The sequence below is a fragment of the Drosophila yakuba genome, chromosome 2R (genome assembly GCF_016746365.2).
Source record: "Drosophila yakuba strain Tai18E2 chromosome 2R, Prin_Dyak_Tai18E2_2.1, whole genome shotgun sequence".
Lineage (NCBI taxonomy): Eukaryota > Metazoa > Arthropoda > Insecta > Diptera > Drosophilidae > Drosophila > Drosophila yakuba.
The window spans coordinates 5,490,874-5,596,212 of NC_052528.2; the positions used below are offsets into that span (position 1 = coordinate 5,490,874).

At 39.4% G+C, this 105,339-nt stretch overlaps 12 protein-coding genes and 1 pseudogene across 17 annotated transcripts; 6 read left to right on the top strand and 7 right to left on the bottom strand.

Annotated features, from left to right (window-relative positions):
* Positions 1-6,554: 6,554 nt before the first annotated feature.
* Positions 6,555-26,124, bottom strand: LOC6529418. Of its 5 annotated transcripts, none has more exons than XM_015196684.3 (12): positions 25,575-26,124; positions 23,952-24,945; positions 21,562-21,588; positions 15,439-15,569; positions 13,307-13,702; positions 12,826-13,128; positions 12,181-12,696; positions 11,932-12,015; positions 9,131-9,397; positions 8,502-8,739; positions 8,130-8,323; positions 6,555-7,861 (listed from the first exon to the last, which is right to left on the bottom strand). In XM_015196684.3, the coding sequence occupies exons 2-12, from the start codon at positions 24,878-24,880 to the stop codon at positions 7,728-7,730; spliced, it is 3,219 nt and encodes a 1,072-aa protein (XP_015052170.1). In that variant the 5' UTR covers positions 24,881-24,945; positions 25,575-26,124; the 3' UTR covers positions 6,555-7,727. The 5 variants fall into 5 exon arrangements, with proteins under 5 accessions (XP_015052170.1, XP_002090422.1, XP_039228191.1 ...); XM_002090386.4 differs by having other exon boundaries at positions 15,439-15,575; XM_039372257.2 differs by having other exon boundaries at positions 15,439-15,596.
* Positions 26,125-28,307: 2,183 nt separating this feature from the next.
* Positions 28,308-30,490, top strand: LOC6529419 (membrane metallo-endopeptidase-like 1). Its single transcript, XM_039372132.2, has one exon. The coding sequence runs from the start codon at positions 28,456-28,458 to the stop codon at positions 30,367-30,369; it is 1,914 nt and encodes a 637-aa protein (XP_039228066.1). The 5' UTR covers positions 28,308-28,455; the 3' UTR covers positions 30,370-30,490.
* A 67-nt stretch (positions 30,491-30,557) lies between these two features.
* Positions 30,558-34,115, bottom strand: LOC26535154. 2 transcript variants are annotated; one of them, XM_039372131.2, is made up of 5 exons: positions 33,929-34,115; positions 33,823-33,861; positions 33,298-33,726; positions 30,786-33,229; positions 30,558-30,728 (listed from the first exon to the last, which is right to left on the bottom strand). In XM_039372131.2, the coding sequence occupies exons 3-5, from the start codon at positions 33,668-33,670 to the stop codon at positions 30,597-30,599; spliced, it is 2,949 nt and encodes a 982-aa protein (XP_039228065.1). In that variant the 5' UTR covers positions 33,671-33,726; positions 33,823-33,861; positions 33,929-34,115; the 3' UTR covers positions 30,558-30,596. The 2 variants fall into 2 exon arrangements, with proteins under 2 accessions (XP_039228065.1, XP_015052880.1); XM_015197394.3 differs by lacking the exon at positions 33,823-33,861 and having other exon boundaries at positions 33,929-34,114.
* Positions 34,116-35,570: 1,455 nt separating this feature from the next.
* On the top strand, positions 35,571-52,751 carry LOC6529420. The gene is given in 5 exon segments (XM_043206961.1): positions 35,571-35,768; positions 36,607-36,686; positions 36,688-36,813; positions 36,869-37,246; positions 47,220-52,751. Coding segments are annotated over 5 exon segments (786 nt in total). The 3' UTR covers positions 47,224-52,751.
* On the top strand, positions 47,261-52,751 carry LOC122319445 (annotated as a pseudogene).
* A 4,945-nt stretch (positions 52,752-57,696) lies between these two features.
* On the bottom strand, positions 57,697-58,271 carry LOC6529421. The gene has a single exon (XM_002090389.4). It carries the CDS (start codon positions 58,230-58,232, stop codon positions 57,894-57,896), a length of 339 nt encoding a protein of 112 aa, XP_002090425.1. The 5' UTR covers positions 58,233-58,271; the 3' UTR covers positions 57,697-57,893.
* An 852-nt stretch (positions 58,272-59,123) lies between these two features.
* On the top strand, positions 59,124-59,522 carry LOC120321106. Its single transcript, XM_039372610.1, has 2 exons — positions 59,124-59,207; positions 59,268-59,522. The coding sequence occupies exons 1-2, from the start codon at positions 59,203-59,205 to the stop codon at positions 59,500-59,502; spliced, it is 240 nt and encodes a 79-aa protein (XP_039228544.1). The 5' UTR covers positions 59,124-59,202; the 3' UTR covers positions 59,503-59,522.
* Positions 59,523-64,272: 4,750 nt separating this feature from the next.
* LOC26536427 lies at positions 64,273-65,496 on the top strand. Its single transcript, XM_015197492.3, has 3 exons — positions 64,273-64,383; positions 64,448-64,655; positions 64,969-65,496. Exons 1-3 carry the CDS (start codon positions 64,317-64,319, stop codon positions 65,153-65,155), a joined length of 462 nt encoding a protein of 153 aa, XP_015052978.1. The 5' UTR covers positions 64,273-64,316; the 3' UTR covers positions 65,156-65,496.
* A 7,440-nt stretch (positions 65,497-72,936) lies between these two features.
* On the bottom strand, positions 72,937-75,813 carry LOC6529422 (solute carrier family 25 member 46). The gene is made up of 2 exons (XM_002090390.4): positions 74,101-75,813; positions 72,937-74,016 (listed from the first exon to the last, which is right to left on the bottom strand). The coding sequence occupies exon 1, from the start codon at positions 75,673-75,675 to the stop codon at positions 74,323-74,325; it is 1,353 nt and encodes a 450-aa protein (XP_002090426.1). The 5' UTR covers positions 75,676-75,813; the 3' UTR covers positions 72,937-74,016; positions 74,101-74,322.
* Positions 75,814-80,172: 4,359 nt separating this feature from the next.
* LOC6529423 lies at positions 80,173-81,763 on the top strand. The gene is made up of 2 exons (XM_002090391.3): positions 80,173-80,966; positions 81,228-81,763. Exons 1-2 carry the CDS (start codon positions 80,197-80,199, stop codon positions 81,550-81,552), a joined length of 1,095 nt encoding a protein of 364 aa, XP_002090427.1. The 5' UTR covers positions 80,173-80,196; the 3' UTR covers positions 81,553-81,763.
* A 4,331-nt stretch (positions 81,764-86,094) lies between these two features.
* LOC6529424 (protein croquemort) lies at positions 86,095-88,940 on the bottom strand. Its single transcript, XM_002090392.4, has 4 exons — positions 87,932-88,940; positions 86,896-87,692; positions 86,541-86,634; positions 86,095-86,478 (listed from the first exon to the last, which is right to left on the bottom strand). Exons 1-4 carry the CDS (start codon positions 88,358-88,360, stop codon positions 86,323-86,325), a joined length of 1,476 nt encoding a protein of 491 aa, XP_002090428.3. The 5' UTR covers positions 88,361-88,940; the 3' UTR covers positions 86,095-86,322.
* A 103-nt stretch (positions 88,941-89,043) lies between these two features.
* LOC6529425 (protein croquemort) lies at positions 89,044-92,046 on the bottom strand. Its single transcript, XM_002090393.4, has 5 exons — positions 90,749-92,046; positions 90,387-90,689; positions 89,513-90,324; positions 89,354-89,444; positions 89,044-89,283 (listed from the first exon to the last, which is right to left on the bottom strand). The coding sequence occupies exons 1-5, from the start codon at positions 90,875-90,877 to the stop codon at positions 89,077-89,079; spliced, it is 1,542 nt and encodes a 513-aa protein (XP_002090429.1). The 5' UTR covers positions 90,878-92,046; the 3' UTR covers positions 89,044-89,076.
* Positions 92,047-92,188: 142 nt separating this feature from the next.
* Positions 92,189-104,109, bottom strand: LOC6529426 (phosrestin-2). Its single transcript, XM_002090394.4, has 4 exons — positions 103,876-104,109; positions 102,456-103,263; positions 92,514-92,643; positions 92,189-92,453 (listed from the first exon to the last, which is right to left on the bottom strand). The coding sequence occupies exons 1-4, from the start codon at positions 103,982-103,984 to the stop codon at positions 92,406-92,408; spliced, it is 1,095 nt and encodes a 364-aa protein (XP_002090430.1). The 5' UTR covers positions 103,985-104,109; the 3' UTR covers positions 92,189-92,405.
* Positions 104,110-105,339: the final 1,230 nt, after the last annotated feature.

The following is a 105,339-nucleotide window of genomic DNA, read 5'->3' on the forward strand; positions in this document are numbered from 1 at the left end:
TGGATATTGTGCTCCTGCGAAATTAGACAAGGAACAAGGGGACAGGGAGCAGGGGGCAGGGAGTGTCGAGGAGTAAGAATGCCAGGGAAACGTGCACAAGTTGCGGTTCGCTTTCTTGAGCCGGAAGAGGCTGGGAATGAATCGAAAGTCTGAGTTTAGCGGATGCAGATTTGGAATTTTTCAGCATGCGGGCAGATTGCGCTGCTAGTCATATAAATAGCGTTTAAAGTGGTACAAAGAATTGAGCTATAAATATATTCATAAAAATCCCCAATGTATTGTTAGCAAAAAAAGAGAAAGAGAAAGAGAAAAAGAGCCTACTTAGTCTTCCCAATTTGACCTAAACCAATGGCTAAGGTCCTTTAATGAATCTGCCTTCCTCATCCCAAGCTCAAATTAAATCAGCCAACCAACCAACTGTGCCCCACTGACAGCTGTTGTCACCTGTCTGCGACCTCAGAAACTGTAAATCACGAAATTAAAAATAAAAATATAAAGCAATGAAAATAAAGATGGTATAAAAAAGACAGGCAGTGCCAGGCAGTGCAGTGAAATTATGATTAACATAATGTGTGGTCTGCGCCCACATAACGGTTTATATTCGGTACAGGGAACGACCCGCAGACCATACTATCCATATTATACATATAATGTGGCACATAAATAACGGATCAGATTGCATTCACATAAAATGTGTATTATATTATATTTTTTTCGCCAGCAAAATGATCATAATAAGAACAAGAGAGAACGCTATAGTCGAGTTCCCCGACTATCTGATACCCGTTACTCAGCTAGTGTAAGTGCGAAGGACAGTTTTTGGCGGTTTGTGGGCGTTAGAGTGGGCGTGGCAAAAAGTTTTTTGGCGAAAAGATAGAAATTTACAAGACTAATACAAAAATGAAAAAATATCAAAACATTTTTCAAAAGTGTGGGCGTGGCAGCTTTGGGCGGTTTGTGGGCGTAAGAGTGGGCGTGGCAAAAAGATTTTTTGCAAGTCGATAGAAATTTTCAAGACCAATACAAAAATGAAAAAATATTAAAACATTTTTCAAAAGTGTGGGCGTGGCAGTTTTGGGCGGTTTGTGGGCGTTAGAGTGGGCGTGGCAAAAAATTTTTTTTGCAAATCGATAGAAATTTACCATACCAATACAAAAATGAAAAAATATCAAAACATTTTTCAAAAGTGTGGGCGTCGCAGTTTTGGGCGGTTTGTGGGCGTTAGAGTGGGCGTGGCAACATGAATCGACAAACTTGCGCTGCGTCTATGTCTCTGGAGTCTGTGTGCTTAGTCTCAACTTTCTAGCTTTTGTAGTTCCTGAGATCTCGACGTTCATACGGACAGACAGACGGACAGACGGACAGACGGACAGACGGACAGACGGACAGACGGACATGGCCAAATTGACTCGGCTATTGATCCTGATCAAGAATATATATACTTTATATGGACGGAAACACTTCCTTCTGCCTGTTACATACTTTTCAACGAATCTAGTATACCCTTTTACTCTACGAGTAACGGGTATAAAAATCATGAAAAATTATGCAAAGGACCGATGGGGTAGGAGAGAGGGTAGGTAGGTACCCGTTTGCTTGAAATAAAAGTATCGAATTAGCGAAATAATATCGGATAACCGCTCGCCAACTACTACCACTACTACTACTACAAAAAAGGAAGAAATCTGAAAAGAAATATGAAAATAAAAAAATTCCACTTGAATTGTCAGCCGGCATGCTGGCGCTCCTTCAACCGAAAACCTAACACGAATCTTAGGGAACCTCTCTGTAATCATTCGGTGGATAGTTTGCAAAGTATCTGTATCTGTGTCAGCTGTGTGCGAGCAAAAAAATCAAACCGCATTCACGTATGTTATGTAAGCCTTTCGCTAATCTTTTTTCCTTCGAGAGATAGTTGCATGTTGTTGCCACATTTATAAGTAGTTATCCCTTCAATAGTACACAAAGGCAGTGCCAAGAACTCCCCTCGTTTCTTGCCTGAGTGCATTAGAATCGCCGGAGAGCCACTCAGGGATTTATGAAATAATTTTTTCCATGTTGCCCCTGCTGCCCATTCTTTTCCGCTCTTAAGTAACAAAGAACCATCTTTTTTGTTTGTACCCAGCGGATTTTGGTTGCGGCTTCTGCGGGTTTCCTCTGTTCTCGTTTTTTCTGTTAAAATTGCATTCGAATTGACAAAGAATTCGCAAGACGCTTGTATGAAGGTAGATTGAACGGCAACAGGAGCACCTGTCGATATCGTGCTGTTTAGTCTCCCTATAAAGAGGGGATTAAGCGGATTGGATAGATGTCTTTGAAGAAAATCCCTGACTATTGGGTCCAATTGTGGTTTATCCGACTCCAATACAATGATCAGTACGGGCTGCTTGGTTTTTGATAGTTAAGTGTATCTTTTTAAATACCACATAACATTTAATATTTCATCCACCCACTTTAAGCACCTGCTTTATCTCATAAGAACCCGACGTACCTTTAAGCATTGCCATTTTCCATTCCTGCCATTTGCTGACCCATAGCCCGAGAAATTCCACCTGCTCACTAGAAATCCCCACCCATTTCATTGGAGTCCATCCTCCGCCGCCCTCATCACACCCACCTAAGAAATGGAAAACAGAATTAAAAGCACAAAAAATGATAAGCCATAAATTGCCCGCCCAAAAGTCTTAAAACAAATACGAGCTCTCCTCCGCAGCGAAGCAATTAAAGAAGCGATGAGGATCTGCTTGCCAAGGAGACTGGTCTACAAGCACAGCCATAGCCCATAGCCAACGGATTGGATTGGGAGGGGTCGGGGTGAAGATACAATTAAAAGTACGATTTTTCATATGCATTGGCAATCGGTGTGATTGCAGCTGCGTATCTGTTGGGTTAATTCGTATCTTGGCAATCGATCGAACTATTTGCGGTTCTTCGATTGCAAAAAAAGTTTCAATTAGAAAAAGGCTAGTGTAACTATTATAGGTGGATATCGAAGTTGAAGTGGGGAAAGGGAAGTTGGCTTGGCTTTGGGGGTGTAACCCGTAATCTTTGTTATGAAATTAATTTTAAATACCCTATTGCCAGAGGGCTTAGTGAAACATTTGCTTGGTAGAGAGAAACCATCTTATAAGGATAAAAGAGGATTTGGTTGGATATTTATAAATGTTTATAATTAGTATATCTGAATCTAACATTTCATATATTTTTTCCAACCAACTATGTATGTATATCAGTCATAAATTATTTGTAGAAATTATCTTCTTAAAGAAATAAAAGAGAGTACCAGCAGTTCTTGCGGAGCCCTTGAATATTTACTCTGAATCAAATGCCAAAGTTCTATTTGGCTAGTTCCGCTCGCGTGTTTCTAGCCTCGAGCGTTGGCAACTAATTCGATTTGTTTGGCCAGCCATTAAATGCATAAAGGATCATCTCGCTGCAGATCTCGCTTTGCGGTTTCTGCGGCCCGCTAACATATGTTGCATTAATTGTTCATGTTGGCTCGAAAGCAACTCGTGTTCAATGGGTTTTATTGCTGCTCGACACACACAAACAGCGAAACAAAACATTATTATTTTTTTTTATTTCAGCTTCTTTTCGCAAGCTGGAGAGGCACGATACGAATGAAAAGAAAAATTGCGCACAAAACATTTTTCATTACGTGATTTTCGAGCATGATGCTGGCGAGGGAAAAGGGCAGGGGTTCTGAACAGCCAAACAGCCAAACAACCGAACAACCAAACAGCCGAACATCCAAACAACCGAAGTGGCGACAGCCGGCAAAGTGCCATGTATACAACATGCAACAATAACAACAACAAATACAACAAGAGCGAGGGGTTAACTTAGCAGCAGCCTGCTGTATAAGGATCGCCTCGAATGGGATCGTATGGGCCGCTTTCGAAGCCCGAGATTCGCCTTGGCATTCCCACACGCGATCGCAATCGCAATCGCATCCAAAAGCTAAAGATCCAAGCCCCAGCGAACTAAGCACCTAAGCAGCAGATACAAATGTATCTATGAGCTGCAGACGCGACTCGCGACTCAATTACAATTTATTAAAAGCCGCGCAAACTGATTTATAACCAGCGACTCATCGGAGGAAGATGCAACCAAGGGAAGCCTAGTTTTATACCCAGTGTTGCGCAGCACCGTGGGTTCAGCACCAATTATTGGTAAAAATAAGATAAGGATTTACCAAATGTGCCGCTTTGTATCTAAATTATGTAGCTCTTAACAATTAACTTAGGCATATGTTTTATTTATGAAATTCGATTGCCAAGTATCTATTAGATTTTCGTTGTTAGATATAATAAAAATAGAATAGTTATGACCATCTTAGGAGGGGAAATGTATGGTTAACAACCTTAACGGACTGTAAAGCAATTAATATTTGCTTTCATTTAATACATATATAAAAAAAATTATATAAAACAGTTTTACAGTAAATATGAATAAATTGCAGAAAATGCAATAAATTGCTATATATAAGGAACATTTTTGTTGTGTTTAGTTTTGAGGCACCATTCCACAGTGGCCGTGCTCACGTGTCTGCGGAGTTGACGTAGTGTCTGGCGGGTTTCGCTCGCCTTGTTTCGGCCGTCTGGTCTAGGGAGTATCTGCCCTATGGAGGGGGCCAAATTGGCGGCTTATTTGTGTGTGGAAATTGCCTGCCAGGCAGTTGGGGCCGCTGTACTTCTGGCCAGGGTATAAGGATGGATTCGAAGTTGGGGGATGCAGGCTGAGGTAAAGGTGGAAGTCGAAGTGGAGCTCCAACAATATGGCGCCTGGGCCGCTGGTGGTGACAGTTCCTTGTCAACAGTATACACGACCCACGATCCGGGAGGAGAATCATGATCTATGAGGCCTGACAAGAGCTACAATGAAAGTGCTGTTAGATGTTCCAACGATGATCTATGGCAGGTCATGTCGAAGGTTCTTACGAGAGGGATTAGTAATTTAGATTCAGGTGGAAGCAATCATGCTAAATGAAACAAAAAAGATTTTAAGGATTACATTTGCGAGAGATAATGACTACAAGCACTTTCAATTTGCGGTTTTGAAAGCGTTTGTATTGGAACTTCCAAAAACCCTCGCCTTATTAGGAGTGGCCCAATGAGCGCTTTCCCCAGCGTTCCCATGATTAGCACAGTTTCAACTGGCCGAAAAGACGCCCAGCCAATAAATCTGATTTATTGTCAACCAGTTCCCGCAAACTGCAAACTGCCGAAATAACAGTTATATATGGGCGAGGACCCTTCAATAAAACTGAAAATGAATGCATTTAACGCAAAATATGATTGCCACAATTTAGTGGTCGGCTGGAAGGGCCAAGGAGCAACGGTCCGAATGGGAAACCCGCAATCAGCTAAACGCTGCACGTTGCCAGTGAGAAATTAACGAGAATTAAGCGACCTGCCCACCTAATGCTCCAGATCCAGCGACACATACGAGTATATCCATCTCCCATACATTGTGTGTTGCCCTTTCTCGGATCGGGACGAACATAGCAATCAACAGCATTCCTTTTAATTTCAACTTTTTGCTGAGATGCGCCCCGAAAATCAAAAAGTCCAAATCAAAACCAATAATAAAGTTAAATCGATAATTGAGGTCATGTCGGAAAGGTATTTTTGGAGTGTGTTTCGCAGTTCGCAGTTTGCAGATCGCAGATCGGGCGATCGGGCGATCCGGCGAAAAGATGTTTCGGGGCCTTTGGCGTACATACGTGATCGTTTAACTGTAAATTAAATATAATTTACCAATAATCATAATCACAATATGCAGTTTCTGTTTCTGTTTCTTCGCGCCACTCGCAGATTGAGAGCTGATCCAAAGTGATTTGATCCCCTTGAGCCAGACGCATAAATCATCATCTGGCGTATACATTTTATGGATTCTCGATCGATAACTGTCCAAACGCGCGCCTCGCAGCTGATGGTCAGATAATAAAAATAAAAAAAAAGGAAAAATAATAAAAAACACAAAAAGAATGCGCGAGGTTCGCTGATCTATTGGTGCTCGTATCTCTACATTTTTGCGGGTATCTCACGCTCCTCTGATGAACGACTGCCTGGTGCTATAATTAAATGCTAAAATCGCATAGACTGGCATATGTTAGACCAGATTGAGGCCCCGCACACAACGAATTAATATGCGAAGCATAAAGCCATTTCTATAGACATTCTATAGACAGCAATTAAACAAAGATACGTCCTAAGCCAACGATTTGGGATCATTAATTCAAGAAATCAGCAATATAAGCGCTTCCTGTTATGGGAATTACACCCGTTTATTATTTAAATTCTATTTAAAGTCTTCTTTCCTATCATGAGCAAATTACTTGAAAGGAACTTTACCCTATATGGTGCACATTTCAGGTTACTTACCCCTTGCCAGTGGTATTCATTAAAGTTCCTTTAAAATATTTCAAGCTTAAAAGGCTGTACAAAATATCCCACAATTTAATACAGCATTTAACCCATTAATTGTGGCCCACATTTTGGTGGAGCTACAAACACCTCCAAAAATAAATAAAAACACTGTTTGTCGCTCTATTATTTTTGCAATAATAATTTATTATTATATATTATTTTTAAACTTTTTCGCTTGGATGTTGGTGTTGGTTTTGTCTGTCTGTTCTGTCGGTTGTCTGCTGCTGTATTATTTTAATCGTATTTATTATAATAATTTCTGTGTTTTCACTGCGAGCGGCGAGATGTTGCACAATATTTGAATCGTTATTGTTGTTTGTTGGTTCGCGGAATTATTTGTTCTTTGACTATTGTTATGACTAAAGTTAATGTGTGTATATATATAGGGTGTATATATAATAGCATATGAAGCGTTTAAATAGTTTTTAATGTCAATTTTTGATCATTTTTCCTTCATTATGTTTTTGTTTTGCTTTTGCAACGGGCATACAAGTATGTTTTGTTTAGCATTTATTTTTAATATTTTTTTTATTTGATATATATAATATGAATTATTGTTTATCGCCTAGGCAAGTGAAATACTTGAAGTTAATTATTTTTATATGCTAATTTTTAGTATTACGGACTTACTGCACTGCTGCTAGGCTAGTGAATAAATTAAAATCTTATCATTAGAAAAACTACATCGTAAAATAAATCAATCAAACTTGCTTCCATCATTTAAAACACTAAAAAGCGGCTCGTAAGATTAATTTCTGTACTCCCTAAATATCTACGTATTACTTTAAATATTATATGTATATTTCTGTTGCATTCATATACTCGAATTGAAGCTATATCGTAAGGTTTATAAGCAATGCTAAAAATGGTTTCATTTTGGGGAAGTTAAATGCTAGGTATGCCAACTGCCTACACGGGTTTTCAGCTTATCGTTTTTCAATTCATTAAAAAGTCTTTCGTATCGGCTGCTATATACAACGTTACTATAAGCTTACAACTGCTCGCTATCGCATCTAAGCACTCTATATGGGATATCGGAAGTTCTGCATCTTTTTACTACGTCCTTTTTCTTTATGTACAAAATGGCCGCTGCAACTCCTGCAACGCTTGCAACGTTCTCAAAACTCGAACTCTTCATCTTCCATCTTAGGTATGTACACATTTTCATTCCATTTCGCCTATCCACTCCCACTCAAAAGCCGCCGCCGGTTGGGATTGCACTCTGAGATCAAATAAGTCCTCGCCACCAGACCATCTCACCACCTGACCACTTGACCACCTGACCTGCCCAGGTGTTTAGTTGGCGCTGCCGTAGAGCACGGAGTTCTTGTAGTAGGTTGTCGGTCGCTCCGACAGCGGACTTTTCACATCCCGCTCGGCGTTGGCGGCGCGGCTCTTGCGCTCCATTTCCAGCTCTTGGGCCAGGGATTCTGTAGGGAGAGCAGCGGGAAAGGGGGAACCTTTTTTAGAGACAACTTAAGGATGTAATGGAGAATTAAACTATCATTCTAAGCTGCCCAAGAACACTTGCATTTAAGGATAAATATGACAAAGTGATTTTTTACGGAAATGAAATTATACTTTTCAGGACTATGAGATCCTTTATAATGCAGAATTCAAGGTTTCCGTATTACTAAACTGACTTTACTTTAACCCCCAATCTAACATAATATAATATGTTTCAGGGTGCCAACTCACCGGAATAGTTCTGCCAGAAGGCGCCGGTGGCCATCAGATCGATGCCCGGGTAGCTCCACGGACCCTTTCCGTTGCTGGCTGCTGCTGCGGCTGCTGCTGCGGCGGCCGCTGCTGCAGCAGCCAAGCTGCCCTCTGCCGCAACTGAGGCTGCTGATCCGCTGGGCGGTCTCTCATCCCGATCGCGACTGCCGCATCTGGGAAAACATAGAAAATGCAAATATTATTGTAAAGTGCTACCTATTCATTGAATAATATATGATTTATAAAATATCCTTCACAGGTAATGGAATTTTTATGTTTTCAAAATTGGCCATTCTACCATTGATGCACTATGAACTTTGCGAACGCTTTGATAATGGAGATTCCACATACCTTTTTGAGTTATCCTCGTCGTGGGCGGCCAGTGAGGCGGCTGAGGATCGTGGTTGGCGCTCCACGGAGCCCTCGTGATCGGAGTGCGGCTCCCGTTTGAAGTGGGTGGGGGAATCCGGGCAGTTGAGGCCGGCGGAGATGGAACCGGAAACGGATCCAGCCGAATGTCCGGCGGTCACATCACAGGAGGAATTGGAGGCCAGCGACTTGTCCGATTTTTCACTGCCAGCGTCGTTTTCTACGAAAGATGGTTAATAGAAGAGGGCGCTGTGTTGGTTAAAAAGCGTAGGGTGGCATTTTGGGCGTGGGCCAGGTGCTGTTTTTATGTTGTGTTTTGTGGTTTAAGCAATTTTTCAGCAATGGCTTTATTTTAATTGTACTCTAGATTCAAAAAGTATTGTCTTATTTGTTACTAGGCAAAGTTATACTGGTTTGTTGTATTATTTTGAAGATTTATTTAGGGAACTTTTAAGGAATCTAGTTGAATTTTTGCTATTATTCAATTAATGATTCAGTTCCATTTCGTAATCAATATCTGGTTGGAAGAGGTGGTTTTGGGGTGGTGTGTGTGTTTTGGAATGGCTAACAGATGCCATGCGTGGTGCGTGTCCTTGACCCTCGAAACTCACCTTTCATTGTCTCCACGTCGCCGCCGTGGCTACTGCTGCTGCTGTTGTTATTGTTGTTGTTGTTATTGTTGTTGTTGTTGTTGTTGCACTTGGCATCACCGCCACCGCCGCCGCACGCCTCCGACTCACTGCACGCGGATCCGGAGCCACCGCCCCCGCTCCCGTTGGCATTCGGACTGACCTTCACGGCACCGCTGCCACCGCCGAGTTGCTGCTGATAGCGGATGCGGATCTTCCGCTCGCGACGGAAGCGCTTCTGGTAGAGCACTAGAATGGGCAGGAAAAGAGAGAGATATACTTAATAAATATATGATTTTTTGCACAAGCTAACACTAAGAAACTGTTTCCATGCTCCATAGGAGTTATTTTCTCAAAAATACGTTAATGCCGAATGAAAGAGAAGTATTTGCAAACTGACAGATTGCTATCACTGACCCACTGATCCCTGCGAAAGTACCACCATTCCGCACAAGATCATGATGCGAACATTAACACGAAATTCCTTCCACGGAAATGTCAGGAGATAGGAAAAGAACAGCAAATACTGAGCCCCAATGAGCGATAGATAGATCGTGCGGCGGTCTCTGACTGGTAACTGGTAATTTGATCGATTCAAACGATTCTGGGTCTCTCCGGCGCTGGTTTTCGATCGGGCTTTGGGTTTCGGTTTGATTCTGGTTCTGGTTTTGGTTCTGGTTGTGGCCTTAGTTCTCTGGCTCGTTGCCTGTGCCAATTCAAGTGCGCATCCGGCCGTGTGTGTGGGCGCAATTATGTTTATTGATCCTGACTTGCAATCATTCCAGATCGCGAGCCATAGAAAAAGTGCACAGAAACAAATAGAGGAGGTGGCACTTGTAAGAAATAATACAAATTTGAAACAAGACTTTTACAAAGAATTGGTTTCAAACCAAAGTTGCTTCTTAAACAAGCCAACATAAGCTTCTAAGTCGGCCAGATTTTCATATTTATTTTAAATTATATTCCCTACAGTTTATAAGTTTGTTTGATTTTGAGAGGAATTGATGCAGACAATTTCTGCGAGTGCACCTGATCCACTGCATCAATGTGGAGGGATTGGATGAAGCGTGGTGACAGCCGTTTTTAGGTTTGAGGGTGGAGCCACAAAATCAGCCTCAAATCAAATCCAAAATTGTTGCAGGCATATTGAATTTCAGCGAGGATCGGCTCATGGCAGCTCCATCCGCAGCTCCATTCCATTCGATTCGATTCCGTTTTGCGCTATTCCAAAACGCCACCACCCACGCTCCCCCATTGCAAATGGCCAATTGTTGCCATGTTCTGAACTCGAAACTCGAAGCTAAAATCTCTAAAAGTGGAAACTCAAGCCCGTACATGGCTGCGATTTTTATCGCCGGCGTTATTATTAGTTGCAATTAGATGTCTATGTGCCTGTGTGGCATTTTGCATAGTTGCATGCAATTTTTTCGGTTTTCGTTTGCTGATTTATGTGCGGCATTTCCCTCCATAATTTTCCCACAAAGTAAGGGGAAAGGCGGAGATTAAGTTATGGCCGGGTCGGTCAGTCGGTGGGCAATTATAGTCTGCCCTGGTTCCCTTTGTTTTCGCATTGTAATTCTGCTGTTTTCGTTTTCCTCGTGTTTTTTTCTGTTTTTTTTAATTTTTTTTGGGTGGAGCTCAGGTTTTTGGGTGGCTCAATGGCGGCTTCAAAATTTGAGGGTTGCAAACTTCAGTAGTTGTTCGCCTAATGAATTGCGATTATTGATTACAAAGTGGGCGCCGATATGTGGATCAAGTTTTGAAATGTGCAATTGAAAAATTAACAGGTACAATTGCACATAATTGGGACATTACCAAATTACTTCAAACTAGTTCATTTTCTATTTTTCAAACTTCAAATTTGCCCTAAAGCCATAGTTATTGTTTTTAAGTTGAAAAAGACATTACCAATACCCCTTTCAATTCATATAAAGCTTCTTTCAGCTGATGTTTGGTTAATTGGTTGAGTGGATTCTGTTTTCTCAACTTTTCTCTCAATTAGGCTTAGTTCTTCACCATCGCTGCCTTTTCGAGAGGTAATCAACCCTTAACCCCTGACAACCCTTTTAAGGTCTTTTCAAGAAGTCATCACAAGGAAACGCCAGAACAACAACCAATTAAAGGATTTCTGTATGTGCAACTCGGATTCCAGTTTCCAGCTACAGCTCGCTCCACATTTTTGTTTGGCAAAAAGTAGCCAATCATTCGAGTGTAACTAAATAATGAAATGATATTAAATTCATTTGAATTGTGATTTCTGTTGAAAAAGGCCCGGAGACAGAACGGCAGCCTGAGCCTTCAAACCCTTTATACCTCTTCCTTTTGCCCGCAACCTGGCGACGACCACCAGAGTGGAGGGGTTAAGGGGGCCAGGGGGCCATAAGGGGTTAAGAGGGGGGCATTTGCAGACAGTCGGCATATCAGGTGTCATTGTCATTTGAGTCAGATTGCATTAAGTGCGCTCGATTGGAGTCGGAATCGGCATAGGGCGAGCGAAGGAGCTGGCGGGATGTGGGTATGAATCTGAATCTGGAGCTAAATGTGGACATGGATGTGAATGTGAATGTGGCGCACTGTCAGGACTGATTTGGTGCGCCAACTGTGGACGGATCGCCAGTCACAGTGAACTGACGCTAATGTGGACCGGTTTGCCCTTCAAGAAGATTTCGAGACGCAAATAGAAAAGGGGTAAATATTCTAAAGCTCAGACAGCGGACTTATTTAAATGGTTAAAATTATGTGTTCCTTTTTTATTTTAACCAACTATTTATTTTTTTACTCACCTCTCAGTTTACGTTCATCAACCAGCTGGCGTTCCAACGAATCTTTCACTTCGCGTTCCCTCAAAACATCCATCTTCAGCTCAGCTAAAAGAATATGTGAACCGAGATTTATAGTTAAACATATGTTTGAACGCAAAATGTTGTTATCTGCAGTCATACTAGGAAAATAGTTATTCTTTTGTTCCAAGTGAGACTGCTATTAACATTCACATTTCTAGATTTTAAAGCTAACGAGTATTTGAGACTCACCCTTTTCGTAGCTGATCTGCCGCTCCTGCTGCCTGGCATTATCGGCGGCCACCTTGAGCAGGCTCTGGATGTTCCTGAGCAGGGTTTCCGTGGAGCTGGCCGGCACGGCGGCGTGGGCATCGATGCCCAAGGGGCCCAGGGCCAGTCCTCCGGCCAGGGCGGCCGCATCATTGGCGGCCAGTAGCGCTTCGTTGGGGGTGAGGGCACCGCCGCCGCCGGTGGGCCCGTTGGCCACCGCACCACCGCCCACTGCCGCCCCGTTGGCCACGGCTGCAGCTGCGGCCAATTGGGAGTAGTTCAAGGCTCTTTGGTGCTGAAGCGCGGCTGCGGCCGCCTCCGCCGATGAGGGGGAGCCCCGCTGGTGTGGGGGCACCACGCCCAAGTGGGACAGACCCACCGTTTGGTGGTGGTGCGAGGCGGCGTGCTGGTGGAGCTGGTGTGCGGCTGCTGCCGCTGCAGCCGCTGCAGCGGCCGCCGAGCCCGTGGACAGATTATCACGTTCCGTGTCACTCAAATCTGTCAGAAAAGACACGAATTCCGAACGGAGTCAGTCAGAAAATGTCACATTTATCGTTTATCGCGCATATTGTGCACCGCTTATCGCACAACTGGGTTCGGGTTCGGTTTAATGTAAAGTCCACTCACCTTCGTCATCTTTGGCCAGGCAGCGTTCATCGACTTCGGATTGATTCTCGTCGCTCAGGTTCTCCTCTTCCTCCTCATCGTCCTCGACCCCGATTATGCCGCCGCCCACATGGGAGGCCACGCCCCCTCCGACGCCACTGCGACTACCCTCGTCCAGGCTGCGGGAGCCCCCTCTTCCCGGGGATCCTGCCACCGAGTGGCAATCACTGCGCTCACTGCCCGCGTCGCAGTTGCTTCCGCCGTGGTCTGTATTCCCGCCGGACTTACTCAGATTCAGCACCGGACTCTGGCGCGTGGGAGAGCCTGGGAAAATGAAATTAGAAACATCATTTATAAACGTTGTAGGATCTTGGAAATTATTGGTTCCCGAAACTGGCAACTTGCGTGATCTCAGTTTTAGTGATCTTGTTTTATACGAAAAATTCAAAAAACAATAGAAGGAGGATCTTAATTATTTGTGCACTGCAGTGCGTTTACTTACAATTCCTGGAGCTAAGATCCCTGGGCTTGTGCTCGGCCACCATCACATTTCCCACCCGATCGACCACCGCCCCACCCACTCCCATCGCCTGTTGACGCTCATCCGTCCGCTCCTCCCGCAGTCGCTCCAAGTGCTTGACGATGTCCTCGTAGGCCGCACGGCAGTTCTCCCAGATTCCGGATCTGGCCAGGGCGTCCATATTGGCCGCCGACATTCCGGCGTTCTGGGCAGCGGCCTTGAGCATCTGGCTCTCGGGACGGGCGTGCAATCCGTGGGGCGGCATTCCCGGCGACATGAGAGCCGCCGCTCCCGGGTGGTGGGCGTTCATCTGCATGAAGGCCATGTGGTTGATGGGCGGCGGATTGTAGCCGTTGGCCAAAAGCGGCGATTTCATATCTGGCAAAAAAAAAGGAACAAATTATTAAGAACAATGTAATAACCCAAATTGGCTTAAAATGTAGGCTGTAATGATTATTCTTCCCAATCGATGTTCAAGTATTTTAAACTATTACTATAATTTAATTACCCAACTTGACTTGGTGCAGTTTAACGTTAATCAATACTTTCATGCCTCTGTTCTGTGCCCTGCTAAATATTTTAATTTCCAAATTACATATTCACACCTCCATTGGCCCATCCTCGCCAATATTTGCCTTTCATTTTGATGGCTCGCCCAACTGACACCTGTTCTTGTCTGCGTCTGCCACATATAACCTATATGTATATTATACTGTATATACATATATATTTATACCTATACATGGCCTGTCTATTGTCTGAGCGGCCAGACTAAACACAACAACTAAATGCACCCACACACGGCAAATATACAGATGCTTTTCTATCTGACGTGTGTATCTGCGGCTGTCATTTGTTTGCACTATACGAGTATATGTACATATGTATATACTGTCATGTGTACATGGACATATGCATTTAGACAATTTAGTGGGCCATTAAATGCTTTAAAATTCACTAAAGTGTTAACATTGTACGTTGGCAAAGATTCGTTGGCATCGGAATGCAATTAAACGATGGCTAGTACGTGAAAATGCAGTTAAAAATTTATAGAAATGCCCTGTGCACTTTTTATTAATAATGCAATATCACTCAAGTATCAACGCCCCATAATTCACTCAGGCAACCTTTTCTTTATGGCCATAAATGACGGGGCGAAAAAGAGCAAACAGTTTTTCAGACCCATCTTCGTTTCAGAAGGCGCCGGCGGCGCATGGTTCTAAAGAAGGAGATTTTGAGATTTCATTCGATTGGGCTTTTGTGGCGGTTCGGGTATCTTTCAATATTGTGCGTTTCGGACACATTAATAGAAAGAGGCGTGGACGAGGTTGTCAGCTCGGCACTCTCTCTCTGCTTCCAGCGATCATAGAGAAATATGTAAAAATCAATTAAATATAAGTCCGCTTGTACTTATCATAATTACATACACAGATACAATTCGAAAATTCAGCTGAATGCGATTTCCTGTGCCAGCACAAATCACAGTGTGGAATTCGACTTGATTGTGGCTTTGGCTGCCATTTATCTGTGGTGGCCCTGGCTTTAGCTTTAGCTGGGAACGGAGCCAAAGTATCTGTATCTGTAAATGTATCTGTGGCAGTGGCTGTGTATCCGTTTCGTTTTTGTTCGTTTGGCTGCGCTGTGTAAGCTGTAATCAGCCAACAAGCAGCGACCACAAATCACAAATGGCGGCAGCGACGATCATCGATCGACTGGGGAAGCAAAGTACAGAAATACAGAAACACCACAGCCGCCGATCCCCGAAAGCGAGTTATGTGGCCAATCTGGGAATGATTTCATTACAATTCGAATCCGAATTCGTGGCCCCTGCGGCCATGCCACTCAATTGTGAGAGAATCGCAATTGGCAGCGGCAAGTGGGAACTTGAAGTGCACCGGAAAAATAGTGGTGGCTGTCTTCGTGATTTTAAAGATCAAGTTATGAATTGGGTACTGAAATATTAAAAACATAAAGGCAAATCAAAAAAATATCCGAATTTAAAAGTAATTTCCTACATAAAGGTCACACTGCCTACTATATGATCACTACTGTATGGTCCAGCTAAATGAATGATATCCTGCTTACTCGTACACACACTGCATTCAATTACTCACCACTTATGTGCCCATTTTCATAGGCATAGTCCCCGTTGTCCAGGCGATGCTTCTTCAGCTGCGGATGCTGCGATAGATGAGTGGGCGGCAGGGAAAGCCCCACGGGTCCCCTCTTGGGCGGTCTACCCGGTCTGGAACTGCGGAATTGCAGAGAGTTACTGTTGGGTTGAGAGCAATGGACAATATCCGTGGTATCAGTACAAAAAAATGCCAAATGCCTCAGCACAGTGATCACAATTCAGCAAATTTATTGCAGCATAGGTAATGTTTTGCATTGCGCTGCTGCATTTTCACGCTTATGATTAGATTTATTTGATAGAACGCTACTTGAGAGCTTAAAGTGGAAATTAAAAAAAATAAAAAAATGCCTTTTGTACATGGCCCGTGGTAAATATTCCATTACCTCTGAATTGCCCCAGTCAAGATTTATTTGTGCCAGCCCATGCAGAATATTTAAAAATAATATTGTTGTAAATTATTTTGTTTTATTTGCTTCTGTGAAAACCGAGCAGTTCCTTTACCAAAAAGTGTCTATAATTTTTGATAGCCTATCTCGCCATAAACGCATCCATCGCGGCCTAACTATTCCGAGAAATCTCGCTGTTTAATAATTTTCCCCTCCGAAAAATGATATTTTTAAGCCATATTCCCACCCTCTCGTCCGCAAGTTGCATTGCCTAATTAAGCTTCAACCAACTTTAGTGAGCGCCCCGTTGACTTGAGACAAATAAAAAGCCAAAAACGAGTAGAACGAAAACGTGCTACCATTTTAATTATGTGCCATAAAAAAATGTACAACCCAAAACAGCAACAATAATAAAGCGAGCCCACAAAGAGGAGAGGGCGAAATGGGAAAAAGAGTTAAAATAAGTAAGTTTTTCTAGTAATTTATGCCTGCAATTGCTGATATTTGTATAAAAAATATTTAAACAAGCCGTGGGCAAATACTTGACGCAGGTTCAGCTAAATAGTTAACCACCAAAAAGGCATAAACAACTTGGCGCAGCGGGTGGAAGTTATGACAAACAAGAGATAAAAGCCCCAAAGCAGCGCGGGGGTCGGATCCAAAAAACCGAAAAGTAAAACTGACTACATATGTAGGTGCAGATGGTGCAGCAGCAAATACTACGAAGGGGAGCCGGGTCTTGGTCAAATAGAGAGACCCCTCCATTCAGATGGTACCTCTTCCTAGCAATTAAGTTATGGAATCTTCATTCCATGTTTGCCGCTGGTACACAGGTGTCCCCTTAGAAGGCAAAAAAAAACAAAAAGACGACGACGATGGGCAAATAAACACAGGTAGCAATGATCGTGTGCACGATATAATTATGCCAAGCATACGCCATACACATATGGCGAAAGTCTTGAACAATTTGTAATTGTGCGTTCTTCGGATAACGATAATAATTCTTCCAAATATTTACAGTTACATATTGCCACAACCAATATTTGCGGCTGGATTTTAATTGTGCTCCATTAAACGTTTAACCACAAACAGTCGGAGTTGTTGTCTTGGCCCCCTTGGGTCAAATAAAGAGACTCCTTAGCCATGAATCATTCCGAGAATGAATGCCCCGGTCTCCCAGCGAAAGTGTTTCTGGGTTCTAATCGGAATCGGAAGGCCGTTTCCCCCAGCTATGACGTGCAAAAAAGACCGAGACCCGTGCGCCTGTCAGTCAAGTTGTATGAATTTATGGAAAGTGAGTTGGGGGCTTGGAGCTTCAGAGCCTCGGAGGTTGGGCGGGCAACACTTTCATTGGAAAGTTTTTGGATCTGCCAGGCTGACATGTTTGCTGGTTCAGAACAGTTGGCTAAGTTTCGGGGAAGATTGGATAATTGGGTCGAGAAATATACTTAATGGTCGCATGGTGATGCAATATTTACGTTCTGCGAAAAGGTTTGACTTCTAAAAATCCCTCATTTGCTTGCTTCAAGGACAAAACCTTGAGCGATTCTATTGTAGAGTAACTATTATAGTTTTCCGTAAATAATAAGTTTATTTGGTTCAGCAAAGTAGTTTTCCCTAACCGGATAAGCCCCAACATAATTTTGTGTTAATTTGCATTCCGAAATGTTTAGTGGTTAAGACCAAATTGCAATCTGTCGAGCAGAGAGCAACTGCCATTTTTGCTAATTTATGCCCCGTTGTCACTCGCCGTATATGTCATTTTGCATTCAACATTTTTTTCGCGCAGCGGACAAACGTTTAGTCAGGAATAAACAACAATTTGTCAAAATAGTCGCTGTGTCCAATGCCTGTGGCCGAAAACAAGTAAAACATTATAATAGCAGCCCGTGGAGGAGGGGAAGTATGAGGGGGAGATAGGAGGAAGGAGGAACCGGTTGCCAGCACTGGCCACTCAATTCTCCAACCAGTTTGCAGCTGTCTCCTTGCGTCTCCGCGACAATCGTGCATATATTTCAATAGTCAAGGGATAGCTGAGTTGTTAATTATTGACTTGTGGCCGGGACGCTTGAGAAACAGCCGCCAAAATATGCGCCAAACTGCGCTAAATGTGCCACTGCCACTTCACTTGCACTCGCAGTTGCAGTTGCAGTTGCATAAATCGAATCGGATCGACACGTATCGAATCGTATCGAGTCTTACCAAATCGAATGGTGCACATCGGACTAGGGAGGCGTTCCCGGCATTTGTCAGCGAATCCACACTCCCTGGGCTTAACCCACTGCCCCCGGCGATTTGGTGTGGCGTCCAGAAACTGGGGCTAAGCTGCAAATTGGCAAATCAATTATATTTATGGTCAAGTTGCCACCTTGCGACCGCTGCAACGCTGCAGAGCGTGCTTGCCGGCAACTAAATCAATGCAATCCCAGTAACCGACAATTAAATGTGGGCCTGCAACACAATTTCCATATTTGCAATTACCAATGTCGAGTGCTCACAGAGCAGAATGTTAATTGAATCCATAGCCTCAAATTGAATCTCGCCCCGCGAACCGCTGCCATTTGTCTGAAAGCCGTAAACCCGACAATATGCTTTGGAAATTCCCAGAAAGAAGCCGGGAAAGAATACCCCTTGTGATTTAGCGCTTGAAGTTGGCTCGAATTTCTTTCGTTGTTAACAATAAATGTTATTGGAATTTGCATTGAGCTCAACAAGACAAAGACAGCGCTGACTTCAGTCGACTTTCGTATTCATTGTTAAATGACATGCAAATGAACGAATGACATGGCATTCGCCAAAGAGTTTTGAAAGGGGGCCCCAGATCCACGGGGCAGGTCTCAGCGAAATGTTTCCTGGCTAATTGTGGGTTTTACGCCCTGTAGTTCTCGAAATGATCAAGTACGTCATTTAATGGAAGCCACTAACAATTGTAGTTGTAAATTATACAGATCGAACTACATTGGTTTGAATACTCTCAATGGAGAGTAATATTAGATTTCTGTATGAAATTACAAAAATATATAAACGTTGTTCAAAGACTTTGTATAAAAATGTGTATGTACTCAGATCTGACAGACTTGGGGAATTCTCTAACATAATTGGCAGCATTGGCAAGACGAAATAATTTTGCATTGGCATCATTGGCAGAAAATACGCTTCCTCTATTCAATTTGGAAGTATTTTTAGAAATCACGTAGAAAAGTGTTAGTATGGTTAGCAAAGGACCTTTTTCTATGCACATGCTTCGTAAAGTCAAATATTTAAATAAAATCACATGCTGATTAGCAATTTTGGGTGGCCTTCTTTCCTCCCCAAGTTAAAGCCATATAATTTCTGCCAGCGACTTGCGATTTCCCCCTGACCAACAACTACGACTCCATATGTGCAGTGCATTAATGCAGATTTCTTGGCAATTGTTTTTGCATACTTTGTTTTTTCCTCACTCGCTTCAATTTCAATTGGCGTGCTAATAACTCATTTAGTTCGCAACAAAAAAGCAAAAACCGAACAGCGGGCCACAAAAAATGTAGTTACAAACATGCCACACCAACAATGGATTGGATGGCTACCTACCCAAGATCGCCCCAACTTCCCTTTCCTTCAATTGCGACTATATCGCATCTCATGATGCTGAGAGAATAGTAGACTATGCCGACTGACTTTATATGAACACTGTGTGCAGTTTTGTTTTAGGCTCTGTAATTATTATAAAAATAAATTGAACTATTGTTGCCTCATTTAGATTGAACAGAGAGGCAGCCACAATGTTGCTTTTGTTATTCCGTTACACTCAATTAAGCTGCATTTGCAAAATGCAAATGGCCCGAATGAAACTCACACCTCGAAAATCATAGACTCGAATTATTTTAGAAATTTAATATAATTATATTTTGTTTTTTCTTTCTTTGTGTTTTTTTTTTTTGTTTTCTTTGCAACACTTTTCCGCCTCTCATTTTGACAGCCCGAGGAGTTCGGTTGGTTTAGTTGATCTCTTGATTGTCAGTCAGTCATTTGTGATTAGACATTCGACAGTTGCCGCTATTGTTGGATGGCATAAATTATAGTCTGTCTCTACAACAAAGCTGTGCTAGGAAATCCACATAATAAATCAATGTGCTGTCGTAATTTGTGTTAAGTTATTTGTAATCAATTTGAATTCTCACTCCCTCCTCTCCCCACTGTTGGCGAGATTTATGGGAATATTTTATTCATATCGCTATTTTGTTGGAATAACTTTTTGGGTTTTTCCGACTACCAGTTTTAACTTCACGGCGGCAAAGACTAATGATATGTGATATGTGATGTGCTTCCTATTTTCGTCTTTACGACTGCTTGAAAATATTTTTTAAAATGTCCCGATAGCACTCCCTTATACATTTATCATTTGACTGTTTAATACCCCACATACACCGAACTATTTAGGAAATCCCTCCTATTATTTCCACAAACTCCTCCCCTTATTGAACTTGCTTGCACTCCCCGCCATCTTCACTCGAACAAATTTAGCAACAAATAAAACTCAAGTGAAGTCAAATCAATCGCTGGCTTTTCAGTTCGTTTTTCCTTCTCTTTGGCCCAACATTTTCCACTTGGCCCGAGCGTTTTGCATAGTTGTGGTCTGCAAGTCCATGGCTTCGATCGGATCTGATCGGTTTGGTTGGTAAGTCTTCGGCGGAGTACGGCTTTAGTCCAATTTAGTGGAAAGGTGTGCCCACCAGCTCGGTCACAACACACAGCTCGTTGCTGTGGCTCATTGGAGTTTCGCCTTTGCCGCGCTGGCTTTTGAGCCGTTTGGTCGGTGCCGCTTAAACGCCGTTTTAGCCAAGTTAGGTGAAAAATGCCAAGGGAGTGAGGAGTGGAGCCGAGCCGAACTGTCAACTGTGATCAAAATCAATTGTTTGCCATTTGCCAAACCAAATTGACGGAACCAACTCAGTGGGACTCACACAAAAATGCTGACAAAATGATACGAACCCATGAAATGTCAGTGTCAATAATTTTTGTAATTATGGGAGCATTGAGCTTAGTATATAAAAAAAAAGTTGTATATTTTAAAAAATCATTATTTTGGTTGGCTGCCATTGGAGAAGCCCCCAACAAAGGCAAACAAATATAATAAAAAATTATTGCAACGTAAGTTTTGATTTGAACAAAATGTGTATACAATTGGATGAGCTCAAGAGTGTTTTAGAGTGAAAATGTGAGGATCATTCTTCGCAAACAATAGAGGTATGTGTAGGTCTCTAACATTTTTCAAAATATTACTCTATTTAAAAGTGTAAATTCGGTTTATTTGTGTGTAACTAGCCTATCTTCTAACCATTTCTTCTGGACGTTAAGAGTATTTCCTTTCATATCGTATCTCCAAAAATCAATCCACACACCTGTTTCATCTACCGTTAACACCGTTAGGCCCCGCCCCATTTTCTTATCCAAATAAAACCCTTTTTCACGCTCTATTTATAGCATTCACATTCTTTTTTGCACTTTTTAGCTGGCATATCCTTTCGACTTCCGCCATCCGAGGCTCGCCCAATTTCCGTTTCGAGTTTAATTAATTTAATAAACAAATTCTTTTCGCTCTAAAAACTCTCAAGTGTATCGATACGATGCGTTCATTTTTTTCCTTCGTTAAATAAATAATAACAAAAAAAGAACCAAAAAGTAGGAGGAGAGAAATTATTGCCATAGTTTTTTTATTATACTTGTGTGTTTACCTTTCTGGTGGCTTGATCGATAGGCATCTGCAATTAAAAAGAGAAGAAGAAGAGACAAGTGAGGCAAAATTGTTAAACGTTTTGTGTAAGCTTTAATGCGAGAAACAAGTACGGCAACATAACGGAAGGAAACACGGCTTAAATTCGGGGCACAAATGCTGGAAGGGAAGTTTTTCATTGACGGCTTCCTTCTGACGGACTTGCATTTCGGCGGGCAAGCGGGTGTGAAAATGCACACGCCCCGAGAGCCCCCCTTCCACCCCCTTGACCCCCTTATCCAGCCCACCGGCCAAAAACAATTTGTAATTATCCACAGAGAGCGCTGCCTTCAGCGGTTTCGCATTTCCCCTTCCACCCTTCCTACCTCCCTCCCTTCCCCCGCTCGACCAACTTCATTCAATTTAGCGCAAAACTTTTTCAATCTAATAATAGGTTTAACCGCATTTTTAACCGTTCCTCATGCTCGGTCCGGTCCGGTCCGGTTCGGTTTTCGAAACCGGGAATTGTACTTAGACCGGGTCTCTTTATTTCTGTTCTGGCTCTCGGTTCAACATTCCATTGAGAAAAAAATATATTTACTTTTTCCAAACAATGCACTATTTTCTATTAAAATAAATAAATCATACTTATTTGAGTGGATATACCTTAAATATTATTATTCAATCTTACTTATTTGAGTGGATCTACTTCTATTCTTTATACGCGAACCTATCAAAATACCACTTTTGCTTAGTAGCCACGAAAAAGAGTGGAAAAACTAACATAAATTGAACATTTGAAATAAAGGTAATCTAAATTTTAAGATTCAATTCGATTCCAAACCGATCTCAGTTTTTGCCTGTGTACTCAGTTCTCTGGACAAAGCGCATGTGCACTTTGGAGCACACTCCATACATGTGGCTCAGCCCTTTTCCATAATTAACTAGATGGTTTTCCATCGACTTCATTGTGGTCAGCGGCCAGTTCCACCCGTTCTTCACTGAAACCGGGAACTGTAAACAAAAACCCCAGGACTCTACATCGGCTTACAAAAAAAAAAATTAAAACAGAACAGAACAGGGCCCAAAAAATGGGATATTGATATACAAGGTTGTAATCGTTTCCACTGTTGATGTCTCAATGCATAGGCAGTTCTGTTTGTGAATGTTTTTGAAAAGCTTTCGAGCAGGGGATGTTTAAATATCCATGAAATATTGGCATCTCCTAGGGATCAATCGCAGTATTAGCCCTTAAGTGGGTTGCTCTTTCAAGCTTAATTGTATCTTTGGGACCTGAACAAGTTTTATTAGTGCGCAATACAATTTGTAAATTTCTAGATATATTTGTATAGTTCCACAGCATTTGAAGTAGCTTTTCAAATTTTTTGGCTTAGGGTGTTGCTAAAGAACTGTAGTTGTTTAGATTTCATAATATTTCAGGTTTATTCTCATTTTACGAAATCAAGTAAAAATGTTTAAAGATTTCAATTTCCGTAGTTTATAAAGCGGTATTGGGTAGCTATTTCTGTAACTTTCTGTAACCAAGGACAATAGCACTTGCATAAAGTTTTATTTAAAACCATTAAGAACTTTGGAACCACTAGCTTCTAGATCCCCCTCCACAAATTACACAAAAAAAAGAAACAAAGCCCATTTCTACTGAACTCCATTTTTGCTTGTCGTTTTTTCCACTCGAACGGAAATGAGCTGACAGGGCACCGCACACGTCGATTGCAGAAAAACATCAGCTGAAGGAGGAGGAAAAGTTGTACAAGGTGGAAAACTGTTTCACCAACTATTGTTAGAGGCGTTCAAAAGAATTACGCAGCTTTCGGTTAGTTAGCAAGGGGTCACGGGGAGCGTTACGTTTGCATTGCGTATTTCCGCTAAATGTCATCGGAAAAGGCAAAAGGCGAAATGCGAAACGAAAGTTTTTTGATTGCCCGTGTTAATCGATATCGATGCACAAACTATTTGCATTGCAACCGTTGCAATATCAAAGAAGTTAGGGGGCGGCGTTCGGCGGGTGGAAGTTGAGTGCGTAAGTTGGCTAAAGCGGAAACAGGAAATGAGAAAATTTTGCAGAGCAAACCCCGAACTGGAAATGCAACTAACTGGGCGCATGCACTTTGCAAAATCAAAGGGCAGAAATTCGAAATTTTAGTTTAGCTTAGCGACTTATCTAATCCGTGACTTTTCTTCGCTTTTAAACTACTATCGATTGCTATCTCTGCTTTGTAAAAATATACAACAAAAATAATAAAATCCCAATCCAAATCTTAAGGTATCTCGCCTCCTTTGCAAAATGCTCGCCGTTGTGCTATTCAGCTGTGTACCGATCAGTAAAATGGAAAACAAAGCCGCGGAGCTGCCCCCAATGCGTTTGCTTTTGCTTTTGCTTCGGTTTCGTACCTGGCCGTGGTGCAGTCCCTGTAGAGGATGTCGAAGTCCTTGCAGCAGAGCAACTTGCAGCGATTGACGCCCGGCTGAATGGCGCCCAAGCCGCGCAATATGCGCACCTGTTCCACGTTGCAGACGAGCGGTACGATGTCCAGGCGCTTCAGTTTGGTATAGACCGTATGCAGGCCGCCGACCAAGTGCTTCAGGAAGAGCTCAAAGGCCTGCGGCAGGCAGAGCATGGTTTCGTTGCTGATTATGAATGCGGCGACCTTCTGACCCCGGTACTCCACCAGCTTGCACTCATTGGCACTGGGATCCGAGGTGGAGATTGGCGGCGGCGAGTTGTACGACCTTGGAGGCACATGATGATGGGCGGCGGCCATCAGTTCCAAGGGGGAGGCATGGTGCATCATCTGCAGGGAGTTGAGGAGACCCAGCGAATGGGGCGGCAGTCCATGGGGCATTCTGGGTGGCAGACCCGTCGGCAGTCCGTTGCCCGATGGCATTCCATGTGGCGGGGGGCTGAGCTGATGGTGTTGCTGCTGTTGCTGCTGCTGTTGCTGCTGCTGCTGCTGCTGCATCTGCTGCATCATGGAGTGGTTGAGGGAGCTCACCGGACTCACGGCACTGGGATGACGACTTGGGGAGCTGGCCGGTGAGCAACTGGATCCTCGTCCTGTGTGCGAACTCCGGCCATTCGGACGATCCTCGTTAGCTCCACGCGAACTGTTGCTACCGTCGCGTCCATTGTGTTGCTGCTGGGCTGCTGCGGCTGCTGCTGCTGCGGCTGCCTGCTGCTGCTGCTGGTGATGCATCAACATGGCGGTGGTGTTCATATTGCCCGCGGTTCGTTCAATACCACTATTTATTGCGTGATTATTATTTATTGCGCCCGCTTTATTGTTGTTATTTTCACTCTGTTCACTTGTCACAGAATCCATACTTCATCATGGCCGACACTTTTGTTTGTTTACTTTTTGATCGATTCGTTAATTTGGCGTTTTTTCTATCGTGACAAAAAATTGGCACAGAGTAAGAGAGAAATAGAAAAATATGGTAAGTGGAAGATATATAATTAATGAACTTTTAATTCATTTTTAATTATTTATTAGGCCTCTCTATGCTAATTCTAAATGACGGTGCCTCGTATATTCCCATCCGCCTATTATTGGCTTTTGATTTTTAATATTTCTGTAAGTAATATCGAATTTAAATTCAGATCTGCAAAAAATGGCCAAACGTTTGGAAACTTATGTTGTTTTATTTAGCCATTAAACTTGAAAAGATTAGCGGAATATGAAAAGCCTATTTTGCGTTATTTTCATTTTGTGAAACAATATAAAAATGCTTTGAGTTTTAATAGATACATTTTTCTAATTTGATATGCCAAAATAATTTTTGGATTTACGAAATGAAATAGAAAAAGGGAAAAAAATTAATTTATTATGCGTTTAGACAGCATTTGAAATTAGCTGAATGCCAAGAGTATTACCATATCAACAGAACTATCGTTCACATTTACATACATATGTGAAAAGAAAGACAATAAAATTAATTTGGATCCTTGTTACCCATTTGCATAAATATACCTATGTCTGTCCTATTTGAAAAATTTGATAGAGAACATAGATTTACCTTTTAGGAGGTCTAAAAGTAAATTTTAAAACTCAACAGCACTGACACAAGACACTCGCGCACTTTGATTTTTGAATTTTCTCTGGCGATGAAATATACTTTCAATATTTCGAGTTATTTATTCCGATTGCCCGCGTGTGTTAATCGAGTTCGAATAGCCGTTTTCGTACTGGAATTTTGGAAACCGGAGCTGTGTCCGTTTTCGTGTACCGTACCGACGGATTGTCACTCAGAGATTGAGAGATGGCAGCTACTCCGCTGCGACGGCGACGGTGGCGTCGCTGCCTCTGCTTCTTCGCCCTCGACTGGTTCCCCTCCCCCCTCTCGTTCGCGAATCGGAGAAATCAACGAAACGAATTGCATTCGAATGGGAATCGACTGAGAGTGAGACGGCGCGAGGCGAAGACTGCAAGTGAGCGAGCGAGCGGGCGCTAACGAGTGCTATTTTTTTAGACCACCCACTCATACACGTACGTACACACGAAGCGCTACCGTTATGTACTGAGAGAAATGCGCGCGCAAAAGTTTTATTGCATTACCTTCTCTTGCGAATGACAAATTCGTAATGAAAGGCGAGTTTCAATTCGATTCCTTTCGGATTTTCGTGGCAGCGACGCTGGCAGCGCGGTCGGCCGAGACGGGTGTGCATGCATGTGTGTGTGTGCATACATATCTGTGCCTGTGAGAGCGAGCTGGTGTATCTGTATCTGCGATTGTGCAAAACCAGAATACGAATACGAGTACGAATACGAATGTCTGTTGCCCGTCCACGTCTCGCATTACACCAATACCAGGCCAAAAAGGGGAGTGGTATGTGCGATTGATCGGTGTATTTGTATCTGTGTATATTTCTCTGTGCAACCCCGAAAATACAATGACAAACGTAATCGCTCTCTCTCTCTCGCATTCGTTTTATTTATTTTTTCAATTCGTTTGTGCGTGTTGTGTTCTTCAAATCCTCCCGCTCTCTCTCTTGCCCATTGGAAAAAAAACTTTTTTTCATTTCAATTTCATTTCGTTTCAGCCTGAGCCCTCTCTCTCACACTATCTCGTCATCTTTGTCGCACGCTCAGGTGGGCTGCAACCAATAAACATGAGCGAGCGAGAGAGCAGCATATTTGCATAGCCAGTATTGTTTGCGCTCTCGCTCGCTCCCATGGGCAACGCCTTATATAAACAAATGACAATTGTTTTGGCATTTTCTGTTGCAAAGTAAATTATAATAAATGCATTGCCAGAGATGAAAAGTACAAAAAATGCCTTCACTTGGAGTTTGCGCAGCTGTCTTTGACAAAAAGCATTTTAATTTCAATTAAAAGTAAATGACAAACTTTCGACGAATTATACTTTTCGGGGCAGTGTTCCTTTCTCTTTCTGTTCCAAGCTTTGATTTTTTTTGTTGTCAACCGTTTTCCGTTTCCCATTCGTTTCCATTCGAGTCCCGCTTATTTGTATTTCTTTTTGTGTTGTTGATTCGGAGGAGAGCAGCACTATGGCAGGGCATCCTTCTTGCACTTACATAAAATGCGATAATGGGGTTTTTTTTCGCCTGAGGGGCGTTCGTTTTTCGGGTTCTTATAAATAGCATTGCTTATAAATTCAGGCATCGCACCTTTGCCACCTCTATATGTTTATGTACAATATTTCTGAGAGCTCGGTCATTTTTCTATTATTTGTCTTCGTTTCGCCTTCTGCGATTCTTCTTTATAACGATTGCCATTCCGTCGCCGAGCCAATCGCATTACGTTCTCTCCATTTGAGAGTTCTATGTACATATTTCTTTCTATATGGGAATGGAATACGTCTTTATGTATTGTGTTTGCACATGACGTATGAATTTTTCTTGTTGGTTTCGTTTGGGGCTTTTCTTTTGTGGAATTCCTCTCCTACTGTCTTTTAGGTGAGAGCAACCATTTAATATTAAATTGATTGCAAATGCGGAGTTCCAAGAGCTTTTAGAAACTGATTTTGATCTTTAAGAATTTAAACACAAAAAGTATTGTAATTTATATACATATGTATTTTTATTATTACATCATTTGGATCCAAAGATATCATAAAAGAAACATTTTTTGTTTAATTAATTTTAATACAAATATAAATATATGTATACAGTTATTTTTTTATTTGTGACAAGTGAAGCCCCAAATATCTTCTTAAATTTATAATAAAGCTTTAATGATTTTTTACAATATAATTTTAATGATGAATGAACTCGTATTTTAGAAAAAAAACTGAAATGCAAATTATATTTATTTAAGGAATAATTCACAATTTATTTTTATATTTTGCTCTCCGATATACAAACATATATATATGCCTATTTTTTTTTTATTTCAAATTTACCAAATTGAAATTTGTATTCAAACAGCAGGAATATATTGCATATTTAATCTGGCGGGAAATCTCCCATAGTTTGACCACAAAAAGGTAACGCCTCTATCATTCATTTATTGTGTCTGCACATGTCATAGCAACCAGCTATTGCCAGTGGCGAAAAAGTTCTACAACATGCAGCTTTTTGAAGCCGTCGGTACTGTGAGCGGAAAGTTTGATTTTGGGCAATATGAGGCTTCGCTTTGAAATCGGGTTGCGTCATTGATTATACTTTCTTTATACAGAGCAATAAGGTGTGATTAACTTATATTTCCGACGAGCTTGAGTTACAGGCTCGGGTTGGCTGTCAGTCAGTCGTCTGCCTGAGGTCGAAGGCCTAAGTAACAATAGTATTTCTGGACTTTGACACCACGGACTGTTCCATAGCCTCGGATTATCAGCTTTAACTTCACCATATACATATGTAGCTTTCTCCTGAAGAGTCGAGATTTGTATTATTATAAGACGACTGGATGGCCTGAAGTTCAGTGCGCTCGTGACTATTATGTGGACTATCTGCCTTTTGTTTGTGCCCCTTGTGGCGGCCAGCTCCAATACAAGACTTCTAAATGGCATCCTTAATCATGTGGACAAGGAAGCCAGTCCCTGCGAAAATTACTACAATCACGCCTGCGGCGAGTACAACATTCGTCACATCAACGACTCCTTCTTCGACATTATACAAATGCTGGATCACCAGGTTAACCAGAACTTGGTAAAACTAATGGACGAACTAGAGCGAAGTTCTCAATCGCCGCTCTTTACGGCATCCAGTGTAGATGGCAAGGTCCTTCGTTACTACCTCAGTTGCCGTGGAGCACCGCGAAATATGGGAGATTTGGGCCAGTATCTGAAACTAGTTTCCCCAGGAGAAGGACTCACATGGCCCCAGTTCATCATGAATGGTAGTTCTTGGCCTCAGAAAGAATTTAAATGGCTTGACACCCTGGCTCATCTGCATCGCTACGGTCTAACTAACGTTTTTTTTAAACTTGACGTGGTGCCAAACCCACGAAATGCGAGCGAGTACCTGGTCGAATTAGATGTTCCCACATTTGTAGATGAATCCCAACTGCCGAACAGTTTTATTGAAATTCTATCAATTTTCTATATCATGAAAGTCCCTTCCAGTGATATTATTTCTCTGGCGCGAAAAATACGGAAGCTAGAATTGTCGGTTAAAGCGATAATCAATCCGAACGACATATTGAATGCATATATCAATATTCGCGACTTGGAGAGAGAATCTGGTCACAACTGGCAGCGATTCTTTGAGATTTTAATAGGTGCCAGCGCATCCCCAGAGCTCCAAGTGTTGGCGCGCAAATTTGGGTACTTTTCTGTTCTCAAGGAACTAATAGACAAACAGGATGCCCGGGTGGTGGCCACCTACATAATGATCCGATTTGCAAGATTTCTATTTGATGAATTCACGAACACCAGAGAATCCATGGATTGTGTATCCCATGTGCGCCGCAACTTGAATTTGGCTGCAAGCATGCTCTACAAGGAGCGATTTTTTGAACCCTCCGCATTCAGTGCCAGCTTCGTGGAAATTAACAACATGTTCGAGGAACTACGCCGTCAGTTTCTGCTGAAAGTCGATCAAAATCATCTAGATTTGACTGCTTGGCAGAAGAACTTCGTCGTTAGGAAGGCAGAGAAAGTTGAGATCAACGTTGGGAATTTGCCAAAAACCAATGATCTCCGCAACTTCGTCAGCCAGTACTACCAAGACCTGAAATTTCCCACTGGTCAGCTAGATTTCCATCAAGAGCACCTCGGGGTGCTGCAGTTTCGCACCCAAAAGATGTTGGCCCAAATCCAGGAAAGCGCACTGAGAGGAGGAGGATATTTTCACATACTGGAGCCGAGCAGTGCCATTGCCTCCACCTCGTACTATATGTTGCGCCCGAATGTGATTATAGTCCCACTTGGGCTGCTGCAAGAACCATTTTTCCAGCCGGATAGCGATGAAGTTTTCAAATACAGCCTGATGGGATATATTTTGGGACATCACTTGATAAGCGCCTTTGATACTGAAGGCATTACAATTGACACCGACGGAAACGATCAACAATTTAGATCGCAACGTTTTGAAGAAGGAGTCACTTGCTTGTCACGCAATGGAAAGAACATAGATGAAAGCATGGGGGATATTGCTGGTCTGGAACTCGCCTATTCTGCATACTCTAAAAAGGCAAAGAATCGAAACCGTTTGGACTTTACCCATTTGCCACCGGAGCAGATATTCTTCCTAAACGCCGCCCAGTTCTTCTGCGGCAATAGCGATATGTTGAATCAGTACGAGGAATATGAAGTGCGTTTACAGAGAGCTGTCGACGGGTTTGAGCCATTTGACAAGGCTTTTGGATGTAGCCGAATTAAGCCTCAGCACGAGAGGTGTCGGTTGTGGTGAATACCCCGTATATAGGCTAAGAAATACACATTTTTTTATAGTACTCACATTATTTGAAGCATTTTATTGTAAAAAAGTTATGTATACTCAAACAATCACAACAATCTGTATTTTAAAATAATATTTATATTGATTATCTCAATTTACTAGCTGAGTAACGGGTACCTGATAGTCGGGGAACTTAACTATAGCGTTCACTTTAGTTTTATTGCTCCTTTAATTAGTTTTTAACTATAATACATATAAGTATAAGGGTTGTCTGAATCCTCGTCATCAGAATTAAATTCTATTTCGTAACCTTCATAGTTTTTTTCGTACGAATAAGAGACGTTCAAGATTGACTCATCAATATCATCCACCTGCAATAATACCATTTACAATAATTAAAAAAATTCTGTTAAACGTGGATTACTTACATGGATTTTCGGGTAAATCGAACCACTAAAAATACTTAGTTGTAGCGGCTTCTGATTTGCGGGATCTCTAAAAGATTTCAGAACATTGTTTACTTGGCTGACTAAATTTAAAGCCACCCCATAATAAAATCCCAAATCGACCTGATCTAGTTTTTGACAAGATCGAAAAATTTGCAAAAAGCTATCGGTATTTAATTTACATCTATAACGGACGACTATACTCAACGATTTTAGGTTATTTAATCGACTGAGGTCTGATAAATTATCACACATTTTTGTCAAATTAATATTTAGCGTTCTTAGTGACTTAATCTGTGATATTTCCCGAATCTCATTAGAACATGTGATAGGAGCTTGAAGTTTCTCCAACTTGGAATCACATTTTTGGGCAAATGCAAGAAAAAGATTACTAAGCGAATTTTCAGAAAGATGTATAAATAATTCTTTAAGGTTTTCCATATTGGCCAAATGATCTATGCCCGTCTCATTACGAAATGAACATGTTAAAGATTCCAATGTTTTGAATTGAGTCAAACATTCACATTCGCTACCGCCAATAAAGTTGCATAACTTCAATTTTTTGAGAGTCGATGGTGACTTGAGTGCTAGAACCCTTAGAGGATTTTCCAAAGGAGTTTTAATAAAGCCAATAGTAAGGTCCTCTAGTTGAGGTAATCTATCTAATATTTGCGCACACTCCGAATCAACAAAACTAGCACATAACCTTTTTAGTCCTGTTATTTTAGTAACGTCAACCGTTTCAAAAAAATTCAGTTTTTTGTGCCAAATATCAAAGAGACCAAGTTGCTTTGCCCTTATCGTAGAAAACAGAGAGGGTATATCCCGCATAGAGTTATTATATTCCAAAACAATTAATTCTACGACACTTGAGTTCGCTAGCTCCGCAAAGAATTCGAGACCATACTCGTCTGATAAACGACACACCAAAGTTTTAATCGACGTCATTTGGGTTATCTTTAAAACCTCTTCGTGGGTGAGTTTTCCAGTACTTATACATTTAATTGTATTTTTCTCAGGAAGTTTATTGAAAAATTCGATGAGATTGCCACCTCCGGAATGGTATATTTCCAAATTCTCTAATTTGTTTAGATTTGCCAATTTCTGAACACCAGTCACATCTGATACGCAGCATCGAAGTGACCTAATGGTTTTAATTTCGGTCACTTTGGAAATATCTTCAAACCGTAGGCGTTCTAATTCGGAACTATAAGGTTGCAGATAGAATAAATCCAATTCTTCGATCGTACTTAAATTGGCTGCGAAAGCATCGAAGATCATATTTAGATAACCCAATTCCTGTTTTCCTGAAATCACGAGGGTGTTAAAACCCTTAAGCTTGGCAAGGGGAATAGCAAAATCGGTGTTTTCACAATTACACAAATGGATCTCTAGACGTTTTTCTTTTCTCCATAGGGTAATTGTAACAGCTTCGCTAAATATGGTTGCTAGCACTTGGCAGTTGCTTAGCAAATTATGGATTATATTTGAAGTAATGTGATTAATATTTTGTCTGAAATCCAGTTTCATGTGTTGCAAGTTTGTCATTTGACTGAAGTTGATATCAGGCCCGTCGTGTAAGTGGCATTCGAGGAATCGGAGTGACGTTATTTTCGCAAGCTCTTCAGTCTCATTTAGATTTAATCGTCCATTTAATATTTTGCATGACTTTAAAGCAAATGACCCGTTTGGAGCCATTGATCTGAGGAATTTTGCAAAAGAATCGGGATATTCTAAATTGTATGACTTATTTTTTACTAACAAGCGAGTAAAATTGGGCAGTTTTGATAACTCTCCCATTTGACCAATGTCTGAATAATTGTGTAACTTTAACTCCAGTATACCTTTAGACCTGATAAACTTGATCTCAACACCTTCACCCAATCTAATGGTGGCAAGAGAATCCTCTATTGAAATACTGTCGTTCTCCATTGCAGATAAATCGTACTCGGCCTTAAAAAATGAATATGGTGGATCATAAGAAGAGAGGGATTCGTTCACATGCAAACATCGTAATGAATTAAAAGTGGCAAACGTTACAGGTCGATGAATGTCGGTTACGTGTTCTTCGATTTTTAGTGTCAAAGGTGGAAGATTCGGTGGCCTGTGCCATTTTCTTAAATTGCTAAGAAAGAGCGATTCCGACTTGCTTCTTTGTAAGCCAGTAATTAAAATGTTTTTCAGTTTCGGCAAGATTACTAGTGGTTCATATTGGGATAACACGTCTTCTGCGTTCATAGTGATTTTCAGTTCTTCGAGATTGGCGCAATAGGGTATGATATGAGAAAGACTACCATGTACTTTAGTGCTTTCAAAGCTCAACTTGGTTAGATTTTTGTTGGAGCGAAAAATGTCACCCAATGCGTCTACAGTAAGCGGGAAGTCAAATTTTAACGTCTCGTGGTATGGGCTGCCCGATGAGATGCCTTAAAATACAATTTAAATGCAATTAATTTAAGTTTAGGGGTCTTTTAGAGTTTAAGAGTCTATTTACCTGTTACTTTAATATGTACGTATATGCCTTGAAAAGACAGTTGAAGATCGAACGGACTTTGTTCACTGACTGATTCCTGAAAAGATCTCCAGAAAAATCTTTCGTTGTTTGATTGCTTATTCACTCGAAGATCTATAAGCAACTTTATGGTCCTGCACGCTAGTGCCCACTCAAGATCCTTGTAAAGGATTTTGTGATGATCCGCCAGCAATTCGACGAAGAAGTCGTGGGCCAGAACAAAGTTTATTAAGTCATTGTAGACAAGAGTACCCATTTCAACATAGCGCTCATTTAACTGGCAATCAGTAATTACGTATTTCATTATTTCCAAAATACAGTCAGCATTGAGAATAAACATGCCGTTTTCGTCCATTTTTTGTATAAGTATACATACATGTATGTATAACTAAGCGATAAGGTAGGTTTGGACTGAAATGAAACATAGAGTTTTAGGAACATAATTATGATTAACTAATTATGATGGTCTATAATTGAAAAACTTTTTTTTACTTTGACTATTCTTACCACTTGTTGAACGGCGTTTTTATACCGAATAAGTGCAAACTTTTTTGGATGATGAAACAGAGTTTCGGAATTATGTTATAAATTTATGATTAGTGAGTATAAATACCTTTGGGATAGTAATAGGGAAACCGATTTTTTGTTTGGAATCCTCACAATCTACGAATATACACAAACTTTTGGAAAAAACACAAGAAACTTCGAACAATGTGCACTCCACAATAGAAATACAAAAACAAGAGAGATATTAACTCTTAAGTTGGGTAAACGCAAACACACTAAATCGCCGCTTGGGAATCAGCTGATAAGCATGCTCGCGATAGCTGAGTTCACATCCACCAGATGCTCAGCTTAGCAGGGTTCCAGCCCCAACTCATAACGATCTGAAGTGATTCGACCGAATCTAATTTCGATTTAGCTTCAACACACATTGCGCTGCTTTACTCAGTTTTAATTAAGCTGCATAATATATGATTCACGTATGTTAGTGCGCTTATAAGAAACATGAAAATAAAAATATTTATTTATCGGAAGTATATCGATGTATTTATACTCTTTTGCATATTGCACACCACTATTTCGGTTCCACCACTATTTCGCATCGTTCGGCTATTCAAAATATAAATTTCAATAAAACCAACTAATGAGGCGATTAGCAATCTCAGGAGCAGGTTGTGCAAGCGTTTGGACTCGTTTCCAAGAAGAGATAGCTTCCCTGAAGCACTAACACCTAGTCATCAAACTTAATAACGATATGTAATTAATAACATATAGTTGATTTCTGTAACTAGCATGCCGCAAGGCAGTTTCTGCTTAATTTTTAAAAGGCTACAGCCTTAAGGAAGCTCGGATGTACCGCTAATGGATCAGTCATTTAATCTCGGTATGTAAGAAAGTACTCCACAATCAGGCATCATTCATTGCAAGTGAGCAATAAAAGCTTGATAAGACAAATTTTCAAAAAAGCGAAAGAAACTAAAATTTCTTGGAATAGCGAGCCCGCCGAAATGGAAGGAAGGTACAACAAATATTGGGATTCGCGAGCGCGCCAAAACTCGGAACACGCTAAAAGTGAATAAAAAAAAGGTAAATTTTAAGAACAGTGAAGGAGCAACAAATACTTGGAATCGCAAGCGCGCCATAATTCAGGTCACTCCGGAAGAGACTACTGGGGAAAAAGATAAATAAAAGAAAAACAGTGCGCCAAAATATTAAAAGATATTAGTTTCCCCTTGTGAGTCGGTCCTGGGGTCATGTAAGTAGTTCTTGGCCCCATAAAAAATGTAAATGGCTTGAGAGCCTAGCTTATCTGCACTGCTACGGTCTAAATAACGTTTTTTGAGCGTCGTGTGGAACCCACGAAATGCCACCGAGTACCTGGTAGAATTAAGTATATACACTTTCGAACTGCAAATCAGTTTTAGTAAAATTCTATCCATTCTCTATATCATGAAGGTCCTTTCCAGTGAAATCATTCCTCTGGCGCGAAAAATACGGAATCTAGAATTGTCGGATAAAACGATGATCAATCCGAACGACAAATTAAATACATACATATATCAATATTCGGGACGTAGAGACAGAATTCGGTCACAACTGGCAGCGATTCTTTGAGATTTTAATAGGTGCCAGCGCATCCCCAGAACTCCAAGTGTTGGCGCGCAAATTTGGGTGCCCGGGTGGTGGCCACCTACATAATGATCCGATTTGCAAGATTTCTATTTGATGAATTCACGAACGACAGAGAAGCCATGGATTGTGTATCCCATGTGCGCCGCAACTTGAATTTGGCTGCAAGCATGCTCTACAAGGAGCGATTTTTTGAACCCTCCGCATTCAGTGCCAGCTTCGTGGAAATTAACAACATGTTCGAGGAACTACGCCGTCAGTTTCTGCTGAAAGTGGATCAAAATCATCTAGAGTTGACCGCTTGGCAGAAGAACTGCGTCGTTAGGAAGGCAGAGAAATCTATCGACGGGTTTGAGCTATTTAAACAGCCTTTTGGATGTGGCCTAGGTAAGCCTTAGCACAAGGAAAGTGGGTTGTGTAATATATATGGGCTAAGAAATAAACAGGCATGCTTCGGTAATCGTAAGTTTTTATACCCGTTACTCGTAGAGTAAAAGGGTATACTAGATTCGTTGAAAAGTATGTAACAGGCAGAAGGAAGCGTTTCCGACCATATAAAGTATATATATTCTTGATCAGGATCAGTAGCCGAGTCGATCTGGCCATGTCCGTCTGTCCGTCCGTATGAACGTCGAGATCTCAGGAACTACAAAAGCTAGAAAGTTGAGATTAAGTATACAGACTCCAGGGACATAGACGCAGCGCAAGTTTGTCGATTCAGGTTGCCACGCCCACTCTAGCGCTCACAAACCGCCCAAAACTGCCACGCCCACATTTTTGAAAAATGTTTTAATATTTTTCCATTTTTGCGTTGGTCTTGTAAATTTCTATCGATTTGTCAAAAAACTTTTTGCCACGCCCACTCTAACGCCCACACACCGCCAAAAGCTGCCACGCCCACACTTTTGAAAAATGTTTTGATATTTTTTCATTTTTGTATTAGTCTTGTAAATTTCTATCTATTTGCCAAAAAACTTTTGGCCACGCCCACTCTAACGCCCACAAACCGCCAAAAACTGTCTTTCGCACTTACACTAGCTGAGTTACGGGTATCAGATAGTTGGGGAACTCGACTATAGCGTTCTCTCTTGTTTTCAAATTCTATTTGGGCGAAATCGTACGTTTTCGTTTTTAGGTGCTCTGGTTTTCGTAAAATAGTTGATATCGGATTATTTCGTTTATCATCGTTTCTTACTGCTCAAACAGCTTACATTTTTCTTTAATCACAAAAAAACTACGCAAAAAAATGCCGTTTGTATTTGCCATTGCTTGTTTTGAAGCCAGGAGAAGTCATAAATTGCTCGGCTTGAGAAAGTCTAGGCATCTAAGATGAAATACATGTGTTTTTAATATATCTGACAAAAGGTAAGTCACATTTACAGATAATTGAACATTACGCGAGTAACTTTTTATTTTTCAGCTTTGTTAATTCATATAGGATTGACAAGCATACGTTCAAAAAGGTTTTGGAGGTAGTAAATCCAGATTTGCAAGTGACTAAATTGTCACACTCAATTCAATTGGCTGCTGTGTTGTGGTACCTGTCTACTGGCTGCTATCAGTGGCCAAGGACCATCATATAAACATTGGACGCAGCACATTTGGAAAGATTCTTTGAAAGGCTTCTCTGTCGGGATGATATATCCCTGCAAATGTCTAGGCATCAAATGCAGAAATCTTCCGTAAACTTCTTTACAAGATATCAACTGCCAAGAATAGTTGCCTGTTTGGATGGAACTCATGAAGCCTGTAAACAATTCCTGTTTTCTTTAATAGAAAGGGTTATTACTATTTGGTGGTAAGTACTATGTCTACATCTGCTATAGGTACATAAAAAAACGTTTTATAACGTCAAGCTGAGATCGCACAAGCTTTGCAGGTCGATAGAAGCTGCAGGAATGTTGCGACGACGCTTGAGTCTCAGCTCTTCGTCGCTATATTGAGATATTCAGGCATGCTCCGGTAATCGTAAGTTTTTTTCGATTTCGATTTGGGCCAGGTCGTACGATTTCGTTTTTAGGTGCTCTGGTTTCGTTATTCTTGTTTGATAAACGACACACCAAAGTTTTTATCGACTTCATTTGGGTTATCTTTAAAACCTCTTCGATGGTGAGTTTTCCAGTACTTATACATTTATTTGTATTTTTCCTAGCAAGTTTTGTAAAAAGTTCGATAAGATTGCAATGTCCAGAATGGAATATTTCCAAAATCTCTAATTTGTTGAGATTTGCCAATTTCTGAACACCAGTCACATCTGATACGCAGCATCGAAGTGACCGAATGGTTTGAATTTCGGTTACTTTGGAAATATCTTCGAAACGTGGGCTTTCTAGTCGGAACAGTTCAATTCGGATAAATCCAATGTTTCGATCGTACCCAATTTCTGTCGTCCTGAAATCACGAGGATATTAATACCCTTAAGCTGGGCAAGGGGAATAGAAAAATCGGTGTCAATACATTTATTCAGATCGATATTTAAACGTTTTTCTTTCCTCCATAGAGTAATTGTAACATCTTCACTAATTATGGTGGCTTGCACCTAAATTTGCTTAGCAGATTATGGAATACATTTGAATTAATGAAATTTTTGCGGAAATTGTGTTTCATGTGTTGCAAGTTAGTCATCTGACTGAAGTTGATATCAGGCACGTTGTGTAAGCAGTGTTGGGGAGTACCTAGATACTTGCACCTAGGTACCATTTGGCATCGGTTGTTTTCGTCTTCGTAGGGGTATAGTTCTTAATCAGGTCGTAAACTTCGCGTTTTTCTTGAATGGTTGCATTTTCGTCAACGTTGATGTTTATATCTTCGGCACTTTCAACGGTTATCTTCATAAGCGAACTTATTTCGGTTTGAGCGTCATGATTTTCCGGATTTGTAATTTTTATACCGTCGCGATAAGTTTGTATTTCAGCGTTGTTACAATATTCTGCGCCCAACACAACGTCTACGTCCAAAAAGTCTGATGAAACCACTAAAAAGTTTTCTTGAAATTTTTGACTGTCAACCTCGAATTCTTCTTTAAATGAACCGAATGGTTTTACTTTGTTATTATTTCCGAAACCGACGAGAAATATGTTTGAAGCGCTCAGTTTTGGCTTATTCAATTTTAAGTACGTTGTTTAAATTATGATGTTGTATTTGCTGCCAGTGTCGAGTAGTGCTTTAAACTTCTTCTGCTTCATATAAATTTCTTTAAGCATCGACAATTTATCCTCGGAAATTTTACGCGTATTGCTCTGAGTTGCAACCGTTTCCTTCTTGCCTGCAGGACAGTCTTTCGATATATGTCCAAAATTATTACAATTGAAACACTTCCGACCATTACTCCGATTAGCACACTGATTAGATTTATGTCCTACCTCACCACAATTGTAGCAATGTACCTTTTTTTGCATGAGTGAATCTTTCTGAGCCGCAGCGTCTTTAGGGATCGGATGTTTAAACTTTTCATCATAATTTTTAGATTTTCCCGTTTTCATACGTATTTTCTCGTAACACTTCAATTTTTCCTTGAACTCTTTCATTTCCTTAGCATTGTACAATATAGATTTGTTCACACTCAAATCATTATTGCCATCGATCATAAGTGCACTGTTGTCTACACTGCCGCGAGAAGCAACTTCTTTCATTTTTTGCAGATATTCTTGAACGTTCTCATTGTTTTTCATTTTTCTTTCGGTCAACAATTTATGTATCTGAGCACCATTCACTTCGGCTTTGAACTCTTCGATCAAGGCTTTCTTCAACTTTTGCCAACTTTTAATACCACGTTCACTCATTATGTACATTTTAGCGAGAGCCTTGAGAGACCTTTTTGCAAAAATGAATTTTTGCAGGTCATTCCAATACATAATAGAAGCCATTTCTTCAAAATCGTCAACCCAAACCTCAACTGGAAGGTTTTCGTCTCCACTAAATGGTCTTCAATATCTCGAAAGTTGACTGAAAATCTTGCCGCACTCATGCCGAATCCTTTGGCAGGAGCGTAATTGTTATTTTCGGACGCCACTGTAGAATTTTTCCATGGTGTTGTTTCTCACATTCGTTTGTTCGAGTGTTTTGCTTTGCACTGATCGCAACTCTTCTTCTTTATCGGCGGCTCGACACTCTCGTTCTTTTCATCTTCATCTTCGTCAATTTCGTTGTCTTCGTCGTCCTTTTATCAGCGTCCTAAAGCAAATTTCCATTGCGCATATTTCGGACAATATGTAACATCAAATCGTTCTTGTCATGTTGCAATCCCAATATGTTGCAAACTACAGCCAAATTGTTATTAGTCAAATTTTCCGCGACATACGAAAATTTAAAACTCTTAAAAGAACGCAATCGCTTTCGGTTATCTCGATCGCCGTCGTATTCGAAAACAAACTTATGTAATAGGCGAACCCTTTTCGTTTTTTCCGTTTTTAATGCCTGTAGAGCAAAATCAGCTAGGCGCGACATGTTTATTATACCCGTTACTCGTAGAGTAAAAGGGTATACTAGATTCGTTGAAAAGTATGTAACAGGCAGAAGGAAGCGTTTCCGACCATATAAAGTATATATATTCTTGATCAGGATCAGTAGCCGAGTCGATCTGGCCATGTCCGTCTGTCCGTCTGTCCGTCCGTATGAACGTCGAGATCTTAGGAACTACAAAAGCTAGAAAGTTGAGATTAAGTATACAGACTCCAGGGACATAGACGCAGCGCAAGTTTGTCGATTCAGGTTGCCACGCCCACTCTAACGCCCACAAACCGCCCAAAACTGCCACGCCCACATTTTTGAAAAATGTTTTAATATTTTTCCATTTTTGCATTGGTCTTGTAAATTTCTATCGATTTGTCAAAAAACTTTTTGCCACGCCCACTCTAACGCCCACAAACCGCCAAAAGCTGCCACGCCCACACTTTTGAAAAATGTTTTGATATTTTTTCATTTTTGTATTAGTCTTGTAAATTTCTATCTATTTGCCAAAAAACTTTTGGCCACGCCCACTCTAACGCCCACAAACCGCCAAAAACTGTCTTTCGCACTTACACTAGCTGAGTAACGGGTATCAGATAGTCGGGGAACTCGACTATAGCGTTCTCTCTTGTTTATATCTTATATTATTTGCTTTGTTAAAATTTTTTAAATTTAATTACCATATTTAACTTTGTATGTATAATTTTTCTTTTTAAAATGATAAAAAAAAACAATAGAAATAGATTTGTGTTAATTAAGTATAAATACTATTTAATAATATACATAATATATTATTTAATAATACATAAGTTTGTTTTTTGTTAAGACATTAGATACATCTAAACGCAAAAACATGTGCACGACCTTTTTCTTGGGTGTTTCCATTCACCCTAAATTTTTTGGACCGTGTCTCGCTTCCACCCATACAATTTTTATGCATACAGAAAAGTACCTGCGGCCGATCCTTGCTTGCGCGTCACCCACCCTAAACTTCTTTGCACAGCAGACACCCGGGTGTTTTTGTGCAAGTACAAAAAAACACCCTGGTGGCAAAACACCCGGGTGTTTGTCATTGCTAAATTTAGGGTGTCTCCAAACACCCGGGTGCGGAGACTCACGGTGTTTAGCGAGTACATTTAGGGTGCCGGTGGCTTGCTGCAGTTCTCTGGTATGAATGCAGATCAGCTTGGTATTTGTAGCGTCATTTACACACGTTGTTTTTAACTTTTCCTCGTTTAAGTCCTTTCGTCGTATAAATTTTTTTTTTTTTTAATTCTTCGTTGTTTTTTTTTTGCACTTTTCAGATAGGTTGAGCCCCCATATTTGTGGGATTGGTTTTTAATGATAAGTCCCACTGTTTTGTTATTTTATTTGAATTTATTAGTTGTATTGCTAAAAATAGTGCTAAGAATAGCTTGAATAAGATACTACTGCTACTTAGAATATAATGTAAGTTTGAACAGAATTTAACTTCGTTTGATATATTTCGTCGTCGTTTTTTCGAGGTAGTTTTTTACGTCTTCTCAGCGTCGTATTTCGATTTCAACTCCTCGCTTTTCACCTCCTCGTCAATCTCCTTTCGTCGTCACAACTCATCTCTGGTGTGTTCGGCAGAACAGTGATGCCAGACCCATTCCCACACATACATATGTATGTGTGCTTTTGTGACGGAATTTTGGAGCCAAATGGATGATACAGTTGCGAAAAAAATAATAGCAGCCCCATAACGTATTTTATTCTCGATCAAATAAATTAACGTTGCGGTACCGATAATATAAAATAAATTTTTCGCATAATGCTAGATATTTTTTCTATCCGAAAATGAAAAAAAAAATTTGAATTGTCCATACCTTTATTTTTTATAATTTTTTTTTGGGCGGCAAGGTCTAAAATGAGGCGAAAACAAAACTAGCAGCACTATCGATTTTTTCAAATATTCAATACTTGTCGGCGGTTTGTTTTGGTGAAAAGCACATGGTTATAAAACTTGACATTTGTATTCCTATTTCCAACATTTTTTTTTAAACATACCTTAAAAAAATTATTAAAATGGGACGAGGGAAGCATTGCACTTCAGATAAACGTGACATGGTCAAAAAATCAATTTCTGAAGGAAAATCACGTAGAAATATTGGTCTAATCCTTCAATGCTGAAACAAAACTAGAGAGAACGCTATAGTCGAGTTCCCCGACTATCTGATACCCGTTACTCACCTAGTGGATGTGCGAAGAATAAATTTCAACACTGACAATTTTTTGGCGGTTTGTGGGCGTTAGAGTGGGCGTGGCAAAAAGTTTTTTGGAAAATTGATAGAAATTTACAAGACTAATACAAAAATGAAAAAATATCAAAACATTTTTCAAAAGTGTGGGCGTGGCAGTTTTGGGCGGTTTGTGGGCGTTAAAGTGGGAGTGGCAACATGAATCGACAAACTTGCGCTGCTTCTATGTCTCTGGAGTCTGTATGCTTAATCTCAACTTTCTAGCTTTTGTAGTTCCTGAGATCTCAGCGTTCATACGGACGGACAGACGGACGGACAGACGCATCGACTCGGCTATTGATCCTGATCAAAAATATATATACTTTATATTGTAGTGTGCGCATACGTAATATTAAGAACAATAAGTATACACATGGCAACACTTTGTTGCTATGTTTATCGTAGATCAATTTTTCCAAAGGCTTGAATCGCAAGCCGGTATATACGATATCAGCCAACTCAAAATGGCACCGTGGGAAAAAATCTTTGAACACGTTTCAATAGATGAATTTAAAAATATGGGCAACAAAATATTAAAGAAATTAAAAGTAGCGCTACTTATCCCGGTGACCACAATAAATAATGAAAAAGAAAAAGAAGCTATATTGTGTACACTACATGATGATCCAGTACAAGGAGGTCATACAGGCATTATAAAAACCTTGGCCAAGGTCAAAAGACGTTTTTACTGGAAAAATATGAGTGAATACATAACAGAGTACGTAAAAAAGTGTCAAAAATGCCAAAAATCAAAAATAACAAAGCATACAAAGACCCCAATGACTATAACAGAAACACCAGAACATGCTTTCGATAGAGTTGTCGTGGACACAATCGGTCCACTACCCAGGTCGGAAAATGGTAACGAGTACGCAGTCACCCTCATATGTGATTTAACCAAGTATTTAGTTGCCATTCCAATAGCAGATAAAAGCGCAAAAACAGTCGCTAAAGCTATATTCGAATCCTTTATTCTGAAGTACGGTCCGATGAAGACGTTCATAACGGACATGGGAACAGAGTATAAGAATTCAGTAATTACTGACCTATGTAAATATTTAAAAATCAAAAATATAACATCAACAGCTCATCACCACCAGACAGTTGGAGTGATCGAACGAAGTCATAGAACTTTGAACGAGTATATACGATCCTATATATCGGCGGACAAAACCGATTGGGATGTATGGCTTCAGTATTTTGTATACTGCTTCAACACAACCCCATCTATGGTACATAATTATTGTCCATACGAATTAGTTTTCGGTAAAACAAGTAATTTACCAAAGCATTTTAATAAGTTACATAGCATAGAACCAATATATAATATAGATGATTACGCTAAAGAAAGTAAATATAGATTAGAAGTAGCATATGCTCGAGCAAGGAAACTGCTTGAAGCACATAAATTGAAAAGTAAGGGAAATTACGACTTAAAAACAAAAAATTTAGAGTTAGAAGTAGGAGATAAAGTTTTATTAAAAAATGAGGTAGGCCATAAATTAGATTTTAAATACACAGGGCCCTATAAGATAGAACGCATAGGAGAAAATAATAATATTACTTTACTTACAAATAAAAACAAGAAACAAATAGTTCATAAAGATCGATTAAGGAAATTCCATTAATAACTGACGTTACACTTATATTTTTCTTGATCATTTATACAAAATTTTTATTTCTTATTACAAAATTCACTTTTGTAATAGTATTGTTCAAGCTAAACAAAAAAAAATAAAATAAAAAAAAAATATAATAATATATATATAATATGCATTCATTAAATAAAATAACTACACTAGGTTACGTTATTTTTCAAAAGGAGGGAGATGTAGTGTGCGCATACGTAATATTAAGAACAATAAGTATACAAACACATGGCAACACTTTGTTGCTATGTTTATGTCAATAAGCCTCAAGACGGATGTAACATGATCGTCCACTGGAAGGCTACAAAGTATAAGTGCATGGTCAGCATTCCCACGCTGACCAAATGCACAATACATATGTGCATAACTCACTCTCGCGATAAGCATAGATATATAAGATATACATAAGAGAGAGCCGCTCCGCTGCTGGCGTATCCGGCAGCGCAGCCACGCTGCTTAAGCTTAGCCGAAATATACTTAAGATCGAATATTGAGAGCCTTGTAAACCACCGAACGGGCAGAACCTTTTTCTGCCCAACTAAAACTCTCAGAATAAATAAAGAGTTATAAACTTAAATGTCTGCCCTATCAATTCACCACGTTTGGAATGGTCGGAAACGTTTCCTTCTGCCTGTTACATACGAATCTAGTATACCCTTTTACTCTACGAGTAACGGGTATAATGATAGAATATGCAATCACCTACAACGAGAATCCCGAAAAACGTGGGAGAAAACAATCATTGGGCACCCATCTCTTTAAAAGGCTAGTGCCCGAGAGCAAGAAGGATCCATTCAAAACTCCTACCGAACTGAAAAAGAATCTCAACATATCCGCAACAGTGCAAACAGTTCACACAGGTCTAAGGGAACATGCTTTAAAAGGCTGTAGTCCAAGGAAAGTCCCTCTTTTAAATGGGAGACACATACCCAACCGCATTAAGTTCGTCAAGGAACATTTAAATTGCGAAAGATGGACGAACTTTTTATGGTCAGATGAGAGCAAGCTGGTTTCTTTTGGTGGCAATGGTGAGGGTTTGTTTCTCGAACTATGTAGTTTAGGCAATACCATAATATACCATGGATAAAAACCATCATGGATCAACATGTGTTTGTGGATATTTTGGTGACGATGATGCTACCCTTTTCCGAATACAATTAACAAGACTATGACCCCAAGTACACAGCAGGAAAGCCAAGTATTCGTTCCAAAATAAATCTCTCCCGGTTTTGGATTGACCTGCACACTCCCCAGGCCGTAATCCCATCAAAAATTGTTGGTCAGATATGAGAAAAGCAGTTTTAGGTTCAAAGCCAACTAACAACGAATAACTTTGGGTATAATTAAGGAGTCCTGGAGCAAAATATCCCTTAAACGGGGACTGGACCTGGTTGATTCCATGCCAAAACGTTGAGCTCCTGTTACTGGTAATAAGGGATACCCAACCAAATTTTAAATTAGTGGGAAAGGTGTAGTTTTGGCACGCAAACATTTGTTATTAGTGAATTTTTTACTATCAAGTTTAAAAATGAAAATTTAAGCATTTTTCATGAAGTGCTGCTATTCTATTTTTCGCCTAATTTTGTCGTTTTCAACAAAGTTCCTCATTTAAGATAAGAATAAATAAAACAATTGTAGTTATTTTTTATTTCCTAAAAAGTGAATTGTTTAACCTAAATTGTAGGTAGAAGACTTATTCAAAGTTTTACTGGGCAAGTGCTGCTATTTTATTTTTGGCAGCTGTATATATTGATGTAGCCATTCATTTTTACATACGCCCATACAATATTTTGCCAAAATTCCGTCACAAAATTAAGTGTTATGAAGTTTTAAAATTTTTTTATGCATTTTTGTGCATAGGGTGCATTTAAACAGCTATGCGTCATATGAAGCTATGAAATCATAATGAAATGTCAGAAAATGTCAGCCAATGTGTCTGCAGTAAGCGTGAAGTCAAATTTTAACGTTTCTTGGTGATGGCGGCCCGATGAGATGCTTTAAAATACAATTTAAATTCAATTAATTTAACTTTCGGAGTCTTTAAGAGCTTAAGATCGCTAGTTACCTGTTCTTTTAATATGTACGTATAAGCCTTAAAAAGACAGTTGAAGATCGAACGGGGTTTCTTCACTAAACGATTCCAAAAATGATCTCCAGGAAAATCCTCCGTGGTTTGATTGCTTATTCACTCGAAGATCTATAAGCAGTTTTATGGTTCTGGACGCTAGTGCCAAGTCAAGATCCTTGTAAAGGATTTTGTGATGATCCGCCAGCAATTCGACGAATTACTCGTGGGTCAAAACAAAGTTTATTAAGTCGTTGTAGACAAGAGTCCCCATTTTAACATGCACTCACTTAACTGGCACTCAGTAATTACGTATTTCATTATTTCCAAAATACAGTCGGCATTGAGAATAAACATGCTGTTTCTGACCATTTTTTGTATACATGTATGTGTATAGCTAAGCGATAAGGTACGTTTAGAATGAAATGAACCATATAACTATATATTCCTATAGTTATAATTTATAGCTTTACATAGTTAGTTATAAATCCATTGAAGGTGCTTACGATAGTCTATATTTGTTGAACTTTCTTTTTACTTTTACTATTCTTACTACTTATTGAACGGCATTTTTCATGAGTGCAAACTTTTTTGGATGATGTGACATAGTTTCGAATTATGTTAATAATTTATGATGAGTGAGTTGCGATGTAGAAAACAAAATGCGTGTAGGCAAAATGAAAACCTTTGCGGTAATAAAAGGGAAACAGATTCTTTTGCTTAGAATCTTCACAATCTACGAATCTTTTGGAAAAAACACAAGACGTTTATAACAATGTGGCATATTAGAAACACAAAAACCAGAGAGCCATGAATCATGTTAGGTAAACGTTAAAACACTGATTCGGCGCTTGGGAATCCGCTGATAAACATGTTAGCGATAGCCGAGCTCATAACTACGAGATGTTTAGTTTAGCAGGGTTACAGCCCCAAATCATTACGATCCCAAGTGATTCGCCCTTTCAACGCGCATCTTTTCCGTTCCTCAAGCTATTCAAAATAATGATTTCAGAATTAACAACTAATTAGGCAACAGCGTGATATTAAAACGCAGCCTCAGCGGACACAGTCCCCTGCAGGAAATGCAGTAGAAAAGTCTGGCAGGGAATCCCCTCCAATAATTTAATTACAACAAGATAACGCCACTATCGTCCATGTGTTGTGTCTGAATATGACACATGTAGCCACCAGCTATCGGTATTTCTACAACATGGAGATTTTTGAAGGCGTCGGCTCTGTGAGTGGGAAGTTTGATTTTGGGCAACATACGGCTCGCTTTGAAAGTTGGTAGTGTGCGCTTAAATAAATAATATCTGATCTAATAATTTAATGACTTAATTTTTTTAGGTAACACAAGTCATCACAAGTATATATATAAAAGGGTAGCAATGCGACGGTTACTGTTCCATGACCTCGGATTATCAGCTTTAACTTCACCATATACATATGTAGCTTTCCTCTGATGTGTCGGCATTTTATTATTATAAGACCACTGGATGGCCCGAAGTTAAGTGCGCTCGCAGCTATTATGTTCCTTTAAAATGTGCCAGACTTTAAAATGGCATCCCTAATCATGTGGGCAAGCTGGCCAATCCCTGTGAAAATTACTACAACCAAGACTGCTGCGAGTAGAACATTTGTTACACCAACGACTTCTTCTTCGATATTATACAAATGCTGGATCACAAGGTTAACCAGAACTTGGTTGAACTAATGGACGAACTAGAGCGCAGTTCTGAATTGCCGCTCTTTAAGGCATCCAGTGTAGATGGAAGGGTCTGTCGTTACTACCTCAGTTGCCGTGGAGCACCGCGAAATATGGGAGATTTGGGCCAGTAACTAAAAATAGTTTCCCCAGGCGAAGGACTTACATGGCCCCAGTTTATCCCGAATGGTAGTTCTTGGCCCCAGAATTAGATATGGGAATATAATAGGTGCCATACCCAGCGCATACCCAGAACTCCAAGTGTTGGCGCGCAAATTTGGGTACTTTTCTGTCCTCAAGGAACTAATAGAGAAACAGGATGCCCGGGTGGTGGCCAGCTACATAATGATTCGATTGATGAATTCACGGACGGCAGAGAATCCATGAAGTGTATGTACACCGCAACATGAATTTGGCAGCGAGCATGCTCTACAACGAGCGATTTTTTGAACCCTTTCAGTGCCAGCATGGTGGAAATTAAGGACGACGATCAAAATAATATAGAGTTAATCGCTTTGCAGAAGACCTTCTTCGATAAAAAGGCAGAGAAAGTTGAGATCAACATTAGAAATCCGTGAAAAACCGATGATCTTCGCAGTTTCGTCAGCTAGAACCAACACCTGAAAGGGCACTAAGAGGAGGAGGATATTGTAATTATAGTACCACTTGGGATATAGCAAGAGCCATTTTTATTTTGGGACATCACTTAATAAGCGCCTTTGATACTGAAGGCATTACAATTGACACCGATGGAAACGATCAACAATTTCGATAGCAACGTTTCGAAGAAGGAGTCACTTGCTTGTTAAGCAATGGAAAGGATATCGATGAAAGCATGGGTGATATTGCTGGAACTCGCCTATTCTACATACTCTAAAAAGGCGAAGAATCGAAAACGTTTGGACTTTACCCATGTGCCACCGGAGCAGTTCTTCTGCGGCAATAGCGATAATACTCACATTTTTTAAGGCATTAGGGAAACCATTTTTTTTGCAAAAAAGTTATATATATACAGTGGGGAGCAAAAGTGATTCCACGATCAACGTTTTCATTTTTGAGCTCACTTAAATATAAAACGAATAATGTATCTGACAAAAACTTTTTTTTTATTGAACACCTTGTTTATTTCTTACAATTAGGCGTAAATAGCAAAATATAAAAAGAAAAAATGAAAAAGTAATAATTCAAAAACAAAAACCAGCGGCATGTACTCAGTTTTGCACCATTTTAGAAAAAATACAAAATAAATTCATTATTAATATTTTTTCCAAGACCCTTATTTTCTATGACATTTTTCTTACATTTTGTTTTGACATACTTTCAACTAGTTTTTCGAAAATTTCATTTTGGAATATTATTCCAGTCCTGTTCAACACGCCCCCAAAGATTGTCCAAGTTGGATGGGACTGACTGATACTGTCTGAGCCGTCTCTTTACGATTGACCATAGGTTTTCAATCGGATTGAGGTCGGGACTTTGCACTGGCCACTCCATCATCTTAAAATTTTGGTTTCCGATCCATTCTTGAACAATTTTCACAGTGTGCTTGGGATCCCCATCTTGCTGAAAAGTGATTTTCTGATCTGGGAAGGCAGTCTTGTCAAGAAAATTGGGAAGATGGGTTTTCAAAATGCTCAAATAGTGTTGCTTTCGCATAATAGACGGGATTATTTTGGAGTCTGTATCTCCAAAAACATAGAAGCAGCGCAAGTTTGTCGATTCATGTTGCCACGCCCACTCTAGTTGACAAAACTATACGGTAAATTACGGCGTAAATAAACCCAGGAAGAAGAACTGCGGCCAGCACCAATAATATTGAGTCCAAGAAAAACTCCCAATCTAATTTAACTTTTTCCGCAGAATCCTTATAACATTTGATGGGATTAAAAACGATAAAGTACTAATTTAAGAGCGATAAATGTACTGCTTTAAGTTTGGGAAATACTTAAAATAAATATTAAAAATACTTGAACCAAACACGTCCAATTTTAATATTATATGTGCATTACAAATACCGTGCATTTGTACAAATTTAAAACTGAAGTATGAATATTTTTATTTTCAGAGCAAACACTTTTTAAGAACGAATCATATTTATTGTTTATTTACACGAATTTAATAATTTCGTTATTGATCTTTATATATAGTACATATATACATAAAAACTTCCATAACTTTTTTCCTCAAAATTAAATTGTTACACTTTTCTTAAAGTTCTTACAGCTAAACATATTTAACGAAACGTGCTGCTAAACAAAATAACAAATAGAAAGTCCTGGGCATCTATAAAAACTGAAGAAAGACAAATATAACTATAAGTAAATATAAATTTTGTTATTACTTATATTACCTTCATTTATTGCCGACTTTGCGTCGGTAAGCTGTTGCCTGCTGAGATGGTTTTTAATCTTCCTATCGTAAAAAGGAAACACTGCGCTTCAGGTCGTCCTATTTTGAAACCAATGCATGCTCTTTTTCTGGGCATATTTCTCAGAAGTCGATTTTTAACTGTAAATATTACACATTAATTCATAGATTTATTTTATTTAGAAAATGAAGTTAACATTTGGCAACACAAAAGTTTTATACACATACATCCATACATACATGCATACGCATATACATATAATATGTGTGCATGCAAACACGTGCGCAGGCCACCGACGCACTATAGGGTCAAAAAGCTGTGAAGCAAGAAGTAAAACTTCGATATTTTTTTAAAAAACATGGTAAGCAACCCCCATTTTTTACTTTATTGGTTTATTTTAAGATTATATTTTTTTTAGATCAAAAAATTAATTTTTGTAAAATGAAAAAAAAAATTGTGTTGTTTTTTTTTTGAAGGCCCATTTTTCAACAAATATATTATATATCATGAACATAAATCAAAAAACAGAACTTAAATATGTTGCTTGGTTCTCGAGTTATTAATTAATTCCACAAAAAGTGGTCGTTGGCCCCATAGTGCGACGATTTATGTATGTATATATGTACATACTTTAATTAAAGATTTGTACTTACCCTGCAGAAAAAGGAACACACACACCGTCCCCATTTCCTCTAATGCCGTCTTAAGCTCACTATCTGATGTGTCTACATTTTCACTTACCATTTTCACTTTATTCTTCAGTTATTTCATTTAATTCACTTTGTGCTTGTTACTCCAGGAACTTTTTGACACTAAATGAGAGCCGTGTTGCAATCGATTATCAAAAAATATATATGTTTCTTCGACAACACAGAAGAATGGCTGGATATATTTATATTGTGAAATTCGAGTAAAACTAGTACTTTTCTAAGTACTGTTGTCTTACAAATTTTAAGTACGACAGATAACATTTTTAAGAACGTTCCTTCTCAAATTATTCGTTCTTCAGTTTTCTGAGTGTATTATTTTCTTAAATTTAAACACGTTTAAATGTGCTTTGCTTTTAAACGATTTGTTACTTTTGAGCCCAGGCCCATTCCAAACCGAACTCAACCGGACTGATTCCCGACTCACCATACTGTGAGTCCAAGGGGTGGTCAAATCGCCCGACTGGAAGACCGGAGCAAAAGCCTGAGACAACAGAAAAGTCGGGCGAGCAGCAGGTGAAACGGGCTCAGAGCTGCCTGGTGGGAAATGGTATGGAAACCTTTTTCTGCGATGCCAAGTATATCAACAAAGGACCTAGCTAAGTTCTGAAAAAGGTGTACCGAAGTTTGATGCAAAGTATCTCTAAAACAGAAGATTTATGACTAAATGATTAAAAGACCTTTAATTTTTACAACATACTTTAAACAACGTTGAGAAGTTTTATTAAAAATATACAATTATTAAATCTTACTTTGGTAGAGCAATATATATATATGTACATATATGTATGTACACAACTGACATCCGACCCGAAAATCTTATTATTCAAATTTTGTAATATCGATCCGTCCCGATGAATACAATTTCCATCTTATTTAAATTTCCTGTGCATTTGCCACCGGGCATTTATAACTTATCACAAACGCTCATTATTCATGATTATACTTTGGCTTTTGTGCAAAATTGTGCAACTACCGCCGCAGTCCTGGCTCACATGGACTACTGGCTGTCTGGTCTGTCAGAGGTTTCCTATTATTGCGGAACTCCCCACCACCGCTCCCAGTACCATTCTCAAACCCAGTCAAGTCGATTGAAAAAGTGGGTGATACATCTTTAACTGGTCAGCTAATTGCATCAATCACAATCTGTTTGAGAAACTGCATCGACAATTAAGTTAAATGTCGGGCATTTCCCAATGATGAAGTGCCAGACTAAAGTTGTAATCAAGTTGGATGAACTTTATAAAAATTACCCACCGAACGGTGAGCTCAAACGACTTGTAATTGGCATCATCGGGATAGTTTCCGGATACCCTATCTGCCATAAGCACAAGCTTCCCTTGGTTTTTAATTACTTTTCCACGTAAAGCTTATCATGAGCTCGTCCTTTTTGTAAGCTACGTTCTCGTATGATTATAAATTCTTGGGAAACAATTTTCATAGTTTTAAACCGGGGAAACGGAAATGAAAATGGACTGGGGTACTGACATTGGTGCTGGTAAAACTCTGTTGCCGAATTTGTGATTACGACAACCGGAAGGACGTGGATTGTAGTTTGCAATAGTTATAGTGGCAGAAATAGTAGTAGTAGTAGTAGTATTACGACGTATACTATATTACTACCGCGACCAAGAGCAACAAAACAGCAGTAGCAACAGCAGAAACAGCAGCAGAGTCCAGAGTGCAAACCAATTGAAATTAATTTGCATAATATAAATGTGAACATTAAGCAATAGAATGGAACCGAATCCACTTTTCACAGGAAGCTAATTCTGGGATTATTCACAGTTTACTGAACATAGTTTTCTTGCACAAAAGTTCTTGCTCCCAAAACAGTTTTTCCCTTCCGACCTCACACTTTCTGCGCTTTTCTTTTCACATTTTCATTTAGCATTTGGCGTTAATTGCATTGCATTCGGTTTTATTAGTGGCTTGTTTAATATTTCTTTGAAACTTTTAACCTGTACTGGTTTCACTGAACTTTATTATGTCCTACTTCACTAATTTGTATATAGTGTTTGGTTACCCCTAGAATATTTCTCCCCTGTGATGTTAAGATACAATATTATGATGTACGGATTCTTCACTTAATATATAAAACGATTTAAAAAAAAAAAACTGAACTTTATTTTTCCGCTCTAAGCAGCTTGCGTGTTGCTCTTTTGGCAAATGTTGCGTCTGTTGTGCCGGAGAATTGACTACGGATGGAGAGCTTTCGTCTTGGTGGCGTCGCTTCTCTGTGCTTTTTGTTTACTGGGTAATCGCCTAGGGTTGTCAGGCTTCCTATACATATATCTAAATTTTTTTTAACTTAAATTTTAAGGGAATGGTTCTCGATTAGTAAGAGTTTCATTCAGAGCAGTATTTATTCAACTCTTTTAGAACTTATATTGGCGAATGTTATAGAGAAACCCAACAAAAGTGAACCAATGCCTCGCTAAAACGTACATAAGCTCACAAAGGTAAAGTTTAGTCATAAAGCTTATACTTACAGCTAAGAATCGAACCATGTATGAGTTTTTACACCTGACGTAAACGATCTGTAGTCTACTTTTTTTTACAATAATGGGTTACGCAAAGTGTAACCGTATATAAGCTACAGTAACTTGACATTTTTTAAAGAAACGTTGCGGCAAAATATAACTTATTTCTATTGCTGACGGGCGTTGAAATTTAAAAAAAAGTTTTAAGCGATTTAATTTAAAAAAAAAAAAAGGTTTTCATTTTCTTATTCACAAGTTACAAATGTTAATAATAAAAATAAAACTTTATTCGTTCTTGAAGTTAAAAACAAATTAAAATTATATATCGCTCACTTTCCTCTTCGCTTGACCGCACTTTGTCCGTTTTTTCTCCGACATAACTATTTTATTAAATTAATCAAGCATACGCCTTGTGGACTTCACACACACAGGTGGGATAACAAGACATTAACACATCGACAACACTTGGCTGGCAATTATTAACACATTAACAGGTAGCTATTTGGCTGATTTATTTGCACAATTCATAATTATAATATGCAGGCTTTACTGGTAGGTGACACGTGACAATAAAAACAATACATAAAATATGTGCCAGCAATTTGTTTGTGTAGTGAAAGCAAAAAACAATGAATACATAATAAGAAAAAAATTCGAATGGCGCCCCATACAAGAACAGTATTAAATGTCAAATTAATTTTAATGCCATTAAATGCAGCAAGTACCACCGAAAGCAAATATAAACAAAACAAATATAGAACAATCAACAGCAAGGACGCCCAATCAATGCGACCGATTCAAGGTTTTTCCAAACAAAAAGAACAAAAAGAAAACAGACAAAAAATGAAGAAAAACACAGTGCACAAATGAAAGCAAAATACGAACCCAAAAAATGTGCATAAATATGGCGCAGAGCTTAGGAAGCCACTGGCTTAAAGTCTTAGGATTCGTCTGAAGAGTACACACATGGGCAACGAATAAATATGGCTGTACCATTTATCCTTACGAGAGTTTCCACTTCAAAGCGAGAGTCGTTCTTTTATTTGGCAACATGTATTTACATAGATTTACATTGAAAACACTTTAAATGCCTGGCAATCAACACTGGCCTGCGTTGAGGTCCTGGGCCCAGGATCTGAGGCCGATTGTCCTGGCCGAAACATGGTTAAATGACATGAAAGACCGATGCCCCTTGGCCAAAAACAAAAGTGCAACGAGGTCGACCGAACACATATACATATACATACAGTAAAGCAAACTTTGTGGTTAAAACTAAAGTGGCCTTTTTAGCATTCAACAAATACAAAAAAAGTACAGAGAATACAAAAACAAAAGTGCTGAAGAAGGGGGCTTCGAAAAATGTCCGAAAAGTTGAATGGAGAAAGAATTTTATTGCCGCTCATCTGCATTTGGCCACAGTTCTCACAGTTTTGGCCTCTTTTTTAATATTTCAACACAATTTCTGCATTGCATGGCAATGGCAATGGCTTTGGCCACAGAATCCAGAGGACTTTGGTCTTCGTGCCGCTTTGCAGTAATTTATGCATGCTGTTTGCCTCCTCTCGACGGTTGACTTTTGTTGGTTATAAAATAAGTAAGGGATGTCACAAAAATGCTTTGACATACCTGTACCCCACCAGAATAAATACAAATTAACTATTCTTGAAAGACGCTGCAGGTAAGCCCAAATGCTATAACGGTTGTACTATTATAAATATAAGCATTAGTATTTAAATGTGGAATGGATATGAATATGGAAATATCACGTATGTTTACTTAAATAACGTGTTATCTTGAACCATTTTATACAAAGTCTGAAACTGAATTCTTTATCAAAATAAAACTATTATTTATTTCTACCAGTTTGCTGGCTAACCCTAAGGGAAAATGGCTCAACGCATTGGTATTATCCTTTTCCGTATTAACTAAAATTATCACCAGTAGGCCACGTTCCAAGGCCATCTTAGATGGCCTTTAGTTGGCTTTATTTTGGGGTAACGACTAACTCAGAGTGGGACTTATCACTGAATTGGCAGTTAGACTTAATTGAATATTCAAATGGGTGCAGCTAGCACATGAAAGAGCTCTTTGGAACTGATGAAGCGCTAGTCCCGTTTGGTTTAATTTAAAGCAAAAAACTTTTTGTTTGGACTTAAACAAACCTATATAGCGCTTTAAAATGTAGATGAAAGTAAAAAATGTTTTTTTTTCGCATTATATTGGTGAAATTTTAAGTACGGTGGTTATACAAAGTATGACTGTCGTTATTAAATAATGTAATGCGAAAAAACAGGCCGCTTAAGTATGGAAAATTTACACAAATAATTAACATAATTTTGTCATGTATTGTGGGCTTTAAGAGTGTTCAAGTGAAAAAGTGCATTTAAACTGCGAAATGTACATACAATTAATTTTAAACGCACATTGCACATTAGTAGTTGACTTATGCAACACTTTATCAAGTCGTATAAAATATTAATTAATTTCAAAAAAGAGAAACAGGAAGGAGGATCTCAGTCAAAATATGTTTGAAATTTTATGTTTCTACAACGCATTAAATACACCGCTAGGTCGAGCTATTCATTTAATTCTTTTTATGTTTTTTCTTGTGGGATGGCTAGTTTGTCCTTGCTGAGGGGCTTAATGAAAAGCGTTCAAGTGAGATTTACTTAAATAAATTCTAAGACACATTCCCCAGGCAGTGACCAAAATGGCTGTGAGTCTGATGTCTTGGCTCCCAAGGGCAGCTTAGGATTCTGATTCCGTTGCAGCCAAACATTTTATTTGCATTTCCACAGTTGTCCTTCACTCGCTTGGCAATTGAGTTTCTCATTTGTGTCCTTTTTACCCGCCTTGAACAAGCTCTGAATAATGGAGGTGGTGCTCGCTTGTGCAAAATGCTGTGATTTAAATATTTAAAAAGTTGGAGAAATGAAATGGACGACAGCTTTTGTTTAAATGCCTTTTATGTGCAATATTCAGCCAGCAGGCAATCGAGCAATAAATCAATGCAAAATAATACATGTGCATATCGAAAATATTTTCATGTTTTGGCTTAAGGTTGTATTTTTTGTTTATCACAAAATGGTTTAAGCACCTTTCTATGGCATCTTCAGTTAAATCGTCTTTTTCTTATTCTACGCAGACTAAAGGTTTACTTAAGTTAGTTTTTTATTACAATACGCCAATTATTAAATTGAATTATATTTTAGTTTTGCCTTTGTGATTTTATTTGAATTTATTCATTGATAATGTTGGATGATATAAGTTACCCTTGAATATCTAAAATATTTATATCAAACAAAAACCCAATAATAATAACAATTTTCGTTGGTGCATATCAAATAAATCATTTCAAACATAGTAAGTACTTTTCTTGAAACCAAAATGTTGTGCCCGTCACTCGTTTCTACATATTTGTTAAATAGTTCCCAACGCGGGCTTTTTACGTCGAGGCACAACAAAGTGTTGGAGGGCGGTTTCTCCGCCGTGGCATCCGGTGGTTGGCGACCGGAAATGGCATTAATGCCTAAGCCCGACGCCCTTTGCGCCATTATAATTAAATGCGCTGACGATTTTCTGCACTCCGCCTGCGTTTGGTTCGCGGAAAAGTGCACCCAGCAAATAATTAGCACGGCTCGGAATCCTGTGAGTAATTAAGGTAAGTCAGCTGTTGCCTCCGTCTCGAGTGGCACCAGAAAACGGAAAGAGCAAAAAGTGTCGTCCATTGTCAACGGAAATTAAAGTTTAATGGGACAACGTTTTTTTTTAGAATTTGCAAGTGAGAAATAAGCTTGTCCGGCTGTTTTTACGCTGACCAAATGTTCGTAACATTTCAAGCTATTAAACTAGAATTTTACCAACTTGATGACACACAGAAGTGTGAAAACTGTTGTAAAACATGGGAAATTCTAAGGGAGTCGTAGTTTTTCCACCAGTGGCATGTGAAAAGCAATTACAGAAGTGATTTAGAAAAATGCAAATGTGAAAATATTTAGAAAACTATTTCCATGGGGAACTGGAATAGTTGAAAATTCGTTGGGTTTTACTTTTTTCAAGTGAAAGTGCAAATAATTTTAATAATTTTGTGTGCCAAACACAAACGCAGATGTGGCTTGCGGCACCACTTGCTTTAATAAACAATTGCTTTAAATAATTACTTTTTCATTCTCCATCAAAGCCGTTATTAATGAATTTTTAATTAGTGTGCTTAATTTAATTAGTTAGTTGATAAGGGAATCTTTTTATGTATTCTGATTTGTTAATCTCTGTTATGCATGGAGCTTTAATATGTCACTTCAACGTTTGTCCTTTTGCATCGCCAAAAAATGCGTATTTATTTTGCAGTTAAATGGCTCGAATTCATGGTTCAATTCATGGTTCTTTCATTTACTTTTGTTTACCTATCTGACCACTTAAATGACACAAAGCCTTTTATCTGGCCACCTTGTTTTGCTCTCTAGATTACGTTCATTTATGGGCTGTAAATAATTAGTTAATTGAACCTGAACTATCGAGGAATGTTTTAAGCACTAGTCTAGTCAGAAAAGAAACACATGGATTTTACGATTTTCTTCTTTACTTTGAACTTATTTTAGATCATGATTTTTTGTTCTTAGCGCCTAATCAGTAAAGTCGCTTCCTTTTTAGTTAAGCTTTGCATTTGTTTGCACAACACAGTTCGATTGCCACCGTTAGAAAATAAAACGTATTTCGTTAGTGCGATAACGCTCCAAATTAGTCACGACTTGTATTATTTCACCGCACTTTTATGGACTGCACCTCCAGCCAAATCATCACGGCGGCTATAGCCACATATATAGCCACGATCATAAAGATCTGCAGGGGACTGGCGGTAAAAACTTGGACCACCAGCATCACGGTTCCCAGGATAAACACCCCGGACAGGAAGCTGATCATCAGGATGGTGGACCAGTTGCGGAACCAGGCATGTTTTTTATCCGGCGGCGGTACGTAGATCGGTTTCAGCGGGCTGTACTCCTTGCGGTATTGAGTCTCGTATCCGCTGGTGAAGTCGACCTCATCGTGGTATGTCCCCGGACCCGAGGTTCCAGCTTTTGTCTCATCCGTGTCCATCTCGAATCGCGTTCTGCTCTCGACTAAAGAGCGATTCGCTGGTCTCCGGGCATTTTCAGCGATTTTTTCCTTCCCTTTTTTCTTGATTACCAATCAGTTTGGGGTCTGCGTTATTATCGCCACGGCAGAAGGTGTTAATTGAGGCAACAACAAGGCAAACAGCGAACCGTCAAAAGCTAACAATCTTCTTTTTGTTGCTTGTGACTCAGATAAGATAACTATATAAGTCTGAGAAAACCCGTCAAGAAAGAGCGGAGAAGAGACCCAAAGTGACAAGAAAATCACATTGAAGTTAGAGATTGGAAAGAGAGATCACCGTAAATAAAATGAGTTCTTTATCAATTTATGGGTACTTAGAAATCGTCGGAATCTATCAACTCTGATAACAATCTATTAAATGCGATAAAAGTTTTACTGATATTAGGCATTTTAGTTCCAATATACCTGTATATATGGCACCCTGTTCCAGTACGTAGAGGTTCTCTTTAAGGTTGTCTCTTAGTTTCAGTCAATCGATCTGGTAGTTTGGGTTTTAATTTTATTTAATTATATAATACTCCCAGAATGAGCTTGCTTAATAATAATTATAGTATTAGGTAAAAAGATCTTGTTTCCTATACTAATGTTAAATATTAAGATATTGGATTGACTCGTGATTTCAGGCATCGAAATTCTTCTATTAATGTTTGGAATATTCCAATCATTCATTCTTATATATATCTTATATACTTTTACTTAGGTCTGTAGCTATTCTTAAAATATGTCAATCAATTCTAATCCTCCTTTTTTAATCTTGAGCAAGCTGCATACAACCCGAAACATTTTTGTTCAGTGCTTAATTATTTAATTCGATTTCCTTGCATACTTTTCCATGTATACAGTTGAGTGCCGCGAGATACGGCTCGTATATTTGAATTTCTCAGTTTATCCAGAGCCTTCAAGCCGACAAGATCAGAGTGCCTCCAACGAAATGGGGTATAATACCTTTTTAAGATATATTTCAAGATCAGTAATGTGATAATTTTATAATTTAAGTGAAGAAATAGATGTCTTATTGGAAAATGATAGTTGCACCATCAACGGGATGGACCAAGAACAACCTGATGCGACTTGCAATGATTCCAAAATGGAAAAATTTACTGAGAAAAAGTCAAGTCCATATACATTTTTGCAAAACTGTAACTTCGTTGGCTTATGGATGTGTGTTCTTTATAATTTTTGCATGCTTTTAATAGTTGTGGCAATATTCATGTACAGACGCTGGAAATAAAAGGATGACTGCGAAAGAGATTTTGTGTATTTTTCAAATTTTAGTTAATTCGATTGTATAATTTATTCCCTTAGCTGGGCTAGCTTGTTTACATCAAAGGAAAACGAAAGCTGCTGCTTAAATGTACTTAAGCTTCGCTCCACTTTGTTGCCACCAAACAATTTAAGTTGTTGACAAAGTCATCAGCATGCATCAGCCATCTGTTTTCAAAGAAGTTGCTGCATCGGCAAAAAAATATGAGACAACTGTTTGGAGTTTGCCTCCGTTGCATTTTTAGTTGTTTTGGCGCATAAACAAAACTTTTATTTGTGGCCTGGCCAACTTTGTTTCTTGTTTCCCGATTGTGCAATTCATTGAATGTCAATCTGCTGGTTTTACAAAATCGTATTATCAATAGCCAACAATAAATCATACACATGCTAATGTTTTGTATGGAAGATTGTTACATTTATCTTACGAATGTTATGTTGAACTCATTAAATTATTTTGATGCAGTTGAATTAGGCAATTACTTACCCTGCGTGAGATTTTCATATCAATCCAGCTTATCTAATCAAAGACAGTCATTGGCGCTAGCTATTCCTTAAACGATTTTGGCCCAGTTCTACGCACCTAGGCCAACGCTCATTTTTCAAGCCCAAGACGCAGATTAAAGGAGACGCGAGTGAAAAATAATGCAAAGAAAGAATCAAAAATTCATGAGACGGTGCGCGCGAATTATAGCGACTTACTTGATGGTTTAAAGGCGCCCTTGCCGCGGCTATTCAGCTTTTTAGCTTGCCTGTTTTGCCCGCCAACATGCGTTTGTTGTTGCAAACTTTTTCCATCAAAAGTTTCGGTTTTCGATACGCCTGCTGCTGGCAGCTACCGATCCCCATTCCCCATTCTCCATTCCTCATTCCCCATCTCCCCGTCCATTCTGGAATTCCGCTCCAGCTTCAACTGGGAAAAGTGCCACTTCCGCTTTGCGTCAGTGCACACGGCTGCCGAGCACAAAAGTGTGACTGAAGTGGCTAAAGCCAGCTCGATTTTCCCAGCCCATTTCCCGCCCACTTTGGTGGCGGCTGCCGGGGCTCAGGTGTTAATTAACTTGGGGGCCGGCACTAAATTTTAAAACTGCAACTGGCCCAAAATTAATGAGACTGACGTTTGTGCGAGTTACGAGCGAGCTGGAATTATAATTTCGGCATGTCGGACAAACTGCAGAGGAGGCTAACTTTGAAGTGGTCGGAAGTGGAAAGGATGCCTGGAGATCATGAATATTCATCAGGACGAGGCGCGGAGTCCAATGTTAAGCCTTCAGCTATTGGCCGTTTTGTGTCTGTCTACACGTGCTTAATGACATCTAAGCCTTTGTAAGCAATCTTGAATTCAGATAATAACAACTACAGAACAATAAACATAGCTTAGAAGCAAAAATATTAAAAATGGCTTTCTTATATAAATCAGTTGTGATTTGAAATGCATTGGCTCGACATTCAACAGATTTTTATATGGGTATATTAGATTAGTTGACAAAATGTTAACAGTTCAATAATGTTTCTTGATCAGCATAATTAGCCAAGTCTATCTGGCCATGTCCGTCTGTTTGTTAGAAAGTTACCAAAGTAATAAGATAATCGTATTACCCAAATGTAAAACACATATTACATTTTTAGCATATATATAATTCCATTTCAAGTGCTTTCCATGTTTGCCTGGGTGTTTGATTAATGAAGCCCCAAGTTAATTACGCAACTGTTTGAAATTCACTTCCCGTTGATTTCTGTATGCCATCGATCTTTGGGCGTAGAGTGTCAACGGGGAATGTCGGCCAACAACTGAGCAGGAAGACGTGTACAAGGACGAGTACAGCTGCCAAATGGCAGAAGGCAAGTGAACTGTTGAGCTCAGTGCATGACACTAAATCAATTGGGCCAAGTGTCTGTTGTGACATATTCAACTAATGATGACGGATCTGGCATGCGAGGCACTGACTCAAACACATATGGACGGCCACAAGTCGGAGGACAAAGGATAGTTCTGAGCCTTAGGTTTGTACTTGTGCGACACCGTAACTAATTTCCCTGCCGGTCGGTCGGTCCCTTGTTGTCTTCAATGCTGAGGACATCAAGTTAAGCTTGCAGGACAACTTGTCACGGGCACAACTCCACTTCTCTGCTGAGTTTACTCGCCATGCCGGTGTGCTCATTATTTATTAATTGCATTTAATACCAATGTAAATTACGCTTAGCTCGGCAACATATTTTGCCAGCGGACACTTGTTTGACTGGTATTTAAATCACTCTTAAATCACTCGCCGCTGGTTTTTCTAAACCGTTACTGCACCTAATTCAATTTGAACTGATCGTTTATCTCATAAATTAGGCGTAATAATTTCCACTTTGTTTTCATTAAAAAACATAAATAATTCGGCGAGCAAAGTGCGGTTTCACGACTTTCATGAAATGTTAGATTTTAATTATCATAATTGGCAAAGCGGGCCGTAAATGTAGATTATTCACAAATATGTCCATATACATAAATCACCAACTGTGCCAAATTCAAGTTGTTATTTAATTGAATTTAAATAAAATCGGCAGACGCAGGCGTCCAAAATAAATTAGTCCAAAATATATTTAGACTTATCATATCATAACAATTTCATTGAAAACTGATTTGGTGAATAATTTACAGGTGCATAGAAATATAGAACCATTTAGAATTATTTTGAGGGCAGTTAAATAATTTTCTCATGCAGTAAAAAGACGAAACATTTCACTGGTTGCACAAAATTTATCTGACGTGCCATTGTAGTCATACGTTTTTATTTGCAAATTACTTTTGCTCTTTATAACATGCACGCACAATCCGCTTAGTCTCTAATGCTCATTAAATGCAATTAACTTTCCAAATAGTTATTGGTGGGTTTTTTGAAAAAAAGATAGAACAGCTGAACAATTTAAAAGTGCGTATGCTTTTTTTCGCATTTTATGTGCTGACAAATTGAGCATGAGGCTTGAAATTAATTTAAGGCTTTTTTGACAGTTAATGTTTTCTCTTTGGATTGTTAGTTTATTAAATTAAGCGGGCATTAAGCGTGGTTGTGTCGCAAATTTGGGTCATCGGTGGAAAGGCAACGAAAGGTCTGGAATTTAATTATATGCGCGCATAAATTATGCAATATTATGGCAAATGCACTCGCATATGCAATCGCTGCCTTGGGCGAATTACGCGTCGCACTCTGCCACTCGCATAATTATTTCCAAATATTAACTTCGGCCCCAAAAAGTATGCAGCGAAAGTGCCAGTCGCCTCTGTTGTTCCCGTTCGTCCATCCTACGATATTATTAATGTAATTTACCCGGGATATGGGGCGGCGAAACTGCAATCCTCCAGAGAGGACCGTGTTAATTCCTGTTAAACATTTTCCATGTAAAGCCGCAGACGACTTTGGTATTTTTGGGGAAAAGAATCACTTTGTAAAAAATGTTTGATAAAACATGAGCGGCTTCCTTTATAATGATCTCCAATATCGGCTGATAAAATCTAAATTGCTTTATAAAAATGAATTTCAACTTAAGGTTAGTAATCAAAAATTTCCTAATATTTTAAAAACAATTTTATTTTTATGTCGTTAATAGTGAGATTAAGAAACTCGATAGAATCACCACAGAAATTAAGTCATAGAACAATTTTACGCCTAATGTACGTACTTTTGTCCGAATAGTGCCAGAAATGTAATTAATTTCTTAAAACAATTGCGACCGAAATAAATGGATACATTTAACTCCCGATCGCCGTCTGCATTCGCCGGATGCGCTGGCAGTGGCAAGTGGTAATGGGCGTGTCAGGGTTTCAATTTACATGCTGCAGTTCACACGCTGCCCATAATTCGCACAAGAGCAACAATATTGCCATTGTGGCTGGTTGTTATTCGTGCTGGTGCTGCTGCCACTTTCCGTTTCTCGTTTGTTGCAAAACATTTTGCACATTGTTGTCATTAAGGACAATCGCCGTTGTTGCCGCTCATCTGTGGGGGAACAATGTCATTGTTTATGTTGTTCCTGGCCTGGCATTAATATCACAGTAATTTCAATATTTAGTCAACCACTTCATAATGTGCGGCTTACTAATGATTATTAATTATTGTTGAATGTGCGCCACGATTTTGGTGCAGCTTATCCCAGATGCGGTTATGCTATAAGTTGGTTAGCCGCATATTAGGTGGTAAATACGGGAATAAAGCACAGGTGAAACGTGGCAGCTTACGAATATTTTATATTAAAATTCCATGTCCAGTGTAGTTGTTATTCATCACCATCTGAAATTACCAAACTTCCCCAGTATAAAGGGATTGTTCGGTTTCTAAACGTTTTCACCACATTATCATGCACTTCATTACCAGATTTTCGATAAGATGTGCGTTCGTTTATTCCGTGGCCCAATCCCATTGCCCACTAATTACGAGCTTGGTCAACAATTAAAAGTCATTCATTATCTTGGCCGCGTCCTTGGCAATAGCGATGAGTTATGGCCACTAATTAAATCAGCAAATTACAGGCACGCACATAACATAAATTGTAAATTGCAAATGAACCCCAAGAGAGGTGCATATCAATCTCTTCAGGTGACTTTCTGAGGTGTGAACTATTTAAGGTAATATAAATTGTTAAAATTTGTTACGGTGCTCGAAAGATACATTAAATTATTATTTTTATCGGTAATTTGTCTGTCAATAAAAAATGTATCCTTTTCATATTAATCCCGGTGTTCTACACTAAATTTAAATGTGGTCTGGGACTCTGAAAAGGGCAACCTTTGACCTAAAATTCATGTTTAATTTAATAATGCTTTCGTTGGACATATTAAGTTCAGTATGTTTATTTTTATCCCCCATGCGTATGTTTGTGGCCTTGCATATGGCTTATATGTATATACGTATAAGCTTTTTCTGAACATCCAGATGGCTGCCAAACCACAAACGACACCCCAAGGCGAACTCCGAAGCCAAGTCAGCTGCTCCAAGCTCAGATACTGATTTTCCCGCAGCTCCTGGTGCCGTCAACACTCAACACTCAGGACTGTCTATCACAAGGATATACGGCAGCAGGTACTCGAGCTGAAGCGACCTGTCTGTCCTGGAAAGTAGATGCCCTAAGTCCGATCCACAGGTATGTGCATCGGAGCATCGGCACTCGAAGAAATTAGTTTTTAGTGGCGAAAATCTACAGAAAATTGAGAAAACTACAATAAAAATACTCGCGGTGTCCTTTTATTCTTATATGCGTATAGTTCCATAAGCCAGTTAAAACATTTCAGTGAAGTGTCTAACGAACTCATTCAGCTTACATTTAAATAAATTTGCTTAATTTTTGCTCACATATACCAAACATAATTAAAACAATAGTAATAAATTATTTAGATGTTTTCATTGTACGCTATACGTCATATATTTCGAGCTGATTACTCTACTCACTCACTTAGAATTCAAAGCGGAGACAGGTGGCCCCAGCATTTCACTCACTTTCCGTTGGAGTTTAAAAACAATTTATGCAGCATTCTCTGTGGTGATGTGGGGCAAGTGCATATGGCGGGTACGGTGGAGATAGTGCGCTACGTATATTTGGCAAGCGACCCCGGCATGTCCCGAAAAAGGAACCACTCTGGTTGAAACCGCTCTTTCAGACTGGTTTCTAAAATGGCTAGAAGCAGTGACAGCAGCCAGTGCAAAATACGCGTTAAATGCGCAAAGCGTGCGGCACGCGCTGAGATTGCCAGGAAAAAAGGGGAAGGACAGGCGAAATGGGCGGGCCTGTTGTGTGTGAATATGTTGTCAAATTCTCGTAAGGACCTCGGCTTTTAGTTGTTGCCTTGTGTCTTCTATGTTGCCTTTTTTTTGGCTGAGGAAGGCAGTCAGCCAAGAGCCGTCAAGCATATTTCAAAAACTCAACTCCTGAGTGTGCTAAGTGCCTGCTTACAAATACATTTGCGTAGTAACGTCTTCTGCTCGCACTCGGGCCCCTTTTGTATATCACTTTTATTTGAGTTTGCGTTTTGCATTAGGCATATTACGCATACGCTAGCGTGCCGCACGTCCCATGCATTATCCTAGAAGCCCACCCCACTGCTGGCGAAGTGAAATTAGGGGATTATGATTTTTGCCTCGCTGCTAAGCCCAGATAATGGCTAAAGCTTCTGTTTTTCAGCACACTTTCCTCTTGAGCTATCTTAAAGATTTAAAAAAAAGCAAAAACTAATTTCCGGATTTATTGTGAGACTTTACATTCAGCCCCGGAACTTGTTGGCTCAAGTTTAAGCTGTATTAAATTGTATCTAAATTCATTTTTGGAAATTAATGTTATTTCCTAGTTTGCTTACTTTGGTTGGGCTTATAGGATTTCACTATTAATTTTTAAAACCATGTGCTTAGAAGACATTGAAGTGGGCAAACGCGAGATTTGTGCAGCGCGCTGCAGCGGAATGGCAAAAGACAAAAATAATGATAGTCTGCTTTTGTGCTTTTGAATTCTATCCCCATTTCCATTTGCATTATTTTTATGCTGTCATGGCAACAATGCATGGCAATACTCGAAGAACTCACATTAAATCTCTTGTTTCTTCATTTTGCAGCACATCGTGAAACGATGGCAGTCTGCTTTGAGTTTTCTTCAGAATTTTCCATTTCCCATATTAGCCTCTACGGCAGAATACCAATATCGAATTTTTTTGGGGATAACTTCTTGTAAAGAATTATATTGTTGCCTGTGGGCCATGCATCATTTATGGCATTCAAATACAATCAAGAAATGCATTTTCCTGCTGCTGCTTCAGTTGACTTACACATGCAGTGTGGAAAAACTTATGCACATGCACTTTCACACTCAAACACCAATGTCAATGTTTATTGATGCATAACAAGATTTTCCCGCTGACTGCAGAGAAAAATAGCAAAGGCAAGTTGTTCCGTTGAGTCGTGACTTCTTTTAATCGGCTTATGTTTACGTTGTCAAATGGATACAACGAGTAACGTCAATGAAACATTTTCTCACAATTTACGATACATAAGTAACATAAATATACTTAAAAACCTCTTATAGAAAAACAAAATGTAATAACACCAGATTAAGCAATAAGTTGACTACGGACAAAACAAATACATTTGTACATATATGTTTGTGCAAATATTTACAAACATAAAAATAACCTTCTTTAAAAATCGCCAACCGTTTGAATACACAAAGTGCTGCAACATGAAATCACTACTACGCAACTCAAAGGACTCAAGTTTACATTGGTTAATGGACTTAAAATAGTTTTGGACTGCCTTGCAACAGGTTAGTTTATCACATTCTATTACAATTTTCTTACCCCTGCCTCAAATCGCAAATGATGCCTGCAGCTGCAACACGAAATCAACACAATTAACAAACTTTACAAACAAACGGCAACAGAGAGTGAGACTTTCATTTCCACTTCGGAAAGACAAAGTAATCATGCTGAAAACACCGCAGTGTTTGATGCAAACTCACCTGTGCAGTGAGGATAAATATTTATTTCTTGAATAGATTAAAATAAAATATTTAAATATTAAATACATATTAAAAGCAGTCTAATAAGATTAAATTCTATATGAGTATAAATAATAAAGTATTAGTATTTAGTATTTAGACTCACCAAAGTTTCTTTCTTTTTACTCTGAATGGATCAAACAGATATGTATGTATATATTACTCGTACTTTTTTTGCAGCAATAAAAGATTCCTTAAATTCGTTTGTTTTTTTTCGGTGCAAAGCCGCTCGTAGTGTGTTTCTAAAGAGTGAGACAGGAAGACAGCTTTTAATTGCGAGCGCTTTGGCAAATGCACTGCAGGTTGCAGGTTAAATGTAGCACGTTGCAGGTTGCTGGTTGGCGGATACCCACCGAAACCCGGTGACTGATTCAAAGTTTTATTTGGCAGCAAGTGCTGCGCTTAACCAACCCGAAAGCAAACCCCAGCAGCGGTGCCGAGCATTAAAGCCAAGTGCAAACATGACAATGACAGGCAACAGGCGACGACGGGCAGAAGGGGAGGGCAACAAGGATGCTGAGGATCCTGTGAAGGAGGCGACAAGCGGCAACAGCCAAAGATTATTCCTGGTGCTTAAATTTGAACGTCAGGCTGGCTGGAGACGTGAGTGAGATGCGTGTCATGCTCTAATGCTCATTGCGCAATCAGTTGGCCTGAGCTTCTTAACTTGGCTTGAAGCGATGCGAGCGTGACACACAAACACGCCTTGATTCGAGGCTATTGGTTTAGGCAAAATCTGTTGATTGCGGTGGGTGGGAATGGGGGTGGAAACCTTATTTGTCTCCAAATAAATACATTGCACAATATTTAATCTTAATTTGACTGTGTAATTTAACATTCATTTTTAGAAAAATATTTCGTGTACTTTACCTGTTATAAGAATTAGTATTTTATTAGCTCCATTGTTAATAATGTTAGTTTTAGTGTAACACGTTTATTTATTTACATAATATGGATAACATTAGGAAATTATAATTAAAGTGAAAGCTTAGTTAACCTGAAGGTAAACCTAATGACAATCTTTTACAATTTCCTTAACGCTGCGTCAAGTCACATTCGATGCCTGCAGTTGCAACTCGATTTAAAAACAATTAACAAACCCTACAAAGGGATAACTTATTAAGATTTAAGTTATAGATTTGAGGGTTATATTTATGCCACTTTTTGCATAATCATAGTAAGTGCTTGCAAAGTGTAAAACACATATAAGTAGATCATAATTGTGCTTAAAACTTAACTGTTCTGTCTGAAAGCACCGAAGTGGCTGGCCCACAGCTTAAAGCCTGCCTCGCAATCAATCATGGCACACGAAATCAATGCCACGTGCAATAATTTTGCATGCGATGAGGCAAGATGTGCAAAATTATTTGTGGTAATTGTGGGTATGTGGGTCTGTTGGGTGAAAAGAGTTCTGCCAGTTTTAGGTAACATTAATGCGCATTTAGCATTCGTTTTGCCCTGGCATAAATGCTGATTTGTTGGCACCGGGGGCGGTAAAGTCGTTGATGCTCGTCTAACGTGCCTGGAAATTTGAATGAGAGAATATAAATATTTGGGCGGCATTGAAAATCAGTTTCGTGTTCAACACATGTTTAGAATATTAGGGCTTGCAGTAAAACGAAAGTCAAATTACATATGATATATTTGGAAAATGCGATGAGTTGTTCGTTGGCCGAAACATATTTGACGTCGGTAAGGCTTTCTCTTATCATTCTATATGAATTATTATCTGATTTCTCATTTATGAAGGAACAGTACTCTCATTAGGGTGAAAGTTATGTTGATCGCAGCATGATAATCGCAATATTTCTAAAAATTATGAACATAATATGTAATAATTAATTTGTAGATTTGTGTATACTTTATTATAATTTTTATTTAATCACAGACAAGCCTGTGAATATGATATCTATTTGAGGTATCCTATACCTTGGCTAACCTTTTCTAGACACATACGGCATTAACGAAGGCTTCAATTCAGCGTCTTATTGGCATGAAAATGTATCTAACTAGCAGTTGATTATTATTCATTGTCTGCTCATTTTGGCTGACTTTATTCCCTTTATATTTCTGGATTCTCTTCCTCCAGCAAACCGAACACGGGGCGTCAATTATGCTAACAACCTCAAACACTCATAATCACTCCACAGGCAATCGTTTAGATAAGAGCGCGCCCGTCGCGTTAAGTAAACGCTGCGGGATATGCGATGGCATTAGGGAGAAACTCCGGTCGGAAAAAGTCTAGGCGCAGCATTGGGAAACAAAAGCACGATAAGTGCCATAAACAAGGGCGAAACTTTCGCTAAAGGAGAAAAAGAGGCAAAAGTCCAATAAAAGTCACGCAGTCCACGATACAGAAGAGTCAGCAGAAAAGTCGGACAAGTCCGATTCGCCGGACAGGAGTTTATAAAATAAAATGTAGCAGCAAAACTGCGTGATACAATAATTGCTTCAAGGAAACCCTTGCGTACAATTTGCAACTAGGTGGCAACACCAAGTCGCTTTTCCAGCTTTTCCTGTTTTTTCCCGCTCCTGTCCGTTTTGTTCAACCGGTAACAACTCTCTGAGGACGAGATTTATGCGATTGCCGATAAGGACACTCGGCCAAGGAGTCGTCGAGTCAAGTCCTTTGTCGTGTAATGGCATTCGTAAGCGTTCCCAACGGCAGCTCCTTGAGGCAATCACATTGTCCTTATTACTCCTTATTACACTCCCCGGTTTTCCATTGTACCGCTTTGCTAGTTGCAAAATTCCATTGCCATGGCGAGTTTTTCCTCAAATTTATTGTTGCTTAAGTGCTGATTTTAATTAACATTAACATTGAAAAGCAAACAAAAACTCGTGTTTATATTAATTATTCTGTAACAGTCTCGACAAACCAGCCCTGCACAATGCTTTTTGTGTTCGCATTTATAGAGTAGATTTTTAATTGGCCTATTTCGATTGTGTTTTCCAGTAACAAATTTATTATAATGTCTTTAGTTGCTTATAAAAAAAGGGGGCATAAATTGTGGGGCGTGAGAAGTTGTCTGTACGCGGCGAAAATACATATTTATGAATGTTTAAGTTTACGAGTTGCCATGATATTAGCTTTTATCGATAAAGTTATTTTTGACATTGTCTAGACAAGGATATTTTTGCATTGATTTGCATTGCATTAACTTAAGTAATATTCTATACCGTGAGCTTTACACTTTTGTGTTATAAATGAGAGCGATTCTTCGCAAAATCTGTATTCGCTTATCTGGGTCATCTATAAAATAGGTAAAAATAGCTCAAAAAAGGCAATTGGCTGAAAAGTTTCTCGCATAATTTACAACTATGCTCTACTTAGCATTCCCATTAAGATCTCGCAGCCAACTTGTGCTGACCCGTGGTATCGAGTAGGGAAACTTCACGGTGCCAAGTTAATGCGGCTACAAATTCGCGCTATCATCGCGAAGTGCTATCGGCGTCATTCATCATGCGCTGCCAAACAATTGACAACAAGGACGAAAACGACGAAGAAAACGAAGAGGACGGTGAGCCGCCGGGACACTAAAATCCTCCGAGTAAATCCAGCATTTACCTGCAAATGAAACTTTTGAATTTTGATTGCGTGGGCGTTCGTATCGCGTCGGTGCTGGAGTTCATTGTTATGTTAAAGTGCTTTCTTTTTATTTGCTGCTATGCTGAGCCAACTGGGTCAAACTGGGTCGACAGCTGTGATGGAAAAGGTTACGATGGCTAAATCAGTATACAAAGTGATCTATGGAACCTATGGATTTGGTCTTCAATGGCAATATACTCAGAGATATTTAGAGAATAATTGATGTTCTGGAATCATAATTTACTACCTCGTCAACCTGAAAAATAAAATGTATATAAGCGATATATATTTTCTATATTTGTTGTATCTTTGTATTTTGTAAATAAAAAAGTAAAATCTTTAGTGGAACACATTAACGAATGTTTAACATTTCACCACAGAAACATGTTCTCAAAACTTTCATCTCTAGTCGTCAGGGTGAGCTGTCAGTTCAGGCACTTCATATGCAAAGTATGATCCACCTAATGCGATTTATAGCACTACTTCTTCGTTTAAGCTGGCACGGAAGGGGTGCAAGTAAATATATATTGGGCAAAGAGTGCTGAGTAAACGAGATGGGAGTGGGTCTGCAACAGCTGCGAGCCGGGTACGTCTCCATATACGTCGGGCTCGTTTGTTCCGCCTGTCATGCCCATCATCTCCGGGCATCCAGCCATACTACCATCCTACCATCCTACTATCCTGCCATCCTGTCAAGCGTCAACGCTGTCGCCCCGTCCTTTGCCTTCGATGATGCTGCGCTTTCGGTTGGGGCGATTATGCCGAGTATGCCATTGTTGCCGCAGCCTCAGGAAATCCATTTCAAATCCCCAGTTTAGTGTGAGTTTATACGAAGAAAATTCGCTGTTCCGTCTCTGTTTTTCTATCTGCTTCACCTGCCCTTTTTATGCTTTAGCTTCCTACATAAAGTCGCTATATTTCGGTGTTTTAATTTAACGCCAGCGGAAGAGGGCTGGTTGTGTTAAAAAACACCTTCTTCGAATATTCCCCATTTCCCTATTTTTACCGCCGCTATTGTAACATAATTGTGCAGGAAAGCTTTCATTTAAAGCAGATTTTCTCTTTTTTTCGGACCTCAATTCGATGGCTGAAGCCCTGGACGACGGCCAAAGCAAACTCGGGCACCCGTGTCGTATGCGTAATATTGTTAGCCATTGTTCTTCGCTCCGGTATTTCCCATTCCCGCGGAGTTTTTACTGACGGGTGAAAGGCTGCGTTATGCAAGCATATTTAAACACGAGTGCCGGCAAATGCAAGCAGATTTTTTCGGTCTGCAGTTCGTGCACGGAATGGAAATAAAAAATATTTTGGCTTAACCATTAAAATCATTATTATATGTCTCTATCTATGCGCAGCATTTTATTTAAACTAACTTTATTATTGTGAAATTAGAATGAGCAGTTCAGCTGTCGTCAGAATGTCTTTAGAATTCGAGAATAAGTAACTGATTCATAAAAATATTAAGAATAAAGCTAAGCGTTGACGTAAGAAAATGGTCTCTTCAAAGTTGTCCGCCTGCAAGTTAGCGACTCATTAGCAGCTACTTAAAAACTACTCGAGTAACAGCTGTCAGGTATTCGTACTCACACTCGCGATTCAACCCTTGCCACATCCTCAACTCGAGCAAATTGGCTGCCAGGTTTTATTCAGAATGTCGCATGACGGTGCCAACATGTCAACTGAACTCCATCCAGGTAAACTGACAACTTGGGTCTCCGGGGTCCAACAACTCGGCTTCCCGGTTTTCTGGCGGTTAATTAAAAAATGGAATACTGCCTGTGCGCACACATAGGAAAAAGTGTTGAGGTCTCACTGCTGGGAATAGCGAGATTTTTGCTTAAAGCTGATGATAAATATGGCATGTGCTTTGCTTTAGTGGAGAAATACACTTCATTTAGTCCTGGCTCAATTCACTTTTTTGCTCAGCAGTTCTGCACCTGTCAGTGAGCTCATCAAATTGCCATTTAAGAAGATGGTGTGGAGGAAATGGAGCTTGTGCCTCACTGATTACCAGCAAGTGCTTAAAGTACCTACTTTTAGTTTTCTTTCGCTTCCAAAGCGAAGTTGAACTGCATTTATAATTAAATGGGTCTGAAAATTCACTTACTTTACTTTTATTATTTTTTTAAATTATTTCTGTGAAATGGTTAAATGATTATGGTGATAGGAACGTGGTCTGTAATAGATAAGAAGTTGGCAAACTTTCTTTATATACAGTTGCAATTCCATTAGGAAATGGTGTGAAATGATAATAATTGTGTATACATTGTACAAAGGTAGTTCGAAAAGAGTGGATTATATACTTATATACTTCCTTTAGGTTTTAATTATTATAGCCGAATTAATTTTGGTGCAGAACAATGAAATGAGTACGGAAAAACAGCTTTAAATTGGTAAAAAAAACTCCTACAATTTTCAGTTAAAGTCCAGCATTTAAAAAGCAATATTCATTCTTTTTCGTTTCTGATATATAATTCCCTGACAGACCAATAAAATTTTCACATTTCGCAACGTGTCCCTGACAGTTGTTTGTGGCCATAAGCTTCGTCTCCATCTTCTTCTGAGCCCGGCTCAAACTGTTCGGTGGGTTTGTTCCTTATTGTTTGCTAGGACGGGTAGGCACCGCCCGGTCGATGTTGTTTTTGGGGTGCATCATGCATCATTGAAATATGTTTTTCGTTTACAGCTGCTGCAGAACAAGCCGAGGCCGACTGCAAAAATATTTTAGCAGCGGGGGCAACGGCATCATTCTGCGGTCCAACCACCATACCGCAGCAGGCGGCCGAACCGAAACCAAACATTCATAAAAAAGGCGAAACACCAGAGGCAAAACCTTCATTAATCTTATTCAATGTCCGGTACATACTTTAACCCATTCCGGCCAGCATACTATACATACTCGTACATATATGTTGTGTGTTTTTCGGCCGCAGAGGGGTCGCAGTATAAACAATTTGCACATTTTAAGTTGATTTCTTTGGCATCCTTCGACTCACATCCTTGGATCCTGGCAGCAGTCACGCGTTGCATACGTGTGTATTAAGTATACGCCGTGTGGTGTCCTGCGAATTGGCTTTACGGCTTCTGGGGCACGAAGCAGCAACTTTATGTGCATTACGTGCACACAAACAACACATAAAAACGCAATCCTAGCGATTTCGAGTATCTGCAGCACATCATTGCAAATTGTAATTTTAAATTATCGTGGTAAGTTCTACTGCCCTTCTGAGTGTGGGCCAAAAAACAAACAATCGGAGAATTTTGCGAAAACCAATTGTCCAGGACATATACATAGTTAAATAATAGTTGAAGGCCTCTAGTAGTCAACAGTGCAGTGGCTGCACATAAATTAGCATAGGTGAGGCCTCAATACACCTGCAAAGTATTCGGCCAATATTGACATTTGCATAACAAGTGTGGACCAGCTGCGTGAGCTTAGATTGGCCGGGAAATACTCACAATGATTTGTCCACAACGTTTAATAAACCGATGTTAGATTTAATAGCCAATACTTAATCTTGCTTAGTTTTCGATTCTGTTTAAATGGTATATACCATTCACTTTAGAAATTGTAAATTTAATTAGCAAACACTTCAAAGGTGTTTCTTATGGTTTATCGCATACTTCGCTAGTAAACAATATAAGTGATTATAAATATTTTTTAAAATTACAAACAGAGGTTTACTCATCTAGTGAATACTTTCCTAAGCTCGTCAGATCTACATCGATGCTGGAAATGCTTGGCGATAATGTTGTAGAGCTCTTGTTGCAGGAAAGACCATCCAAATTATAGGGCTGTACTATGCGGGATGTTGGACGATTCAATATACCAGCAGATATTTGATCTGCTGTCCACTTGGCCAGTTTAATTATAGCAACTTGGGCCACAAATTGCAGGATCATTGCTCCGAAGCCTTTGTATAGTCCAGCAGCTCCCTCTGAAATTACTGTTACCGTGTAGCAATCGAAAACTCCACGATAGTCTGTCAAAACCGGGACAACTGAATATCCAGTATCAAGATTATCTATTATTGTCCGCGTACCCTGCAATTCTAAACGATGCAGAATGGTTTCGAGTGGGAAGAATACGACCTCAGTGGTAAGCGTGGCTATAAGTCCCGCATAAGTTTCTGCATTTTGGTGTTCCAGCTTAATGTCGCAGCTCTTTTTATACCGATTCTCTTGAATTCTCCTCTGCATCATTCGAGTGGAAACGCCATGTATTAACAAGTTGAAGAGATATTTTGTAATGCCAATTGACACACTAGGACCGATTAATGCCCAAGTTGGTAGCATTCGAGTATTTTGTGGGGACCTCCACGAGAACAGGCGAGCCCCTCCTTCCCGAAGGACATCAAGAAGTCCTGTTTTTTCGCTGGCGATATCGCTTTGCACTGTCTTCACCAAGGAAATGGCGTGGAAGGGTGAAACCAGAGCGATGCTCACACATTTCAGAAGGACATGCTGGCCAAATCGCTTTAAGGTCGTTCGACTATCCAGTTCCTTGGGCCAACTGCTGAGTTTCGATATTACATCGTCAATGGCGCAGGACATTCCACGCACAAGCAGGCAACTGCCCATTCCCTTCCATAGTGTAGTTAGTCCCTGGCGTCTGTGCAAATGGACAATACAGGGCAGCAGGGTGAAAGGATGCAAGTGGTAACACTTGGAGGCATTATAAACCTGACACTGCCAACGCAATACCAGAAACGGATGGCTCAGCACATGCTCCGTAAGCAGAGAAACCCAATGAACTCCAACGACCAAATACTTGCGAAGTGATGCATCCTGCTCGTGATTATGTAAATACTTATCCAACTTGGCATGTTCTAAACTAAGATATTGGATTTTGGCAATTGCATCTTGGTCTGCATTTATGTTTTCCACAATTGACTTCTCGCGGCAATCAATGATGTTTTCCAAGGGATTTCTAGGGCTCCAAGATGGGGATAACTTGCATGCTTGCTGTTCTTTTTCAATTTCCTTATCAATTTGTTCACTATCCGTATCGAGTCTTAGGTCCTTGCATTCCATTTTATTAAAGATTAAGTAATTATGTATTAATTATCTTCTGGGTAACGCTGATAAACGTGTTAAATATACCTAAATATAGATCACAATTTTTGTTTGAAATTGAGTGTGTAATGACAGATGATGTTGAGACTTCTACTTCCCTTTTGTATAAATCAGCTATGTAGTAAAGGGGGATCTGCAGCAAATGCATGCTCATTTAAATGGCAACACATTGAAGAACCCTAATTCTGTGAGCATCATATTTCATCTCTTTGGGAGGCACCCGCGCGGAATTTAAAACATTTCCCCCCTTTAAGCGGTGTGTATTGCTTTCAAATCATCCTCAATCTTGTGGCTTGCGGTTGGCTTTTAGTCTGCGGAAATCAAAGGACACATTGTGCGCCGCCTGGCATCAAGTGCATCATGTGGCAACAATGTCATTGTCTCCACCAGAGACCAAGGGGAATTAGTAGGGGGTAAAGATTGTCATGCACATTATGCGGGTGTAGGGCTTCGAATGAGGGGAAGGAACTCGGCTGGCGCCCAACTCCGAAGTCACAAAGTCAATTCATTGCTTCTGCAGACGACGCACATAAATAAGCCAGGCCGAGCAAAGTTGGCCCAGAAAAAGGCTTTGACGAATGGGTGGCTGGCAAAAGTGGTTTTCGGTGGCACAGTCCGCTAGTTGATTGCGCATTAATTTGTGAGCCACGCTCTGGAATCCCTTAACCATTAGCTCTAGGTTGTCTGAGTTATTATTTGCTTAAAGTTTTCTCCACCCAGCTGGGAAATGCACAAAAGCAGAGACTTCGAGATGCACTGAGAGCGGGAGAAAACTTTGAAAAGTAATAACAATGGCCAACAGACAGAAAGTTTAATACAATGATGATGTTGATGGCTGCCTTGCATTAAATTAAATATAAAGGAAAGGAAAGCAATTCAAATCAACAACGAGCGTTGCTTTCGACTGTTTTATTTGCATGCAGTTTCTAGTTTGTTTTCTGGCTCTTGTCAACATCATCCGGCAAAACTGATATATATATATACATATATAAGTGTGTTCTCCAGTTTGGATTTTTCATTGCGAGAAATAAAACTAGTTTCAAATGATCAAAATATTTTAAAATATAATAAAAGCTCCTCCTCTATTTTAAATACATAGATTTCCACCAAAGCAAAAATGTTGGTTTGGGGCAAGCTCAAGTTCAAATGCCAAGGCGCCCCTTAAAGTGTGCAACATACATTTCCAGGACCCGAAATTCCTTCACAGAACGTATCCTTTCGTTTGTTGCGCTCTTAATGCGATTGCATTTAAATTTATAGCGCCACCAACAAAAGTGATGCATATTCCTGCATATTTTTTCGGTTTTCTCCTCTTTTTGGCACTGCAATCAGACGTGTTTGAGTGCCGGAAACAACTCGTTTTTCTTGACGGCAGCAGGGAGCAACACGTCGCTGTTTCGCTGCCTATCTGCGCGGTATGTTGATACTGTAAGTTGCTGTTGTTGTGTTGCAATTGTTGTTGCCGTTGCAAGTTGCATGCATTTGCACTTGATAAGCAAACACGAAGAAGAGGGCTGGCAAGAAAAATCAACACGGTCCGGGAAATATGCATGTTCTTGTTACCGGTAGATTTCCATTTTAGATGGCAAAGTCGTCGCCGTGGCGTTGTTTATATTTATGATTGGGGCGTGGCCAGCCCTTCTGCCAGGGATGACGAGTTGCCGTGCCGGCTGTGCATTATGCAAGCCAATCGAATGTCACTTAATTGGCTTTTTATGCGGCATATTTTAGTGATAGATTCGATCAGGCGGTGGCACAAAAACTGGAAATGCACTTTGCAGTTGCAAGGACATTGTCATAATATTTGTATGAAACCGCCATTAAACTAAAAAGTCAACAGCAATAAAACTAGGAAGGAACTTATTTCTCTATATCCTCTATATTTAAAATAAATATTAAACTCATACTTTATATACCCAAATTGGGAATGCATTGTAGACTTGTGCTAGGTGAACACTGTTGGTGATGTGTGTTTCCATGCATTTGACGTTAGCACTTGTAGTTTAATGTCGTTTTCGACTTCAGCCCACTTCTGCAATTTCCCCATACATCTTGAGTCCATACAACAAAACAAGTTGTTGATCACATAAAGCTGGCTTCAGACGAGCACAGAGCACGGAAAACAAGGAGCTGAGCCAAGAGCCTCAGCCCGAACCGAAACTGAACAGGCGTCACATCTTGTTTTTGTGCCGGGGGCTCAAAGGTAACGCAAATGGGCACGACATGCAACCAGGGCCGGATAGGGGCGGGCAGGGGCGTGGCTGTGGGTCGAAGGTGGCCAGGACCGCCAGGACCGCCAACAACTAAAACAAAACATTGACATAAATACGTGAGCGCTGCTGTGGCTGCGGTTACAACAAAAGTTTGTGTTTTCCTTGCTTTTTTCCTTTTTTTGGCTTGCGAAATGCCCTTGGAAAGTAGGTATTACAAATTGCTGATGAAGTCTGCCGGGAATATATGGCTCAGTGAGTGGGTATGCAGGATTGGAGGCAAGTTTTTCTGGTGTCCTCGGGTAAGGTTATAAAACTTATTTAAGTGTTTTGGGGTTGGTGGGTAAAATGGTCTAGATTTTCGGGAAAACTTTTTCAGAAATTATTCCAACAAACTTTTGATTTTATTTTATATGATTTGTTACAAGAAAATACAATTCCGCTCAAATTTGGTTGCTTAAAATATCCGACAACAACATTTTAAAAAATATACGTTATCGAAAATTGAAGAAGCTTGAAAATGTACATCACTCTTTAAATAAAAAAATATTAACCAAAGGATAATTCACAAAAACTGTGGCTTATCGAAATAATATTAACTTAACAGATGACAAAACTACGAAAAAGTTAAACCAAAAATTTGATAAATATTAAGTAAAGAGCATACCCTGTTCAGGAATAACCCTGATACCTTTTCGTCTTTATATTTTCCATTTTCCTTTCTGCAAACTACGTTAGTTTGCTCACTTTTTTCACCTTGTTTTTGCTTATTAGTACATAGTTTTCATTTTTATGCGACGGCTGCACGAGCTTTTTTGTATTTTTATATTTATTTCTTTTGAAGGTTGCCTGCCGGCTGGCTTTGTTTTAAACTGGGCTTGTACTTGGGCCATACATTTTTAAAACTTGATCGTGAATGTGTGCCATGGTGTGCATTGTTGATGTTCTTGCCGCACTCGCAGGCCTAGAAGTGCAGAGCTGAAAACTCGCTGCGAACCATTTTCCCGCTGTTTTATGATATTTTTTGTCGTTGTTGATATGTTAATCGGGCTGTGCATGCAATTTTAGTATTACCTGGCCATTTGTTTAATTTTAACGCCACCTCGGCAGTATTTTTTGTCACATGATATGCGTAAAGCATAAAATTTAATAGATGTTGCAGGCGCCTTTGAATTTTAATTATAGGGCGGGAAGAAAAAATGGTATCTTATGCCGCAATTATATATTATGTAAATTGGTAGCTGGGGGCAGCCCACACATGCTCTCCACCTTTTTAACACAATCAAAGGTATGCTCATATAAATGCCTCGAATTTTATTGTTTTACGTGCGCTGAGGTCCTTTTCGTAGCGTGAGTGTGAGTGTGAGACCTCATAAGTGTTGTGGGGGCCATAAACGCCTCTCGACCTTTATCATAAAATGTGCGTAAAACTTCCTTGTGGCATTTATTGATAAAACGTTTGGGCAATGAATTCCTATTTGAAAAGAAGGCTTAAAGCCGAAGAGAATAAATGTTATCTGCTTGAAGGTGAGGGCATAAACTGGAAGATTGCATGCATACATGGCATGTCTTTCCGCGCAGTATTTATTCGATAATTATTACCTAGTTATAAATATGGGTTGAGGGGAAAAGTGATTGGAAAGGGGTAAATATACGATAAGATATACAAGATAAGCCTCTAATAAATAAAATGTTTAAATAAAAGTCAAGCTCAACTTAATTACTTTAAATGAACTTTAATTTGCACGACAAATTATGAAATAAGGCGATTGAAACATTTTATAAAAGTGTGGCCCAGTTTGTGGCTGCATCGTCTGTCTTTCATGGAATCTGCTATACCATTTTACTCTACGAGAAACGTGCCGCTTTTATAAGTTGTTACACCGAAATTGGAAAATTCTAAAAGTTCAAATGATTCATTCATTTAAGAAATATTCTCCAAATACAGATGGTACATTTATTTAAAATATTTTAAATTGAGCAGCAGCTTAGTAATGAAGTGCGAGATATTTTTTGCACTTTCCGCTGAATCAGCGAAGTTTGCTCTGCTTTCGTTTACCGAAAATTTCATAACCCCGACATGGAATTTCCAGGGACGCATCGCTGTCCAAATTCTTTATCGCCGGCAAACATCTTTGGGGTCTTATCGTCGAGTGTCAATGGCAGTTATCTGCCGATGGATACAATTGCTCTCAGAAACTGATATAAAAGCGCTGTTCAGCGAAAATTTCCCAATCGAAGCGCGTACCCCCCATCGAATTGGACCGAAATGGATTTTCACCTGCTGATGATTGCACTCGTGCTTGCACCAGTTTTTACAGCTGTCCACTGCCAGGTGGCCTGCAATGCGAGGAGCGGCCCTGTCCGCCAGAAACGCATCGTTCTCAGCAGCCCGGGAACAGGTGCGCTGGCCGAGTTGGACACTTGCCAGTACCGCGTGGCGCCGTGGAGCGGCCAGGTGTGTCAGGTGCGCGTTGATTTCGAGCGCTTGGAGCTGCCGCAGCCGCAGCTGAATGCCAATTCCGGAGTGCTGGAGTGCGTCGATTTTCTGCAGATACAGCGTTTCCGGCTGTGCGGTCGCAACAGTGGTCAGCACTTGTATTTACCGATTCGGCAGGGTCAGGAGCTGAAGCTTCTGTTCCGGCTAGCCACGTCCCTCGGCAGGCAGTCCACCTGGCAGGTGACTCTCACCCAACTGGAGTGCCCCAGGGACCCCGCCAGGGGCTTAAGTACAAGCCAGCTGGAAGTGCAGACACCAACTGTGCGACCGATTATGCCCTTTTTGGGCAACTTCCTGCCGCGGACCATTTTTGGTGGACAATCTGGAATCGGCTCGGGTGCCGGTCCCGCTGCTCAGCTTATCCATTCGCTCACATCGCCTTCAATTGCGGATCTGGAGATGCTCGCTCCTCTGGGCTGTGATCAGTACTACAGGACCACCACTGGCGGTATAGTGAGCTTCAATTTTGCAGGCGGCGTCTATATGCCCAACATGAAATACTCAATTTGTGTCAAGGGAGCGCCAGACAACGAGATAAGGTGAGTGACTCATGAAACTTCAAATATATGGTGCATAGTGTGGGTACTTCACACGGTATTTATTGTGTTCAAGTCAACATGTTGTATAATTGGTGTTCATTGCTGAGTACTAATGGTTTTCGCATTCAAAATGGTTCACCCTTTGTAAGGAATTTTACATCATTTACATTATTGAACTGGTATTTGCACGCGAAAAAATTCGTATTAATAATTAAATAAATTATATAAACTTTGCCTAACAAAACTTTGCCCCCAAAACAGCTACAAGATCTCACACTTTGAGCTCTCCAAGGCGAACTCCGAGCAGCCAGGACCTGCCTATGACACCGATTGCCGGAGTACAGTATTGACCCCGTTGCGCGTATCCGACTACGTGAGCATTGCCGATGCGTACATGGTCGGCAGGCCAGAGCTGCAGGCCACTTACTACTGTGGCAATGGATTGGCTGACCAGGAGCTCGTGGCCCGGCCGCCTTTTGTCCTGCGATTCGCCAGTGATTCGCAGTCCAGTGGATCTGAAACGGGCTTCCAACTGACCTACACGGTCCGCCGGTCACAGGATTCCCCAGTGTCCACAGATCTGTAAATTGGCATAAATAAAGCCGGCAGTCTTAACTAAATCAACGCACACAAGTCAGTTGGAATTGACATTATTAAATGCTGCAGTGATACTGGCACTGTGAACCAGGACATTCCCTAGCCACGGATTTGCCTTAATTAAATGCCCGGCTCCGGCATTAAGTCACATGTATCTATATATGCAAATAAATTATGGAAAGCCCACTGGCATAAATGGCATGTGGTTGACAATTATGGCAAAATGTGTACGGGAAACGGGTTCAATGGAATGCGGATAGAATTTCATAGATGATTATTTTGATATATGCTTAACAATGAGAAGCTGGAGCAATTCATTGTTCTGCTCTCGAGCTGCGCAAGAGAAAACAATGCGGAATGGATATTGTCTTGGCGCAGGGCTCGAATTGCTTGAATGTGTGCAGATATTTAATTGAGAAATTTAATGGGCGTGCCATTTGACTAGTATCTGATTTGTTGCTATTTGTAACATAATTCCCATATCACTTTCCAGTTTCTCAGTCTTTAAATGGAATGGAAATATTGTTAAGATATTCTTATAGTTTAGGTACTGCGCAATAACACATCAAACATACCTGTTTGAAAACTAAGGTTTACTTTCCCAACATTCTTCGAAATATTTCGGAATCTCCCTTGGTAACTTTATATAAAATAGCAGCGACAACCACACGGATATTTACATTTATAATTGCAAACTGGTGTAACTTGCTTGGATATTCCGGTGGAGAGACAGCCATTCGCCACCCCCTCAAACTTTTTACACACAGCTGCAGGAGCGGATGCAAATGCTTTTCGGGGGAATGGGATCCGGAAGGCAGTGACATTTTGATGCCGACACAGCTGCCACAATTGCCAGTCCATGTATTTTTAATGAAAATTTAACAAAATTTCTGCGGTTTAAGTGCGAAAATTGTCGAAAGCGCGCACAGCAGGTGGCTGATCGATACACATATACAATACAGTATATACATATATTCGGCGGAAACGAACGCGGAAGTGCGAATTTTTGCGATTCAGTTGAAGGAACACATATGCAAGCTGCTGCAAAATGTTGAGCAAATAGGGCCTTAGGCCAAACGGATATGAAAGGGATAAATTCAGCATTAAAGGGGACATTGTTAAGTGTCTGGTAAACAGAATGAAATTGCATTTGCATCGATGACCAGAACACTGGGGAAATTGCCTTTCAAATATGCATAGTCATATGCTCCGACACGATGCCAAACAATGTGAGCCAGCTCTTTTGGTCCGACATCGGCATCGGCATCGACATCGACATTGCTTTCGACTACTTTCCCTCTCGAATTTATGTAGTCTCCTTTTGCTCTGGCCAACACTTTTGCTCGCTTAACGTTTCTATCCTGGGGCAAATTGTTTTTACCCACCAGTCGACAAAGATGCTCCAGCATCTTGGACCATCTTCCTTTGGGCCACCTTGTGCCACTGGCTTTCTGCCAGCTAAGGAGTGAACTTTAAGCCTGGTCATAACCCAAACTGAAAAGCCAGCTTGGGAATGGAGCCGCCATTTTATATGGCAGTCGGGCTTAATGGTCACTTCATAAATGCAGGCGATTTGGACGCTCGGCACACACCGCGTATGCGTACTGAAACTTTGTTAGTGCAAAAGCCATGATTGTTGGCCAGGCGTAGTTTTAATTGTGGCATTTTTTGAAGGCAGTGAATAACTGCGAAATTTCATTATAAATTGGCTTCTAGCTAAGTAGCCGCATATTTGATTGCATGCTGTTTTTCAATTAACACACATCTGCTGCTATCAGTTTACAAACTTTATATTAATTTTAAAACTATACTAGCTGGTTTTCATTTCACGTTCGGACATGTTAGCCAACAGAAAACTATAAGCATAAATTGTTTGGTTGTCACGCCAGCCATAGCCAATTGTGGGATGACGGTGAGGGAGTTAAATTCCAGAATGTTTTTTAGATTGAATTTTTAAATTTTTTCCCTCAACACACATTCAGAAATTTTTTCTCTTTTGTTTTGGTGTTAGCCCGAAATGGTCTATGTTTATTTAAGCATTTTCTCACTGCAGATTTCCCCCTCTGATGCTGTCAGCTTTGTAACATCTGACCCAACGCCGAAGGCCCAATGCAATTTACGCTGCTAACAAAACATAAAAAAAGAACAATATTCGTAGCACAAGGATAGAAAATTGTAACAAACATTCCCCAAAATAAAAATGCCAGATGCGGTTTCAACATTGTAGTTACAATGTCACAAATTATTAATTGCTAACGGATTTATTTATTGGTGGGCTGGCAGCTAAATTTAACATACATTTTTCACAATGCTTTCATAAACTACTTTGGGGGTTTGCGAAGCTCTATGAAAACGTAGCCATATTTTATGCAGTCATTTCTAGAGCAATAAGCTGTAAATATTTGAGGGAATTGTGTACTGATTACTTAAAGAATACCTAAATAGGGTAAAATATTAATTTAATGTTTGCCTCATCGCTGCTAAAACGCAAGCATTTACACAAACTTAAATGCCGATTAAGTAAAATTAAATTGTGCGAAAAACGAACGACACAGAACACGTCCTTGAGCCGAGGGAGACTGTCAACAATGAAAAAGGAAAAAAATTAAGCAGCTAAACAGGGTTTTATGGACGGCCGGCAGAAATAAACAAACAAGTCGCTGCCAATGGAACCTCCGGAAAATCTGTAAGCCACGGCAACATGACACTGGCCAGCTCACACTCTAAAACACATTTGGACTTGTCCCTTATACAAAGGACCAGGCCGAAGCCGAAGCCAAAGCCAGAGCCAACAACATAATCTACGGGTTGTCAGCAGCCCAAAAGACCACAAAGGCAAGGCAAACGAGCTGAAGGTCGCCGGACGGGAGGGGCACAGTGGAACGGGTGGAGCAAACAAATTAGTATGCAAGTCAGGCAGCCGATTAGGACACTGAAGTTTTCGCGACATAAACGGACGGCAGGCCACAATGAAAACATCCCATTCCATCCCATCACTTCATGCCTTTCAAGCCCCTTTTTTTTGGTTTTTCGGACTTAGCCAAAATAATGAAGTCGCTCACTGACGCGATCTGTTGCTTGTTATGCCTAGAGAAAAGCCGCAGAAGCATTAAAAATGTTATGGCAAACACAGGTGAGTTTTGATTTCTTGATACCCAAGTCCCCAAATCCCCAAGTCGCTCCACAAAATGTTATAATTCAATATTTGTTATTATAGTTTAAAATACTTATTTTATTAAGTTATTTTTACAGTAAAATAATACATTGATGATTGCTGGTATCAATCAGCACATGACGTTATCAAAAATAAAACTCCCAAGGAACGCTTATTATATCGTAGGTATCATAGGCATTAAAAAAGTATTAAAATGTCAGTAAGTCTGCGCACCTTGACAACCAATTTCCAAAATTAAATGTTCTTGTTGTTGGTCACCATTTTCTTTAAATGAAAGACTGCCTTTTTTGTGTTATTTCGGGTTCTCTGTCGCTTTTGGGCGTTGCTTAAATATTTCATTAAAAATTCCACGCACAATTGCACATTGCGGTGGTTTCTTGACCAAGCATAGAACAACCAAAGAGGAATAAGTCCTTATTTAACCTTTAAAATGACTGCGTCCAGAGAATATTACTGAATTTAAACTGAATTACTGCCAGAATATGGCAACTGTGAAGCATAAAATGTCAAAAGAAAATGTTTCACACGGAGAATGTAATTTTAATGGGTAAAAGTTTCACACTTGCGTAAATAAATAATAAACGACACAAGCTTAGCTGTAAATCAAATGCTTAACAACAATTTAAAGTATATAATCTAATAAAATGGCATATTTTAAGGCCGAGCTCAGAAATGATAAGCTACGTTTGCTGTAAAGTACATTTTAATAAAAATGCTGTGCATTTCTTTCATTTAACCTCTGTCAATTTGTCAACACATTTTTAAATTAAAATGCGCACGCATTTTAACATGTTTTATTACTAAAATGTAAGTATGTTGTGCTAGCATAAATTTCACTTCAAATGTAATTCTTACTTGTGCTCAATGTATAAATATTAGAAAAAAGTAAGGATAATTTATTGAAATATTTCAACGTAATTTATTGATATGATGCCAAATAAACACCTAAAACCTTTTTCAATTAGTTGTATTGGGATCTATATTATCATTAAAACAGTCATATTTAAGCCCGCTCTTTATTACCTTCTTGCCCCGACTGAGATTTTGTTAAAGTTATGGCCGACACATACTGGCAGTCATATAATTTTCATATTTTCATACATTGTTTAACTTGTTCCTTCGCCCTTTTCGTGGGCCACAAACAATGTGTGTGCAAAACGTAAGTTTGCGTGCTTGGTGCATATAAATTAGTCGCTTATAATATTCTTTTGGCATTTTTCAAATTTCCAGTTCGGTATTTGCCGGCTCTGCCTGGTGAAAGAGTTCGTACGCCATAAAGTATGCAGCTTACGTGCTCAAGGATTTCTCCCTTCCCGCCTTCTTTGCATAGCATGAAGGAACAGCAAAAAACAATTATTAACATATTAATAAATTTTAGCATATTTGAAAGGCCATAATTTAGTGTAATTCTAGATGCCTGCAGCTGGGCAACACCTGGGGTAAATTGGATAATCCTGCCAAGCACGTAATTTGCATTTTTTATGACCAGGCCTTTAAGAGCCCTGACTGATTATGGCCTTAAACAATGCCAACATTTTCGTAGTGATTAGCGAATTTATTGCTTGGTTAGCCTTAACAGTCTTATCAGGTTTGAGTGCATTGTACTTGTTTGTCGGGCTTTTGTTCGTTGTGCCATTTGTTATTTTTTGTGATGAATATTCCAATTACGACTATCGAAATTCCAAAAAGAACTAAGCCAATTCCTGTATACATTCCTATATTCGCAGCATTAAGCGCTAGCTATTAAATAAGATATTGCATTTTGTTATTTGTTTATTATTTATATATATTGGCCATCCTACCTTCAAGAGTCTTATAAGCCCTTCGTCTAATTCCGCATGCATTCTCATTGTAAAAAGGGGTGCATGATGATCATAGGCCACGTTCTTGAACAAGCTAGAAAAGAAAAATTAAAAAAATATTATAATTAGGTATTAATAATGATTGTATTCTTTGTCTATAGCCTGATACAAAATTAACCAAGAGACAATTACATAGGTACAAGAAGGTACATATTAAATGACAGTTTCTATAACAACAAAATTATTTGTGATGCTTTATAAGTTAAAAAGTCTCAGTCAACAGTACTTTTTATCAATCATCACAGGTACAATGTTTGTGTTTTTGAGACTTTGCATCGTCAAATAAGAAACTCACTCAATGGCCTCGTCGCGCACCACTTTCGTGCTAATCATGAGCTGCCCCCTCAAGCTCAGCGGAATTCCAAGAGTGGGCTCCATTATCACATACATGCCGTGCTGGGACTCCACGGGCTGCAGGCCGGTGGTGTTCTCCCTGTACATGGGATCTGTGAGGAAAAAGTGCGGATGCGACATGTAGAACGGGCCATTGAAGGCGGGAGGACCGTAATCCAGGACTCCGTTGCGCGGACACTCGCGATTCTTGAGGCAAAAGCACTCAGTGTCCGGCGACAACTGGCCATTATCGAGGGTAAGATTGGTGGACTCAAAGCGCCAAACATCTATGCCGTCGATGGTAAGGTTTTCCTTGGGAAACAAGTTCAAGTACCGCGCAGCATCTGGTAGGAAAATGGTGGTGGGCTGATCCCACTCCCTGTACGGCGACCAGAGCTCCCCCGTGCTGCCATTCACCTTGCCGCATTCGCCGGGATAAAAGCCGGTTGTGTTCCTTCCATTCCACAGGAGCAGATCTCCCAGCTGGCTGAGATCCCCACGGCCAGTGTGCACTGTAAAGTTTCCCTCAGCCGTCTTGGAGTTATTCCTCTCATAGAACCAGCCAAAGGTGTTGTTGTAAATCGGGAGCAGAGGCGAATGCAGCTGCTCCACGAAGTCAAGCAGATGGTCGTAATAGCCATCAAAGAGCCATTGGCCAGCTGTGTGGGTCATGTGGGTGGCGCCGCCCTCGCGATTGAGGGCAAAGTTCATGACCTTGCGCAGGATGCGGCGCAATTGGCGCGAGTACAAAGCAGCTGTCTAAAGCGGATAGCGTGATTAGCGAGGATTACTGGATGTGGCGACAGATTTTCGGTCAGAGATTCGGAATAAAACAACAGGATTCCTTTTAAGAAGAGCAGCAACATTTCATTAAAAAGGTGATGACTTTTGTAAAACAAAACAACATCATTCCTTGACTTCAGATTAAATGTAGGATTATTTGACTATTATTCTTTTAAATAATTGAAACTCTTATTTTCTTTTTTAATCAGACTTACCAAAGATGGAAAGTGTGGGGCTATAACTACATCCTCCAGCGATCCATTTGACATATCCGGCAGAAAGTGCCAGGTGCGTTTGCCGAAATAGGTCACCTGGGGCTGATTCCATTCCAAATCTTCTTTAACCTTAAAGTCGCTGAAAGTGTAAGGTCCCAGCTGCTCAAAGTGGGGCTTAACGCCCTCTGTATTCAAGTCCCCCGGATTAGTCCAGTTAAAGAGGAAAACTGTGCTATATAGCGGCATGGGCGTGGTCACCCAGCGATTGTAGATAAAGGAGTTGGGAGCCAAAGGCAAAAGACTACGAATCCATTGCCGAGATACCGCGGGCCAGGCTGCGGCCAGAAAAATCCCAACCGCCAGGATCAGGCCCCCCATGGAGAATACCCAGATCTTTTGCTGGCGCACACTGCAACAACCACAACACATCGCCTCCGATCGATTTCGCTACTGGTACTTTAAGAAATGTAAACGGTGGTATTTATAGGCGAGCCCACTGTTGGGATACATTGATGTTCAATAATGGAAATGCAAGATTAGATTTCAAGAGCAAATTTGTTCCTCTATTTTTATATTTGTTTTGAAATGTCCACTTGGAACGCTCCTGATAGGCTAATCTGCAAAAGCTTTTCACAAGAGGCTTGTTTTAGGAGCAGAGTTAAATATTATTGAGTATTTTAGTTTTCTGATTATTTTTCGTTTCACTCATTAGATACACTGTAAAGAAGGAAGTACATTCTAACTGAACTCCGAATTCGCTTTAATTCACTATTACTATTATACTATACCATTTTGTATTTTTGATATTCAATTATAAATTTTAATGAAATAAAAGTTTTAATTAGTTTTTTAAATTTTCTTTTTATTTTGTGAATAACTTGTATGAGATCTTTGTAACTTAATAATAAAACTAAAATCTAAAAAAAAAATCTTGAAAAAACGAATTGGTAAATTAATACTTTTTAAGTTTTTATTAATATAAAATCAAGATATAACATTTAATTAAGTTTTCGTATTTTATTAATAAATTTATTTTTTAGATTTATTATATTTTAAAGCTAGAACAAAAAAATATGTACATTTTATCACATAACAGTTTTTGAAAAATTGTGTGCTTATCATCAGTGAAAAATGTTATTAATAAATTACAAGTTTCGTTCAACCACATTGGCCGCTATTTCCGGTTCATCTGGAGTTTCCTCGTTATCCTTCAGAACCAGTTTGTCCATCTCTGCCTGACCATACCACTTCCTTTTAATGGTAAGTAAGACGCCAACTGCTATAAGAATGCAGCCCAGGCACAGGAATCCCACTCCAGTATATCTCCCTATAGCGGGCAGATTGAGCGCCAACTAAAAAGGAACATAATATATTTAAAATTCAAATGACAGTGGTTCAACAATGATGTGCTGGAAAACATACCCTGAGTTCTGAGGCAAGAGCTTCGTCGATTTCGGCTCGACTAGCAGTGGTGAAAAGTGGTGCATAGAAACTTGGAAGGCCCTTCAGTATGCTAGGGGAAAATAAAGGGAAAATTAACACTCTAAAATATTGCATACAACGATCATTGAAAGTAATTACTCTATAATGCTGTCTGGCTGTATGTACAAGGTAATCATCACATTGGCATTGACCTTCAACGGCACTCCCATCTTGCGCTCCATGATCATATAAAAGTTGTTTTGATCATAATTGGGATTGAATCCGTTAATCGTGCTGCCATAACTTTCGTCCGCGTACAAAAAGTGATCCGCAGATAGGTACATGGGAACTCCACTGGCACAGGGTCCTAAGTCAGTGGCTCCGCTGGCAGGGCAATTATCTGGTTGGCTTTCCAAAGGACACCAGCACCTCGCGTTACCATTGAGCTGTCCATTGTCGAAAGTGCTCGGTGTTATTTCGTACTTCCATCCCTTGATGCCCTGGATCGTTTCGCTCTGTCCTGTAAACTCGAGATTTATGATCCGACAAGTGTCCGGAATAAAGATGGTCAAAGCCTTCTCCTTGGGCTCATCGGGCACAAAAAGGTCTGTTGTGCTGCCATTGAGACGTCCGCATTCTCCTTCGTACCAGCCCGTGTGATTCTGACCCTTCCAATACTTAATTTCGCCCATCTCCTTGATGTCACCCACTCCGGTGTGAACAGTGAAGGGACCCTCGAAGTCCTTTGACCCATTACGGTTGAGGAACCAGGCAAACTCATTCGACTCGATTTCTGGGGCCAATGGGTTATTCAGTGACATGGAGTAATTCAGAAACTCGTCGAAGAAACCTTCGAACAGCCATTCAGATGCCGTGTGGGTCACAAAGAGATGTCCCCCATTCGCATTTAGAGCCTCGTTGAACATGATTTTCAGGAAGACGTTGCTGTTCCGCATTTGGTTTGAAGCAGCCTGTAAAAAATAAAAATACGTAAGCAAATTATTTTTAAAAACTAATTTTTTAAAACTAATACCAAAGAAGGCAAGTGTGGGGCCGTAATTAAATCTGTTTGTTTGCCGCCGGAGAGCTCCTCCTCCCAGAACCAAGTTCTCCTGGGGTTAAAGGTCACTGTTCCATTGTCGTGCCACTCAAGATCCATCTTCTTCCTCTCCTCTCGATAAACATAGGGTCCTAGTTGCGCGAAAGCAGGTTTTACTCCATTAGCCTGCACATCTTCGGCATTGGTCCAGTTCCAAAGATACATATAGACATACACTGGAATGGGCAGCTCCTCCCATTTTTCGAAAGTCTTCGAAGTGGGTGTCAGCGGCAAGGCCTTTTTAATAAATCGATTAGTACTCCTCAATTATTTTATTATCATACACCGCCTCTCACCTTCATAATCTCCGAGTCTATAAAGCCAGGCCAGCATATTATTGCCAGGAGACCGAAGACCGCGAAAAAGGTTCCCAGACCGAAGACCCAGACCTTTTGTTGGGTCACCCCACAGCAGCTGCAGCACATATTGAGACGAAACAAAGGCTTTCGAGCGACTGCGATGTGGAAAAATAGCACCAGAGTTTTTATTCATGCACCGCCTAATAGATTATCCACTAGTAAATACAGCAGCGGCTAATCAGCATGTGTACTGTCGTAGTTAGCTTGGTTCGCTTTGCTCAACTGATACAGGGGTGGGTGATTGGGTGATAAGTGTGTGTTTGGAGTACCGAAAATCCTGATAAATGCAAAACGCTGCACTTAGTTTATTATTCCAGCTATTGCTTCTAGGTAATCAGCCAGACTAACGGTAGTAGCTACTTCAGGCTGCCACATACTTGGTATATATCACTTGGTAACTAAATCAGATTTAGAGATACATGGTACAAGGTGTTAAGGAGTATCCAAAATCTAATATCCGAAGTTCAATGAAGGCGTTTAAATAAATTAATTAAATGTTTATTTTATTTTAGAGATACAGTTTGGTTAATGAGTTTTAAAGTATTTAATAAAACTACAGAGTGCCCCTTAATTCGATCTATAAATTACTTGAAACTAGCTGATTAGACTATTAAAGCGGTCAACTATTTTTGCCTTGAGTCTCGCCATCTTATCGGTTATATAGCATGTGTGCTTAAAGTAGCATTTGCAGTGCAATTTTATTGTCAACCACTATAAAAGATCAGTTCCCAAGACGACAATCTAATCTGCCTACATAAAATTTGATTAATCCCCATACTCAAAACAATTTTGACTAATCAACCATCTGGTCTTTCAATATGTCGGCAGCGTGATTAGCAACTCTTTGAGAAGTATTTCAACCAGAAAATGTACCCTGACTATTGGAAAATAATAGGAGCGAACGGCGTTATCGTAAATATTGGCGCCTAATTGAAAGTGTCACAAAGCATTTGACTGCACCAAAATTACCAAATTAAATGCTTGATTGCTTAAATGTTACACTTTCAAAATCCAGCCAATAGCTTAGTATATTATTTCAAATCAAGTTCAGTAAACTTCCTTCAGCATAGTTGCCAAGTATTAATTATACTGCTTCTCGGCTCCTCGGCGTAGCAATAATTGGAATTATTAAGCCACAAAAGCAAGACCCACTATTAGTAATTGAATAGATTGCACTGGCTTCTGTTGATTTCCCCATTGCACTTCGATGTACATAATCAGCAGACATTGCAAGATATCAAAACTAGGAAATGCCTTGGTAAGGTCATTATTAAATATTTAGTGCGCATTCCATCCAAACTTTCAATGCAGCAATGTTTTGAGCTGGAACATTTTCAAATATGCCGTGCTAAACTCAATACAATTCTCCAAAATACATACATACATAAACTCTGTTCATATTTAATTGTTAGTTGAGTTATAAATATAATACACATACACACATATATGAATATTGGATTTGCTATATAGGAAAAGTACGACGACTGCAGTTCAGAACATTTCAGCAACATCAGCATTTTTTATGATCTTCAAAATTCGGTTAGACTAGTAGAAACACGCCATTTTTTTTCATTGGTTGAGGTAGCCTTTCAGTTTAGGCCTCAATGGAGCCCTCGGCTTCCAGTTGGGCCTTGCGACTTGGCTGCAAGTGATTGAATGCCTTTCAATAATGTTTCCAATATTTGGCCAGACTTTTTATTACCTTCGGGTGCATCAGAATAAATGGCAGCTCAGCACAGAGCTCGCCGCCCAAGGCGCCCAAGAAAAGCTTGACCTTCACAGCATATGAAACAATTATGCCAAAGGCGTCCCTCGCGTCCTGACTGGCAATACTGAAATGAATTTAAAAACAAGAGAGAACGCTATAGTCGAGTTCCCCGACTATCTGATACCCGTTACTCAGCTAGTGGAAGTGCGAAGGAGAGTCTTCAATACCGACAGTTTTTGGCGGTTTGTGGGCGTTAGAGTGGACGTGGCAAAAAGTTTTTTGGCATATTGATAGAAAGTTACAAGACTAATACAAAAATGAAAAAAAAAATCAAAACATTTTTCAAAAGTGTGGACGTGGCAGTTTTGGGCGGTTTGTGGGCGTTAGAGTGGGCGTGGCAACATCAATTGACAAACTTGCGCTGCTTCTATGTCTCTGGAGTATGTATGCTTTATCTCAACTTTCTAGCTTTTGTAGTTCCTGAGATCTCGACGTTCATACGGACGGACAGACGGACGGACAGACGGACATGACCAGATCGACTCGGCTATTGATCCTGATCAAGAATATATATACTTTATATGGTCGGAAACGCTTCCTTCTGCCTGTTACATACTGTTCACACATGAACACGAATATATTTAAAGACTTACAATTTTTGGCTCCGTTCATATCTTATGTAAATGAATCGAGAGCGATAAATTATATTTAGGATTTTGTTATCTAAGGCGACATGGGTGCATTGCTCAAAAACATGTAATTTAAGTGCACACTACATGAGTCAGTCACTTGAGATCGTTCCCCGCCTCCTAAAATAGTCCCTTAGTGGGAGACCACAGATAAGGTCCTCGCCGCTCAAGATAGGCAGATGTGCCGGAGCGTGGGACCTCGATAAGGCGGGGACTATTTACTTAGGCCTCTGCGTAGGCCATTTACTTTAAGATGCGATTCTCATGTCACCTATTTAAACCGAAGATATTTCCAAATAAAATCAGTTTCTTACAAAAACTCAACGAGTAAAGTCTTCTTATTTGGGAAATTACATTTGGTCAATCGAGCCTTTAATCGACTCTGCAGTTTCCCCCTACCAAAGGTAAGGAACTCAGAGAAAGGCCAGCTCCTTTAAGCATCTTACAGCTAAAGGTAGCAAAAATAAATGACTCTTGTTTCCCCCTACCAAAGGTAAGGAACAGAGTATAAATATAAAAAGCAAAAAGATACAAAAGAATCTTTTATGTTTTAAAACAAGCACCTTATAGTCGATAGCTAAAGGTTGCTTTGTGTACCATTATAAATTGTGGTAAGGCGTGCTTGAGGCCATACATCAGCAATTGTGAAATTAAAAAGTGCATAACAAAAGTGCCTTATAAATGCTCTAATAGCATTAAATCAGCTCATAAAGAGAGTGCAGTGTATATGCCATAAGAGCATAAATTAAATAAAAAGTGCCTGAAAACAGTGCCTTATAAATGCTCTAATAGCATTAAATCAGCTCATAAATAGAGTGCAGTGTATATGCCAAAAGAGCATAAATGCCGAAATAAATGGCTAAAAAACAAAAAATCTGACTGGACTACAAAAATAATAAAACGTGCCAAACAAAAAAAAAAAAAAAAATCATCTTTAAACATCGACGGAGCTTTAAAAAAGAGAAGGAAGTCAAATTCAAAGGAGCCTCTACCAGCAGCAGAAGCAGCAACAACAACAGCAGCAGCAGAAGCAGCAACAGCAGTAGCAACAGCAGCAACAACAGCAGCAACAGCAGTAGCAACAGCAGCAGCAACAACAACGACATCAGCTAAGTCAAAACAAGAATTTTCTGTTTATCCAAACACACATATATATATAAATACATATAAGATACATATACACGTACTATATATATTAAGAAATTACAAAAAATTTTCAATATGATGTCAGAAAAGACTATTCAATTCCTTAAGAAGCAGTCCGAAATTATTTTGGAAATTAGAAAGTTGGAAGTAAAACCAACATTAACAGATGTAGAAATTCTAAAATTAAATGAGCTTCAAAAATGTTTCATTGCTAATCATAGCAATTTGTTAAAGATCGGCGTTGTCGATCATGAATATTTTAACACGAAGCAGTATGATTTAATAATGATGGTGTTAGAAAAAATTAAAAATAAAAATGAAAAAATTAAGGGCGAGTCGGTAGAAAACACTTTCCCTAAATCAAACACTGTCCCTAAATCAAACCCTCCCCCTACATTAAACCTTGAAATGTGTGGTCACCCTGAAAAAGAGGGTATAGCACAAAACAACGCTTTAAAAGTAGAGCAGGCATTCCGAAATAATGTTGGCCAATTTCGAGTATATCTAGAAGATACGTCTAAACTAATAGACAGTAGTCCAGATTTCCTTAAAATAAGGAAAAATAAAATTGAATTTTTATGGCATAAAATAGATAACCTGATTGAACAGGTGAATAGTCATTTTGAGAGTTCGCTATTCGAAGAAGAAATTAGCGAACTTGAATTTGACAAACAAAATATTCTTACAGCCATTAATAGTCGACTCAGTGGCACAATAAATAAAGCTGAAATGTCGACGGTTGTTAAGGCGGAGGAGTTACCAACCCTGCCTAAAATACAGATACCCACTTTCTTTGGTGATTCCAAAGAATGGGATCTTTTTAATGAACTCTTTACAGAGCTCATACATGTGAGAGAGGATCTCAGTCCTTCTCTCAAATTTAATTATCTAAAGTCAGCATTAAAAGGAGAAGCCAGAAATGTGGTTACTCATTTACTGCTCGGCTCTGGAGAAAATTATGAAGCCACTTGGGAGTTTTTGACCAAGCGATATGAGAATAAAAGAAACATATTCTCAGATCATATGAATAGGCTTATGGATATGCCAAATTTAAATTTAGTATCCAATAAGCAAATAAAGACATTTATTGACACGATTAACGAGTCAATTTATATTATAAAATTAAAGGCACAATTACCAGAAGATGTGGATGCAATTTTCGATCACATAATTCTTCGGAAATTCAATAAAGAATCACTCAATTTATATGAAAGCCATGTTAAAAAGACAAAAGAAATACAGGCACTTTCTGATGTCATGGACTTTTTAGAGCAAAGGCTCAATTCTATATCATCATTCTCACAGGAAGTAAAACCTGTAAAGAAAATGATTAATAATAACAAGAATAAAAATTATAGTGACAATTGTGCATATTGCAAACTACCAGGGCATTATTTAATTCAATGTCATAAATTTAAAATAATGAATCCAGCAGAACGGTCTGACTGGGTAAGAAAAAATGGGATTTGCCTAAGATGTCTGAGGCATCCGTTTGGTAAAAAATGTATAAGCGAGCAGCTTTGTTCGACTTGTCGTAAACCTCACCACACGTTACTTCACTTTGCAGGTCATAATCCAGAAAAAGTGAATACGTGTAGAACAACAGGTCAAGCCTTGTTGGCCACGGCCTTGATTCAAGTAAAGTCGAGGTATGGAGGCTTTGAACAATTAAGAGCATTGATTGATAGTGGCTCTCAAAGCACAATTATTTCAGAAGAGTCTGCACAGATTCTAAAATTGAAAAAATTTCGGTCTCATACTGAAATAAGTGGAGTATCTTCCACAGGAACGTGCATCTCCAAGCACAAAGCGGTTATTTCGATAAGAAATTCTCCGAAAAATTTAGAAATTGAAGCAATTATTCTCCCAAAACTTATGAAGGCACTTCCAGTCAACACGATTAATGTTGATCAGAAAAAATGGAAGAACTTTAAATTAGCCGACCCCGATTTTAATAAACCGGGTCGCATTGATCTAATCATTGGAGCAGACGTATATACTCACATTCTGCAAAATGGAGTTATAAAAATAGACGGTCTCCTTGGGCAAAAAACTGATTTCGGGTGGATAGTTTCTGGATGTAAAAAATCCAAAGGAAAAGAAACCATTGTAGCCACAACAATAGAAATAAAAGAGTTAGATCGCTACTGGGAAGTGGAAGAAGAAGAAAAAGATGATATCGAGTCTGAAATCTGTGAAGATAAATTTATCAAAACGACAAAAAAAGATTCAGATGGGCGATACATTGTGTCAATTCCATTCAAGGAGGATGTCACCTTAGGAGATTCAAAGAAACAAGCGATAGCTCGTTACATGAATCTGGAGAAAAAACTAAAAACAAATGAAAAACTTAAGGTTGACTACACTAAATTCATGAATGAATACATGGATTTAGGACACATGATTGAAGTGAGTGATGAAGGCAAATATTTTTTACCGCACCAGGCAGTGATTAGAGATTCAAGCCTTACGACCAAATTGAGAGTAGTTTTTGATGCTTCAGCAAAAACTACGAATAACAAAAGTTTGAACGACATAATGTGGGTTGGGCCACGAGTTCAAAAAGATATTTTTGACATTATTATTAAATGGAGAAAATGGGAATTTGTTGTTTCGGCAGACATTGAAAAGATGTACCGACAAATTAAAATAGATAATAATGATCAAAAATATCAATATATTTTATGGAGAAATTCTCCAAAAGAAAAAATTAAAACATATAAATTAACCACAGTCACTTACGGAACTGCATCTGCACCATATTTGGCTACCAGGGTTCTGGTAGATATTGCAGATAAATGTAAAAACCAAGTTATTAGTGCAATAATTAGGAATGATTTCTATATGGATGACCTAATGACTGGAGCTGATTCGGTAGAAGAAGCTAATAAGTTAATAACATTAATTTCCCATGAATTGCAGAAAGTTGGATTCAACTTAAGGAAATGGATTTCCAACAATTCCAAAATATTAACCACTGTGGAGGACACAGGGGACAATAAGGTTCTCAATATTATCGAAAATGAATGTGTTAAAACTTTAGGACTAAAATGGGAACCTCAAAATGATTTATTTAAATTCAGCGTAAATTGTAATGATGAATCAAAAAATATAAATAAGCGCGTTGTGTTATCAACGCTAGCAAAAATATTTGATCCGTTAGGATGGTTGGCACCAGTCACGGTTTCAGGAAAACTTTTTATTCAAAAACTTTGGATAAATAAAAGTGAATGGGATCAGGAATTATCCATAGAAGATAAAAATTATTGGGAAAAATATAAAGAAAATTTATTATTGTTAGAGAATATTCGAATCCCAAGGTGGATTAATTCAAACAGTTCTTCAGTCATTCAGATTCACGGATTTGCGGACGCCTCCGAAAAAGCATATGCTGCAGTAGTCTATGCTAAAGTAGGACCTCATGTTAATATAATAGCTAGCAAAAATAGAGTCAACCCTATAAAAAATAGGAAGACAATTCCCAAACTCGAGCTGTGTGCAGCTCACCTGCTTAGTGAATTAATCCAAAGACTAAAAGGATCAATTGACAATATAATGGAGATCTATGCTTGGAGTGATTCCACGATTACCTTAGCATGGATTAACAGTGGTCAAAGTAAGATCAAATTTATAAAAAGAAGAACGGATGACATTCGGAAATTAAAAAATACTGAATGGAATCATGTTAAGTCAGAGGATAATCCAGCAGATTTAGCATCCAGGGGAGTGGATTCTAACCAGTTGATCAACTGTGATTTTTGGTGGAAAGGTCCGAAATGGCTAGCAGACCCAAAAGAACTTTGGCCTCGGCAGCAGTCTGTAGAAGAACCTGTCTTAATAAATACGGTATTAAATGACAAAATAGATGATCCTATTTACGAATTAATAGAAAGGTATTCCAGTATAGAAAAACTTATACGTATAATAGCATACATAAATAGATTCGTGCAGATGAAAACAAGAAATAAAGCCTATTCATCAATTATTTCAGTAAAGGAGATAAGAATAGCGGAAACAGTTGTTATTAAGAAACAACAAGAATACCAGTTTAGGCAAGAGATAAAGTGCCTTAAAATCAAAAAGGAAATCAAGACAAATAATAAAATATTGTCATTGAATCCATTTTTGGACAAGGATGGGGTTCTAAGAGTTGGAGGAAGATTGCAAAATTCCCATGCAGAATTTAATGTTAAACATCCAATCATTTTAGAAAAATGCCACCTAACAAGCTTATTAATAAAAAATGCTCATAAGGAAACATTGCATGGAGGGATAAACCTAATGCGAAACTATATCCAAAGAAAGTATTGGATCTTCGGGTTGAAAAATTCGTTGAAAAAGTATTTAAGAGAAGGTGTAACGTGTGCAAGGTATAAACAAAATACAGCTCAGCAAATAATGGGTAACTTGCCAAAATATAGAGTGGCGATGACATTCCCGTTTCTTAATACTGGAATAGATTACGCAGGTCCTTATTATGTTAAATGTTCAAAAAATCGTGGCCAAAAAACATTTAAAGGATACGTTGCCGTATTCGTTTGCATGGCCACCAAAGCCATACACTTAGAAATGGTAAGCGATCTAACTTCAGACGCATTTTTAGCAGCACTCAGAAGATTTATTGCTAGACGGGGAAAATGTTCCAATATCTATTCAGACAACGGAACAAATTTTGTAGGAGCTGCAAGAAAATTAGATCAAGAGTTATTTAATGCAATACAAGAAAATATAACGATTGCAGCGCAGCTTGAAAAGGACAGGATTGATTGGCATTTTATTCCCCCGGCAGGACCTCACTTCGGAGGTATTTGGGAAGCTGGAGTTAAGTCAATGAAATACCATTTAAAGCGTATAATCGGCGACACTATTTTGACTTACGAAGAAATGTCAACTCTTTTATGTCAAATAGAAGCATGCTTAAATTCAAGGCCATTATACACTATAGTTAGTGAGATGGACCAACAAGAAGTTTTAACACCAGGTCATTTTTTAATTGGAAGACCACCTTTAGAAATAGTCGAACCAATGGAAGATGAAAAAATCGGAAATTTGGATAGGTGGAGACTTATCCAAAAAATGAAGAAAGATTTCTGGGTTAAGTGGAAAAGTGAATATTTGCATACGCTCCAGCAAAGGAATAAATGGAAAAAGGAAATTCCTAATATAGAAGAAGGGCAAATAGTTTTATTAAAGGATGAGAATTGTCATCCTGCAAGATGGCCTTTAGGAAAGGTGGAAAAGGTGCATAAGGGGAATGATGATAAGGTCCGAGTGGCTAAAGTAAAGATGCAGGAAGGATATATCACTAGACCCATTACTAAAATTTGTCCCTTGGAAGGAATAAAGTCTGTTGACAAAAATGAGGCTGACCAAGAGCCAAAAAGGCGAACTAGAGCGACATCGGGAATGTCCAAGATCGGAATCATCATGGCAATGTTGTTGTTTGTGTTAAGTTGTCAAGTTTCTAGCGCATTACCTAAAGATGTAGCACCAAGATATTCTATAGACAAAATAAATAAAACCTCAGCAATATATCTAGACCCGCTAGGAGATGTTGAGATTGTGAGTACTTCTTGGAATTTGGTTATCTATTATAAAATGGATCCATATTTTAAAATGTTAACAAAGGGTAATGCGCTTATACAAAGTATGAGGAAAGTTTGCGAAAGACTTCATAGCTTTGAAGAGCAATGTAGTCTAGTCTTAGATAATATGCAAAGTCAGTTATCGGAACTTGAAGAAAACAATAAATTGTTTATGATGCAGTCTAGATCTAGAAGCAAGCGTGCTCCTTTCGAATTTATGGGTTCCTTGTATCATATTTTATTTGGTATAATGGATGAAGATGATAGAGAGCAATTAGAAGAAAATATGAAGAATTTGTTAGATAACCAGAACAACCTTGATAAACTAATTCAAAAACAAACATCTGTGGTTGATTCAACTTCTAATCTATTAAAGAGAACAACAGAAGATGTTAACTCCAATTTTAGAAGTATGCAAATAAGAATTGAGAACATGACAGAAGTTCTTAAAGAAAATTATTATGTTTATAAGGAATCAATAAAATTCTTTATGATTACGAAACAGCTACACTCATTGATTGAAGAAGGCGAAAAAATTCAAGCAGGCATTATAAGCCTGTTGATTGATATTAATCACGGTAGGCTAAATACAAATATTCTCAGGCCAAATCAGCTTAAAAAAGAAATTGCCAAAATTCAGCAGAGTCTTTCGGAGAACCTAGTAATTCCAGGAAAACGGTCAGGTACGGAACTTAAGGAGGTGTATACACTGTTAACAGCCAGGGGTTTATTCATCGACGATAAATTGATCATTAGTGCAAAGGTGCCTCTGTTTAGCAGGCATCCATCCAAATTGTTCAGGCTTATTCCGGTGCCAATTCGAAATGAAGATCGGATAATAATGGTACATACAACGTCCGAATATTTAATTTATAATTTTGAGATAGATTCCTATCACATAATGACGGAAGCCACATTAAATCAATGTCAGAAATGGAAATTAAATAAGAGAATATGCAAAGGAAGTTGGCCCTGGAATTCAGCGAATGATAATGCATGTGAGATTCAGCCTCTAAAGCCAGATAAAGCGGCGAACTGCATCTATAAAACAGTAGTCGACTCTAAAAGTTACTGGGTAGAGTTAGAAAAGAAAAGTAGTTGGTTGTTTAAGGTTCCTGCGAATTCAAAAGTCCGTCTGCAATGTACTGGCTCTCAAATTGAATTGTTTGATTTACCTCAGCAAGGAGTTTTAAGCATTGCGCCATATTGTACGGCAAGAACCGACGATAAAATTCTAGTTGCCCACCATAACATTCAGTCCGAAAGTGAAGAATTATTATTAACACCTTATATAGGAGAAGTTAGTGAAGTGCCGAAGATTATTTGGGATCCGCTGAAACTATCAATATTAAATCATACTGAGGAATTTGAACGATTGAATAATGAAATTAAATTTATGAAAGAGAACCATCAAAAATTGAAAGATTTACATTTCCATCATATTTCCGGACATGCTGGATTAATTATTGCTTTAATACTAATGATAGTATTAATAATATATTTCATACGGAAATGTGCTGTGCAACAAAGAATGCAAGCAATAACCTTTGCAGGTCCGTTGCCAGTACTATAAATATCAATAGTAAATAAACAATAAAATTATATAACAAATAAAAATATACAGTCCACTATATCGTTGTTTAATAGAAAATGTACTTCTACATAGAAAAAGCAAAATGTTTAAAATAAGTTAAATAAAAAATAAATTAAAATAATTAATTGTAATCCAATAAAATTAAAAGCCAGAAAAACTAGGCCCATTGAAATCTTAGTTGCAAAATAAATGAACATATATCAAATAAATACAGTCCACTACTGTTATAAATGCAACTAATATACTAATGTACATCTCAGCTTTGCTGGCCCTTTGGCAGAATGTTCACACATGAACACGAATATATTTAAAGACTTACAATTTTTGGCTCCGTTCATATCTTATGTAAATGAATCGAGAGCGATAAATTATATTTAGGATTTTGTTATCTAAGGCGACATGGGTGCATTGCTCAAAAACATGTAATTTAAGTGCACACTACATGAGTCAGTCACTTGAGATCGTTCCCCGCCTCCTAAAATAGTCCCTTAGTGGGAGACCACAGATAAGGTCCTCGCCGCTCAAGATAGGCAGATGTGCCGGAGCGTGGGACCTCGATAAGGCGGGGACTATTTACTTAGGCCTCTGCGTAGGCCATTTACTTTAAGATGCGATTCTCATGTCACCTATTTAAACCGAAGATATTTCCAAATAAAATCAGTTTCTTACAAAAACTCAACGAGTAAAGTCTTCTTATTTGGGATTTTACACATACTTTTCAACGAATCTAGTATACCCTTTTACTCTACGAGTAACGGGTATAATAAATGTTAAAAAGAAAAGAATGGTTAGTCACTATTAGTCAATAGAAATGATTGTATATTTATATATATATATATACTATAAAACTTATATATATATATAATTATAGTGATAGTGAATAGAAAATCAATTTATTGTATTTCTATACTATTATACTCACAGTGTTGTCGAGGCCAGAGCCGTTTCCTTGCGCTTAATATCCCCCTCAACGGCGATGCCCGCGCGGTCGCAATTGGCCACCAGAGTGGGCACCAGGTACATGACCTTCTGAAGGCTGGATCCCGGGTTCAGTGGACATCCTTCGCTCGTCTCCATGAAGGCGATCGTGTTGCGGAACTGACCGTTCTGGAACAGGACCACATCGACGCCCTGTTGCACCATGGCCTTGATCTTCTTGACCACCTTGTTGGAGTTGTTGCGCACGCAGATGTTCACCGAGATCTTCTCGCCGTGATGGTACAGCTGCTTGTCGAGGGTGACCTCCAGTTCGAGCTCCCCGGGCGACAGAAGGAAGTCCTTGCGGACGACGGTGCAGGGCTGGATGCCCTGCTTGGTTGGTGCATATTGCACCTTGCGGATACCCAGGTTAATGGTGCTCCTGCGATGCGATCGATCGCAGTCACTGTCCCCGGTGAAGATCTTGACGAAGTACTGGACTCCGCAGGGCTGGCTCTCGTCACTGGCCTTCTGCTGGAGAACCACCGAGGCCGGCGAGCTGGGCGGCATCTGCATCACGAAAGGATAGGCATTGGAGCCGAGCTTCTTCAGCAGACGCTCCTGCATCTTGGTCAGCTGGATGTCCTGCTTCTGGGGCGGGCACACCTGCTGCGAAACCAGGGTCAGTTCCTTCTGGAACCGCAAACCGATCATCTCGTCGTCCTCGCGTCCGTAGCGGAAATTGCAGACCAACTGCACGAAAATCTTGCGGTTCTGGCGCACGTACTCATCGTCCAGCACAACAATTCCATCTGCAAGAGGATGCTAATTAATTGGAGATTATTGTACACAAATGCCCAGCCTCATGGATTGTTTGCTCACGTAACCGAGAAACCTGGTTAGCTGCTAGTGCAGCCGACTTACATACATATGTATGTACATAGGTTGCTTAAATGGAATCTGAATTCAATATCGAAAGAAAGTGGAATTTATATACCCTTTACTCGTAAATTAAACAGGTATACTAAATACGTTGAAAACTATGTAACGGGTGGAAGGAAGCGTTTCCGACCATTTAAAGTACATGTATTCTCTCCCACGCCCACACTATTGAACATGCTTGTTCAAATTAAGCGTTCTGTCTAGTTAATATTTTAGTGTTGATTTGATTTCACTTTTTAGACCATGCTTAAAGAAATGTTTCAGAAAAAATTTCTTTATAAAATGCGGGTTTTTTAACTAGATCAGTTTTCCTAAGTCTTTTAGCTTTCGTATCAGTATTTAAGTCCAATGTAATAAGTTGGAACTAAAGTTACACAACATTTCCAAGCTGAAAGATAGTTTAATCCAATTTGGGCACTTCTTTATGCGAATTACTTTTTTGAATAGACTTCCTCCTTTGTAAATCAGTCTGTGACACCTACCAATGGGCTCCACCTGAGTCACGGAATCCACAAAATCACGCCTGTTCATGTAGAGCGTGATCATGTTGTTCGGGGAACACTTCTTGAACACCTTAAAATTGACCACCATTTTGAAGCTGTCTATCTAGAGCCGTCCGGAAATAGTATAAATTTTAGATGTGACTTTAACGTTTCGCGCTCGTTCTCGATAGGATACGCCGCGTTGCGTGGTCCACTAGGCTATTAATTAGCGCTCTTTGGCAATCCGGCATTTATACCTGGCATTGTGGCACCTGTCGCCCCTCTAAATTCAATTAGCCGCACAGCAGAAATTCAGCAATTGCACGGCGGTAAACTACTACGGCTTCTGCAACCTTGCTGTGCGCAGTATCTTTGATATTGACATTGTACCACGACATCGACATCGATGGCTCAAACATAAATAACGAGCGAGCAACACGGCGTATAAGCAATGCAGGACAGGCAAAAAGTACAGAAATAGCTCGAGAAATCGATTTGTTCTGCGTATTTTGGTTTGTTGTTTTCCGCTTAGGATGACGTATATGAACACAAATATTACGTGGTGTGTTTTTCTCTCCCATTTACGTAATTGTTTTTAATTTAATTGAGCCTTATGACATCCACGGCTCGGTACTGATAAGTGGGTCTTTATTTTTACTTAACAACTACGAGATATAAAAACGCTGTACTAGATATATTCCAAGTATACCCTTTACACAAACCAGAATTTTAAATACATGTTTATTTGCTTTGAGGCTGTTTAAATAATCATTTGCTTTAATTTATCAAAGCGTACAAAATATATTAAAATAGTATTAGCAGAGTACGTTGAATCATAAACATATAACCAAGTTTTTTCCAAACAAATCTAGACGTTATGTGTATATAATGACACATAAGCACTCAAACTTCACCAGTAACTGTCAGTTGAAGGACCTGCACATTCAATTATGTAAAAATATTCTATGCAAAGCTGCTGGCCCTCTCACCATTGGCCGTTTCCATTTTATGCTATGAAATCACATTAGCATAAAGTAGCCTACTTAACAAAGTCAATGAACGTAATAATTATACTCCTGACATTAAAAATATGAACAAAGTTGTGTGAAATATATTGTTCTTTATTGTGTGGTTGGGGGCCGGACAGTCGGGAAAAAGGGGCTACACTCCCCCTATTCGTGTGTGAAAATGCGGAAAGTGCGGAAGTGTGCCGGCGGACAGTCGCCAAGGGTCCAACAAAACCGACAATGAGGCCCTTAATAATAGCAAAACTTTTGCACTCACGACGTGTGAGCCTGCAGGAAAACGGCGCTGGTTATGGGCTTGTGTCTCATTTAAATACATTACAAGTGAACTTTCCGGGCGGCATGGACACGGTGTTGTCCTGAAGAATTGGCAATATGTTGTTAAACGAGTCGCTCTTAAGATTCTGTTAGAAAAGCATTAAGAGCTTTTAAATTCAAT

Bases quoted from the DNA above. Each gene is read 5' to 3' on its own strand.
- LOC6529418 (XM_039372257.2), bottom strand. From the start codon at position 24,880: ATGGATTCTGTGACAAGTGAACAGAGTGAAAATAACAACAATAAAGCG. The intron at 8,324-8,501 runs GTATGTGGAATC...ATGTTTTCCCAG, and splicing joins GACGAGGATAACTCAAAAAG to ATGCGGCAGTCGCGATCGGG. The intron at 7,862-8,129 runs GTGAGTTGGCAC...CTCTCCCTACAG, and splicing joins CTTCTGGCAGAACTATTCCG to AATCCCTGGCCCAAGAGCTG.
- LOC6529419 (XM_039372132.2), top strand. From the start codon at position 28,456: ATGTGGACTATCTGCCTTTTGTTTGTGCCCCTTGTGGCGGCCAGCTCC.
- LOC26535154 (XM_039372131.2), bottom strand. From the start codon at position 33,670: ATGGACGAAAACGGCATGTTTATTCTCAATGCTGACTGTATTTTGGAA. The intron at 33,230-33,297 runs GTAAATAGACTC...TTGTATTTTAAG, and splicing joins CGTACATATTAAAGTAACAG to GCATCTCATCGGGCAGCCCA. The intron at 30,729-30,785 runs GTAAGTAATCCA...GTATTATTGCAG, and splicing joins CGATTTACCCGAAAATCCAT to GTGGATGATATTGATGAGTC.
- LOC6529421 (XM_002090389.4), bottom strand. From the start codon at position 58,232: ATGGACACGGATGAGACAAAAGCTGGAACCTCGGGTCCGGGGACATAC.
- LOC26536427 (XM_015197492.3), top strand. From the start codon at position 64,317: ATGTTTAATTTAATAATGCTTTCGTTGGACATATTAAGTTCAGTATGT. The intron at 64,384-64,447 runs GTATGTTTGTGG...CTGAACATCCAG, and splicing joins TTTATTTTTATCCCCCATGC to ATGGCTGCCAAACCACAAAC. The intron at 64,656-64,968 runs GTATGTGCATCG...TCACTCACTTAG, and splicing joins GCCCTAAGTCCGATCCACAG to AATTCAAAGCGGAGACAGGT.
- LOC6529422 (XM_002090390.4), bottom strand. From the start codon at position 75,675: ATGGAATGCAAGGACCTAAGACTCGATACGGATAGTGAACAAATTGAT.
- LOC6529423 (XM_002090391.3), top strand. From the start codon at position 80,197: ATGGATTTTCACCTGCTGATGATTGCACTCGTGCTTGCACCAGTTTTT. The intron at 80,967-81,227 runs GTGAGTGACTCA...CCCCCAAAACAG, and splicing joins GCGCCAGACAACGAGATAAG to CTACAAGATCTCACACTTTG.
- LOC6529424 (XM_002090392.4), bottom strand. From the start codon at position 88,360: ATGTGTTGTGGTTGTTGCAGTGTGCGCCAGCAAAAGATCTGGGTATTC. The intron at 87,693-87,931 runs GTAAGTCTGATT...TATCCGCTTTAG, and splicing joins CCCCACACTTTCCATCTTTG to ACAGCTGCTTTGTACTCGCG. The intron at 86,479-86,540 runs GTAGGATGGCCA...CTTATTTAATAG, and splicing joins GGCTTATAAGACTCTTGAAG to CTAGCGCTTAATGCTGCGAA.
- LOC6529425 (XM_002090393.4), bottom strand. From the start codon at position 90,877: ATGTGCTGCAGCTGCTGTGGGGTGACCCAACAAAAGGTCTGGGTCTTC. The intron at 90,690-90,748 runs GTGAGAGGCGGT...TTTATTAAAAAG, and splicing joins TAGACTCGGAGATTATGAAG to GCCTTGCCGCTGACACCCAC. The intron at 89,445-89,512 runs GTAATTACTTTC...ATTTTCCCCTAG, and splicing joins CAGCCAGACAGCATTATAGA to CATACTGAAGGGCCTTCCAA.
- LOC6529426 (XM_002090394.4), bottom strand. From the start codon at position 103,984: ATGGTGGTCAATTTTAAGGTGTTCAAGAAGTGTTCCCCGAACAACATG. The intron at 103,264-103,875 runs GTAGGTGTCACA...ATCCTCTTGCAG, and splicing joins GACTCAGGTGGAGCCCATTG to ATGGAATTGTTGTGCTGGAC. The intron at 92,644-102,455 runs GTGAGTATAATA...AATTCATTTCAG, and splicing joins GCTCTGGCCTCGACAACACT to TATTGCCAGTCAGGACGCGA.